The following is a 121,896-nucleotide window of genomic DNA, read 5'->3' on the forward strand; positions in this document are numbered from 1 at the left end:
TGCTACTGGAAAGAAAAAAAAAAATTTCTTTTCTGATATGTTCATCTTAGGATGTCAATCTTAACGCCAGGAAACAGATCTCACATGAAGGTGATAATGATCCCTGTCCTCCTGGCCTCCTTCTTATCATGTATATTGCTTGTTTGTGACTTCCGGGGTTGCTGGATGCACTCCTTTGTAGTTCTGTTTTGTTTACCCCAGAAGTATGCATGCTTAATTAGTTTTTGTAGGTTAACTTTGTCCCCACGTGGGGTTTGTTGAAATGCTCAGAGGAAATCTGATTGGTTCTTACGAACACGGTGACAAAAGTTCTTTTGTGAATAAAACGACCTGGGCCGGAGGGTGGACAGGAATTATATTATACGCAACCAGTCTTGCTGGTTCAAGCCTCTGTGTGTATTTTCATAATCAGAGTTCAAGCCTTCCTTTACTTTGGGAACGCCTCAAAACAGAGCCTGCTGGATTAGGACAGTGGCCCATCTAGTCCAGCATCTCGCAGTTGTCAACCAGGTGCCCCAATGGGAAACCCACAAACCCGGACCCAAGCACAGGAGCCCTCTCCCCTCCTGTGTTTTCCAGCAACTGGTGTTCAGAAGCATTGCTGCCTCCATCTCTAGAGCCAGAGCTGGTTAATAAGCATCCATAGCTATTGCCTCCATGAATTTCTCTATTTCTCGTTGGAAGCTATTCAACTTGGCAGCCATCACTGCCTCTTGTGAGAGTGACTTCCATGGATTGAATCTATTATGTGTGAAGAAGTCCTTTCTTCTATCTGTCCTGAATCTTCCAACATTCAGCTTCATTGGATTGTCTACAAGTTCTAGTGTCGTGAGAGACGGAGGAAAACTTTCTCTCTCTATTTTCTCCAGAATCTTAAGCATTTCTATCACGTCGCCTCTTACTTGCCTTTTCTCAAAACTAAAATATTTCAAATGTTGCAGCCGTTTTTAGAGAGGTGTCGCTTCATCCCTGTAATCTATGTAAGATAAACTTACCAGTACAAATCCATATCTCACTAAGAGATTTAAAATTATCAATGGTGCAGGATGGCTCATTCCTCGAGGCACATGGGTCCTGGCAAGAGCATAAGAAACTCCCCACACTAACAGCAAGAGATGAATGAAGATGGTCATATATAATATCAGCATCCACAGAGTTCCACCAAATGCCATTTCCCTTCAACTCAGAGGCACAGAGACAAGGACTTCGCCTTAGACAATGCTGGTGGCTTTTATACAAGAACAGTCTGTGTCACCTGCAAGAGAACATCCTCGGCCAACCCACTTAATCTCTCAGCTGAGAAGAAAACAAATAGTTTAGGAATGTGGTAATATGGTCAGGCTAACCATAGACTTGCTTAACAGCTTATCTTTAGAATGACTCATGGTTAGAATGCCCGAAAACAGGACGGCTGACAGTTGAAATGGATGCATACTTCAGCAAATATAGAGCTTGCTTAAGCCTAAGGGTTGTCAGTATGTGGCTTTATTGCTTGAGTCAATGTGTAAAAGCATAGGAACACAGACCAAAGAAGGAGGAAAGAAATTAGGAGGAATGGTCATCAAATTCAGAGTAATGGGAGATGTCAACAAAGGGGGGGGGTTAGTATTTTAATTGGGCGGACGTGATAGGCTGTAAACCCTGCACATACCCAGCTAATGGGGAGACAGGAGGGAACCTGCCTCGGGTATAAGGGATATAAGCTTCGGTCTTACTGTTTTTGGGTGTGTCTGCTTTTGGACACCTGATCTTGCAAGTACGTTATTTTGTAATCGATAAGCTCTCTGCTGCTTCATCAATTTTGTTCAGATTTTGAGTCTCACACCCACTTCTAACATTCCTCACACTGGGTGTGGGTGCATGTTCGTTGGTGTGAATTTCCCTAAACTCCCCTGTCAAGTGCCAATCAATGTCCCTGCAGTCGTTATTAGCACTAACTCAGGTTTCCAGACCATTTCCAAATGCAATTCCTTGCATAACACGTTGCCAGTAATCCAAATGGAAAGTAATCAGTGTTGATTTGTCCTCAAGATAATGCTGCAGGCCAGCACCTAATGCCATAACACCATAGGGCGGAGGTGATGGGGTCAAGGAAGGAAAGCCAACATTGCTGTGGTGTTGCATTCGCAAAGTAAAGGAAGGATTGAACTCTGATTAATAAGAATACACACAGAGGCTTGAACCAGCAAGACTCTGGGAAGGGTGCGTATAATCGTGTCTCTCTGTGCTTGTCGTGTTTTTTTCGCAGCCCCCCTGCCCAGGTAGTTGTATTCACAAAAAAGCTTTTTACACAGTGTTCCTAAGAACCAATCATATTTCTTCTGAGCATTTCCACAAACCCACATGGGGACAAAGTTAGATCAAAAGAAATTCTTTTAACTACAAAGACTACTACTCTGAGTATGCATACCTAATCTGAGAGTAAATAAAAGAGGACTAGAGAAACTCCAGAGATCACAAACAGGAGTAAACAAGAGAGGATGGAAGGATGGCAAGGAGATAGGCATCTTTATCACCTTCCTGTGAAACTATTTCCAGGCCCTAAGATTAACATCCCAAAATTAATATATAAGAAACTACTTCAAAGGAACTTGCCCACTGTCTTTATGGCCCAGGATGCCTGCCTGGCGAAGCAACTGCTGTGTACGTGACATGTGAGGAAGAGAGGAATGGAACAGGGATGCAGGGGTGTAGATTGATCAAGAATCATATCAAAATAGTTTAAACCCAGTCAACGCAATGCTTTCATTGCTGACACAGATGGCTTACTCTATATCTGTTATAATTCCTCATAGCAATCCCACCTGATCACTACATCTCTGGATATTTGCACTCCTACATCTCACCATTTTTTATTTTTATTTTTTATTTATTGTGTACAGAGAAGCTTAAGAGAGGAGAGGCATTGTGTCCTCATAATCTTCCTGCATGTGTTTCTGTATCAGACATTCCTGAAGGAGGGCGTGGAGAAAACGTAGTGCAGAGAGAGAACAAGGAAGGGATACATTGTAAAAAACAAGAAGTTCCAATTAAGGCAACAATGATTAGCAACTCATACATGAGCCGGGTTCAAAACCACGCAATCTGTGGCAACCAAGACCACAGAGTGTCCCATCAGGAGGGAAGAACATCCTGTGTGATGTTGTGTGCTAGTGCTCGCAATTGATCAATTTGAGTTTGCACATGGTAACTATCATCAGTCAAATTAAAACAGCAAAGATTAGACACAACTTGACATCATAGATGCTGGTGTAGCAAGAGATAGTCTTACAGAAGCTTTCAGTGTAATAACAGCTTCTCTTAAAATCTTTTGCTCTTGATTTAAAAGAGCTAAAGCACGTGAGGTATGATTTATAGATTTTGTCAAAGAACAGGCCAGGTGAGCACAGGCCATGCAAGCATTGTATATAGCAAGCATTGTATAAAGCAGGGACTCCCACTAAGGAAGAAGCCAAGGAAGTATACTCTGCTTTGGAAAAAACTGTGGATTGGAGTCACACATGTCAGTTAACCTTTAATTAATGTCAGTTAATTACACATGTCAGTTAATTAAAAGTAATCTGCTGAACACGTGAACAATTCCAACTGGGCCTTCCTGTGTCCAGACAGCGAGTTGCTTCCCCACTGCAATTCACAATCTGAGCACAAGAGGTGTCTGGCGGTGCTGCAACTCTAGGTGTGTATAATGCTATTGTATCCAGGGGTATCTTTTGTGTTAAAGGTAAAGGTAAAGGTACCCCTGCCCGTTCAGGCCAGTCTTGACAGACTCTAGGGTTGTGCGCTCATCTCACTCTATAGGCCGGGAGCCAGCGCTGTCCGCAGACACTTCCGAGTCACGTGGCCAGCGTGACAAGCTGCATCTGGCGAGCCAGCGCAGCACACGGAACGCCGTTTCCTGCTAGTAAGCGGTCCCTATTTATCTACTTGCACCTGGGGGTGCTTTCGAACTGCTAGGTTGGCAGGCGCTGGGACCGAGCGACGGGAGCGCACCCCGCCGCGGGGATTCGAACCGCCGACCTTTCGATCGGCAAGTCCTAGGCGCTGAGGCTTTTACCCACAGCACCACCCGCGTCCTATCTTTTGTGTTACCTTTCCCCAGTCATGGAGATTGGTATAACTAATGATACCTTTAGAAATCCATTTAGAAAACCACTTTCCCATGTGTGTGGCATGTGCCATATGAAAGGTTGTGTACAAACCAGGATTATATAATTTCCTAAGGCAGTGTGCATATCATATGTTTCACTCAGACAAAAATGAGAGACATTAGCAACTTCAGCTAAACGCATCCACATATTATAGCTATGACTAGAAGAAGTGCCAGGAGGAAGACAGATATAGTGAGTACTAGGTATCAAGAAAACAAATAATATACATGTTAAAATCAGCATAGGGTTCATACGTAGCTGAGTAATTAGAGCTACTAAAAAGGTCTCTGATTCCGTTGGAACATCATAATGCTGAAATTGTGTCTTGACATCAAAGGTCAAGGTCTTCAGCATTCCCCATGTCACCTCCGGGCATCCCTCAGCCTTTCAAGGATGAGGATGGGTGTTTATTTATTTATTTACGGCTATTAGCCCATAAAATATGTACAAACATAAAAACACAGAGACATAAAAACAGATATATCCGACAACAGAAGGTGAACACCACGATGCAAGGGTGGGTCATTGAGCAGAGCCAAGTGACAGCTTGGGGCCAGGAGAGCTCCAAGGGACGGATCACAGGAAAGGAAAACTGAAGACGAACTCCGACATGCACTCTCATCAGTTCAACAGTTTCCCCGTCACACACGCATAGCGGAGACACCAAACCCTTGGAAAATCTGTGGTTCAGCAGGTTCGATGGAAAGACATTGAACCTTGCACGAATAAATGCAAGTCGGTGTGGTACTGATGAAAGAGATGACATGTATGATGGAAGGCCAAGTGGTGGGGTTATTCCGTGATACCTGGGGGAGCAGACACCCCCACCCCTGGCGAGGTTGTGTTGATTTTCAATGTCTGCTAATCTTTGCTCAATAAGGCTTTTGGCTGAGCGTAAGTTCATCTTTAAGGAGTCCGCTGGGGAAATTCCGATGCTCAGAAGTTTGGCATGGATTTTTCCTACCCATGGATTGACAAAGACGTCCCGCCAGAGGCACTGAAAAAGGTAATGGTCGGGAAGCCTATGCCAGCTGGACAGCCAATAGCCAAAGATTCGCTTCCAGATAACAGTCTCCAATGATGCAATCCTTAACTCCAGACGTATGGCTGCATTGCTCACACACATGGGGAGTTTCAGAAGGCGACGGAGAAACTGATTCTGCAATGTCCCCAGTGATGTTAAATTGGACCCTGGGGCCCAGAGCGGGGCAGCATAACAGAGGGTGGAAACCACTTTTGCGTGGTATACCTTCAATGCAGAAGGGATGTGAGAGGCTCCGTCGGCCGCAAAAAATTGGAGTAGAGTATAAAGTATTGTTTTCCCTTTGTTTAGTAAATACTGTATCTGTGGCTTCCAGCTTAGATTGTAATGAAAAAAGACTCCCAGGTATTTAAATTTGAAAACCTGTTCTAATTGGACTCCATCTAACTTCCAGCTGTAAATTTTCTGAGACCTGTTAAAGACCAGGACTTTAGATTTCCCATGATTAATTGTCAGATGGTTAAGTTTGCAATAAGCCGCAAAAATCTTTAGAGCTCTGCATAAACCAACTCTAGAGTAGGAAAGGATCGCTGCATCGTCGGCATATAGGAGCAAAGGGCAGCGAAAATCAGCTAGGCGGGGGCATGAATGTTGGCTTGAGACTCGTTCAGAAAGAGCTTCATATCGCTAATAAACAGGTTGAAGAGGAGTGGGGCCAAAATGCAGCCTTGGCGCACACCTCTATTTATTGGGACCTCGTTGGATAGGTTTCCCGCCGGTGTGAGTCTCACTCTAGCCGACGACCCATGGTGTAATTGGGTTATAAGCCATAACAGCCTTCTATCTATGCCCCATCTCTCTAATTTCTTCCATAGGCAATTTCTTGGGATACTGTCGAAGGCAGCCTTTAGGTCTATAAAAGCGACACATAGGCGCCCCCGACTCGGGGCAGAATATTTTCTGGCAAGATGATACATGATTACCATATGGTCAGAGGTCGAGTAATTGTTCCTAAAGCCCGCTTGCTCATGGCCAATCAAATTTGAGACGTTTGTGCCTAGGCACAGGCACTTGTCAAAATAAATGAGGCTTTGGAAAGAACTCCAAACAGCTGACAGAATTGTCAACAAGATTAGATTTAAATACAGAGACAATAAATAAATTAGTTCAAGAAAATGATGTAACCCGAAAGATTGCTGAGGAGGCAAAAATTTCTGCAGAAACTACACAGGAAAAGTTAGTACCAGTCTGCAAAAAGCTGGAGGAACATGAAGCGGCCCTGTCTTTATTGGAACTACAGAGAAAAGATAGGAATCTGAGACTGAGATTGATTCCAGAAAGTGAAAAGGATAACTTGATAGACTTTCTTACAAAAGAGTTTTTGGAATTTTGGCAGGACAATTTGAAAGAGGAGGAATTCAAGATAGTAACCGCCTTTAGACTGGGCAGGAGACAAAATAGAAAGAGTCCAAGGGACTGTTTGATAACTTTAAGATCTAAGGAGGAGAGGGATAAAATACTAAATTTACATTTTCAAAGAACTCTGGAGATTGAAGATTCCCATGTGCAGATATACAAAGACATTCCTAAATATATTTTGGAAGTGAGAGCTCATTACAAGGACTTGGTCACTCTGCTGAGAAAGAATAACATACTATTCAGATGGGAGTTTTCACAAGGCTTGTCTTTTAATTACAAAGGGAAGAAAATTAAAATAAAAACAGTGCAAGATAAAGAACAATTTCTGGAAAGGAACGAGGAGGACCTTCTGAAGGAAGTGGTGGAACCTACAAATCTAGTGGAAGTACCAGATATCTCAAATTTATCTTTTGGGCTTAAAACACCAACAGGAGAAGAACTGCTTGGAGCAGTCGGGGGAACAATTAAGTAAATAACAAGATGTCTCTGCAATTTCTAAGTTGGAACTGTAATGGACTAAATCTTCCCAGAAAAAGGCGTGAGGTTTTTCATATTTTAAAAAAAGAACAATTGGACTTGATTTGTTTACAAGAAACCCACGTGACTAGAGTACATCGAAAATTACTTATTAATAAAAGATTAGGACAGGAATTTATTTCATCAGACAAAGTGAAGAAAAGAGGAGTGGTGATCTACGCAAAGGAAAAGTTGGCCCCTAAATTAATTTTTAAAGATGAACAAGGAAGATATTTGGCAATTGAAATTCAAGTTCAAGGAGAAAAATTATTGATAATAGGAATTTATGCTCCAAATGAAGGGAAGTCAGAATTCTTTAAGAAATTGCATGAGACATTAATGGACTATTTGGATTACAATGTAATTTTGATGGGAGATATGAATGGAGTGGTCTCTACAAATATGGATAAAGCACAAAGACAGGTAGTCTCCAAGGATGGGAGACTACCAAAGACTTTTTTTGAAATGACAGATAACATGAACCTGATTGACATTTGGAGAACAAGGAACCCACTTGAGAGGGAGGGAACTTTCTTCTCTGAAGCAAAAATGACCTGGACCAGAATTGACCAAATTTGGGTAACTAGTGGGATGGCACCGAAGATAAAGAAAGTGGAAATCTGCCCAAAGACTTGCTCCGACCATAATGCTGTAAAGATGGAGATGAACTTAACAACAGCTGGTTCCTTCAGATGGAGGATGAATGACTCCCTATTTAGAGATGAAGAGGTGTACAAAAAGGCCCAGAAAGCGGTGAAGGACTATTTTGAGATAAATCTGAGAACAGAGGTGGAGAAAAGAGTAATTTGGGACGCAAGTAAAGCCGTTATGCAAGGATTTTTAATACAACAGAATGCTATAAAAAGGAAGAGACAGAATGAGAAGAAGGATAAGATTTTGGAAAGGAGAAAAGAAGGAGAGAAAAAACTGAGATCAAAGCCAAAGTCACATGAAATTTTGAGAGAAATTAAGTTTTATCAGAGGCAATATATGGAACTGATGAATCAGGAGATAGAATGGAAAATAAAACAAATGAGACAAAAGACATTTGAATCGGCAGACAAATGTGGGAAACTTCTGGCATGGCAATTGAAGAAGAGACAAAAACTGAATATGGTTACAAGCCTAGAAGTTGAAGGAAAGAACATTTATAAACCAAATGAGATTAGAAACTGTTTTCAGAGTTATTTCAGGAGACTTTATGCACAAGAGCCGGTGAATGAAAAAGAGATAGAAGAATTTCTTTAAAAATATGGATTACAAAAAATTTCTGAACAAAGTAAAGTGATTTTGAATCAGAAGATAACTGAGCAAGAAATTGAGGGAGCCATTCAAAATATGCAATTGGGAAAATCTCCAGGACCAGATGGATTGACCTCCAGATACTACAAAGCTTTGAAAGAATGGCTTGTACAACCGCTGAAGGAGGTCTGTAATGAAATTTTAGAGGGGAAGAAGGCACCCGAATCGTGGAAAGAAGCGTATATTACACTTATACCAAAATCGGAGACTGAGAAGAATCAGATTAAGAACTACCGCCCTATATCATTACTTAATGTGGATTACAAAATTTTTGCAGACATTTTGGCAAAAAGATTGAAGAGAGTTTTGGTGGGAGAGATTCATAAAGACCAGGCAGGCTTTCTTCCAGGAAGACATTTATCTGACAATGTGAGAAACATAATAGATATTATGGAATTATTAGAAGCCAATATTAATACTAATAAGGCAGTATTAATATTTGTGGACGCGGAGAAAGCCTTTGACAATATCTCTTGGAGCTTTATGAAAAAGAATCTTGAAGGGATGGGGGTAGGCCAAGGTTTTGAGAATGGTATAGGTGCAATTTATTCTGAACAAAAAGCAAAACTAATTGTAAATAACGTGGTTACTGAAGAATTTGCTATTGAAAAAGGGACACGACAGGGGTGCCCAATATCCCCATTACTTTTTATATCTGTCTTGGAGGTTTTATTAAACATGATCAGAGGGGACCAGCTGGTTAAAGGGATTCAGGTCGGAGCTAAACAATACAAATTGAGAGCGTTTGCAGATGATCTAGTATTAACTTTACAAGAGCCAGACACTAGTACGAAAAGAGTTTTAGAGCTAATACAAGTATTTGGTCAAGTAGCAGGTTTTAAGCTGAATAAACAGAAAACGAAAGTACTGGATAAAAATCTAACAGTTGCTGAAAGAGAGAGGTTTCATAGTGAAACCAGCTTAATGGTAGCAAAGAAAGTGAAATACCTGGGGATTAATTTGACATCTAAGAATGTGAACTTATTTAAAGACAATTATGAGAAATGTTGGACAGAAGTTAAGAAAGATTTAGAAATATGGTCAAATTTGAGACTTTCCTTGTTAGGCCGAATTGCTGTTATTAAGATGAATGTTTTGCCGAGAATGTTGTTTTTGTTTCAAACATTGCAGATTGTGGATAAAATGGATTGTTTCAAGAGGTGGCAGAAAGACATATCTAGATTTGTCTGGCAGGGCAAAAAGCCCAGAATAAAATTTAAGATATTAACTGATGCAAAAGAAAGAGGGGGGTTTGCCCTGCCAGACTTAAAATTGTATTATGAATCAGCGGCTTTTTGCTGGCTGAAAAACTGGCTGCTTCTTGAAAACACAGACATTTTGGATCTGGAAGGGTTTAATAATAGGTTTGGCTGGCATGCATATATATGGTATGACAAGGTTAAAATTCACCAAGGTTTCAAAAACCATATTGTTAGGAAAGCACTATATAATGTTTGGATTCGGTATAAAGATTTGTTGGAAAACAAAACCCCTAGGTGGTTGTCACCAATGGAAGCTAAGGAAGTGAAAAAACTTAATATGGAATCTAAATGGCCAAAATATTGGGAAATTATAGAACAAGAGGAGGGAAAAGTGGAACTGCAGAGCTATGAGAAATTGAAGTTTAAAGTAAGAGACTGGCTTCATTATTACCAGATAAATGAAGTTTTCAAACAGGACAGGAAAATTGGCTTCCAGGTGGAGAGATCAAAATTAGAAACAGAATTGTTGGAACCCAATACTAAGAATTTGTCGGACTTCCGGGTTGGCGCCATCGCCGAATGGCGGACTCCCTCCGAGCTCCGGAGGGAGCCGGCTCGGCAGGGGCTGGGTTTTACCGCACCGGCGATGCGGGGACCCTTAGAAACCACGGCCACGGGGGCCGTGGACTTGGAGACTCGGCTAGCACCGCTAGCGCCCTCCCGACTCGTGAAGGAGCCTTTTTAAAGGCTACGGATCGGGTGCCGGGGAGAAGCGTGGTGCTTTGAGTCCTCTGCCATCCCTGCCGAGCGAAGCCGCATGCCATCCGGCGGAGAGCGCTGACTTCTTCCATTGAGAATTTGGACTTTTAACAACAACCCGTGAGTAAATTGGAAATCGGGTTTAAAAGAAGAAAAATTTTTTGGATTTGAGACGAGCGGGGGGGGATCTAAAAAGGAAGTCAGTCCCCCTCCCTATTGTAGACATTTTAAAACAAGGATTGGGAAGCCAAGGCCCAAAAAGAACGGTATCTTTGCTAAAATCAAGAATTCCATGATGGGAAAGTACAAGAATTGTGCTGGAGGAAGAATTGAAGGAGAAGGAAAATGCACCCCCCTCCCTGGGAACCGGGGCGATTGAGGAGTGAGCCTGGTGAAAAGAGCCGGTGATTTTGACAGCTGTCAAAGTAGCTGTCAAAGTCGGAATTTTAAAGAGGATTTTATTACAAGGACCTTGCTGGTCAAATTTGTTACAACTTGATATAATTTGTTAAGACTTGAATACAAAATGGCGAAAATACGGAGAACAATCGGATTTTTGGAAACAAAGTCACAACAACCCCCCTAGAGGAGCTTCGGGACATTACAAAGATGGGCGTAAGCCGGGAAAAATACAACACTTCGGAATTTCACAGAACTGGTTATTTCCTGGGAAAGCTGCAAAACTGAAACTGAATCTCGTCTACAGGGTGTTTAGACTAAAAGGAGACAACAGAATACTTTACTGAAGAAGGAAGGGACTGAACGCAAGTTTTTGTTCCTGAATAACAACAACCCATGTAGAGTTATTAAACTTCTGAATAAGAAAGTTTTAGCAGCGGAACAAGAGGAAGCTGGACTATAACCTTGAAAGAACAATGGGGGGAATTTTATAATTTGACATTTTTAAAGATTTAGGAATTAATTTTTAAAAAGTAATCCTAAAAATGGGAAATAATTCTGCAAGGAGTTGGGGGAAAAATGGGATTGATGGACTTAAGACTTCCAGGCTGGAAACATAGATTGGAGGATAAGGGAAATTAAACCGGGGAAGGGGAGGGAGAATTAGAATCCAAAGGCTTGCAACTATTTTCTGAATTGGTTTTCTTTTTTCTAATATATTTCTTATTTTTTTATACTTTTATTCTGTGTGCTTTTACTTTAATGGGAAAAAAGGGGGACATTGTGGAAAGAAAAGGGGGCGGGCTATGGGGAGAGATCTTTTGCTTTTTTTTTATCAAGGGTGTTGCATAAGGTTTGTATAAATTTAAATTTGAACAATGGGGTATATAAATTGTGCTTTAAATCAGAAACAGAACTTGTGGAAACAACAATATGAAAGGGGAATACGGTAGGGGTGGGGGAAGGGGGGAGTCCCAGAAAGTGGATGTTTGAAAATAAGGTTCTGAATGTATCTTCATAATTTCTTTTCTTCTCTTTCTGTATTTTGGAAATTTCAATAAATATTATTTAAAAAAAAAAAAAAATACTAAGAATTTGTCAAGAATGTATAACTTGCTGTTGAAATGGAATACACAGGATGAGATGGTTAAATCAGCTATGATTAAATGGGCACAAGACATTGGTCATGACATTATGTTTGCTGACTGGGAACAGTTATGGACTACCGGTATAAAATTTACGGCATGTAATGCCTTAAGAGAGAACATTATGAAAATGATTTATCGGTGGTACATGACCCCAGTCAAGCTTGCAAAAATCTATCATACGCCCAATAATAAATGCTGGAAATGTAAGGAAACTGAAGGTACTTTCTACCACCTTTGGTGGACGTGCCCAAGGATTAAGGCCTTCTGGGAAATGATCTATAATGAAATTAAGAAGGTCCTTAAGTGTACCTTCCATAAGAAACCAGAGGCCTTTCTCCTGGGCATGGTGGGCCAATTGGTGTCAAGGAAAGATAGGACGTTCTTTATGTATGCTACAACAGCAGCAAGAGTTCTTTTAGCAAAGTATTGGAAGACACAAGAACTACCCACGCTGGAAGAGTGGCAGACGAAGGTGATAGACTATATGGGACTGGCTGAGATGACTGGCAGAATCCGTGACCAAGGAAAAGAGACGGTGGAAGAAGATTGGAAGAAATTTAAAGTTTATCTTAAGAACTGTTGTAAAATTAATGAGTGCTAAAATGTCATGGGTAATGTAAAACAGAATTGCAGTGACAAATAATTGGGTAAGAGAAAAAGGATTAAAGAAAGTGAATTATAAGTAATTGAAATTAGGGGTTGCTGGAAAAGTTTAAAACAGGGATGCAGAAAAGGGAGGTATGGGGAAGTCGTTGAAATAAGGTTTAAGAAAAAGAGGTTATGAAATTATACGTGTTTATATGTTTGTTTGTTTATGTATTGTCTTGTATTGTGTTTTAATATATGTTGGAAAATTAATAAAAATTTATTAAAAAAAACAAATTTGAGACATTTGCCCAATGGGACAGCTTGGACAGCAAAAATTTTGCATAGATTTTCCCGATGATAGACAAAAGGCTGATGTTCCGATAGTTCTCCGGGTCAGCAGGGGGACCCTTTTTATGGACTGGCACGATCACGGCCTCCTTCCATGACCTAGGGATAAGCCCCGTAGAATTAATTGCATCAAAGACTTTGGCCAGAATTTCAGCCCACCACCTCGGTTGCGCAACAATAGCCTCAGCAGGGACTAGATACAGCCCGGGGGCTTTGCCCATTTTCAGATCTAATATCAAGTCCATTATCAGGTCTGGGTCAGTGGAGGGCCACAAAGGTAGATGGTCGGCTCGGAGTTCCGTGGATGAGTTGGGTTCCTCTGCCAAGGAGAAATATTTACTCAAGAATTGTTCCCATGCGGGCGCAGGGATAATCGTCAGTGGGTACTTCCTTCCTCTTTTGTTTATCAGAGCCCAAAATTCCTGTGGTCTGCGGGATCTCGAGGCCGCAATCAAGGCTCGCCAACGTTTTTGATACCACTCGCGTTTGGCCAGCTTTAAAGTCTGTTTGTATGCTCTTTTGGCTTGTAAATAGGAGGATGGTAGAGCCTGGGCATTAGAGTTTTTGTATTCATTATAGATGGAACAAAGAAGGGATCTTGCTTGTTTGCAAGAGGTGTTAAACCAAGGGGCCCCAGCACTGCAATGCGCCACTTTCGCCTTTTGAGGAGGTGATGTAAAAAAAGTGGTAAGGTTTGTTATAAGAAGGTTAAAAAGTTTCAAAACCGAATTGGAATCTTGTAAATCAGTAGTTATTTGAGGTAAGTAGGCGTTGATTTCCCTATGGAAGAAAACCTGGTATTTTTGGGCCACAGCCTCCAACCATTTGATCCCTCTTATTTTGATCGATGATGAGGTTTCCAGAAGGACTGAGTGTTTATTGTCATTCTGGCACCGGAACAATGACAGAGTGGTCACTATTGGGAGGTGATCGCTGAAATGTTGGTTTTCAACTTGGAAGGAAAGTACATTAACGGCCAGATTTGCGGAGATCAAGAGGTAATCAATAACACTGTTAGATGTTAGTCCCAGGTGAGTGAACTCCCCCGGTATATCGGGGGGGGGAGGTGCCGTTCAAAAATACTAAATTCAGGCGAATGGCCATTTGGTAAAGGGTCACTCCTGCTTTGTTTACTCTGTTGTCCTTTGAAGTTCTAATTCTGGCATGTTCCAAGTCAAAATTGTCCAAACATGGGGGAGTCCACCATTTGGACTTGGTTAGTAAGTCCCAATTTGTGGCAATACGAGCATTAAAGTCTCCCCCAATTAAGGAGTACGAGTTAGGGCATTTAGTATGACATGACAGTAGGTGATTTTCAAATGATTCCCATTTCCAATCAAGATCAGGCGCTGAGCCTTCGGGGGGGAGATAAACATTAGTAATTAGTAATGAGGACTTCCCTTCTGTGATCAGTCCAGATAGAGCAAAAGGCGGGGAAGCCCGTACCAGAGTGAATTTGGCGCGAAGTTGGAGTGAAATCCCAATCAAAAGGCCCCCTTTGGGGCGACCACCTTTCAAAGAAGGGGAGGCCGGAAGTGTTAGATGGGTGCAATGGACTTTCGCACGGGGCTGCTGAGCCTGTAGATGCGGAGTCAGGGTCATGGTCCTTGCAAAGTCTGGAAGGGGATTCTGCAGGCCTTGGTGCCAGCTCATGTCTTGGCCAATAGGGATGGATACAGCGACCTGGAATCCACACAGGACCTGAGAAAGTAAGAACAGTAGGGCATCCCTGCCCCTAGGTAAGCAAAGGAACAGGTTCCTCTCACTTCGGGTTGGGGAGCTGCTGGTACATCACTAGAGGGCATTCCAGAGGTCATTCCAGAGGTGCCTCTTCCCTACAATGGTGATCCATAGGAGAAAATTTATTAGGAAAGGAAACAGTTAATTTAAGGTAAAGTTAACAGAAGTTAAAGCGCAGGAAGGACATCCATCAACAATACCCTTAGCTTGTGTCAGAGTAATGAAAAAATAGTTTAAAATCAGCTGTTTAGCTCCCTGGTGTAAAAATGCATGGCTGTCAATTGGATTAGAAAATAACGGACAGAAGGATTTCAGAGCAGAATCAGCATGTTGATTTCCTTCTGAAATTATATCCTTGAATTCTGTATGGGAGCAAAATGTGAGCAGCATAGAAAAGCATAGTTCTATGCATTAAGAGATATTTCAGTGTAAAATCTAGCATAGGAGAAAGACAGGAATTAGCCAAATGTAATAAAAATATATCCCACTTCACACAAAAATCACAAAATGCAGTGGAAGTGTAGGCTGGTCTCTGTCAGTTTTCTGATTAGCTGCAAAAAAAAAAAAAATGCTAGTTATTTTCAGAATCCTTATACGTTAAAACACTCTAGAGGTGTTGAATAGGAACCTGTTTTTGGACAGGAACCAATTTTCAGGGTACCTGTTGAATTAAACTAGGCGTGAATCTTTAGGAGGGTTAAAATAAACTATCCCAAGTTAATCAAAACAAAAAATTTTTTTTCCTTCCAGTAGCACCTTAAAGACCAACTAAGTTAGTTCTTGGTATGAGCTTTCGTGTGCATGCACACTTCTTCAGATACACTGAAAACAGAAGTTGCCAGATCCTTCTATATAGTGAGAAGGTGGGGAGGGGTATTACTCAGAAGGGTGGTGGGAATGGGTGGTGGGCAGATAGCTGTGATAAGCCTGTTGACGGCTCTTAACGACTGCAATAGGTCTTACAGGAAAAAGCAAGGGGTGAGAAGGTGAAAAATGGCTTTGTCATGTATAATGAGATAAGAATCCAATGTCTTTGTTCAGACCAGGTCTCTCCATGGTTTTAAGTTTGGTAATGAGTTGCAATTCAGCAGCTTCTCTTTCCAGTCTATTTCTGAAATTCCTTTGTAGTAATACAGCTACTTTGAGATCTTGTATAGAATGTCCTGGGAGATTGAAGTGTTCTCCTACTGGTTTCTCTGTCTTGTGATTCTTGATGTCCGATTTATGTCCGTTTATTCTTTGGCGTAAGGTTTGGCCTGTTTGTCCAATATAGAGAGCTGAGGGACACTGTTGGCATTTGATGGCATATACAATGTTAGACGATGAGCAATTAAATAGTCCCGAGATGGTATGTGTGATGTTGTTGGGGCCAGTAATGGTGTTGTCCGGGTGTATGTGGCAGCAAAGTTGGCATCTGGGTTTATTGCAGGCTCTGGTGCCAGTGTCCGTGTTACGTCTGGTTGTAGTATTATTGTGGGTTAGGAGTTGTTTAAGATTGGGTGGCTGTCTGTAGGCAATGAAAGGTCTTCCTCCCAGAGCTTGAGAAAGGGAACTGTCATTGTCCAGGAGAGGTTGTAGATCTCTGATGATGCGTTGTACTGTTTTAACTTGGGAGCTGTATGTGATGACTAGAGGTGTTCTGTTATTTTCTTTTTTGGGTCTGTCTTGCAGCAAGTTCTCTCTGGGTATCTGTCTGGCTCTGTTGATCTGTTGTCTAACTTCATCTGCTGGGTATTTTAGTTCTAAAAAGGTTTGCTGTAGATCTCTTAGGTGAGAGTCTCTGTCTGTAGAATTGGAGCAGATACGGCTGTAACGTAGTGCCTGGCTATATACAATGGACTGTTTGGTATGTTTGGGATGGTAGCTAGAGGCATGTAGATATGTTTGTCGGTCAGTTGGTTTACGGTATAAGGTGGTGTCTATGCGTCCATCCTGTATTTTTATAGTAGTGTCCAAAAAATGTATTTCTTGCATAGATTGATTCATTGTAAGGTTGATTGTGGGGTGAAAATCATTGAATTTCTGGTGGAAGGTGTCCAGGGTCTGTTGACCATGTGTCCAGATGATAAAAATATCGTCAATGTATCGCAGGTACAAGAGAGGTTTGAGTGGGTAGGAGTTTAGGAAACGTTGTTCTAAATCTGTGGTGTCACGTACATAGCTGGGAGCACTGATGGCATATGGTTTCAGAACAGAGTCCATATAACCGGAGACACCCACTGTATTATGCCATCAGTGCCAACATCTTCATGGCAGATTTAGAACAACGTTTCCTAAACTCCTACCCACTCAAACCTCTCTTGTACCTGCGATACATTGACGATATTTTTATCATTTTATCATTTTCACCCCACAATCAACCTTACAATGAATCAATCTATGCAAGAAATACATTTTTTGGACACTACTATAAAAATACAGGATGGACGCATAGACACCACCTTATACCGTAAACCAACTGACCGACAAACATATCTACATGCCTCTAGCTACCATCCCAAACATACCAAACAGTCCATTGTATATAGCCAGGCACTACGTTACAGCCGTATCTGTTCCAATTCTACAGACAGAGACTCTCACCTAAGAGATCTACAGCAAACCTTTTTAGAACTAAAATACCCAGCAGATGAAGTTAGACAACAGATCAACAGAGCCAGACAGATACCCAGAGAGAACTTGCTGCAAGACAGACCCAAAAAAGAAAATAACAGAACACCTCTAGTCATCACATACAGCTCCCAAGTTAAAACAGTACAACGCATCATCAGAGATCTACAACCTCTCCTGGACAATGCCAGTTCCCTTTCTCAAGCTCTGGGAGGAAGACCTTTCATTGCCTACAGACAGCCACCCAATCTTAAACAACTCCTAACCCACAATAATACTACAACCAGACGTAACACGGACACTGGCACCAGAGCCTGCAATAAACCCAGATGCCAACTTTGCTGCCACATACACCCGGACAACACCATTACTGGCCCCAACAACATCACACATACCATCTCGGGACTATTTAATTGCTCATCGTCTAACATTGTATATGCCATCAAATGCCAACAGTGTCCCTCAGCTCTCTATATTGGACAAACAGGCCAAACCTTACGCCAAAGAATAAACGGACATAAATCGGACATCAAGAATCACAAGACAGAGAAACCAGTAGGAGAACACTTCAATCTCCCAGGACATTCTATACAAGATCTCAAAGTAGCTGTATTACTACAAAGGAATTTCAGAAATAGACTGGAAAGAGAAGCTGCTGAATTGCAACTCATTACCAAACTTAAAACCATGGAGAGACCTGGTCTGAACAAAGACATTGGATTCTTATCTCATTATACATGACAAAGCCATTTTTCACCTTCTCACCCCTTGCTTTTTCCTGTAAGACCTATTGCAGTCGTTAAGAGCCGTCAACAGGCTTATCACAGCTATCTGCCCACCACCCATTCCCACCACCCTTCTGAGTAATACCCCTCCCCACCTTCTCACTATATAGAAGGATCTGGCAACTTCTGTTTTCAGTGTATCTGAAGAAGTGTGCATGCACACGAAAGCTCATACCAAGAACTAACTTAGTTGGTCTTTAAGGTGCTACTGGAAGGAAAAAAATTTTTTTGTTTTGACTATGGCAGACCAACACGGCTACCTATCTGTAACCCAAGTTAATCAGTAAATGCAAACAGATACTGCAGATGACACCAAACTGGGAGGGGTGGCTAACACCCCAGAGGACAGGATCACACTTCAAAACGACCTTGACAGATTAGAGAACTGGGCCAAAACAAACAAGATGAATTTTAACAGGGAGAAATGTAAAGTATTGCACTTGGGCAAAAAAAATGAGAGGCACAAATACAAGATGGGTGACACCTGGCTTGAGACCAGTACATGTGAAAAGGATCTAGGAGTCTTGGTTGACCACAAACTTGACATGAGCCAACAGTGTGACGCGGCAGCTAAAAAAGCCAATGCAATTCTGGGCTGCATCAATAGGAGTATAGCATCTAGATCAAGGGAAGTAATAGTGCCACTGTATTCTGCTCTGGTCAGACCTCACCTGGAGTACTGTGTCCAGTTCTGGGCACCACAGTTCAAGAAGGACACTGACAAACTGGAACGTGTCCAGAGGAGGGCAACCAAAATGGTCAAAGGCCTGGAAACGATGCCTTATGAGGAACGGCTAAGGGAGCTGGGCATGTTTAGCCTGGAGAAGAGGAGGTTAAGGGGTGATATGATAGCCATGTTCAAATATATAAAAGGATGTCACATAGAGGAGGGAGAAAGGTTGTTTTCTGCTGCTCCAGAGAAGCGGACACGGAGCAATGGATCCAAATTACAAGAAAGAAGATTCCACCTAAACATTAGGAAGAACTTCCTGACAGTAAGAGCTGTTCGACAGTGGAATTTGCTGCCAAGGAGTGTGGTGGAGTCTCCTTCTTTGGAGGTCTTTAAGCAGAGGCTTGACAACCATATGTCAGGAGTGCTCTGATGGTGTTTCCTGCTTGGCAGGGGGTTGGACTCGATGGCCCTTGTGGTCTCTTCCAACTCTGTAATTCTATGATTCTATGATTCTATGAAAAGAACTCATTAGGGACTCGTGATCCTGTTTAGAAAAAAGCAAATAACAAGCAGCAATATCAAATCCAGTGTTAGGCAATTCAGAGTGTAGCCACTCTAAAATCACTATTCTGTCAGCAGTGTCTGGGGAAAAAGTAGTCCTGTAGGTGAAAGCATTGTACTGTCACCTCTCTTTCTAGAAAAAAAAGGACTGGATATGACTAATATTGCTGTGTCATAAATGTCTGTTTTTAATGTCCATGGAGGCACAGGTCAATTCTGCGTCCAGGGCAACTGTTTACCAGCTCCATCTGGAATGCAGGCTGAGACCCTACCTGCCCGCAGACTGTCTCACCAGAGTGGTGCATGCTCTAGTTATCTCCTGCTTGGACTACGGCAATGCGCTCTACGTGGGGCTACCTTTCAAGGTGACCCGGAAACTACAACTAATCCAGAATGCAGCAGCTAGACTGGTGACTGGGAGTGGCTGCCGGGACCACATAACACCGGTCTTGAAAGACCTACATTGGCTCCCAGTACATTTCCGAGCACAATTCAAAGTGTTGGTGGTGACCTTTAAAGCCCTAAACGGCCTCCGTCCAGTATACCTGAAGGAGCGTCTCCACCCCTGTAGTTCTGCCTGGACACTGAGGTCCAGCGCCAAGGGCCTTCTTGCAGTTCCCTCACTGCAAGAAGCGAAGTTACAGGGAACCAGGCAGAGGGCCTTCTCTGTAGTAGTGCCCACCCTTTGGAATGCCCTCCCACCAGATGTCAAAGGAAAAAAACACCTACCAGATTTTTAGAAGACATCTGAAGGCAGGCCTGTTTAGGGAAGCTTTTAATATCTGAAGGACTATTGTATTTTAATATTTTATTGGAAGCCGCCCAGAGTAGCTAAGGAAACCCAGCCAGATGGGCGGGGTATAAATTTATTATTATTATTATTATTATTATTATTATTATTATTATTATTTCATAAAATATATATGCTACTTGGTTGTAGAAAACAACAACAACAACCACGTATAGGCTGCACAAATCACCCCCACCCCACCCCCGTCCACGGCAAACATTTCAGGATCTTTACATTAAATTACAATGACAAATTGTCTTCTAACAATACAGTGTCCGTTCTGGAGGCCTGTCTGTGGCGTTTGCCCCCTAGGATGTGTTAAGGAAAGGGTTAAAATGGGTGTGAGGTGATTGGCCAGTGAGAATGCGAGGGGGGAGTAAAAGATAGAGTGGGAGGTTTTGAAAAGTCAGTTGAGGTCTGGGGGTTGACGGTTGAGGTTTGGGAGTTGGGAGTTGAGGTTTGTCAGTTGGGAGTTGAGGCTTGGGTGTGGGAGAAGGAAGAGGGTGGATTAGGAGTGGGTTGATTAGTTGTATTGTGAGAGAGTGAGAGGAATTGTTAGGGAGTTAGATAGATAGTTGGGAATAATTCAGTTTGAAGTTGTAGGAACTAAGATTAGGAAACTGACCAGAGGAAAATAAACTGCAACCATATGCTTGTTCCTGCTCTTAAAAATAAACTTGATTATTTGTTTATGTTAACAACTGTCTGGACTCTGTGTGTCCCCGTGAGAAGCGGGGTGGTGGCAGCGAAGAAAGCAACCACAGTGGTGGCACAGGGTCAATAGACCGTGAAACATCCGGGGGCCCTGTGTGATCGCCACAAAATTGGTGGTGCAGCGGTGGGATAACAACCGAACCTGCTGCCACAAAATTGGCGACAGCTGCGGGATTCGATAAGTCTAAGTGCCTGTGAGGGGAAACAATACACCTGGAGAGGGGAAGGGTAAAACCGTGAAGAGATTACCTGGCCTGAGGGTGTGATTGAGGATAAACCCCAGATTGCCGTTTGGCCGAGATAACAATAAGAGCAAGAGATCTCAAAAGACTTTTCTGGCGGAGGCTTAGGCTCAGGGTCAGAGGAAGTAAGCTTGAAAGGTTAGAGGAAAAAAACTAAAACTATACTTTGGGGACCGGGGTCTTGGAAAGCCAAGCCGGGAGGAAAAGTCTCTTATTTAGTTAGTGCAAAATACTGACTCAACCATAATGCCACCCAAGAAGACTAAGCACCCAGTGAGAGAAAACCAACATGAAAGCTCTGGAGAAGAGAATGGGAATCCCCAGGGGGAAGAAACCAGAATAGAAGAGATGACTAAAACCCCACCTGAAGTAGAAGTTCCACAGTTTTCAGAGGATTTTGAAAAGTGGAAATTAGTACAAGAATATAACTTGAAATTAGAGCTTGATAAAAATAGGCTTGAGAAAGAATTGGAAAAAGAAAAATTGAGGGCTGAGCAGGAAAGGGAACAGCAGCTGTTTCAATTAGAGATGAGACGGTTGGAACTAATGGTATTAGAAAATAGTAATAATAGTAATAACACCGATGGGCAGAATCAAATGAAGATAGATTTAAAACGCTTTCCTGAATTTAGAGATAGGGATAGCCCAGAAGCATTTCTAGTAGCCTTCGAGAGAGCCTGTCACGATTTTCAAGTAAAAGAGGAAGATAAAATGATGATCTTGAGAGCTAGAATAAGCGGTCCTCTAGCCGAATTATAGGCTCAAATGACTGAGGAACAATCCCAAAATTTTGAGGTGTACAAGCAGTTAGTATACACACGCTTTGGGATTACCTCAGAGCAGTTGAGGAAAAAATTTAGAAGTGTGACAAAGGTGAGGGAGGAAACCTATGCGCAGATGGGAGCAAAGATAAAAACTTACCTCACAATATGGTTAGAGCAAGAGAATGCAGACACAGTACCTAAGATTAGAGAAGTGATGGCGTTGGAGCAATTTTACGACACAATAAATGGCCAATTGAAGTACCTGATAAAAGAAAGAAACCCCAAGACAATAGAGGAAGCAGCGGGTTTAGCCAATAAAATGAAATGAGAGACCATGGATTTGATGGGCCAAAATTTGGTGGGAGATATTGGGAAACAAACAAGAATAACTTTCAGCAAACCAAAGGAAAGTTTACCTCAGAAACCGATAAGAGAGGCAGCCCCTCATCGGGAAGCCCACATGAGAAGGCACACACCCATACAGAGTTTACTGAGGGAAAAGTAAATAAAACAAGTTATGCAGGACCCAAAGACATTTCATGCTGGAGATGTGGGAAATTAGGTCATAAACGTTTTGATTGTAAAACAGGAAAAGAAACATCTAGTTAGAGTACCACACAGAAACAGACATATTGTATCCAGTCTGTGGAGCAGAGCCCAACTAGCCAGGTTGTCAAGGAAACAGACATGCCAACTAGGCCTGAGTCTGCTGAGGTAGTAGAGGCCAAAGTCCTGCACTGTTATGCGATTCAGCAAGATAATCTCTTGTTAAAGAACGCTGGAGATTATATCTGGATAGACGGAAAAAGATATCTCGGGACAAAGGACATGGGATCGCAAGTCACCATAGTCCACCCAGATATAATCAGGTATGATGCCATAATTCCAGGAAAAGTAATGAAATTAAAAGGAATTTCAAAACAAGCAGAAATCCTAAAGGTGGCGGAAATAGATGTCAGATTCAAAAACTGGGCAGGGAAGTGGCAGGTAGCCCTGTCGGAAGAAATTCCCGCCCCTGTGCTCATTGGTTGGGACATTTTAGAACATGTGCAGAGTACTTTCATAGTTACCAGAGCAAAAGGGAGTCCACAGTCACCTAATCCTGAGGGGGTGGATACAGTAGCAGAGGCAGACAGTGCTGAAAAACAGCAAGGGAATGATCCAGTGTGAGGAAAGAAAAGACACCTTTTTATTTCCTTTGACTAAAAGTCAAACCTCAAGTTTTGCCAAAAAGCAAAAAGAAGATACTGAGTTACAAAAGTACTTTGAGGCAGCCGAGTCGGAGAGGTCGTTAACTCCTGAGTGCCCAGAACGGTTTTGTTTGAGCAAGGGTCTTTTATATCGAGAAGTCCTTGACCCACCATGCAGGGGGGGTGAAGAAGTGAAAAGACAGTTAGTAATCCCTCATACCTATAGAGAAAAGATTTTGCAACAAGCCCATAATAGCATTGTTGGTGCACACATGGGAGTTGTACATCATATCGACACTGGAGATGCTAAGCCAACTGCTGTCAACCCATATAGAATAACTGGAGAGTATGTGGGGAAAGTTAGCAATGAGATAAGGGCAATGCTGAAGGCAGGGGTTATAACCACTTCGGAAAGTCTCTGGGCAGCACCCATAGTGTTATTAGACAAACCTGATGGAGCTATTAGATTTTGCCTAGATTATAGGAAGCTGAACCATGTCACTAAAGCGGATGCATATCCAATGCCGCGTTTAGATGACCTGAACGAAGCTATAGGCCAGTGTCATTACATCACCTGCCTAGAATTAGCAAAGGGGTACTATCAAGTAGAAATGGACCCTAAGGACCAAGAGAAAACTACGTTCAGAAGTCCTTTTGGGTTGTTTGAATTTAAAATAATGCCCTTTGGCTTAAAGAATGCGCCAGCAACTTTTCAGCGATTAGTGGACAAAATTCTGAATAGATTAAGAAACTGGACAGCAGCATGTCAGCAGGCGTTTGATGCCTTAAAAAGCGCCTTGACATCAAATCCAGTCCTTGTTGCTCCTGATTATGATCGTGAGTTCACCGTCTTCACCGATGCATCTAATGCCGGGATCGGGGCCGTGCTGTGCCAACAGGGAGAGAAGGACGACCTGCATCCCATCACTTTCATAAGCAAGAAACTACTACCAAGGGAAAGACATTATTCGACCATCGAGAAGGAATGCCTTGCCATTGTATGGGCATTACAGAAGCTGAAGCCGTACATCTGGGGCCGAACTTTTACTTTATGTACTGACCACTCACCCTTGTTGTGGTTGAGGACAATGAAGACCAACAGTAAGTTGTTGAGGTGGGCCCTATCAGTGCAAGACTTTAATTTTATGATTAAAAATGTGAAAGGGACCCTGAATACAGTCACAGATGCTTTGTCCAGAAGACCTGCAGTTGAAAGTTAACTGAATACCTAACATGTAACAGGTTTTTGTATATATGTATATTTTACCAGAACACAGTATTTGATGTGCAAATGTTAGATGTGATGTGAAGGGTGAAATGACAGGTTAGGAAATGTTTATTTGCCATAAAGATGTACTGCTGATTGATCAGGAGAATAACTAGGTTAAGTTATCCCTCCTGAGTCAATCTTCTTAAGGGGGGAGGAATGTGGCGTTTGCCCCCTAGGATGTGGGTTAATCCTTTCCCCCTAGGAAAGGGTTAAAATGGGTGTGAGGTGATTGGCCAGTGAGAATGCGAGGGGGGAGTAAAAGATAGAGTGGGAGGTTTTGAAAAGTCAGTTGAGGTCTGGGGGTTGTAGGTTGAGGTCTGGGGTTTGACGGTTGAGGTTTGGGAGTTGGGAGTTGAGGTTTGTCAGTTGGGAGTTGAGGCTTGGGTGTGGGAGAAGGAAGAGGGTGGATTAGGAGTGGGCTGGTTGAGTTGTATTGTGAGAGAGTGAGGGGAATTGTTAGGGAGTTAGATAGATAGTTGGGAATAATTCAGTTTGAAGTTGTAGGAACTAAGATTAGGAAACTGACCAGAGGAAAATAAACTGCAACCATATGCTTGTTCCTGCTCTTAAAAATAAACTTGATTATTTGTTTATGTTAACAACTGTCTGGACTCCGTGTGTCCCCGTGAGAAGCGGGGTGGTGGCAGCGAAGAAAGCAACCACAGTGGTGGCACAGGGTCAATAGACCGTGAAACGTCCGGGGGCCCTGTGTGATCGCCACACCGTCCTTATGGCGAAACGGGTCGCTGGGAGAGACACCATTGTGTGCAGGCACGGACGACAATTGCCCACTTCTGTGCAGGTGTGAACGGCAGCAAACCCGCCAGTTACTTCCGGGTTTGCCGTGGTCGCAACTTAGAATGTCTGCGAGTGGTGGCGGTTGTAAATAGAGGTTCTACCATTTCAAACACATTTCACATAACTTACGAATGCTTCCAACTACCGCAGCACCTCCATGAAGAAAAATGATTCCTTTCCTGTTCCCAGCAGGTGATGTCTTGGGCCAGTACACCCTCACAGGCACCCCATGAAAAACCAGGTCCTTTATGATCAGTTTGGAGTCCTTCATTATCGGAATGAATAGGCACATGGCCCTGATTATGGAATATCTATGGCAGATGCCCATTTTTTCCAGAATTCCTGCCTGTTTAAAACAAAACATTTAGCATGCATAATTAGCATTAGATATTTTTCCACTTGCAATTTTTTAATACTTAAAAAAGTATTTTGGGACCGTCTAATCCAGCCTTTAGAAATGATCATGACCAGTACTTTGACACAGGGTGAGATACCTGATACTTGGAAGACCATTCCCTGCTGAAAGGCCCATTTCCCCTTGGCCTAGGGGGCAGGGCCCAGACTCACCTTGAACAGCTAAAAGGGGATCCTGGGAGGCCAGAGGGCCATTGCTGGAACAACTCTTGGGATGTGGCAACTAGCTAAAAAGTTTTAAAATCTTTAATTTTAGTTCCCCTGTTTTGTTTTTGTTGGGTTGGGGTTGGTTAAATGTTTTGTTGGGATTGGCAGCTATTTTAATTTGGGTATTATTATTATTATTATTATTATTATTATTATTATTATTATTATTATTTTATATTGATTTATAGGTTTATTTTAGTCTGTATAAGATATTCTGTTTGTTAATGTTTGATGTTTTATTATGCTTATATATGCTGTAAGCCACCCAGAGTGGCTGGGTAAACCCAACCAGATGGGCGGGATACAAATAATAAAATTAGTATTATTATTAGTATGCCAATATCACATTGATAGCAAAACAAGATCATGACCCAGTCCAAGTCAACAATTATAGACCTATTACTTTGCTTAATTGTAATTATAAATGGTTTGCGGCAATATTAGCAAGAAGACTCAAACAAGTGTTAGGAAACTTAATACATGAAGACTAGACAGCATTTCTGCCGATGAGGCAGTTAAAAGATAATGTTGCAATTGTATTAAATGCTACTGAATATTTTGAAAAAAGAAATGATTAGCAATTACCCATGGTTTTTCTAGATGCAGAGAAAGCGTTTGATAAATCACTGGTCAACAACAAATTTGTTGTCTGCGTTTTTTTAGTTGATTTAGGATGAATCTGATGCGCTGAATCCAAAAATCACATTGGTTTTGCTCAATCAGGTCAAATTTTTGAGCTATGGCCACATGTCGTTTTTTTACGTTTTTGTTCACATGTACGCTTGTGTGGAGCATTTTAGAAGAAGTTGTGGGGGTAAATTGCCATGTCGAATAATTGTTTTGATTGGAAATGATTATTTTAATGACAAGAAGTATTCAGGTCCAATAGTTCTGGGTGATTATGTCAAAAAGGGATCAGTTTGAAGTCATAAAACCTCGAAATCTTCCATAAATTAGTGCACTGCTGATGTGACTGGGATCAACAGAAAGAACTGGAGCAGCCTCAAGTATCCTGATCTTCAATCAGCACGTCGTCCTGTAGCTCATTGTGATGAAATTCCAGTGCCTATCTTCAGAGAACTTCCTGACATTAGTGACGAAGATGCCTCCAGTGTTGAAGGACATGAAGAAGAAGAAGTGGTTCTTGAAGATGATGCTCCACATCCATTTTCCCAAAAGGAGTTGAATAATTTAGTTCGCGACCTCAGCTTGTAAAGGACTCTGCCGAACTGTTGGCATCCAGATTGAAAGAAAAAACCTCCTCTCTGACAGTGCTTACATCAGCTTCTTCCGCAACAGGCATCAAGAGTACCTCCGTTTTTTCTCGGAAGAGAAGGACTTGGTGTACTGTGCAGATATTGCGCAGCTTCTGCTCAAGCTTGGAGTGCCACAGTACGAACCCAAAGATTGGAGACTGTTCATTGACAGCAGCAAGCGATCACTGAAATGTGTTCTGCTACACAACAGCAACCAGTTTGCCTCTATACCCCTGACTCACTCGAGTATACTGAAGGAGAACTATGAAGCGGTGAAGTATGTGCTGGATAAAATTGGTTGTGATCAACATAAGTGGTTTATTTGTGTTGACCTGAAGATGGTGAACTTTTTGTTGGGACAACAGTCTGGCTTCACCAAGTACCCATGTTTTCTGTGCATGTGGGAAAGTAGGGAGCGTGCTCAGCATTACACGAAGAAGGACTGGCCTGTGCGGGAGGAATTGGTGCCTTGCAAAGAAAGGAACGTCATCAACAACCCTCTGGTGGACAGAGACAGAATACTCTTCCCACCGCTGCACATCAAGCTTGGCTTAATCAAGCAGTTCACCAAGGCTCTGGACAAGGATGGTGACTGCTTCACTTACTTGTGCCAGGCTTTTCCAGGATTGACCATGGAGAAGTTGAAAGCTGGCATCTTTGACGGTCCTCAGATCCAGCAACTCATCAGAGATCCAGAGTTCAGAAAGTCAATGAACGAAGTGGAACTGAAAGCGTGGAAGGCATTTGTTCTGGTAGTGAAGAACTTTCTTGGCAACAATAAGGCCAGAAACTACGCAGAACTTGTCAACAACATGCTGACTGCTTTCAGAAACCTGGGCTGCAACATGAGCGTCAAGATGCACTACCTATTTTCACATATGGACCAGTTTCCTGAGAAACTGGGTTCAATGAGTGACGAGCAGGGGGAGAGATTCCATCAGGACATGAAAGAGATGGAGACCAGGTATCAGGGTCGCTGGGACACAGTCATGATGGCTGACTACTGTTGGACTCTGAAGAGAGACCTCCCTGCCACTGAGCATTCCAGGAGTTCCAAGAAACAGAAGTTCAAGCCCTGAAGTTTGAAAAATGGTGAAGCAACATGCAATTTACGTGTACTTACCTTTATCAATGCCCACCATTCAGTTTAGAGTAAACCTGACCTGATGGAGAGAAATGGATGCCATTTCCTGATTCAGCAGTGCAAAAGTACCCTAAATCAGTTGTAGAAATCTAGCCAACATTCAAAAAGTAAAAAATTGTTACCCAGTGTAATGCTTCTTGGAGCTGGGGGCGGGAATTACTAGATAAAATGGGGTTCAGGGAGAAATTTGTGAGAGGAATCAATACATTATATGCAGAGCGATTTGCAAACAGTAAACAGAATTTTATAAGAAAAATGCATTATTGGCAAGGAAACAAGAGAAGGTTGTCTACTTTCACCATTATTGTTTATTTTGGTTTTAGAAGTGTTGTGTGGGGATATTAGAGAAAATGATATACGAAGCCTCCAAGTGAGTTTTCAAACTTACAAACTGAGGGCATTTGTGGATGATGTGGTATTGTTCATGGAAAACCTGATGAAAAATGTGGTTAAGGTAAGTAAAGGTAAAGGTACCCCTGCCCGTTCGGGCCAGTCTTGCCAGACTCTAGGGTTGTGCGCTCATCTCACTCTATAGGCCGCGTGGATTCGAACCGCCGACCATGCGATCGGCAAGTGCTAGGCGCTGAGGTTTTACCCACAGCGCCACCCGTGTCCTTGTGGTTAAGGTACTGGAAGCAATAAAGCAGCTTGGTGATTTTCTTTTATAAGAGAAAGAAAGTAGTGGGCAGCAGAGGGCGGGAGATAAAATTTTTTTGACCAGATATCAAAATTTACTTGAACGGAAATCACTTTTATGATTATCTCCTATTGAAGCCAGTGCACTAAGGAAATTAAACATTCAAGAGAATTGGGGTACTTATAGAGACATAATGTGTTTTTCTGGTAATGCATGTAAAATGAAAAAGTTAGAAGAAATTCAAGAATGGGTATCAGATTGGTTTAAATATTTTCAAATTAATGAGCATTTTTAAAAAGAATTATTCTAAATTATTTTATCGACTCTAAAGGGTTGCAGCCCCTTTTATAGAGGTGTCTTCATCCCCATGATATATGTAAAATAAACTTACTAGTGCCAATCCATATCCCACTGAGGAATCGTGAAGCAGTATTATTGGGCGATAGGACAGTCCTCGAGGCAGGTGGGTCCTGGTAAGACGATAAGAAACTCCCCACACTAACAGCAAGAAATGAATGAAAATAGTTGTATATAATATCAGCATCCACAGAGTTTCACCAAAAGCCATTTCCCTTCAACTCAGAGGCACAGAGACAAGGACTTCGCCTTGGCCAACGCTGGTAGCTTTTATAGGAGAACAATCTATGCCATGTGGAAAAGAACAACCTAGGCCAACCCATATAATTCTCAGTTGAGAAGAAAAGAAATCGTTTAATAATCCAGTAAGACATTGCAGCTATCCTGGATTCCTGAAAGACACTGTTGTTCCTCGCACAGGGTGTGGATACGCATTGGTGGGTGTGAATTTGCCTATCTTCTCCTCCCAAGGGAAGGCGTGCATAGGAGTGTGCGTACCCTCCCACACAAAATCAATGTGCCTCTTCCCTCCCTGAGGAGTTTATCAGGGATAATTAAAAGGGGCGGCACAACGATGCAGGAGGGGCTGGCTGGCACGACACTGCAATGGCATCCTCCCAACAGGAGGGTCACTGCAACTTGCCAGAACAGTGTGGTGAGGAAAGAGGTTTGGCGCTGTGCAGGCTGACCAATGGGAGCCAATCCCACCCAGTCTATTGCTCCACTTTTCATTTATAAAGTCCATTTATTTATTTATTTATAAAAGCTTCCTCTGCTTCCTCTACTGTTGGACCCATTGATGGCCTCTTGCTGAACTGATACAAAGAGGGGAGTTGAAATGCAATGGGATTTAGTTCACTCATTTATTTATAAAAGCTTCCTCTGCTGTTGGACCCATTGGTCATTTGCTGCAATGATACAAAATGGAAGCATCCTGACTTTCTTGGTTGAAGGAATGGATAACATTAGAGAATTCACATATTCTAGACTTAGAAGGCCATGATAATATTTTTGGTTGGCACGCTTCATTATGGTATGAAAAGGTGAAAGTACATAAAGGATTTATAAATCATATAATTAGGGGGGGAATTGTATAGAATATGGGATAAATAGAAGCATTTATTAGAGGGGAACCTCTTTGGCTCTCAATGTTGGAAATTATAGAGGTAAAGAAAAAGAATATTATTATTATTCATAATAATTGAATTTATATACCACCCTATACCCAGAGGTCTCAGGGCGGTTCACATAAAAGGATTACAATATGATAGAATGGTGGACAACTTACAAAAAATTATTAAAACAAGTGGGAGGAAAGTATAAATTTATAAAAAATAAGGAATTATCAGGAAAACTAACAACAAGGATACAATATCATCATTTGAATGGAGTATTTAAGAAAGATAGGCTACAAGGGTCTGGGGAACAAATATCACAACTGGAGAGAGACCTGTTGAAATGGAATGTAAAAGTGCTGTCTATAATGTATAAAATATTATTGGAATGGGAGACAAAGGATGAGGAAGCAAAATCCCCAATGATACATTGTGCAATAGAAATTGGTCATAATATAGACATGGAAGCATGGGGACGATTGTGGAATATGGATATAAAATTTATAGCATGTTATGGTTTAAGAGAAAATGATATATCAATGGTATCTAACCACTGGCAAAAATGGCAAAAATGTATAAATCTAAATGAAATAAGTCTTGGAAATGTAAAGAGAAAGAAGGTTCTTTTTATCATGTGGTGGTCTTGTAGTAAGGTTAAAGCTTACTGGGAAATGATATATCATGAATACAAAAGGATTTTTAAAATAATGTTTGTAAAAAGCCCAGAAGCTTTTCTTTGGGGAATTATAGGGACAGAACTACCTAAACTGTATAGAAACTTGTTCGTGTATGCTACTACAGCAGCAATAATGCTACTTGCCCCCAAAATGGAAAGAAGTAGAAGTCCCAGCAAAGGAGGAATGGATACAGAAAACTTAAGGAATATGCAGAAATGGCAAAACTTACCAGAAAAATAAAAAACCCAGATAACAAACTTTTTATAAAAGAATGAAAATGGTTTATTGAATATTTACAGATACATTGTAAACAGAAAAGAACATTGGCAGGATTATTGTTACAACCTGCAGTTCCAAAAGAGTATATATTTAAAGTAGAAGAATAAATTAAGTTAATCTGAATATGCAGAAGATATTACAAATAAATATCCCTTCCTCCCTCCCTCTCTCTCTGTTTCTCAATGTGAACTCCCAAAATTGTCATATCATAACTCCAGGCAGATGTTGCTACATAATATCTGCTTGAGTTTGAAGATTTAGCAATGAGAAACATCTGTGCAAAAAGCTAAGACACGTCCTTTGGAGTGCAATGGGTCCATTTCATTATACCCACATTAGACAGAATTATAGTCAAACCCAGATACCCGGACACACAAAAGGCAAGACATTATGCTGCTCTCTCCATATCAGGCCAACAAGCAAGAAGATGCTGTTGGATCTCACCATCCTCTGATCACTTGAATTCAAACTTTGAGCTGCCAAGGAGAACCTTGAAATGTCATCCAGGCCAATAAGTCATTGAACAAACAGTTGCAAGCAGTATATTCAGATCAGGTGGTAAGAAGTGGGTGGTCAGGGCAGCCTTCTGTTGCACCCTATCTGCAGGGGGCTCCCAGAGAAGGACCGACCATCCTAAGGTCCAGCTGGGAAGGGCAAGGGTATCTATAAAAAAGGTAAAGGGACCCCTGACCATTAGGTCCAGTCGTGACCGACTCTGGGGTTGTGGCACTCATCTCGTTTTATTAGCCAAGGGAGCCGGCGTACAGCTTCCGGGTCATGTGGCCAGCATGACTAAGCCGCCTCTGGCGAACCAGAGCAGCGCACGGAAACGCCATTTACCTTCCCGCCGGAGCGGTACCCATTTATCTACTTGCACTTTGATGTGCTTTCGAACTGCTAGGTTGGCAGGAGCTGGGACCAAGCAATGGGAACTCACCCCGTCGCGGTGATTCGAACCACTGACCTTCTGATCGGCTCTGTGGTTTAACCCACAGCACCACCCGTGTCCCAAGGGTATCTATACCCTTCACAAATTAGGGCCATGATACCTGAAGGAACTCCACACGTGGGCCTATTCAGATCAGACGTGCACACCTGAAAACAGACTGGGATCTACCCAGGCCCAGATGAGATATGGATCTGTTGCCAAGTGCCAATCTATGTGCCAAGAGTCACTATTGGTACTAACTGAAGTTTCAAAATTCAACTCCTTGCATAACACATTGCAGAAATTCAAATGGAAGGTTGCCAGTGTTAATTCAGAGATCAAGATAAAGCTGCAGGCCAGCATCTATTTGTCCTCCCCCCAACCCCACCCCGCTCCTCTTTCTCCATTTGCTCTCCTTTCCCCCTGCTTCCTCAGCACTTCCCTCCATCTGCAGCAGGCTGCTTCTTTCTGTCCCCCTCCGTCTTTCTATCCAGTGGCAGCAGGATGCCTGGAGCTGACAAGGAAGGTGAGGAGCCGTCCCGGGTGTCACCACTGAGGGGGTGACAAAATACCGGGCAGCACTCATCGTGGCACCTGCAGTGCGCCCAAGTCATGCGTCTCGCAGGCTTTGCGCTGCCCAAACGGCCCGCCCGCTGCCTCTCCCCCAGATGTAGGGCGGTTGAGTGGGAGGAAGCAGGCAGACTCTGGAAGCTCCTGAACACGCCACCCCAGGAGCCCGAGCGGCTTCCTCCGCCGCTGCAGACAGGTACGGCCAAAGGAAGCCTGGTACAAAGTAATTAGCTTTCTAGCAACATATATTTACCAGAATAAAATTGACCTTGCCATTGTATATAACTCCACAATTAAAACAAAAACACAGATTTATTGCTGGGATTATAGCAAATTTACCTTGTTATTTTTGTTTTGATTACGACTAGCAGTAGTGTAGCAAAAGGCTGGTAAAGCATAACTCAGGCATAGGCAAACTCGGGGCCCTCCAGATGTTTTGAGACTACAGTTCCCATCATCCCTGACCACAGGTCCTGTTAGCTAGGGATGATGGGAGTTGTACTCCCAAAACAGCTGGAAGGCCGAGTTTGCCTATGCCTGGCATAATTAATTGCATGTGAGCTGCGACCCTTTCACCTTACTTGTGAGTAAACTCTAAAGCAATGGGATACATTTCTGAGTAAGTGTACTGGGTAGGACAACTCGATATTTAGGATTCAATCCACCCAGGGCTTTGGAGATAGAGAGTGGGGGGAGAGGCCTCTCAAAGAGAGGATAATAAATCAAACAGCAGCATTTCAGAGCATTTTTACACCGACCTGGAAACTCGCCTGTCGCTTCGGGGCAAAAACTTCAGTCAGTGGTGGAGTTAGCTGCAAAGACGCCCGGAGCAGCGGCCATGCCGTGCACCTGGGGGGGGGGCGAGCTGGGGGGCGCACAATGATCTGCTGTGGGCAATGGCGGCTACTCAAGCCGCTGCACATGGGGCAGCAGGGCGAGCCCCCTGCAGTGTGCCTTTTTGTCACCCCACCTCAGGGATGACACCCAGGGCGGGCTGCCGCCACTGCACCCCCCTTCCTACGCCCCGGATGCCTCCTAATAATAAAAATTAAGCCTCGTATCTGTGTTTGGGTGCTTCCACTCCCACCCCCTTTCCTTGCCTGCCAGGCGCAGGTGGACTCTTCTTCAAACTGGCTTTGCCCAAGGAAAGTTCCCCGTTTCCCCTCCCCACCTCCTCTCAGCCTTCCCCAGGACCAATAACAAGCTGCTCTAAGGGACAGTAGCATCGCGTTTTCAGATTTGGGCCAGCCTCCCACCCTCTATAAGGGACGCAGCTTTATCTTGATCTCTGAATTAACACTGGCAACCTTTCATTTGGATTTCTGCAATGTGTTATGCAAGGAGTTGAATTTTGAAACTTCCTTCAGGTATCATGGCCCTAATTTGTGAAGGGTATAGATACCCTTGGGACACGGGTGGCGCTGTGGGTTAAACCACAGAGCCGATCAGAAGGTCAGTGGTTCGAATCACCGCGACGGGGTGAGTTCCCGTTGCTTGGTCCCTGCTCCTGCCAACCTAGCAGTTCGAAAGCACACCAAAGTGCAAGTAGATAAATAGGTACCACTCCAGCGGGAAGGTAAACAGCATTTTCGTGCGCTGCTCTGGTTCGCCAGAAGCGGCTTAGTCATGCTGGCCACATGACCCGGAAGCTGTACTCTGGCTCCCTCGGCCAATAAAGTGAGATGAGTGTCGCAACCCCAGAGTCGGTCACAACTGGACCTAATGGTCAGGGGTCCCTTTACCTTTTCCTTTTACCCGCCCCCTACCCTGCTTTTCCCAACCTGTAGAAGGACCAGACTCCAGTTTCTCACCTCTTGATCCCTCTGCAAAGCTTTTTCCCCACCCTCCCCTCTCCCCCACTGAAGTTTTCTAAATCCGGCCCACAGACGGTCTGGGAACCAGCATGTTTTTACATGAGTAGAAGGTGTCCTTTTATTTAAATTGCATCTCTGGGTTATTTGTGGGGTACAGGAATTCGTTCATTCCGCCCCCCCTTCAAAATATAGTCCAGCACACCACATGGTGTGAGGGACAGTGGACTGGCCCCCTGCGGAAAAAAGTTTGCTGACCCCTGCTAAGTACCTCTGTGGTGGACAGCAAAGCCAGACCAGAGTTTGGTGATGCAGTCCCTCAGAATTCCACCAGAGGGCTGGAGCCTCTCTGAATGAGTGCTAAGCAGAGTGGGAGGAGAAAAATAAAAGGAGCAGTTTCTGAGGGAGTTTTTAGACTGGGCTTGGTTTGAGTGTCTTGGGAGAGTTTTACGCCAGGAGCTAGCTGGAGGGCTGACTTTGAGCCAGGAGAAGTAGCAGCTGTGTGGATACAGCCTACATGGGTCTCATTCCAGTCAGGAGGGGAGAGATCTTCTAGAAAGAGAAGACTCCCAAACCAGTAGCAAGGGTGTGGCAATCCTCAGGGTCTGTTATACTATTTACTTCAACAAGAGTATGTAAACGCAGTAAGTAACATTGGAAGATAAGGACGGATCAAGGACGGCACGCAGGAAGTCACTTACACAGAATTGGATTCATTTGTTATAATTTTTATAATTGGGTTAAAATCTGGAAAATCAATAAAAAAAAGTGATGAAGAAGTTCCAACAAAAGAGGAGTGGACTTTAAAACTATTGGACTATACTTGGAGAAGGCGAAAATAAGAAACCCAAACGACAAAATGCTTGTGGAGGAGTGGAGATCCTTTTCAGAATATCTGAGAAAATATTATAGTCAAATGAAAACACAGGCAGGACTGGAAATATAAGCAAAGGAAGGAGAATGATAAAGGAATCTAATGTTGGATATTTGTTATAGAAATGAGTATTACATTTAGTAGACAAAGGATTTGAACAGAAACATCATGGAAGTAAGGATGAGGAGTCAAAATGTTGAGGGAATATTGTATTGAAACTGAATTGAATTTGTTAAATTGTATGAAAATTAATTTATAAAATATGTAACATAAAGAGAACAAGATGCTGCATGAAGTGAGCCAATGGCTTGATCCAGTAGGGCTTTGCTTATGTATTTATAGAGCCCATGGTGATTTTAATAAATTAAACAGAGTGGAATTTTTGATCAGAGTTTTTCTTTTTACTTCAGGATTGGCACAATGAGGAACGATATTTCCCTCCACAGAAGGGGAAGACTGCCATAGGAAGACAAAGAATGTCATTCATTTCTATAAACCTTTTAAGAACTGTATTACATTCTGCAAACATTTCTGTGTGCTCGGATATTCAATTGCCTTCAAACCAGCCATGGCCATTATTCCATGAAATCCATCTTGAACATGATACCATGTCACTGGCACACCGTGGTCCTCTAGCCGCTTCTTGTACAACAGCCCATCGTCCCGGAGAAAATCAAATTCACAGGTTAGAATGAAAGTCTCTGGGAGCTGGCGGATTATGTCATCCTCTGCGTGAAGGGGGGCAAACTTTGTCTCACCAGCTCTTTTAACTTGTTCATAAAGTTCTTTTGAAAATGGGGCAGGTGCTACAGGAACATAGCCCCTAGCTTTAAATTCTTCCGGAATGTTATCAGCACTTATCCATTTTCGGTATTTCTCTCTCAAATCAGGAGGGACATGGGCGCCTTTCAGAATTCCATCTACATTCATTGTCTTCCCAGTGAGATATGTCAAAGCGAGTTTAATACCTCGTTTCCTGAACAAGGGAGGAACTGATTGGTTTTGCTGATAGGAGGGCAAATTGAAGTCCACTGCTTGGAGGAATGGGTAGATCAGGACCTGAGCTCGCACTCTTGGGAGGTCCTCTCTGGTCACCAGTTCTTGGCAAATGGCTGCAGCAAAAGTGCCTCCACTACTCTCCCCAACAATGGCAATGCAGCTGGGGTCCACTCCGTATTCCTCTGCATTCTTCAGAAAGTGTATTACAGCAGTTAAACAGTCCTCTACAGGGACTGGATACGGATGCTTAGGAGCTAAACGAAATCTAAAGAAAAAACAAGATATCATCAACATTTGACATCATACTTGGGGCTGAGGTACCTTCAGCACCCCCAAGGAGGCTGGTCCCCCTAAGCTGATTGACATTTCCATTCAAATGGTTATGTGCTCTACGTCATGTGATTATTTATGCAATATGGGACTTACCGGGGGGGGGGGCAATATTTACTCAGGTTGGCACCCCTGCCTTCACACAAGCAAGACAAATTCCAGTCAGGCAGATGCCACTCAAGGAGGGTGCAAAAGAGGGGCAATGGTGCAGAGGTGGGGGTCTGCGGTGATTTCAGAGGGAAGAAGAAGAGGAGTTTGGATTTGATATCCCGCTTTATCACTACCCGAAGTAGTCTCAAAGCGGCTAACATTCTCCTTTCCCTTCCTCCTCCACAACAAACACTCTGTGAGGTGAGTGGGGCTGAGAGACTTCAAAGAAGTGTGACTAGCCCAAGGTCACCCAGCAGCTGCATGTGGAGGAGCGGGGATGCGAACCCGGTTCACCGGATTACGAGTCCACCGCTCTTAAACACTACACCACACTGGCTCTTCAGGGAGAACTGAAGAGGCCTGGAGTGGAGCATTGAGCCCCAGTGCCTGAGGTTTTCCATGATAATATAATGCTAGTTCACATCCCATTCTCAGTGGCCAGTGGTCAATCATTGGAGAAACTCACAATCAGAACATGAGTACTGTGGTACTCTTCCCTCCTGCAGCTTCCAGCAACTGGCATTCAGAAGGACACTGTCTCCAACTGCAAAGGCAGGCTATAGCCATCATGGCTAGTAGCCACTGGTAGTCTTATACCGTGTGCATTTGTTTAATCCTCTTTTAAAGCCACCCAAGTTGGAGGCCATCATTGCCTCCTGAGGGAACGAGTTCCACAGCTTAACTACACACTGCGTAAAGAAGTACTTTCTTTTAGGTGAATCTTCTAGCATTCAGCTTCATTGAATGGCCACATGTTCTAGAGTTAAGAGAGAGGGACAAAAACATTTATCCAGTTTTATGTAAAAGTAGTTTAATGTTCCTTATATGACGCCTTGGAAGGAGTTTTGTCCTGAAAGGCAGGATAGAGATAATTGCAACAGATAGAACTAGCATAGATTGAGAAGCCATTTCAGCCTCTCATGGTGGATAAGGTTATCCATGAATACTAGTCACAAGGCGGATGGGCCATCTCCACTATCGCAGGCAGTAATGCTTCTGAATACCAGATGATGTACATTGCAACCGGGAGCAGTGCTCCTGTGTCTGGGTCCAGCTTGTGGGCTTTTCATTGGGATATTTGGTTGGCCACCGTGAGAACAGGATGTTGGGCCCCCTTTGGCCTGATCCAGCTTCTTATGCTTAAAGCCAGAGGGATTGGGTCCAAAGGCATAAGAATCAAAATACAAAGGTGAACACCCATTCTAAAGGTTGGCAAATTCACGATGTCGGCAAAATCAGCCGTTTTCTGGGCTCATGTGGAAGGGTTAGAAACTGAAGCGTGAAGACACTTACTCAACACACATAACCACTGAGTCGGTTCCGTGGGCAAGCGAATGGCAGGTCCTTGCAAAAGTTCCTGGAAAAAAGCACACAACCTTTAACGAGTCTCCTTTGGCAACAACTAAGTTGAACTGAACCCTTTATAAATGGGGCATCACTAGTTGAAAACCATTAGGTACATTTTGTTCCCTCCTGATCAGCAGTTTCAATGGGTAAAACTCAGAATAGAACCAAAAAATAATAATAATAATAATAATATCTTTATTGTCATTGCCCCCTCTCAGGGACAACGAAATTACTTGACTGCTCCATAAAAACACTAATTAAAACAATACAGTATAGTACAGCAAGGAAGATTAGATGACTTTCAAAGTCCAGGCTTCCCATTCAGGGCTGAGATCGCTCTGGAGAAGAAGCTGTTCTTAAGACGGCTCGTTCTTGTCTTCATCGTCCTGTATCTCCGTCCCGACGGCAGGAGCTCGAAGAGACAGTGACCAGGATGCGATGGATCTTTTACTATGTCCAGTGCCTTCCTATGGCACCTTGTGGCATAAATCTGCTCTAAGGTGGAAAGTGGGCAGCCAACAATGCTCTCTGCTGCCTTAACAACTCTGCACAACCCCATCCTGTCCTGGGTAGTACAGCTTCCGTACCACACACATAAGCCATAAGTGAGCACGCTCTCAATGGCACAGTGATAGAAGGCAAGCAGCAGTTTCTGCGGAAGATGGTTTTTCCTTAGAATTCTCAAAAAGTACAGTCTCTGCTGCGCCTTCTTCACAAGCCCCCTTGTGTTGACACTCCAGGACAGATCCTCTTGTAATTCAATGCCCAAAAATCTGAACGTTGTTACCCTCTCCACACAGACCCCATCAATCAAAAGTGGCTGGATATTGCTCTTCTGTCTCCTGAAGTCCACCACAAGCTCCTTTGTCTTCCTTGTATTTATGAGCAAGTTGTTAGCTCTGCACCACTCTGTCAGCCGCTCCACCTCATCTCTATAGTCCGTTTCACCCTCCCTTTCAGGGATGAGCCCAATCACGGTTGTGTCATCTGCAAATTTGACAACCCTATTACTAGGGTGAGCAGCGACACAATCGTACGTGTAGAGAATATAAAGGAGCGGACTGAGTACGCATCCCTGTGGTGTTCCTATGTTAGTCTTAAGCATTTTAGAGGTATAAGGGCCCAACCGAACCCTCTGGGAGCGGTCTGACAAAAAGTCCAGTATCCACCCACAAAGTGATAACGGAAGCCCCAGATCTTCCAGTTTAGAGATCAGACGTTGTGGTAGAATGGTATTAAATGCCGAGCTGAAATCTAAAAAAAGCAGTCTGGCATAACCCCCCCGCTGCTCCAAATGTGCAAGGACGGCATGGAGGGCAATCGCCACCGCGTCCTCTGTCGATCTTTTTGTTTTATAAGCAAATTGGAATGTGTCCAGTCCCTCTGGTAGGCAGGCAATGACATGATTTCGTACCAGCTTTTCAAAGCACTTCATGATTATAGGTGTGAGTGCTACTGGACGAAAATCATTCAGATCTTCCGGGTTAGGTTTTTTTGCTATTGGAACGATAATAGAGGACTTTAGGCAGGATGGAACAATAGCCTGGGCTAGGGATCGATTTAAAATCCCAGTGAAAACTCCTGCTAGTTGATCTGCACAGTCTCTCAATACCCTTCCAGCTACCCCATCTGGCCCTGTGGCCTTCCTTGGGTTGATTCCCTTCAACACCTTCCTCATCTCTTCTTTTTCCACAGAGACTGCTACATTCCTTTGTACTGATGATGGTGATGGTAGTGATGATGGCAAAGCCTTCCCAGGGAGTGGTGGTGGTGGTGGTAAAGCCTCAGTAGGTGTTGCTGCAGATGTTACTTCAAAACGGGCAAAAAAGGCATTCAAATCCTCTGCGAGGGATGCCCCTCCCTCGTCTGCCAGGGAATCCTTGGATTTATACCCTGTTAATTCTTGTACACCTTGCCACACCTGCCTGGTGTTGTTACTTTGTAGATGATTCTCCAGCCGCTGTCTATACGCCTCCTTTGCTACACGGATACCTCTCTTTAGATCCGCTCTAGCTAAGCTGTACAGCGACTTATTTCCACTTCTGAAAGCAGTATTTCTTGCCTTTAGCAACCCCTGGACCTCCCTTGTCATCCAGGGCTTCCTGTTTGGGTAGATCTTTATCCGGCGCCTCTGTGTTACATTGTCAGTGCAGAACCTGATATAGTCCAACACTTGCTCAGTATGAGTCTCTATATCCTGTTGGGCGAATACCTCCCAATCGGTGTCATGAAAACAGTCTTGTAGTTGTTGGGAATTGTAGTCCCAAACATCTGGAGGGCCGGAGTTTGCCTATACCTGATTTGGAGTATTAAGGGAAGATTGGAGACCAGCGGAAAAAACACTTTCCGAGTCAGTGCCTCAATTGGATAGAGGCCTTAACATGACAAAGGGGTTGGTGGCACATATGTGAGGAATTCTTGGGCCTGAGCAGAAAGAGGTTGTCAGACTCATGGCAACGGGGCGGGGGGTTGAGTTTTCAGGAAAAGAGTGTCTTTAGAGCGGTGTTTCCCAAGCTTGGGTCTCCAACTGTTCTTAAACTACAATTCTCATCATCCCATACTACTGGTTTGGCAGAGAGTGGAGATGGTACCTGTAATGGCTTTAGGGGTTGCTTGTGCGTAAGTTACCGCCGCTCTGGGCTCGGTTGCCTGGTTAAACCGTTTCTCGCTGGACAGCCATCCACTCCGTGGCTGGCAGAATCCGTCAGTGGGCGTTTCTTAAACCTCTTCCAGCAAAGAAGTTCTTTGACGCCAAGTCGCCGCCTACTTTCCCTGCGCGGAAGTCTTCTGCGCAGGGTGGGTATGGACAGCGGAGGACCTGTGCTCTCCTCGCTGGTCTCCTGCGAAGAGTCCTGGAGCCCCCTCTCTGCTTCCCCCATCGGCCCCCCTCTATCCCTGGTGTTGTGCTGATTTTCTTCCCCAGCCAGAGACCTGCCTCTCTCCCTGCTTGGCCCCTCTCCAGCATCGCTGTGGAGCCTCGCCTCCTCCGCTAGTTCCGATGGCAGTTCCCTGACAGTACCCAACTTTTGCAGCAGTATTAATAAAGATAAAAATAAAAATCCAGAGGCAGCACAAACCACCCCCACCCCTCCATAGCAAACATTTCATGACCTTTACATTAAAGTATCACCCCAAATTCTCCACAAACAGCAAAGTGAACCATTTCAAAAACATTTCAAAGAACTTACGGATGTTTGCAAATAGTGCAACCCCTCCATGAAGAAAGATGATTCCTTTCCTGTTCCCAGCAGGTGATGTCTTGGGCCAGTACAGCCTCACAGGCACCCCATCAAAAACCAGATCCCTTGTGATCATTTTTGGGTCCTTCACTTCTGGAATTAATAGGTTTAGGATCCTGAGTATGGAATATCTATGGCAGATGCCCAGTTTTTCCAGAATTCCTCCCTGTTTAAAACAAAACATTTAGCATTTTAAATCAGCATTAGATATATGTATTGCATATATGTATTGCCTATGGAACAGAAACCGTGCATGGGAGATGACTGCACTGTTTATCCTTTCCTTCCTCTTGGGATGGAAAATTATTCTCTTTGAGCAGCCCAGAAGTGAAGCCCCTGCCCACTCCCCTTTCCTAGTACGCTTCCTGTTATTTCAAACCTTAAGATGCAACACAAATTGGGGGTATTCAGTGCTAGTACTACTCAGGATAAATCCACTGCAGTGCATAAGAACCTAAGCAGTGTAGGAGTGCAAATATCCAGAGTGTGGGGATCAGATGGGATTACTATGAGGAATTATAAAATATGCCTCAAGCCATTGTGTCAGCTGCGAAAGCATGGTGTTGATTGGGTTTAATTCAATGACAGTAATTTCTGATCAAATCCCACAACCCTCTGCATCTCTGGCCATTTCCTCTACTGTCCATTTCTCTCTGCTTGCGTACACAGCCCAGCTGCCAGTTGCTTTGCCAGGCATCACAGCTGTCAACCGTCCCTTATTTGACGGGAAACTCCCTTATCCCAGCGCAGTTTCCTGCTGCTTTCCTGGATTGATGATGTCCCGTAAATTTCCCGGGTTTCAAAGGAAGCAGCTCCTCTCCCTCCCTCCCTGCCGGCCAGAGAGGAGGGAGGCTCCAACTGTGTTGCTTGGCTGCGTTGCTCACCCAATAAGGAGTCTAAGAACGACTGGGGGGTGGAGTTTGCATGCCTTGTGCCGATTAAATCGGCCGCGTTGCCTGGGGACTCGCCTTTGCTCAGCGCTTCCCAGCGGAGAGGTGACGGTGTGTAATATTGAGGCTTGGAAGTGAGGAATAGCCCTGACGGAGCTGGTCTGGGGAAAGGAGAAAGGTCTGCTTATGGAAAGTAACTACAGCACTTACCAAGCAACGGTCAGCGGGACACAATGAGAAGCAAGGAAAGGTTATGTTGGGATCCACCTCTGAATTACCTGATGCAATTTGCCAGGAAGGCCACTGGGTGGCAGCACATTACAAGAGACCAAAGCAAAATGACTGAAACATGAAAAGAGGGTGCCGCGATTGTTTGCAAGGGCAAAAGCCCACCTACAAATTAGCTGAGCTCTTTACTTTGGGACCTGTCATCCCTTATTTTGGCTACTGATCCCTTTTTTTCAAATCTGAAAGTTGACAGGTATGCCAGGCATGCATCCTGGGCTGTGAAAGATAGTGGGCAGCTTTTTTTGTTGTAGCTTTTCTGATATGTTAATCTTAGGATGTTAATCTTAGGGCCAGGAAACAGATCTCACATGAAGGTGATAATGATCCCTGTCCTCCTGGCCTCCTTCTTATCATGTATATTGCTTGTTTGTGACTTCCGGGGTTGCTGGATGCACTCCTTTGTAGTTCTGTTTTGTTTACCCCAGAAGTATGCATGCTTAATTAGTTTTTGTAGGTTAACTTTGTCCCCACGTGGGGTTTGTTGAAATGCTCAGAGGAAATCTGATTGGTTCTTACGAACACGGTGACAAAAGTTCTTTTGTGAATAAAACGACCTGGGCCGGAGGGTGGACAGGAATTATATTATACGCAACCAGTCTTGCTGGTTCAAGCCTCTGTGTGTATTTTCATAATCAGAGTTCAAGCCTTCCTTTACTTTGGGAACGCCTCAAAGCAGAGCCTGCTGGATTAGGACAGTGGCCCATCTAGTCCAGCATCTCGCAGTTGTCAACCAGGTGCCCCAATGGGAAACCCACAAACCCGGACCCAAGCACAGGAGCCCTCTCCCCTCCTGTGTTTTCCAGCAACTGGTGTTCAGAAGCATTGCTGCCTCCATCTCTAGAGCCAGAGCTGGTTAATAAGCATCCATAGCTATTGCCTCCATGAATTTCTCTATTTCTCGTTGGAAGCTATTCAACTTGGCAGCCATCACTGCCTCTTGTGAGAGTGACTTCCATGGATTGAATCTATTATGTGTGAAGAAGTCCTTTCTTCTATCTGTTCTGAATCTTCCAACATTCAGCTTCATTGGATTGTCTACAAGTTCTAGTGTCGTGAGAGCAGTGGCGTAGCGTGGGTTGTCAGCACCCGGGGCAAGGCAAGTAATTTGCGCCCCCTAACCCGTGGATCTGCGCCCCCTAATCCGTGGATTTGCGCCCCCTAACCCGTGGATTTGCCCTAACCCCAGATGTTGCGCCCGGTGCGGCCGGCCCCCCCTGCACCCCCCACGCTACGCCACTGCGTGAGAGACGGAGGAAAACCTTTCTCTCTCTATTTTCTCCAGAATCTTAAGCATTTCTATCACGTCGCCTCTTACTTGCCTTTTCTCAAAACTATTTCAAATGTTGCAGCCCTTTTTAGAGAGGTGTCGCTTCATCCCTGTAATCTATGTAAAATAAACTTACCAGTACAAATCCATATCCCACTAAGAGATTTAAAATTATCAATGGTGCAGGACGGCTCATTCCTCGAGGCACGTGGGTCCTGGCAAGAGCATAAGAAACTCCCCACACTAACAGCAAGAGATGAATGAAGATGGTCATATATAATATCAGCATCCACAGAGTTCCACCAAATGCCATTTCCCTTCAACTCAGAGGCACAGAGACAAGGACTTCGCCTTAGACAATGCTGGTGGCTTTTATACAAGAACAGTCTGTGTCATCTGCAAGAGAACATCCTCGGCCAACCCACTTAATCTCTCAGCTGAGAAGAATGGTTTAGGAATGTGGTAATATGGTGCAGGCTAACCATAGACTTGCTTAACAGCTTATCTTTAGAATGACTCATGGCTAGAATGCCCGAAAACAGGATGGCTGACAGTTGAAATGGATGCATACGTCAGCAAATATAGAGCTTGCTTAAGCCTAAGGGTTGTCAGTATGTGGCTTTATTGCTTGAGTCAATGTGTAAAAGCATAGGAATGAAGGAAGGTGAGGACAGGTGACCTCACCTAGGCCCAAAGTCACCCCTCACCAAAGCAGGCTCAAAGCTTCTCAAAGCTTTTCAAAATCATTTTCTCAGCAGCTAAGCATCAGAAACATTCCGCTCTGCTGTAACAAAGGTAGAGAACAGTCCATTGTTTCTCAGGCCTTTCTCATGTCTTCTGGCCTTGCTAAAGAACCACATTGCAACTTGCTTTCTGTCCGGGAACCATGCCAGAACAAGAGATTGAAACATATCTGAACACTCTGAAACCCCTTTCCTGGGAAGGGTGCCAAGAGTCCACAATAGTCCCAAGACAGCTTTCTGTACATGCTCAGGAACCTCAACATGGGGCAGTACTCCTGAGGGAGGAGAAAGGAGGAGGGAACTGGAAAGGGGTATATATGCTTGTGCACATGATTGTGAACTCGTGCATGCTTTTTGTGACTTATCACACTTGCTCCTTCTACCAGTTCATGGATGGTAGAAATAAAAGCCTTTTCTCTGAAACTATTCCTTGAGTGTCTGTTGACTCCCACTTCCCTTTCCCAGGCGCAATATTTTTCCCACCCGAGGGCAAAGCCTCATAAGGCTACAGGAACACAGACCAAAGAAGGAGGAAAGAAATTAGGAGGAATGGTCATCAAATTCAGAGTAATGGGAGATGTCAACAAAGGGGGGGGGTTTAGTATTTTAATTGGGCGGACGTGATAGGCTGTATACCCTGCACATACCCAGTCAATGAGGAAACAGGAGGGAACCTGCCTCGGGTATAAGGGATATAAGCTTCAGTCTTACTATTTTTGGGTGTGTCTGCTTTTGGACACCTGATCTTGCAAGTACGTTATTTTGTAATCGATAAACTCTCTGCTGCTTCACCAATTTTGTTCAGATTTTGAGGATCTCACACCCACTTCTAACATTCCTCACACAGGGTGTGGGTGTATGTTCGTTGGTGTGAATTTGCCTAAAATCCCCTGTCAAGTGCCAATCAATGTCCCTGCAGTCGTTGATTTGTCCTCAAGATAATGCTGCAGGCCACCACCTAATGCCATGACACCATAGGGTGGAGGTGATGAGGTCAAGGAAGGAAAGCCAACATTGCTGTGGGGGAAAGGGCACAGAAGAAGAGCTCCCTTGTGACAGGCCTTGCTTGAATCAGAGAGGATTGTTTTACTAGCACTCTTCAATTTCAGTGTTTGCAGGGAGGAGAACTTTGGGCCCTTCAACTCAGTTGACACAGAAAGGAGCGTTACTCATCCACGTGTAGCATGTGGGTGAATGAGAAGTCCCTGCCTCAGAACACTGGGCCCTGTCAGAGAAGTCTGACCTGTCCCCTCCTGGGCGGCCATCTTGTTCTGGGATGGCGGAAGCAACAGGCAAAGCCATCACAGCCTTTGGCAGAGGTGTGTAATAATATATTGAGAGTGGAGAGGGCACCTGAAACCTGGAGAGACGCATTTGTAACTCTGATACCGAAATCTGAGCAAGAGAGATCAGATGTAAAGAATTATAGACCAATCTCACTACTTAATGTGGATTATAAAATATTTGCAAATATTCTGGCTAATAGATTGAAAAAAGTTCTATCAGAATATATACATAAAGACCAGGCAGGCTTTCTGCCTGGAAGACATATGAAAGATAATATTAGAAATATAGTGGATATTTTGGAAAGATTAGAGGCTAAAAGAAATACTAAATACATTTAGAAAGAATAAGAAATACATTATTAATGTTTATTGATGCGGAGAAAGCCTTTGATAATATTTCTTGGCTTTTTATGGGGAAAAAAATTGGAAAGTATTGAGGTTGGTCAACAATTTTTAAACAGTATCAAAGCGATCTATTCTGAACAAAAAGCTAAAATTATTATTAATAATGTGGTATCGGAAGAAATTAAAATTGAGAAAGGAACCAGGCAAGGGTGCCCGCTTTCCCCTCTATTATTTATTTTGGTCCTGGAGGTCTTGCTGAATAGTTTGAGAAAAGAAGGGAAAGTCAAGGGTATTGTAGTGGGCTCTAAGCAATATAAATTAAAAGCCTTTGCTGATGACTTGGTTCTAACTTTACAGGATCCAGAGACCAGTGCAGTGACTTCCGGTCAGCGCCAGCGACCGTAATGGTGGATTTCCTCTAAACTCCGGAGGAAATCGGCTTCGTGGAGCTGGGGTTCTACTGCTACGGCAAAGCGGGGACCCGAAAAAAATCACAGGTGGGGAAGCCTGTGAACTGAAGGCTCGGCGGGCTCCATTTGTGCTCCCCCCCCCCCGCTGCAAAGTAGCCTTTTTAAAGGCTCCGGAACGGACCGGGGGTGAGGGGTGCGGAGCTGAGAGCTGTCTACCCGTCTCCGCGAAGTGAAGCCGCACAGCCAGGGTCGGAGAGCGCTGATTTCTTTTCTGGCTAATTGGACTCGAAAACAACTACCCGTGAGTAGGAATTTGATATATATTGGGAAGAAAACTATTAAAGAATTCGGCCGAAACGGGAAAGGTAAAAACAGGAAGTCTGCCTTCCCGGACTGTTAACAGATCAAAGTAAAGAGACTGTAAAGCGGGGACTTAGAAAGACGAGTTCTCGGGAGGATTAAAATCCAGCATCTGAAGAGGAAACTACCCCACTGTTAGCAGGAACAGTGGGGAGATATTTGAAAGATTTTTGACCTGCAAGGAAAGGAAATTTCTAAAATACATCTGCTGACTTTAAAACCTGGGAACGGACTGCCTATGATAGGGAAGCCGATCAGAGGGAACTGTCAAACGGAGAGTGGAAATAAAAGTTTGATTTAGCTCTGCAAAGGATACAGTGTGGAAATATCTGGGAAAGGAAAGTAACATTTTGGGACTAAAAATTTGATACTAAGATACTGGGACTTTATTAGAACATCATTCGTTATAAAGTTGCAATAAGAAGTTGGATTTGTGACCCCTAGAGGCAACTATGTTGCAATGACATTCTAAACAACAAGTACTGCTGTGGGAAAATTTCTACTTTACCTAAACAAACTCTCCAATCGTGTGACTGACCTTGGGAGTGTATGTGAGTGTTATGGCAGATAAAGAGTTGACACAGGAAAAAACTACCAGGTCTGGAAGACAATACAAAGTTGACACTACAAGAAGGCCTTCAACAGGGGGTGTAGTGGGCACAGCAGGAGCTGTTGCCCCACAGGCAAAATTAAAGGTTATGTCAACTGATGAACTGTTGGCCCAAGCATTGGGTAAAATTGATGCATCTTTGGAGAAGTTGGCCAACAGGGTCGAAGAGACAAATAAACAAGTAGCAGAGGCTTGTGCAAAAATTGAAGCGAATACCTCAAGCATTAATTTGAATACTTCAAGTATCAATGAACTAGGGAAAAAGGTGAACTCTAATACACAGTCTATTGAAAAATTATTGGAAGAATCGGCTTCAACTAGAAAATTGGCTGAAGAGGCCAAGGAAATTGCAACTGCGGTTCAGGAACAGATTCCACCGGTACATAAGAAGTTTGAAGAGTATGATTTGACGCTGTCCATGATAGACCTTGAAAGAAAAGCGAGAAATCTAAGAATAAGAGGCGTGCCAGAAAGTGAGAAAGAGAATTTGGCAGAATTTCTCACAAAAGAATTGTCACAATTTTGGCAGAAGGACCTGGGGGAGGAAGAATTTACTATCGTGAGTGCTTTTAGACTTGGTAGAAGACAAGGAAAGAATAAAGCACGAGACTGTTTGATAACTTTGAAAACAAAGGAGGAAAGGGATAAAATATTGAATCTACATTACCAAAGAACCTTGGAAATTGAGGATACCTTTGTGGAAATCTTCAAAGACATACCTAAACATATTTTGGAGGTAAGGGCCTACTACAGAGACCTGGTTGCCTTGCTGAGGAAAAACAAAATAATTTTCAGGTGGGAATTCCCCCAAGGCCTATCTTTTAAATATAGAGGAAAGAAAATAAGAATAAGGACAGTAAATGACAAGGACAAGTTTTTGAAAGATCACGAAGAGGACCTACAGAAGGAAGTGGATTCTGCTGAGGATGTATTGATGCCAGGACAAGGACTTTTGGAGATTGCAAATTTGATATCTGGACGCTCCGGCCCAAGGAGAGACAAGCCACCGACAGAAGAAGAACAACAACTTGGTGCAGTAGGAGGGAAAACTAACTAACTAATCATGTCTCTGCAACTTTTAAGTTGGAATTGTAATGGACTTAATTCCCCTAGAAAGAGAAAAGAGATCTTTCATATATTAAATAAAGAACATTTGGACTTGATTTGTTTACAAGAGACTCATGTTATGAGGCTACACAGGAAAATACTTGTTAATAAAAGATTAGGGCAAGAATTTATTTCGTCTGATAAAGTTAAAAAAAGAGGAGTGGTGATTTACGCAAAGGAGAAACTTCTACCGAAATTTATCCTCAAAGATGAACAAGGAAGATATTTGGCTATTGAAATTCAGTTTCAAGGGGAGAAATTTTTGATAGTAGGTGTGTATGCACCAAATGAGGGGAAGTCGGAATTTTTCAAGAAGTTGCATGAGACTTTGATGGACTTTATGGACTATAATATAATTTTGATGGGGGACATGAATGGAGTTGTATCTACCAATATGGACAAGGCGCAAAAACAGGTAGTTACCAAAGATGGTAGACTACCAAAAACTTTCTTTGAAATGACTGATAATATGGACTTGATCGATATCTGGAGAACTAAGAACCCCTTGGAGAGAGAAGGAACATTCTTCTCTGAAGCCAAGATGACATGGACCAGAATTGACCAAATTTGGATTACTAGAGGAATGGCACCAAAGATAAAAAAAGTGGAAATCTGCCCCAAAACATGCTCCGACCATAACGCTGTAAAGATGGAGATCAAGTCAACAACAACCGGTACCTTCAGATGGAGGATGAATGACACCCTATTTAGAGATGAAGAAGTATACAACAAGGCCCAAAAGACTTTAAAAGACTATTTTGAATTAAATTTGCCAACAAATGTGGAAAAAAGAGTAATCTGGGATGCAAGTAAAGCCGTGATGAGAGGGTTTCTGATACAACAGAATGCATTAAAAAAGAGAAGGTAAAATGAGAAAAAAGATAAAATTTTGGAGAAAATTAAAGAAGGTGAGAAAAAAATGAGAGCCAAGCCGAAGTCACAAGAGATTCTGAGAGAAATAAAGATCTACCAAACACAATATATGGAATTGATGAATCAGGAAATAGAATGGAAAATTAAACAAATGAGACAGAAGACATTTGAATCGGCGGATAAATGTGGGAAATTACTGGCATGGCAATTGAAAAAAAGACAAAAATTAAATACAATTACAAATCTGGAAGTAGAAGGAAAAGACATAAACAATCCAAATGAGATAAGAAATTGTTTTCAGAAGTACTTTAAGCAATTATACGCACAAGGGCCACAGAATGAAAGGGACATTGATGGATTTTTGAAAACAAATGGATTACAAAAAATTTCACAGGAAAGTAAAGCATTGTTGAACTGTAAAATAACAGATCAGGAGATAGAAGGTGCCATTTTAAATATGCAATTGGGCAAATCTCCGGGACCGGATGGACTGACTTCCAGATACTATAGATCCTTGAAGGATTGGATAGTACAACCTCTGAAGGAAGTCTGCAATGAGATTTTGGAAGGGAAAAGGGCACCAGAATCGTGGAAAGAGCATTACATTACACTTATACCGAAAACAGAGACTGAAAAGACCCAACTTAAAAACTACCGTCCCATATCCTTACTAAATGTGGATTACAAAATCTTTGCTGACATTTTAGCCAAGAGATTGAAAAGAGTATTGATTGAAGAGATACATAAGGACCAAGCGGGCTTTCTGCCGGGAAGACACATATCTGACAATTTGAGGAATGTAATTGACATCTTGGAAAAGCTAGATGTGGACATAAATACTAAAGCTGTTTTGATATTTGTGGACGCGGAGAAAGCCTTTGACAACATTTCTTGGAGTTTTATGAAAAAGAATTTACAGGGTATGGGGGTAGGCCAAGGTTTTGAAAATGGTATAGGTGCAATATATTCCGAACAAAAGGCCAAATTAATTGTAAATAATGTGGTTACGGAACAATTTAAGATTGAAAAAGGGACACGACAAGGGTGCCCAATTTCCCCTTTACTTTTTATATCGGTCCTGGAGGTTTTGCTGAATATGATTAGAAGGGACCGGTTGGTTAAAGGTATACAGGTCGGAGCCAAACAGTATAAACTGAGAGCATTTGCAGATGACCTAGTTTTGACGTTACAGGAGCCAGAATCTAGTACCAAAAGAGTCTTAGAATTAATTCAAGAATTTGGTCAGGTGGCAGGATTTAAATTGAACAAGACCAAAACTAAGGTTTTAGAGAAAAATATGACATTGTTTGAAAAAGAGAAATTTCAGAATGAAACAGGTCTGTCTGTGGTGAGGAAGGTGAAATATCTGGGGATTAACATGACATCTAAAAATGGGAACTTATTTAAAAATAATTATGAGAAATGCTGGTCAGAAGTGAAAAAAGATCTCGAAATATGGTCAAATTTGAAGCTTTCCTTGATGGGTCGAATAGCAGCTATAAAGATGAATGTATTGCCTAAAATGTTGTTTTTGTTTCAAACATTACAAATTGTGGACAAGATGGACTGTTTTAAGAAGTGGCAGAAAGATATCTCTAAATTTGTCTGGCAGGGCAAGAAGCCCAGGATAAAATATAAGATTTTAACTGATGCAAAAGAAAGGGGTGGCTTTGCCCTGCCAGACTTCAGACTGTACTATGAATCAGCAGCATTCTGCTGGTTGAAAGACTGGCTGCTTCTTGAAAACACGGACATTTTGGATTTAGAAGGTTTTAACAACGTTTTTGGATGGCATGCATATTTGTGGTATGACAAGGTTAAAGCTCACAAAGCATTTAAAAATCATATTGTTAGGAGATCTTTGTTTAATGTTTGGATCAGATACAAGGATTTATTGGAAAATAAAACCCCAAGGTGGTTGTCACCAATGGAAGCGAAAGCTCAGAAAAAGCTCAATATGGAGGCCAGTTGGCCAAAATATTGGGAAATTTTGGAGCAAGAAGGAGATAGACTGAAACTGCAGAGCTTTGAGAAATTAAAAAACAAAGTCCGAGACTGGCTTCATTATTTTCAGATAAGGGAGGCATACAATTTGGACAGGAAAATTGGCTTCCAGGTGGAAAAATCTAAATTAGAAACAGAAGTGCTAGAACCTAAAACTAAAATTATGTCAAAAATGTATAACTTGCTGCTGAAATGGAATACACAGGATGAAACGGTTAAGTCAGCCATGATTAAATGGGCACAAGATCTCGGACACAACATTATGTTTGCTGACTGGGAACAGTTATGGACCACAGTTATGAAATTTACGGCATGTAATGCCTTAAGAGAGAATATTATGAAAATGATATACAGGTGGTACATGACCCCAGTCAAGCTTGCAAAAATATATCACTTGCCCGATAATAAATGCTGGAAATGTAAGGATGTTGAAGGTACATTCTTTCACCTTTGGTGGACGTGCCCAAAGATTAAGGCTTTCTGGGAAATGATTTATAATGAAATGAAAAAGGTATTTAAGTATACCTTCTTGAAAAAACCAGAGGCTTTTCTCTTGGGCATAGTCGGCAATTTGGTGCCAAAGAAGGACAGAACTTTTTTTATGTATGCTACAACGGCAGCAAGAATACTTATAGCAAAGCACTGGAAGACTCAAGATCTACCCACTCTGGAAGAATGGCAGATGAAGTTGATTGACTGTATGGGACTGGCAGAAATGACCGGCAGAATCCGCGACCAGGGAGAAAAGTCAGCAGAAGAAGATTGGAAGAAATTTAAGGATTATTTACAGAAATACTATAAAATTAATGAACTTTGAAAAGATGTTGGTTTGAACTTTGGTGGTCTCTAGCTGTTATGATAAAGATAATGGGGACTAAAATTGTTTAAGTTATTAAATTTAAAAAAGTTGAATGGAAAATAAGGTGTTATTTTAAAAGGAATGTTAAGAGATTAGGATTTGCTGAATTAACAAGTTGAACTAGAGAACAAGAAGGGGAGGTATGAGGAAGTCAAAGAAACATGTTATTGAAAAATTGTTATTGAAATTGACTTGGTTTTAATATTTTTTTTGTGTTTATATAAAATTGGAAAATCTAATAAATATTCATATATAAAAAAAAAAACAGAGACCAGTGCAGTGAAAGCACTGGAGATGATACAGGAGTATGGGCAGCTGGCTGGTTTTAAATTAAACAAGAGCAAAACCAAAGTATTGCACAAAAATTTAGATGAAGATGAAAGAAAAACCCTTATAAAAAAAAGGCCTAGCATTTACAAAGAAGGTTAAATATTTGGGTGTTACCTTAACAGCAAAGAATTTGAATCTCTATAAAGATATTTATGAGAAAGTATGGAATGAAATAAAAAGAGACTTAGAGATTTGGTCAAATTTAAAATTCTCACTTATGGGTCGAATATCAGTGGTTAAGATGAATGTATTGCCGAAAATGCTGTTTTTGTTTCAAACTTTACCTATTATTGATAATGTCAAATGTTTTAAAGAATGGCAGAAGGCCCTGTCCAAATTTATCTGGCAAGGGAAAAAACCGAGAATTAAATATAAATTACTTACGGATTCAAAAGAAAGAGGTTTTTCCCTGCCTGAGCTAAAGATATATTTTGAAGCTGCGGCCTTCTGCTGGATTAAAGACTGGATTCATCTAGAAAATGAAGATATTTTGGATTTAGAGGGATTGGACAATAGGTTTGGTTGGCATCCATATCTTTGGTATGACAAAATAAAGGCCCATAGTGGTTTTAAGAATCATATAATTAGGAAGGCACTATACAATGTGTGGATTAGATATCAGGACCTTTTGGTAAGAAAAGCACCCAAAAGGATCTCACCAATGGAAGCGCAGGCACAAAAAAAGCTTAATATGGAAAATAAGTGGTTGAGATATTCAGATTTATTGGTTGATGATGGGGAGGGATTTAAGTTAAAATCATTTGAACAAATCAAAGACAAGGTAAACTGGCTTCAATACTACCAAATTAATGAACTATTTAAGATTGACAAGAAAAAAAGTTTTGCAACTGAAAAAACCAAATTGGAAACGAAGTTGTTAGATACTAATGCTAAAAACATATCTAAGATGTATAGTTTGTTATTGGAGTGGCATACAAAAGATGAGCAAGTAAAATCGGTTATGATTGATTGGGCACAAGATGTGGGACATAATATAATGTTGGAGGATTGGGGTAGACTTTGGAAGAAAGGGGTTAAGTTTACTGCATGTACAATGTTAAAGGAGAATGTAATGAAAATGATGTATAGATGGTACTTAACCCCTGTTAAATTGGCGAAGAGCTACCACAATAGTGATAAACTATGTTGGAAATGTAAAGAAAAGGAAGGTACTTTTTATCATATGTGGTGGACTTGCTCCAAGGTAAAATTATGTTGGAAATGTAAAGAAAAGGAAGGTACTTTTATCATATGTGGTGGACTTGCTCCAAGGTAAAAGACTTCTGGGGAAAAAATTGTAATGAATTAAAAAAAAATGATGAAATATACTTTTATGAAGAAACCAGTGGCCTTTCTCCTTGGAATAACAGGTGCTGAACTGCCCAAAAAAGATGTAAAAGTATTTTTGTATGCCGCAACTGCTGCACGGATTTTGCTAGCCAAAAAATGGAAAACACAAGAATTACCAACGGTTGAAGAATGGCAGATGAAGATGATTGAGTTTATGGAGCTGGCTGATCTCACCGGGAGAATCCGCGACCAGAAAGAAGAGGAACACCAAGAAGACTGGAATAAATTTAAAGTCTATTTGAATAAATATTGTAATATTAAAGATATGCAATCACTTGAAAGACTTAATTAGGCCAAGGATTAAATTAGGATTAAATATATAAAGAAGAAAATGTACGATAATGAAAGTTAGGAAATATGATTATGACTGTGATATGTTATTATGAAAGATTGATATTGGAAACTGCTACATATAATTACTAAGAAACTCAGATGGAAAAGATTTGAGGAAGTCAAACAATATGTTTATGAAAATGGAATTTATTTAATTAACTATTTGTCAAATGTTGTGGTGACTTATTGTATTTTATGTTTTATACTCTTTTTCTTTTTCTATTTTAAGCTTTTTATTTATTATTGTCAATTTTTTCTTTTGTTATGTTTATGTACTGAAAATAATAAATATTATATATATATATTTATAAAAGAAAAATTGCCACACACAGGGAGAACAAGGACATAGTTTGAGTTTCAAATAATAGCATTAAAAAATGAAGAGGGGGAAAAATAATTAAAAAGGGAAAAGAAAGAGCAAAAAAATTACCTCCCATTTGAATCACTTATAAAAAGATAAAAAACAGAGAATAGTATTACTAAGAAGAAAAACAGTCAGTTAAAAATATTTTGCAGGTGTCCAAATAGAAAGAAATAAGCCTATCCATTTTCATTCATGTCAAAAAATGCTTCAATCTTTGTCTGAGAATAAGAGGGACTTAAAACAGAGATGTCAGTTTTGAGAGTAACAAGATTGCCTTTAAGAAGGACGTTTTATCATTAGGAGCTGCTAGGTTCTCCTGAATCAGCTTTAGAAGTTGAACCTGAGCCAATATCTCTTTGAGAAATTTTAAGAGTAGAGGCTTCGGCTGCAATTGTCCCCCCCCCCCCCAAGGAGGCATCTCATTAAGGCAAGGCAAAATAAGCTAAGAACTCCTTTACCCATATATTATGATCAAAAAATGAAGTCTTCCAGAAATTATCCCACACCATGCTACTGCCATGGTAAGCTTGATAAGTAAGCTTCCTGTTTTTTTCAATGGATTTCTTTTGGGGGGAAATTAACACAGGTAGCTCTCTTGTTGATTAAATTAAGCTATGCCTTGGAATTGCAGCGAATTCACAGCTGCATTTCATCTTGTTTCCAGAGCCACCATGGGCATTTCTGGGACCCAGTTGCCATTGAAAGAATACAGCACGCAATGGCTGTTCACAGTTGCGTGCCTGTGGAGGTGGAATGCAAAATGCAAAGACGTTCCAATCTCTGGCACTTCCAGTTAGACCTCCTCACTAGAGGCCTGCCCCCTTCCAACTCCTCATGCAGAAGCACTTCCAGTGATTTTGCAACTCCCACTCAACCCGAAACAAAACAAACCTTAGGATCTGTGAGGAGGCTACAGTCCAGTAGTTCAGCACCATCCTCCTCCTCCTCCATCTCCATCCACTTAGCCAGTTCTCCTTTTGGCTTGGCAACAAATGCTGTAAAATTAATTACCGTATTTTTTGCTCTATAAGACTCTCTTTTTCCCTCCTAAAAAGGAGAAATGTGTGTGCGTCTTATGGAGTGAATGCAGGCTGCGCAGCTATCCCAGAAGCCAGAACAGCAAGAGGGATTGCTGCTTTCACTGCGCAGCGATCCCTCTTGCTGTTCTGGCTTCTGAGATTCAGAATGTTTTTTTTTCTTGTTTTCCTCCTCCAAAAACTAGGTGCGTCTTGTGGTCTGGTGCGTCTTATAGAGCGAAAAATATGGTGTCTGGTCTCTTAAACTCCAAATCCCTTTTGCCTGCCCTGAATACCCTGCCTATCAATTAAATTGAGTAACCTGTTTTAGCATGATGAAAGAAGTATTTCTATCCCCATAAAACCTCTTGCCCTTTCGGTCCTCAGCTACCTTTTGTTCTAAACTAAAAAAGCCACCTGGTAGTTTCGTTGGTTAGTGTGTGGTGCTGATAATGCCACGGTTGCAGGTTCAATCCCCATATGGGACAGTGGCATATTCCTGCGCTGCAGGGGGTTGGACTAGATGGTCCTCAGGGTCCCTTCCAGCTCTATAATTCAACATGTTCTATTGTATCACCCCTATAGAAATGCTTATGGTAGATGCACCAAATGGGGCCTGTAGTGCAAATCACAAGAGAATCCTGTTCACACACCCCACCAAATGTGGTCTGCCATATATGATAGAATCATAGAAGTGTAGAATTGGAAGGGTCCTAAATTCTGGACTAAAGTATCAGTGTCAGATGGCCATCCAAGCTCTGCTTAAAAACCTGCAGTGAAGGAGACCACAATCTCCCGAGGGAGACTGTTCCACTGTCAAACAGTTTCTACTGTTCTTCCTAATGTTCAGTTGGAATCTCCTTTCTTGTAACTTGAATCCATTGGACTGAGCTCTACCCTCCAGCGCGGGAGGAAAACAAGCTTGCTCCATCTTCCATGTGATATCCCTTTCAGTATCTGAGGATGGCTATCATTATCTCCCCACAGTCTCCTCTTCGCTAAACATACCCAACTCCCTCAATCGTTCCTCTTCTTCACCCTTGGTCATCGTGATTGCCCTCCTCTGCACACATTCTTCTTGACCCCTGGTCATCGTGATTGCCCTCCTCTGCACACATTCCATCTTATCAATATCCTTCTTAAATAGCAGTGCCCAGAACTGGACAGAGTTTTTCAGGTGCAGTCTGACCACAGCAGAATAGAGTAGGACTATTACTTCCCTTGACCAGGACACTATAATTCTCTTGATGCAGCCTAGAACAGCATTAGCTATTAGCTAGTGGGAAAGGGATTAAAAATAAAAAAGGGAACCCATACGAAGTCACTGTGGCACAGTACTCTGATCTTTTAAACAATACGCTGGACTGGCACAAAGGCAGAAAAGCGATAGGTAGGTCTTGCCTCGAAGCAGAGTGAGATTATCCACGTCATCCACTGATCTCCCTGCCAAGCACAAGGGAGAACTGGCTCTGTTCAGCCAAGTGGGGAATGCCATGGCAGGCTGCATGCCTACAGAGAATAAATGAACTCCCCACACATACACACAGAGAAGGGGGGTGGGGAGAAGACAGATGCTTTGTGCATTTTATTCCTGGATAAAAACTTGTAATTTCTGTTGCAGATTACACTGCCCTCAAGAGCCTCTTTAGCAATCAGATTTTTAAACACTCTGAACTAAAACCGGGGGGGGGGGGGAAGAAAGGGAATAAAAAGGGGGGGAGAACTATCAATAGCATCCCACAGATGTGAAGGATTCCCCAACCTCCCTTCTTTGCCCTTGTTCTTTCGAAAAGCATGCAACACAGAGACCACTCCACCAAAGTCTGCTGCATCAAAGCACCTTTGACTAGAGGACCAATGGCAAGTACTGGGAGTTGTGGCCGGGGAGAGGAGGGTGGAGAAAAATAGCAGGTCATGTTTTTGGATGCATCAAGGAGGCAGCTTACATTCCAAAGGAGGGAGGCTGATAACAAAACATTATTCCAACCCAAGAGCCACCACACCTTATGAGCAGGACAGCTCAGCACCTCTTTCCAATGGCAAATGCTCTCAGGTAATCTCAGCCGCCCACCCCAACTCCACATCTTGACATCCCATAACCACTAAAGATAAAAGCAGGAAGGCAGCGTGATGCTCAAGTCCATCCAGGTTTGAGGCGCTGGAGTCACTGTGCAAAAGGGCCACTCCTTTTTTCCTGCCTACTGGCATTTCCAAATCGTGTGCCTTTCTCATCACTGTTGATGAGAAAAAGTCTTTTGAGTTGGTGGGAGCAGATAGTCCCTTCATATTTCACTTTTGGTCGGAAGGCAGGTGGGCGGGGGAGAAAAGAAATACAGCTTTTATATGATTTAAAAAGCGAGCTAATCCAACACAATTATTTGGGTTATCTAGAAGTTACACTTTGACCAGTTAGAGTAGGAGCCTCATTTTGGGGGGAACAGGGTGTGGGTGGAGAGGGAAGCAGGGGAGAAACATGTCTCAAAATGGCCGTTTTTCAAGAACTGGAATCATCCATGCACACGGCAGTTTTTGAAGCATTTCAGAGGAAAACATAGAACGGGATGCACTGAACTGAAGGGGGAGGGGAGTTGTTCCAGTTTTTAAATTCATGGACAGCTGTCGGAGGGCCTGACAATGACAATCCTCGAGAGGTCTGTGTTTTGATATCATGTCGCAGATTGGAGGGGCCAAGATGTTAGGAAGGCTGGGAGCCCAAGAGTCTCTCGATGGCGGCGTTGATGTCTCCCCCAGTGGCAATGAGCGCCTGAAGGTTTGCCTCACGGTTGATGAAGCCCATTGCATTGAGCTGCTCAAGCTGCTGCTGGAACCGGACCTCTGGACTCTGCGCCTGCCATGGGGGGGGGGAGAGGAGGTGAACTGTACAGCAAGCATGGCTCAAGGCAGGTAATCTGGCACAGACCAAGCGGCCTACTCAAACTCCTCATGCACCCATGGCTTCCAGCAGCCCTTTCACACCCAGAAGATCACTGTAGTCTGCGGGATACTCTCTTTTGCGACTAAGACAGTATGGTCATTCCTGGATTGCGATAGCTTGACCAGTTGTCCATGCATTGGTAACCTCATGGTTGGATTACTGCAACATGCTCTATGGAGGGGCTACCCTTGGGGTTTATCCAGAGGCTGCAGCTGGTGTAAACTCAGCAACTTGGTTGCATGTGGGGACCAACTAACACCAGCAAATAACACCTAACTTGTGGGCTTTGCCCTGGCTGCCCATTTGCTACCAGGCTAAGTTCAAGGTGCTGGTACTAACATGCAAGTCCCTATACAGCTTGGGATCACGGCCCTTGAGATGGCACTTTGTTTTTTATACACCCAGTAGCAGAGTTGAGAAAGGCTGTGCCAGACAGGAATAGAAAGTGCTGGGCTGTGCGATGAAACATCAGATTCATATGTCTGCCTGAGACTGCACTGCACCCAACCAAAAGGGGTCAATGGAAGAAAGGACAAAGACTCAGGAGAGAAATGCACCACTACCTACTTGAGAATTTGCACCGGCCAGTAGCTGGATCATGTGCTGCATGAGCTGCTGGTGGGGGTTGCTGTCCCCAGCTGGAGAGGCACTAGCAGGTGTTGAAGCGGAGGAGATGGGGGTCTCGGGGATTGTGCTTCCTCCGGCAGAGGGTGGAGGGACGCGAGGGGCTCCAAAAGTCCCAAGGCTGCAAGATGAGACAGGGGGAAACTACTTAGTGCAAGGCAGCAAATCCCTGAGGGAAGGCGTCCGACTTTAGGGACCTGAAGCAAGCCTTGTGCAGAGGTTGGCCACAATAAAAATCACAGAGTGTTGTAGCTACTGGAACAGGGGAGATATGGTTAAGTCGGCCAGATTCTTGGTTGTAGCCAGTGTTAAAGAGTTGACCCATTAATGTTAACTGGTGTGACTAATTTGGGCCTATTAATTTCTGGAGTCTACTCAAAAAAGAACTGAAACCTTGGAAATCTACAAAGGCAAGAATTGTTGTTTCCAGTTTGCAACACTGGTTGCATTTCAGTCTCTGCTTAAAAAAAGTATCGATTGATTCTTTCAGGCCTTTGCTGGACACTGATACCAATTGAGTTATTACAATGCCTGTTTTGACTTAACCCTGGTTACTTTTGCATTTCATAAGCTAAGCTTAAATGCAATTTCCCCTTTTCTACACAGACTTGTGATGTTAACATGAAAGGCAGTATAGGAAGTCTTAATAAGTAACGTAACAAAAAGCCAGAAACAGTATTCTCTTTACCCCGCCGTATTACATCACACACAGAATTTCTAGGAACAGGCTTGCCACATATATTGTTCACGCAAACAATATGCATCGTGTTGTTCCCAGGACGTCCACAGAAAGGACTTCTATGTTGATCTTAGTAGTTGAAAGCGGGAGGAGCAAGAACCTCCTGCTGCTTTGCTGCCCTTCTTCAGAAGCTGAAACCTGCAGTAGTGCCCCCAAGGCCTGAGTCAGCTAATACGTTACCTGGAAACCAGTCCTGGGGCCTCCGTTTGCAGCGTTTGGAGCCCCTGCTGGATCTGCAGCAGGGCCTGCATGGCACGAGGGTTGGTCAGGATCGAGAGAGAATCAGGGTTCTGCATCTGGGGGTGGGGGCGACAAAAATCACAAGTGAGCCACCAGTTTCAAGGAAACTGTGGATTGCTTCTCTTGGATGTCTTCTATTCTGGTCCTTTAGTCATAAAGAAAGCTTAAGATTTGGGATACAATTCAATCACATCTTTAACGCATTTAACTAGTGCAATTCCAACCTTGCACGGTTGAAGGCCAGCTGGTTGAAACTGCACAAATGAAATGCACACCAGTTTTTTCCGGTGTGAAAAAGCTCTCTGCCTTGTACACCAGGCAAGAAGGTCCTCTTGGCACACCAGCTCTGAAAGCCTGGAAATGATCGCATGAGATCTCTGATAGACCTGTGCTATCTTGCATCCCAGAGCCGGCGTGCTGAGCAGGCCTTGCTCAGTAAGCAAAGCAGAGAGCTCAAAAGTTCTATGCTTTTGCTTACAGCTCAAGGCCCACTCAGCTCACTGACTCCTGAAGGCAAGGGATGCTTGTGTGGGGGACGTTGCAAGGGTTTGAGAAGATGCATTTTACCCCTGTGTAAAATTTGACGGTACTGTATTGGCTACCGGAAGGGTTTGATACTACTGCCAGTACTGTGAAACTGCTAGATTGTCACTGAACGGCCATCACTGTGTTTCTCTAGCAGGGGTGCTTAACCCACAGCCCAAATCTGACCTCCTTTCACACGTCCCCACACAATTTGTCTTGTTATTATTACTTTAAAAGTTTTACTAATGGCTACCGCTGTGATTTGATTATGCCAAAAGGTTTTTATGCCCCCTCCATCATGGGTCAAATGCAGCCCTCAGCCTGAAAAAGGTCAGTTGTCAACCTCTGTTCAAGAAGGACACTGACAAACTGGAACGTGTCCAGAGGAGGGCAACCAAAATGGTCAAAGGCCTGGAAACGATGCCTTATGAGGAACAGCTAAGGGAGCTGGGCATGTTTAGCCTGGAGAAGAGGAGGTTAAGGGGTGATATGATAGCCATGTTCAAATATATAAAAGGATGTCACATAGAGGAGGGAGAAAGGTTGTTTTCTGCTGCTCCAGAGAAGCGGACACGGAGCAATGGTTCCAAACTACAAGAAGATTCCACCTAAACATTAGGAAGAACTTCCTGACAGTAAGAGCTGTTCGACAGTGGAATTTGCTGCCAATGAGTGTGGTGGAGTCTCCTTCTTTGGAGGTCATTAAGCAGAGGCTTGACAACCATATGTCAGGAGTGCTCTGATGGTGTTTCCTGCTTGGCAGGGGGTTGGACTCGATGGCCCTTGTGGTCTCTTCCAACTCTATGATTCTATGATTCTCTAATCCTATAGATTACCATTGTTCACTTATAATGTAGCTCTTGGTAAAATTCAAAACAAGCAGTTTTTCAATGTTAACTGAGCTTTCAGATGAGAGCTTAGTGATTCTGTCTCATAGCTATTCTAAACAATCCTACACCTAAAATATGACTATTTTATTAAAATACGATGGTTTCCATCCTGCATTTTATTCAAATACTCAATTGCATTTTTTGCCATCTGGTGATATTCAACCTTTGGGGGTTTTCACTGGCACTGGGCAACCTCCTTTTTCATTTTTGTCCAGTCACTGGATACACTGGATTTTAGTATCAGTTCAACTGCCACCAACTGCCACCAAGGCATGCCTCTCCCTGTGTCTGTCAACTGCAGTTATTGCAGACCCACACACAGCGGTAGAGCACACTATTTTAATACAAAAAGTCCCAGATTCAATCTCTGGTATCTCAAATTAACAACAGATTATTATCATTATCAATATGAGGCACCCAAGGTGGCTCACGATAGGATCAATTTTTCAAAAAAACAACAACCACAAATCAATAAATCTACAAATAAAATGGCAGCAGCAATAAACTCTAACAGAGAATGTAAACTAAATAATAGCAAGGGAACCAGACAAAAAGTCAGGAATGGAAAGGCTGCCTTCAAACAAGTTTTGCTTTGCTTTTCAACTAACCACAGTTTCTTTTTATACTTGAGCCCAACTGAACTGTGGTTAGCCTTAAGTATGGCATGTTGAAAACTGAAGCAAAAGCTTCCAATATCTAACACACGTGGCTGTGTCAAGAGTCGGAGTGGGGACCACACCAGCCCAATGCGGATGAACGTAATACTGAGTTTAGCATTCCATCCAAACCCCAACATCCAACTGGCCAAAGGGGTGCCTAGAAGAAAAAAAAAATATTATGATCCATCAGCAGGTAATGAGAAAGACCTTTCTCAGCCCAAAACAATGGTGAACCAGTCCCAGGCAGAGTAGACAATACTGATAGATCTCTGCGGCTTCATAGGGCTGCCGCACATAAATACGTTGAACAAGGACTCCCCAAATCCCCACAGCAGGGATACTGCAGACCTGAAAATTATTATTGTGACATGCTCACTAAAAGGGCCTGGCCAGTCCATTATGGATTTTTGTTCCTCAGCCTCTACACAAAGCTTCTTTGAAGTCCAGCCCTGAGTAAACTATTACTCCCAAAATCAAGGACAACACTGTTTATGCCGCACCTGCTGTAGAAAGGCAGGTAGCTGGAGTCGCAGGTGCTCCTGAAGCGGGGGGTTGCCGGCGAAGAGGGGAACATTCACCATCATCTGCAAAGAAGAGCAAAGGCAGCTCAGGAAGGCGGAAGTTGCTATTCCTAGCACATGTCCCATGCAGCTAGGCAATAGCAGCATATTCTGATGCCACCAAAAGCACAAAGATATAGGACCTTTTCAGTCTATTCTTGCTCCCTTTTTGGAAGATTTGGGACAGATGACAGAAAGTCTTTCTTCATGCAGGACGTAGTTAATGTATGGAACTCTTTCCCCCAAGAGGCAGCGATTGCCACCAATTTACATGGCTTGAAAGGAGGATCAGACAAATTCATAGGAGGCTACTGATCCACAGGTGGAGGCAGCAATGCTTCTGGATACCAGCTGCTGGAAACCGAAGGAGGGGAGAGGGCTCCTGTACTCAGGTCCCGCTTGCTGCTTTCCCACAGGCATCTAGTTGGCCACTTTGAGGGCCAGGATGCGGGCCACTGGACTGATCCAGCTGCAGGGCTCTTCTTCTGGTAGTTTTTAATTCCACATCTAGTAATCAATTCACATCAAGGGGCGCATTCTGCAAACAGCACACACTGCAACTTGACTTGTAAAAAGCAAACACGAGAGTGCAGGAGTCATGAGATTCTGCTGCAGCTTTGTCAGTTACAGATATGAAATCGCTTTTGCTAAGGTAAGAGCGCTGCACTGCTAAACATCACACCAAAAGGAGGCTTCCTGGCTAACAGACACCCCCCCTTCACGTACTGGGCCCTATGAATGCAGATTGGGCTGTACTCACTTGTGCTGCAATGTCAGGGTACTGGCCTAGCGTCTGCAACATTGTACGCATGTAAGGGGCAGAGATCACGTTCTGCATGAGCTGGGGATTCTCTGAGATCTGCTGCAGAAGACCTTGCATCTCAGGGCTGCTGAACATTCCTGTAACAAAGGGGAGAGAGTTGAAAATTTAACAGCCAACAAACATGTAGCTCTGCCAACCTAGATGGGGCAAGATGCCTGAAGCTGCTTCCTGATCACACTCCAGCAACAAAACCAGGGATCTAAAAACAAAGTCCCAAAATTGGGTTAAGTTCATTGAATTAAAAGGTCACTGGAAACCTAGCCAACCCCCTTTCTGATTTTAACCCTTTGGCAGAATTCTGTTGGCTTTTGGTTTTTTACTGCAGTCACATGGATGTCTTTTTAAAAACTTTAATTTCAAAAAGGTATCTTTTTTTTACTGTAGCAATGAACAATATACCGGTAATGAGATCCCTGCTCTTTCCCCAACAGATACAAACCACTAAAACCCCCACAAAGCCTTTCCTAATTCAAAAAGTGTCATGACAGAGATAAACAGTTGTTTTGTGGGAATGATGGGCCAAATCAATGTACATTTTTTCACTTAATGCACATGCACATGCATGAAATACACAGAACGTGATTAACAATACCTGATTTTCCGCTCCCTGTTGAGCCACCTATTGGATCCTTCCAGAAAAAAGGACCACCACAAGCTCAGAATGCATCCATAACAGGTTAAGTATGTTAAAGAGTTGACTTAACCTATGTGAGTTACTTAATACCAGTATGCCATTGCATTAGCTGGTAGAAAACAGTAACGAGACTTATTTACTTACTGTTTCTTTATCCCACCTTTGTCTCCAAGGCGCTCAATGTGGCGTACATGGTTCTCCTCCTCATTTCATCCCCACAACAGCCTTGTGAGATAGGTTAGGTTGAGCAGCACTGACTCCCCGTAGCCAAGTGGGGATTTGAACCCTGATCTCTCAGGTCCTAGTCCAACACTCCAACCACTATGCCAAACTGGCTCTCACTGGCTCAGCAACCAGATTTTGAGGTTGGGGGTGACAATGTTTTTTCCTTGTCACCCATGAGAGCCTCACACTAAAGTAAAAGGGTTTTTCCATTCAATTGAGCAATAATCCCAGTCCTTAAACTGTCACTGTGGCAGAGTGGAAATGTCAACCGATTCTCATCTCTCCAGAACAGTCAAAAATCTTCAGGTTAAACAACCACACAACTACCACACTTCGAAATGAAGAGCAGTTCTGTGATCTAGAAAGGCCAGCTCTGAGTGCAAACGCGCAGCTGCCAGGACCACCTACCGCCCCTCGGACTCCACGCTAGCTATGTACGTACCAGATCCTAGGTTGGTTGCGTTGATCCCCAAAGGGTTGGAGACAGTGGGTGTGCTTTGGCTTGTCACCGAGCCGGTACTCCCTTCGCCGCTTGGCGCCTGGCCTTGAGAAGCAGGCGTGGGGCTCCAAGGGTTGGGCAGCGGTTCTCGGTTTTCCGTCCGCAGGGGCTGCGAGTTCGAGGTGTCAGAACTCCCGGCCAAGGCAGAGAAGGGATTATTGCCAAACTAGACAGAGAAGATTTGGCTCAATGAGTGACTCTGCAAACTCTCAGATGAATTCTGCTTCACGGGATTAGCAAGAAAATGAAATGAAGGTGTGCTGGGATTACAAAACAGAGCTTTGATTTAAACTGCAGGTTTCACCAAATACGTGTTTACCACCTGCTACGTTATTTACTGTAAGCAGCCCTGAGTCTCTGACTCTATTCAGACAGCACACAAACCATACTTAAGGAGCATACCTATGATTTGGTGCGATGTCTGAACTGACAGACCATGGTTAAACCCGTCAAACAACATGGTTTAAACAAACTCTGGTTTTCAGACCAGCAACAGCTTGATATGAACTTTGGAACTGACAAACTATAGCTTTTGCCCTGTCACCACAGAAACAAAGAGAGAAAATGAAAACAACCATCACTAAAACTTGGATGCTTGCACACTTGTAACCGCAGGGCTGTATCTTATCCTAGTCCTACTCAAAGCAGACTCACTGAAGTTTATGGACGTGACTAACTTAATTTTGAGGACTTGATTTGCATACTAATCTTTGAAAAGTACAAACAGTTTTTGCCATTCACCTCCTACACTGATCTTTGTACAAAAATCCCAGAGTGAATTACATAATAAAACTCTTAATCAATTTGGCAGGATTCATATCAAAACCGCAGAACATCAAAGTACTGCTGTGCTCATGAAGGCTAGGGAGGTAACCAGTCACAGACATTTATCAACTTGTCTGAGGAATTTGCAATAAACTTGGTGAATCTTGTGAAATCTTAATTAAATGAGTGTTTTGTTCTGCTTAGAAGAGACAGTCAGACCTAGCCTACCTGTTCCCTGGCAGCACTGAACATGGGCTCCTGAATATCTGTGTACATCCGCCGCAGGGCATTGTACCCTCCAGGGATGCTCTCCAAATTGCTCAGGGCTCGGTCCTGGTTGCGCATCATCTCTTGCATCATGGCAGGGTTGCGTGCTAACTCCATGGTCTGAGAAGAGAAGGGCAAACAGAAAACCATGAGCAGAAATATGACGAAAGCAGACAATAATGGTTTGGGCTCTGAACTATGGTTAGTGCAAACCCTGGTTTGGTGTGTTGCCTAAAACAAAGTTCAAAGACTGCCTCAAGCCACAAGCAGGGAAACAACAGCCCACCTGGCGCATAAGCTCAGGGTTGTTCAGCATGTGGCTAATCTCTGGGTTGCGCTCCATCAGCTGCTGCATCTGGGGGTTGGCCATGATCATCTGCCGCATGAAGTCTGGGTTGGACATCATGTTCTGGACCAGGGGGTTCTCCATGATCTGGGAGAGCATCTCTGGATTGGACATCAGCTGCCGCTGCATCTGCTGCTGAAGCTCCATGAAGTTTGCAGAGCCCATCCCCAGGTGCCCGAGCCCAGCAATGCCGCCAAAGCCAGCTGAGAGAAGACACAGAGAAAGAAACCACAAATGAGAAAAGTCTGCCTAGGACTGAATGGCTAAAACCTAAGGCCCATCTCCCTCTTGCTCCTTCTACTATCAACACAGAGCCATCGGTGTAGCCAAGGGGGGCAGCTGCCCCCCAAATCAATCAAAATCTGAGGTTCTCACTCCCCCCCAATAAAACCCAACAAAAGTCCTGGCTACGCTCATGCACAGAGCTCACTGAAAAGGCAGGATAAGATATAACAAGCCCAGCTCTTGCTCTCTGGGATCTTGCTGTGCATCAGACCCAGCAGCTCAACAACCCTTAGGGGCAGGCTCAAAAAACCCACAAGAGCATGGGTAGGCAAACTAAGGCCCGGGGGCCAGATGCAGCCCAATCGCCTTCTCAATCCAGCCCAAAGATGATCCGGGAATCAGTGTGTTTTTACATGAGTAGAATGTGTCCTTTTATTTAAAATGCATCTCTGGGTTATTTGTGGGGCGTGGGAATTCGTTCATTTCCCCCAGGAAAATATAGTCCGGCCCCCCACAAAGACTGAGGGACAGTGGACCAGCCCCCTACTGAAAAAGTTTGCTGACCCCTGGATACAAGTGTGAATAGACAAAGCTGGGGCTCCTGCAAGTGGCCAATTTTCACATAAATCATGTGATTAGGAAGGTTTTCCCTTCATTATCTGTGGGATTGAGTGTAGGTATGTTGTATGTAGGTAGGTATGTTGTATGAAATGTATGTTTGTATGTTTCTATGTGTATTAATGTTTAATTATTTCAACAATAAAAAATTTTAAAAAATATTTAAAAAAGGAAGGTTTTCCCTTCAGTATTTCTCTTAAGCTTTTAAAACTCAAGAGTCCATTTATAAACCCACTAATCCATCTGGTGCACACAAGCCACCCCATTTTTTTATTCTTCAGTTTTCTTTCTGACATGTTCGCACTTTTGTTTGTTTTGTTAACAAATCAATAAAGCAGAACTGCCTGCCTTGAGATCCTCAGACCCTGGAACTCTGCTCTCACGCCTGCTGGAGTGGGAGCAAAGACCCAAAATGTCCCACTGGTGCCCAAGAAGACAGGAAAGCCAAAGGCTAACCCGAGCAGAAGAAACTCAGCAACGCTCACACAAGATGGAGGTGGCTCCGCCAGGGGTCCCATCTGCTGCCGGGCCTGGCGTGGCTCCCAATCCGCTGCTCCTCCGGCTGCTGCTCCCTACATCAGAGAGTGTGTTGCTGGATGTTGAAGGCTGAGGTGGGGCTGCAGGGGAAGCAGGGGCTGCCGAGGGAGTAGCAGCAGCAACAGAAGTAGCAGTAGCAGCAGCAGGAGGAGGGGAAGCAGCAGGCGCCACTGAAGGGTCTTGAGTCCTGCAAATAAAGGAAAGTGACAGGTGACGACACAACTGTTATGTGAACATATAGCTCTCCTTGAATTTAAAAGGAAGCTACTATCTCCCTACAAAGTACATTAGAGTAATTTAGTGTGTGTGCTCAGCAACTCTTAGAACCCTGAATTTTGCAATGGGGAAGCCCAAGCCACACACAGTTAGGTCTATGGCAGGTGGGGGTGGCTACTCTTCTTTCTCATCCTTAAAAAAAGCCATCAGTAAGGTAAAAACAGAAGAGCCCACAGATAAAACAACAAAGGCCAATAAAAGGGCTCTTAACTACTATGAACTACTACTACACACACACACTCCAGTAGCCACCCAGCTAAGCACCAAATGCAGGGGCACCCAGAGGAATGAAGATCTTATTCAGTGGGCAGCTTCACAGGGGAGACAGCAGGATACATAGGTCCTGAAATAGGAGAACATGTAATTTACTTTTGAAAGTACTTCTGGCTGACACCACCATAGCATTCCATGTTCTCCCCTGGATATTTATGTTTGTTATTTAAATCTGCTTGTCATCTACTAAAGCCACACTATGTTGTTCTCTTTTACTATGAATTCAATATGGTGTTTTTATCTGTGTTTTGCATATTTCAGTTTGTATATAAACAAAGAGGCAAAGAGGAGCTATTTATTCAGAAGGATTTGAACCAGTCTTTTGAGGGGTGTGGGGAAGCTGTCACTAAGTGGCATATCTGCAATATAAACTAAAGCTGACTGAATGGGCCTGCTTTTCAGAGGGAAGCTCTTACTTCTGTGGAGTTTTGATCACCAGATGCACCGTCAGTCCATCTTTGATCCCGTGCTGATTCAAGGTATCCCCGTCTTTCAGAATCTTCCCGGCAAAGATCAGAACCAGCTGATCCTGTTTGGCTTTAAACCGGCGGGAAATCTCTTCTTTAAACTGGAAAAAAAGACATTTTAGAAGGTTAGGCTTTCCACAGACATTCTTGCTGTGGTCAAGAAGGCAAAGCGGTGGCAACCCTTATCCCCTGCTAGTCTATTTAGTCTTCCCGCCTCCTGGCTTCACCTTACCAAACACTGTTTCTTCATCCACACAGCACTGTCTGCTTTCTCCACCCTTTCCCTTTTCATCCTAACCTGACCTCCACCTACATCCAGGCAGATTCCTGTGATGCAGGAGCTCCACAGGTCAAGTCTCACCCCCCCCCCAATGAACACATAAGCTCCTCTAGTTACTCGGTCTCTTAGCCCCCCTCCCACCCTGCAATATGGGGAAACTAATACTGCCCTTCCCATCAGGATTATGTGAAGAGCTTCAAACATTCAGCGAAGTTATTACATAAATCAGCATTGTCCAACCAGGTATCCTGCACATGTCTGCAGTACAAAACATTCGGAGGGCACCAGAATGTTTTTATTACTCTCTGCCACTGCCCCTCCAAGCCCCAGAGAAGGCTTCAACTCATTCGAAATTTCCCCCTCTTTCAATGCATCATACACCCCAGAGAGATCTGCAACAAACTCCTGGATCCACTCAGCTGTTGTCTATCTTCCCCACAAGGTGGCACTCTCATCTTCATTTCTTCTCTTTCTCCCCTCATTATCCCACCTCAACCACTCCAGATTGTTCACATTCTCTTCTCCAGGCTTTACCCATTCTTCCTTTCCCCATTCTCTCCCCTCTCAGACAAATCCTCAAGCCTGATCTGCTTCATCACTATTTCTCCCTCTATGTTGCAGGAAAGAAAAGTCCGCTTACTTCCTTGCCCAAACACTTTGCCTTGCCCAACCCACCCTCATTTCCTTTCACTCTGATCGACCCCATTCACCACCACCCAAAACCTGGGTGCTAATGTTTTATCTCTGCTCCTCTTCCACCTGCTTCTCTTCAGGAACCCATTCGACCGCCTTGTCCTGAGCCCGGCATGTCTTGGCGGAGGAAGCGGGGAGGAAACGGGAGTCTCTGGCTTCCTTTGCCCGGCGAGGCCAGGGGGCCTCCCGAACCCACTCCTCGCGCTAAGCTTCCCTGCGACCCTCCTGCCCTGTAGATGGTGCAGCTGAGGATGCTGTTCCGCGCGCGAAGCATCCTTGTATGCAGGCAGCCCCAAGCGGCTCCTTCCCCAAATCCCACCCATCGGCGCCTTTTCTGTTGCGGGGGGCGACCGCGGACCCTCCCCCAAAACAGCCCACCCCTCACTTCAGCTCCGGGAGGGGTGGGTGGGCGCTCCACCACGTGACTCCGTGCCGCGCGGGCTGAGAGGTGGGGGGTCCCCTCCCCCCAATCCTTCCAGCGCCTCAGAGCCCGCCTCGCCCCTTTGTTCCTCGCCGCCGCCGGACAGTAACGAAAAGGGGAAGGAGGGGGGGCAGACAACGACACTCCCCGCCGCCTCCCGCAGATCCCCTGATCTCCGCCCGCAGAAGCTGAGGGGTCCCGGCGAGAGCTTCCCCGCCCCCGGCTGACCTCCTTGACGGAGACGCGCTCGCCGGTGAGGATCTCCTCCTTGTCTTTCGGGGTCTTCACCGTCACGCGGATGAGGAGCCCCCCCGGGCCCGACTCGGGGCCGCCGCCCCCGCCTTCTCCGCTGTCGCCGCCGCCTCCGCCGCCACCGGCCGAGCCGGGCCCGCCGCCGCTCAGCTCCGCCATCTTGGCCGACCGCCCACCTGCCACCGAGGAGGTAGGGCCAGAGAGGCGCCGCTGCCTGCTGCTACCATAGAGACGCGGAAGCCATCATTTCCGGTTACTTGAAGAGCACTTCCGGCGAAGCAATTTTTTTCCCCAAACTCGACCCAGGATTCGGCTTGAAGAGCCGTACAAAATACGGATAGGAACTCGGCGCCTCCGTGGGAAAGGCCGCCGCCGCCATTCTGCGGTTCTCTCACAGATTTTGTGGACGATCGGACGCGGCGCCGCATTTGCCATCTTCGTGGTGGAAACTACCCTCCCTAGTGTCACCGGAAGTGCGCGATAGGGAAACCGCTCTTCACGTTCGTGGGCTAACAGAGATAGGAAAAGTTGAGAGTCACACACAGGCGGCCACTTTTGGGTTTTTAAAGGGATCTCTGGCCTTGGCTGTTATTCTCCGCTCAGAGCGAAGAGAGAATTCAGCAAGAGGAGACGAGAGAGGGCGGATAGAGCGGCCCTCCGCAACGTACCTCCTAGCGACAAGTCGCTGAAGCCTCTCCACCGGGGACGGGGGGGGACGGACTGACCGGAAGTGATGTTGAGATGGGGAAGACTACAATTCCCAACGTGCCCCGGAGTTATTTCCTTGTTGGGTCAGCTGATGCGAGGCTTCGCCCTGCTTTGCGAGGGGAGCGTCTGGCTGGAAGGTTGTGATGCTGCGCCCCAAGGCCCTCACGCAGGTGCTGAGCCAGGCGAACACGGGAGGAGTCCAGAGCACCCTGTGAGTACTTGGGCAAGCAGAGCTGGTGGGGCTTACTCGCGAGTCGCAATGCAGAGGGTTGCACTGCAACTTATGGAACTCACTACCTCAAGGTGTATTTGGCTAGCTTTAATAATAATAACCACTTAGAGGGAATCTAGGAGGGGAGCTTTATATTGCTGCACATAATGAAGCATTTGGAAAGGCTAGCAAAAGCAGAATAAAGGTAAAGGGACCCCTGACCATTAGGTCCAGTTGTGACCGACTCTGGGGTTGCATGCTCATCTCGCTCAATAGGCTGAGGGAGCAGGTGTTTGTCCGCAGACAGCTTCCGGGTCATGTGGCCAGCATGACTAAGCCGCTTCTGGCGAACCAGAGCAGCACACGGAAACGCCGTTTACCTTCCCGCTGGAGCGGTATCTATTTATCTACTTGCACTTTGACGTGCTTTTGAACTACTAGGTTGGCAGGAGCAGGGACCGAACAACGGGAGCTCTCCCCATTGCGGGGATTTGACCTGCCGACCTTCAGAACGGCAAGTCCTAGGCTCTGTGGTTTAACCCACAGCGCCACCCGCGTCCCTTACAAAAGCAGAATACAGTACTCTAAAACGCATGAAGCTTTTAACATGCCATTTGAGGGTGTCGTTTATCCCAAACGAAGATTGAGACTGATCCATGCAAACACCAATACAATTCCAGCTGCCGTATTCATTTCAGCCTTGTAGTCTTTTCTTCAGTAGCATAAATGTTGTAAATCATGGTTTAACTATTCTAGAACTTCAGGCTTGAATTGGTCAAGAGAGTGTGTTTTCTGTCTCTTTCTGTGTGTGCAGCTGTGCGTATATAATTTTATATAGCATTTCGGTTCCTTTTGTTAGCAAATCATACTTGCAGTGTGTTTATGTGTGTGTACTGGACTGCTACACTTCAGGCTGCAGAGGCTGAATTAAAGCAGTACGTTGCAAATAGTTAGGTGCAGGTCTGTAAACATGACTGTGCAAAATGTCAGTTGCGCATGCTGTTTTAATTTGCTGCATGGACATTACCCTCCTATGAGCGCCCATCAGGTTACAAATAAAAGTATCTGTTAATCTCTTTCAAAATCACTTTTAGACATAGACACAATTTTCTAGGACTATTTAATCCTCTTTGCTGTTCCTCTTTAGCCTTCTGAACAATGAGGGCTCTCTCCTTGCATATTCTGGTTACGGAGACACAGATGCCAGAGTCACAGCTGCCATCGCCAGCAATATCTGGGTGGCTTATGACAAGAACGGGCACCAAGCGTTCAATGAGGATAACTTGAAGTTCATCCTAATGGACTGTATGGTACGTATCATGAGGTGTTGATTATCCTGGCAACCTCTGCTGCTGCTGGTTCACTGGGATACCTCGGTCACTGGGAACATTCAATTCAGGGATAGAACGAAACCTCAAATCCCCAGGTATGGCTGGAGGCACACCTTTGTGGCAGCACGTTTTTCCATGCATGATGAAATGGCACATCTGGAAATCTTTGAGGAGCGATATTGGAAGGATGGAACAGGGTGGTTGTGGGATACCCTGTATACAGTCCGGCCTCTGTTAGCGTTGGGCTGGAGATCGCCAAGAGGCTAGAAGATACAGCTGGAGTCAGAACATGGATTCATAATCACATTTGCTTGCTTAAGAGTGGCTCCACTACAAGGGAGCACTTGCCTGGAGAGGTTTCCAGCAGCTTTTCCACCAACCTGCAGAGAAAAGCTTGGAGGGTGGAGGTGGGAAAGTTGGCCCATGCTGTGCACTGAAGCCCTGGCAATCTGCTGATTTAATGGCGCATGCAAAGCCCTCTGCACAGAGTTTTGCCCAGGGATTTGCAGGTGTTGCTGATCAGCCCCTGTGGGGTTTGCCCTTCTGGATGTCATGGCAACAAGGAGGCAAACTTGCCAGCCACTGTTTTGCATGGTGACTTAATTCATAGAATTGTAGAGTTGGAAGAGACCCAATGGTCCTGGAGTCCAACCTCCTGTAATACAGGGAATTGAGTCTGCATGTCTGTTGAGGGGGCCACTTGAGGTCCTCAGCTGCCCAAATTGCTACCTGGTGAGTGCGACGTGTAGTTGGGCTGTGCATCAGCCAACAGCCACAATAGGTTGGATGTATTCATCTCGTGGTGGTGAAGCAAGCCCTGTAGGCATCATGCAGCCTGGAGCTGCTCCAGCAGGCACCAGAGGAGGCCTGTGATGGGGACACACAAGCTTCTGCTTTAAGGAATTCATTTATTACACTGATATCCCAGCTTTCTTGCAAGGAGCTCAAGGCGGCATACATACTTCTCCCTCTCCCCTTTTTATCCTCACAACAGACCAAGGAGGTAGATTAGGCTGAGAGGCAGTGACTGGTCCAAGGTCACCCAGGAGCTTCATGGCGGAGTGGTGGCAAGAGCCCCAGTCCACTACAACCTCACTGGTAGAGGAAGGTAGGGGGTCCAGAATCTCCCTTCATTGTGGGACACTTTCTTCAGAGCTCTTAAGGGGGGGCTTGCCCATAGGGTATATCTAGCATTCCCAAATGGCTTTGTGGCCCCAGGTCCACCTTTTAAAAAATATTATTATTTCAGAGGATTACCAATGAACTACTATTACTATTTCAATAGCGTAGAAAAGCTGGTGGGCAAGCCTTCTGGAAAGCAACATTGAGAGGAGTGGTTTTCACCACTCCCATTTTTCTGCACATTGGCCACGACCAGTTTGCCACACAGCCCCTAGAGGATGAACATGGCCCTTGGCCCGGAAAAGGTGTGCTGTCCCCGTATTAAAAGTGGCAGAAAGCTTGTCTGAATTTGAATAGGGCAACACCTCTGTAGGGTGAGAAACCTAAATGCCCTGCAGTCTGTGAATATTGCGCACTCATATTCTCTATCCTCTCTACCCTGCCCTGCACAATGCATAAAACGACCCAAGGAGGGCCGTGTTGCCATCACCCGCGTTGCCAATCTGCTCCTGTGCATGTACGCAAAAGAGACGGTGGGATTTGGCATGCTGAAAGCCAAGGTAAGGGGTCAACCTGCTCCTGGTTTTATTACTTTTATTCTTGTGGGGCAGCCCATCTTGGAAGGTGACACAAGTAAAATAACTACTTCCAGAGAGTGTCTCCCTGTAAGAGATGTAGCAACACATCCAGCCAAGAACCTTTGGTGCTTCCTCAAGGCAGCTTATTGGGGACTCTTCTCTTCCTCCATCCCGCTCAGCATTTTATTGCAGGCATTAAGGTCTATGGGGTCTAATTCATACACATACACCATTTGACGGTTTTACATTTGATTTCTATACACTTAGGTATGGTCCATATGTGTCTGTACATCATTCAGTTACTATACTGTTCATAGAATTGTAGAGTGGGAAGGGACCACGAGAGCCATCTAGTCCAACCCCCTGCAATGCAGGAATCTTTTGTCCAACGTGGGGCTTGCACCCACAGCCCTGAGATTGAGTCTCATGCTCTACCAACTTGAGCTACGATTAGCAACTGAGTCACCTCAGCTCATCCTGTTGAAAAGCTCCGCATTTCACGTCATGAGAGACAACGGCTTCGTTTTTACGTACCCCAAACTGGTGTTACAAGTATGTGAAGCGGTGAGATTTGGGCTTGTGGATGCTTTCTGCCTCCTCCCCAGCCAGCACATGGCCACAAGGAGTTAGGAAGCTTCTGCTTTTCAACAACTACAGTGGTACCTCTAGTTACAAACTTAATTCGTTCCGGAGGTCCTTTCTTAACCTGAAACTGTTCTTAACTAGAGGCGTGCTTTTGCTAATGGGGCCTCTTGCTGCTGCTGCGCCACTGACACACGATTTCTGTTCTCATCCTGGGGCAAAGTTCTCAACTCGAGGTAACTCTTCCAGGTTAGCGGAGTTTGTAACCTGAAGCGTTTGTAACCTGAGGCATTTGTAACTCGAGGTACCACTGTACTCTTGTTGAGGGCGATGCCTGAGCCAGTGCCCAAGTTTGCTTTACCTGAATTCTGCAGAGGAGGTGGGCACACAGCCAACCAATTCTTTCAACCCTATGGGGAGCGCTGTAGCTCAGTGATCCCCGGCATCTGCAGATAGTGCTAGGAGAGAACCCTGCCGAGCCTCTGTCAATCAGTGTAGGTAATACTGAGCTTGGTGCACCATTGGGCTGACTCTGTATATAAGGCAGCTTCCCAAGTTCCTAACCTGCCTGTCCTTGTGTTTTCCCAGGCTCAAGCTCTGGTCCAGTACCTCGAAGACCCGCTCACCCAGGTGGCTGCCTCCTGAGCAGGTGATGGAGGCCAAAGGCGAGGCCGACCTGCTGCACCCATTTCCTGAGTTTCAGAACAAGCTCTTGCACCGAGGTGACCCTGTGGACTCTTACTTCTCTGCAGCCTTGATGAGCGCTGGGCGCAGGCACTTGAGTGTGTTTCAGGAAAAGGAAAATGGCAGTGGGAGGGGGAAATAAAAAAGCGTGTTCTTAGCCATTTGAGTCCAGTCTCTCTTTTGAGGAAAGTTGGAATTTTCAAGCGGGGGAAGTTGCTCCTCTGCATTGGCAGAAACATCTGCCTACCATCCTGTACATATTTGACCTGGAAATAAATCCCGTAGAACGCAGTGGGGCTCGCTTACAAATTAACCCACACAGCTTCTCAAGTGTTCCAGACTCTGAACCTGAAAAGTTTGGAGAAGAACTGATCTGGACCCAGGCTTTCTGGAAGCATTTTCCTGCTGTTAAGCAAGGGGATTCAGTACTGAAGGGGAACCACCTGGTGGCAGCAGAGGAGCAAAAGACATTTCCGTTCCTTTCATATTTTGCTTTTAATTGGCCAATTCCAGTAATCCCTTTCTGCAGCTGGTGCTGGGTTAGTTTCAAGGCCAGTGACACCTTCCTATGCCTGCCTTTGCTGTGCTAATGCTCTTGAGAGGAGACAGGTGGTGTTGAAAGACTTGGTAGCTGGGTGGGGTGCGTGCCTTCATTTAACTCTTCCTAGAAGTGTCAGTTCTCCTCTTAAAACAGAAAGGTGGACTCATTTCTTGCTTAGGGCTAAGTTGACAGATGGGGGAAATCATTCAGTAGGGGTTGTAACCAATGCAGCACTAATGACTTTGCAAAAAATAAATAAATTCCTCACTCTTTCCATCCCAGCCTGTACACCCCTAAGTCCTGTCCTGGGGTTTCCCCCAACCCTCCAGAGTGGATGCAGGGGCGCACCAGGGAAGAAGGTCCATTGCACAAGCGTAAATTCTTGCACTGATGGGACATATTAGTTGGATACAGCACTCTGTGTGTGTGTGTGTGTGCGTGCGCGCGCGTAAAAGTAACCACGCACACACACTCCCCAAAAGTACATTTTCTGTCTCCTCCTGTCCACCCTTTCACATCAACATTTTGGTCATAATTGCACACTAAAGTGATACTTGTCTGTGCAGATCTCCTGGGAACCTGCATCCTGCCTGCCTGTCTGGGCAGGGTCCCAAATGAGCCTGTCCTTTGTCAACTCTGTCTCTTACATGTACACCAGGAGAAGCCGATTTGTCTTTTGGATGCTTAGTGTGCCAAAGATGCTTTCAGCCTAACACAGCTGGCTGGCGTGCTTGCTTCTGCAGCCTCTTCCATTTTGTCATCTTGTACACCAGGATTGCAATGGTGCATACTTGGGAAGGAGCCCCCTTGAATCTGTGGGGCTGACCCAAGTGGCCAGGTTGGTGAAGACTGCTTTATGGAATTCCTTCTGCAGATGGAACTATCAGAGATGAACTGGTCTGGTCAGTCTTCCATCAAAAGGGGAAGAGGTGCCCTTGTTCCTGGCAGCTGTATGCTGCAAGTTTCTTGCCCCAAAGCTTAGTTAACATTTGAACAAGAGCAATTTTCAGCCTTGCTGGGTGTTTCCCCCGCAGATTGCAGCAACCTGCGTGTGTGGTTTTGTGCTAATCTCCTAGTTGTTTCATTTTGCATCTTCTCATCCTGTCCAGAATGAATCTTTTTAACCGCGTGGAAAGAGGGATTTGGGTGTCTACCTTCCCAAATGCCAGGAGAATTTATGGAACAATTGATTCCTGAGCTGGTGTCTCCTTCCTGTCCGTGTGGTTATCAACTTAAGCTTTACGACACTGTTTCATTTCACAATGCGGAATAATCTGCTTTCCCCCCATTCATGCTGCTGCTTGTTGCCTGAACCTAAAGCAATTCTGGAGGTGGCTATTACGTGGTAGATGAGAGTTCAGGGACCCAGCCAATGGAGATCTAAGCTTGATGTGATACAAATAACCAAAGCAATGCATTTTTGATGTGCAAAGCTGGAACCTTCAGTGATTTCAAATGCTGCTTTGTCACATTTTTTGGCCTTTCTGGTAACTTGTCACTCAAAATCCTGATTCTGGACTAGGGGATTAAAATATATATCTATTAAAACAAGAGAAACTTATGGGACTCCCTTATGAGGAAAGTTCACACTGGTTGGGAGTTTTTAGTTTAAATAAGAGGTGACAAAAATAATTTTATAAAACTTTCAGGACAGAAAAAAAGAAAGCTCTTCTTCATGCAGTGCATAGTTGGAACTATGGAACTCTCTGCCACAGGAGACAGTGATGGCCACCAACCTGGATGGCTTTAAAAGAGGATTGGGCATATTCATGGAGGAGAAGGCTATCAAAGGCTACTAGCCATGATGGCTATGCTCTTCCTCCACGGTCAGAGGCAAGTAATGCTTCTGAATTCCAGTTGCTGGAAAACACAGGGAAGAAGAAGAAGAAGAATAGTAATGATTTATTATTTATACCCCGCCCATCTGGCTGGGTTTCCCCAGCCACTCTGGGCGGCTTCCAACAAAACACTAAAATACAATAAGAAGAGTGTTCTTGTGAACAGGTCCTACTTGCCAGTTTCCCACAGGCATCTGGTTGGTCCCTATGAGAACAGGATGCTAGACTTATGTGCCATTGGCCAGATCTTGTGTTCTTAACTTAAATGTCACTGACATCCTTAGGCTCTTGAATCCACAATTCAGAGGGGCCACATCTGAAGCATGGTTTGAACCTGGTTTGGCCCTCATGCTTTCCCCAAAATTATTTGGCAAAGTGGGCTTTTGCAAAGGTGTTCCTTCCCCCCAACCTTTTTCATGCTGCTCCAAGGTCAGCTGAGGCTCTGAAAAAACCGGTTTCTGCAGGGGCATTAGAAAGCAGTGTGAGATGGAGGTAGGATGGAGAAACACCTGCCTAGAGAGCTCCTGCCCATAGCTTCAGTAACTACAAACCCTGAAGTTTGGGGTCTCCTCCAAACCTGTGTCAAAGTTTTGCAGTGTTCAGTGTTGTGTTTGATGTGTCAATTACTCAGATTGGGGGATGGGCGCTGCAAAACGCAGGGTTATCGCTGCAAAATGCTACAAGAAATTGACACAGGTTTGGCAAGAATCCTAAACTTTGGGGTTCAGAGTTAATGAAGTTCCTGTTCATCGCTGTAGACCAGGCTTGGGCTTCATGGTCTGACTCTTGTTTGCATGTGGTTCAGTCCGGAATGGTCAACTTGCTCTGAATTCTGGTTCTGGAAAAGTTGCTGCCAGGACCTTTTAACATTCACCATCACCAAGAAAGCCAACTGCTCCTCCTGTGACCATTCTGTTTTTCCGGTTTGGATGTGGTTTATTTTTCAGTTGCAAATAACGTTATCTGGAAACTTTTTGAAATCGTAGATTTTCTGAAGTGGAGGCTTCTCTCTCCCCCGCCCCCCCCCCCCCGCCCCAGAAGCCTGTAAACATGAAGTATTAAGCCTTCTGGACCTTCTCAGTTTTACCACTCCTCACCTCCCCTCAGGTTATAATTCCAACTCCTTATATCTCTTAGGCTTCTCCCTCTTCAACATTCCACCCTTCTGGTCTGGTCTAACAGGATTAGTTTTTCAGGTTTATGACGGGGAGGCTAGGAATGAAGCCCGACTACGGCTGCATGGCTGACAACAACAGATACACTGGTGTATCTGAAGAAGTGTGCATGCACACGAAAGCTTATACCGGAGCAAACCTAGTTGGTCTATAAGGTGCTACTGGACAATTTTTTAATTTTTATTTCGACTGCATCAGACCAACCCAGCTACCTACCTGAATCTGACAACAACATACAGGCTTCTCAGCCCCAGCAGTTGCTACTTCCCTTTTATTGGAATGAGGAACCAAGTTGCTAGCTCTCAAGATTGTGAGGAAATGCCTGAAGGCACATCAGCAGTTTTTGTTAATTTTAACCCTCAATGAAACTCTTAAGTGTTAGCGTGATGTACAGTGTTAATCATACTTGAAGTAAGCCATTGAAGTCTTGCGGCAAGTCCATTAGAGTCGCAGAGTTTTTGAATACGGCAATCTGTATTAAATAATGTAGGCCAGAGACATACATACACTGTTAAGCATTATAATTCTGTGGTTTTCAAGTTGTATGGGTGTGTGTTTTTCATTAATGTTACTGTCAATTGTTATAAAATGTTTAAATGGTCTGTTGACTGCAGATGAGAGCCCCTCCCTTTATTTGCAATATATGGCAGTCATAAACAGTGATTCATAAATGCTTCTTTAAAACGTATGCTTTTACTGTGTCCCACACTCACTAAGCTTTGGGAGAAAGTGCTGGACTATATAAACAAGACACTATGAGGAAAAAATTTAAGATTTTCAGAGGTGAATTTGCTCTTGAATATACCCACTGTATGGAAATTGACAACAGGACAGCAAAAATGGATTCTACGTGCTCTAATGGTGACCAAGAGACTGATACTGATGAACTGGAAGAATTCCTCTTAATCAATGGCTTGACAATATTGGCAACATAAGAACAGACAGCTTATAGACACAGACTATACAACAATATTTGGAATGAGTTTACACAGACTGCGTTAGGTTATTGACAAGTATATGTGTATTAGGATAATAAGAATACACACACCTGAATATTAATGTATGGTAATGTAACAGTATTTTTCCTTTTTTTCATTCTCACTCACTTATTCCCTTTTTTCTCAGTCGTATCTTTTTATAAATGAAATTCTTCTAATAAAATATTAATAATAAAAAACAGTGATTCATAAACAACTACTTTTTTTACAGTCACTGCCCCCCAGCACCAAATGCCTATTTAATGAGTCATTTCATTCCACAAGTTGTCATGTTTTCTCAGAGCCCTGTAACCACATTGCGCATGTAATAAAACTATGCCGGGCCGATAGAAAAGCAGTTAATTTCCTGGTCTGTTTGACTCTCTCGGGCATGGGTTGCCAAGTGATAGTAAGTCCCAACTGTTTGATAAACAAACATGCAGATTAAAAAAAAAATACATATCTGGGTCATTTGCCTAAGCAAAGCTCCCCCCCCCCTTTTCTTTTGGCAGGCATCAAACCCAGGTTTATCACTGCGCTTGATTTCAGAAACCAGTAAATAAGTCTCAGTTTGGAAGCTGCCTTGCCATCGTTTTCCTCAACTGGAAGAGAAAATAGGGTCTATGGATGGATGCCTCGGCTAAAGGCCCAAGCGCCTGTCTGGGGAAACAGGCAGTGGCCCCTCCTAACCCCTTCCTTTCTCCCTCCCCCTGACCTTACCGCGAGCCCAGGTGAAGCGGGCGAGGAGTCCCTCCGCTCAGGTGACACCCGCCCAGGTGAGGTGCCGCGGAGGGGCTGGGCGCAGCCCTTACCTGTTCAACCTGCGCGGCGGCAGAGAGTCCACGCCCCACTGAGTCAGGCGAAGCTGCACCTTTAACCTGCCCTGACTGGGTGGCACGGTTTCTCCCTCCTCCTCCTCCCGCCCTTCCACCCCCTTGTTCAAAGGGTCCCCCACCCATCCGCCCTCATTCCAAACAAGAGCCTCTCTTTGCACAGGTGGACCTCGCTCCTTTCCGCCCCTCCCTCCCTCCTTCCCCCTACGCTCTTTCTGCTTTAAACTTGGGGTTTCTCTGCAAAAGAAAAAACCCAGCAGCCTAGCCTTTCCCTCCTTCCTGGTTTGTTGGAGAAGGGCAGAGAAGGGACTCCTTTTCTCCAGCTGAAGTGGGCCCAGGAGGGCAGCAAGCCATGGGGACCTCAGAGGAAGATTATAACTTCGTCTTTAAAGGTGAGTGTCTTGTTTTTGCCTCATTCTCTCTCCCCACCTCCCAATTCCTTTTCTTCAAAACTGTTGGCTGGGTTTTCAGGACTGCCCTGAAAGCTGTGTGTTGACCCAAGATGCCCCTTTTTAAAGAAACCATGGGAGGATTTATAGAATTGTACAAGTGTAACGCTGGAAGGGACCCCCAACGGTCATCTAGTCCAACCCCCCTGCATTGCAGGGATCCCACTGAAGTGCGTCCCACCGTCCAACAGCTCTCACCGTCGGAGAGTTCTTTCTGATGTTGAGTCAGAATGTGCTTTCTTTTAAATAGAATCTATCGGTTAATACACAAGGATAGCTCAGCTGGCAGAGCACAAGGCTCTTAATCTCAGGGTTGTGGGTTCGAGCCCCACACTGAGCAAAAGATTCCTCCATTGCAGGGGGGTTGGACTAGATGACCCACGTGGTCCTTTCGAACTCTACAGTTCTATGATTCGGGTCCTACCCTCTGGAGCAGCAGCTTGCTCCATCTTCCATGTGACACCCCTTCAGGTATTTGAAGTCCACTCTAAATTCCTAAGGTGGGGCAATGACTTGAAGGGGCTGTAGCTCTGCGGTCAAGCCCTTTCTTTGCTCTCTTGTTCCAGCCTTGCCACCTGCAGCTAGGAAAGGATCAGGGGTGATGGTGAGAAACCACTGGTCCAGCACAGTACTGCCGACACTGGCTGGCAGCAGCTCTCCAGGGTTTCAGATGGGATATTTTCAGTCCTACCTGGGGATCCCAGCAGGGATTGAACTTGGGACTTTTTGCATGCAAACAGGTGCCTGCCTCTCCTGCTGAGCCACAGCTCCTCCCCCAGTCAGTGCAGACAGTAGTGGACAAATAGGCTCACACCTTTGGGCTGCATCTGAGTATCCTTTGTCAAGCATCCATATGGCACATGAAGAGTGCCTGTCTTAAAGAATCAAGGCTGATTAAGTCTGTCCGCGTTAGTTGGTTAAATTTGCGCACATTTAAAGCTTAATAAACTGAAAGACAAAAGGCGCAGTTGTGTACACACTGTACCTTTTATGCTTTTTAAAATTTAGATTCAGCATCTGTAAAGTGATACTCATAATGTTACAACAGGTTGAAGGCAGCATAAAGTTGAACATTATCATTAGAGTAAATGTTCCAAAACTTTACAAAAATTACGAATTTTTCCAGAAATCTGTTAGGCTGATTTGTATGTATTCTTTTATAATAAGTTAACTTAATTTTCTGTTACTATTATCTTTTTTAATATATTTGCGTGTACTTCCCCCCCCCCATTTTTTAGCTGTCACAATCGTAGCAGCAATTATAAGTTGGAACACAATCTCTTGATGATTTAGATAACCAAGTAGAAATATTTAAGGTTCCAACTTCTAAGGGTATATGAGATCCTAACATATCAGACAGATTATCCTGAACAGGTTTGTAAAATATTTGTATTTGAAAGCAGTTCCGAAGGATGGTGCACGTTACAGTATATAGCTCTAAAGCACACTGTACAGTGCCTCAAAGAATTCTGGGCACTGTAGTTTGTTAAACGTTGCTGGGAATTGTAACTCCATGAGGGATAAACTACAGTGCCCAGAATTCTTTGAGGGAAAGAATGTGCTTTGAAGGTATAGCATGTATGCAACTACCTCATTGCGTAAGAGTAGCAGGAATGCTTCTTCTAAAATGGCAGTCGCTGCACACCCTAACCCTAAATAATTTAAGCATGTAAAATTGCTAGGAGGTTGGGCCACCAACTTGAGGTTTGTATTCATTTTAATGCAACTCATCAGCTGACCAAACTTTGCGTTCCTAGTTATTATTGTTGGTAGTGATAGGATCAGTTTCCTCCCTGCAGCTTGATTATTTGCTTTTCTCTTTCCTTGTTTCCTGGTACTTCAAAGCATGTGACTCTTTGCTTTCCCCATCAACCACAGGAGGAGAGCTGAGTTAAGTTGCAAAGCCATGCACCTCTACCCCTTTCAATAGAAGCCTTGTCATATCTCGCCTGCTCAGTGAGGCAGGAGCATCTTGCAAGAGTTCAGCCGCTTTGCAAGCTGAGCTTTGCAAGAGTTCACCTGCAGGTTGTATGCAGTGCTATTTTTCTAGAAAATTAGGTGCTGGAAGTTAGCAAGAACGTGCATGAATGTGTGAATGTCCTGGAACTGAGTTCCTGCTGGGAAAAGAAGCCCTGAAACTAGCCTACTTTACAAAGATAGAATTTGCATTTCTTGCCACACCCACTTTTGCCTCTGGCCCTGTCCACCATTGGCATGTGGTCATCATAAGGTTGACAAGAAGAGAATGTCGCCTTCAAGGCTGAAAAGTATTCCTTGTCCCTGTTATAACAGTTCCCACTAACTACCTAGCTTTCTCGTGCCAGATGTTTTCCCCTAGTGCCTGGAGCGTTTTTGAGGGACAACATCACACCGATTTGGTGTTCTGGGTATCCAGAAGCCAGAAACCAGCCCTGATCTGATCACTGTTTGTGCTAATCTGGAATTTTAAATCACCAGAGCTGCATGCATTAGGAAAAGCAAGCAGAGTGAAGCCAACTGTCAAGTTTCTAGCTCTCTAACAACTCCCATCTAGGCAGTAAAAACATACAGACAACAGCATATGGGATGGCGGTTTTCTCAGAAACCAAAACAAATATTTGGCCTTCATAAACCTGCACCTCTCAGTAAAGGAGCAAACATGATCCCTGAGACGGTGGCGTTCAAATTCCAGCTTGGAGGACACAGATTCAGTGGTACTTGGCAGATAAATAACTCGCCCCCTTTTCTCCAGCCTCAGACCCCATCTCTGTCTGCAGAAGGCTCAATTCACACCATGTATTTTAAGCGTTATGATACCACTTTAAACAGTCATGGCTTCCCCTCCAAAGAATCCTGTTTAATAGACTGTCCCTCTTCCCAGGAAACTCTGAAAACCCAGGGCTTTTTTTCAGCAAGAACTCACCAGAACTCAATTCGGGCACCTCTCAGGTGGGCACCGTTGCCATTATAAAGAGAGGCATTCATGGTGACTTCTGGCACCTCTTTTTCTAGAAAAATAGCACTGGCAAGTTTCCTCACACTCACCCACCCTTCTCCGTCCTCCACCCAGGCAAATGAGTCATTATCACAGTTGAAGGACACATTCCAGCCAGAAGAAAACAGTCTAGGAGGGTGTGAAGCAAGACCAGTGAGGCATGTGGTCTGGAGGAGAGTTCAGAGGACCAGACGGAGAGAGTTAGGGGGCCACATTCAGGCCTGAGTTCCTGTCCCCTGCCCGTGATAGGCTCTGAGGTGCAGAGGAATCCACGTGAAAAACTACCGTATTTTTCCGTGTATAAGACTATATTTTTTCCTAAATTTTTGAAGTTTAAAATAAGGGGTCATCTTGTACACAGATAGTGCATAGTGCATTTTCTTAATTTTGAGCCCCCCAAAATAGGGGGCGTCTTATACACGGGGGCGTCTTATAGATGGAAAAGTATGGTAAATGCAAAAGTAGAAAAGGGACCTCTGTAGTATTGCCTTGGTTGGGGAGAGTTGATTTGGGATTCTTGCTCGTAGGAGTTGTGATTTGAGGTTTCCGAAGAGCTGACACAGACACAAAGTGTTAAATGGGAATCATAGAACTGTATAGTTGGAGGGAGCCCGAGGGTCATCTAGTCCAAGCCCCTGCAATGCAGGAATCCTGCCCACAGCTGCTCCTCGGAGGGCTCAAGTCACCAACCTTCTGGTTAACAGCTGGACGCTCTGATCCATCCCATGCAACTGGCGGAAGAGTCACTGAGGCCCAGCTGTTTAGCAACACGGAAAAATAATTCCATAGTAAAGATACTGGCTGGCTTTTCTAGCACATATTATGGCTGCCATAGTACATGTTAGCCTGTCTGATAAGCCTGATAAATTGAGAGGCAGTGTGGTGTAGCGGTTAGAGGGTTGGATTAGGACCTGGGAGACCAGGGTTCAAATCCCCATTCAGCCTTGGGTGACCTTGGGCTCTTAGCTGAACCAACCTCATAGGGTTGTTGAAAGGATAAAATAAAATGGGGAGAAGGAGGAACTAGGTACACCACCTTGAGCTCCTTGGAAGAAAGGCGGAATATAAATGTAATGAATAAATAAATAATTTGGGCCCTGATCGGGAGGATCTCAATCCCCGTCATCATCCTAACAAACAAATGAACAGCACAGGGACAAGTGCAGGTAGTCCGGCAACCTTTCCACGCCCCTCTGAATGGAGGTTTCAGGCCACCAGCAGCCCACAGATCACTTTCTGAGAAGCCAAACATAGTTATTCTACAGTTGTCGAAGCTATCTTTCCCCAGCCTTCAAAGCCAGCGACACCTACCAGGTTTGGGTTTCCTGGTGGAGCTGCAGGACCCTGTACCTTGCATGAATTATGGCCTGTTGTATTTGCCCTTCCTGTAGCGATCGAAAATGTGCCGTGTTAATTGTTGCAAAGTCTTCAGGGCGTGAAATCACAGCTATAAATAAAGGGATTCAAGAGCACTTGGCAGGGGGAGGAAGGAAGAGACACACTGGTGTTCCTGGCAGCAGCCTTCAAAATAATGCAAGTGAATTGGGTGAGTGGCCAGTGGCCAGGAGAGCATCACATCACTACTGAAGGGCAAGGCATGGGACCCTCTCAGGCAAAGAAGGTTACCTTTGCAGAGCCCCAGTTCTTGTCCCAAGGAGGGCTGCCAGAGCCACTCCATCCCATGATGCATTGCAAAAGGCTCAGCTCTATGGTCACATTCACACCATACATCTAAGCACTGTGGTACCATCTTAAACAGTCATGGCTTCCCCCAAAGAATCCTGGGAGCTGTAGTTCACTAAGGGTGCTAAGAGTTGTTTGAAGACTCTCCTCCATTCACCTCACAGAACTAAAATTCCCAGAGTTCCCTGTGAAGAGGCATTGTAGCTCTGTGAGGGGAACAGGAGGTCTCCAAACAACTCTCAGAACCCTTAACAAACTACAGCTCCCAGGATTCTTTGGGGGAAGAAGCTATGGCTGTTTAAAGTGGTATGGCATAGTGCTTTGAATGTATGGTGTGGATACTGGTTGCTGGAAACCACAGGAGCGAAGAGTCCTCTTGCGATTGAATCCTGCTTGCCGTTTTCCCTCAGGCACCTGGTTAGCCACTGTGAGAACAGGATGCTGGGCTAGATCATGGACCGGCCCACACATGAGGCAAGGTGAGGCGGTCGCCTCAGACAGCAGGATCCACAGGGGCAGCAGATTGCACTGTAAATCTTTACTCCCTGCTTGTTTGGGGTAGATCTTCACTCACTTTTCCTTCCCTGGTGGGGGGGAGCGGTGTGCCATTTTGTGTTTTACCTCTGGTGCCAATCTGCCTTGGACCAGCTGTTTACGTCAAGATTTTAATCCCGTTCTGTCTCCATACTGGCTTTGAATTTATTATATATGAAATAGCTTTTCTTCTAGAAAAAAAGGTGCCGGTACTGCGTACTCTTGAGAACCACCAGAAGAAAAGCACTGGCTTCATATATGTATTTTTGTTGGTGATATTTATTGCTACATCGATTTGATCGTGTTTTGTTGTTTTTAATAGGAAGCGATTCATAAAGTAAATAAATGCATTTGCACCTAGACTTTTTAATGAATGCAATGTATTCACTCCTTCCTTCCATCTCTCTTAGTGGTCCTGATTGGAGAATCAGGAGTCGGGAAGACCAACCTGCTCTCCCGGTTCACCCGCAATGAGTTCAACCATGACAGCCGCACCACAATTGGGGTGGAGTTCTCCACTCGTACCATCCTGGTGGGAGATGCCTTGGTGAAAGCACAGATCTGGGACACGGCTGGCCTGGAGCGTTACCGGGCCATTACTTCGGCGTAAGTACAGGTGGGGCTGGTGGGGCAGAAGTTATTGGGAGGGATTCGGCTGTGGACTGGGAAGCACCCCCTTCTCCCTTAACATCTCGCCACATCCACACTGACCTGATCCACAGCCTTGAACAAGCCTCAGCTCTCCCCTCTGTAGTATTGGGATAATAACATCGGGTCATCTTGCAGGACCATTGTAAAGGGAAGTGCTTTGCATGCTTATTCAGCCCCTGATCCTGTGCATGTTTAAGCTAAAGCAGGTGTTGATATTGTTAGTTGCTTTTTACACCAAAGCATCTCCAATATTTTACAGAGTAAATATATAAACTAATTCTATTAATTTTGTTAAGTGGATACACCGCGTAATTGTAAAATCAAAAACAAAACGTCAGAGCAGTTTAATCAATAATATTATCAATAAGAAAAATGAACAATACTTTAAAACCTTCAAAAAGTTAAAACGACAACAGGCTAAAAACAGGTTAAGAAGCAAGAAGCATTCAAACGGCAATGAAAGAAGAGCTAGTGCTCATCTAAAAATATATAAAAGTATCCCCAAATGATGTTCCTCTTGAGATACATATAATTTATAAAAAATACTTGTGAACATAACACAGGTACCACAGGAGCAACAGTTCCTAAACACACAAGCACAGCACCGTATTAAAACACCCAAGAGGAAACCTCTTGAGATTTGTCTGCTATAATAGCAGAGTTGAGGTCCTGCTGGATGCAAGTGTTTTTATCCTCAAAATGCTTCTCAGACATGTCTCACCGGGCTATTGTAGGCTCCACCACGTCCTCTGAGCCAACCCTCCAGGGGCCACATGGCTGTAGTGAGTTTTGCCACACCTCCCTCCCTCCCTCCCTCCCTCTCTCTCTCTCTCTCTCTCTCTCTCTCTCTCTCACACACACACACACACACACACACACACACCTAAAAAGAGGGGAAAGGACTGGGAGGGAGGAGGACAAAGCAAGCTTAAGTTACACGTGACATCAGTGGCATTTTCTGTGTTTTTTACCATCACTGAAAGCGCTCTTCTTTCCACCCACTCCCCAGTTCAGGGCTGGTGACCGTGTCCAGACCAGAAGGACAGGGCAGCTCCTGACACACCCAAAATATTATCTATATTGTTGCACCCCGCCCTGCAACCTGTTTTGATGAAGGGCAAGCACAGAAGCTTTTAAAATAAATGAATATGAATGCAGTCCAATGCCACTGTATTAAAATGCTAAAAACCACAGAAAGGACTTGTGCCACCCTGAAGATAATAAGATCAATGTGAGCCAAGCGGTCACGGACCCAGCCCTGCATCATCAGATGCAGCTGACGAAAGTGTGCTCTGGAAGAGCAACTCTTAAAAGTGATCAGCCTCTTAAGATGCCAGGGTAATACAGGATTAGTGTGTTGTAATGAAGACAATGAACATGGCTACACCCTTGGAAGTTATAATTGCTAAGCATTATTACTTATTTGAACTTTGCATGTTTTGTTTTGTTTCTTTTTAATTAGTAGACTGCAGAGATTCTCTAATCGGGTTAGAAAGCTAAGCTCATGACTTTGCAGCGTTGAGTGAGGCTACTTAAGTTTCTAGACCCTATGGCCTCCTCCTGTTCTGCTATGGATGTCCGCCTCTCTTTGTCAACAGCAATCTGTTGCTGCGGTAAACTGAGAATAATGCTTGGAGGACGTCCAAACTACTTCTAGGTAGCAAACAAAATCTGAGTGCAGCCAGCAGTGAACAGGAGCCTTCCTGCCTGCATGAGAGTCTGTTCTTACCTCTGTGGAGGAAGGGTAGGGCGTGCATGTCAATGCAACTCTGAAGTAAAGACATTTCAATAGGTCTTGTGAACAAGGCCTTTCTGATGATTCCTGCATTGCAGGGGGTTGGACTAGATGATCCTTGTAGTCCCTTCGAGCTCTGTGATTCTATGGGCCTCGGGGTCCCTTCAAACTCTGTGATTCTATGTGGCTCTCCAGACACCTCTGTTCAGCCCTTGGGACTCTCACCAGCCCTGCTTATCACCTTCCTCATGTTCTTGCCTGGATGTCCAGTCCAAGGCTGGCTTAAATAATAAGGAACTATAAAAAAAGGATGCAGGTGCTTTGAAGTTACTTTTCAGTGGTTAGCAGACTAGGCAAACCCACCACTCACCCTCCGTCCTCCCCACTATAGGGAGGTGTTCTGTATCTCTATTTAAAGTATAGCAATTATTTGTAAGCTTTCATCCATAGATATAAATCCCCACATACAGTTTTTATGCAAATTGTTGACTTCTTTCATCTTATTTCTTTTCCTTTTTTTGGCAATGCATAACTGGTCACTTTACGTTGGGTGCAAATTAATTAATACTGTGATTTGAAAAGTGAGATCTAAGGTGGAAGATTCGGAAAGAAGAACCAACACAGGCCACCTTCACACCATTTAAGGCACTGTGATACCCCTTTAAATAGTAATGGCTTCCCCCAAACAATTCTGGGAGCTGTAGTTTGTACAGGGCGCTGTGCGTTGGTAGGAGGCCCCATTCACAGACCTACAATTCTCAAAGTGGTTCAGTAGTCGATCCCTCTTCACAGGGAACTCTGGGAGTTGTAGTCACAACACTCAGTACCCTTAGCAAACTACAGCTCCCAGGATTCTTTGGGGCAGAAGAAGCCACGGCTGTTTAAAGTGACACTGTACCACTTTAAATGTATGTTGTGAATGCAGCCATAAATAAGGGCCTCATTTAAGAAATAATGTTGAGACTTCCAAAGAAAAGAGAAGGAATCGTGGGACACCCATGCTTCCTTGTTGTTGTTGCTGTTGCTAGTTCTTCATACGCCCTTCTCTTAACCCTGTCCTGATCTCTCAGTTATTACAGAGGCGCAGTGGGAGCCCTCTTGGTTTTTGACATCACCAAGCACCAGACGTATGATGTGGTGGAGCGCTGGCTGAAGGAGCTGTATGACCATGCAGAAGCCACCATCATTGTGATGCTGGTGGGCAACAAAACAGATCTGACCCAAGCCCGGGAGGTCCCAACGGAGGAAGCCAAGATGTATGCAGGTAGGGGGCAGCTCTGTGGCTTCGCGCATCGGGCTCCGAGAAGGATTTGTGTTCCACTGCAGGGAAGGACTGTGGCTCAGTGGTACAGCATCTGCCTTGCATGCAGAATGTCCCAGGTTCAACCCCCCCAGTGTCTCTAGCTGGGGCTGAAAGTGTCTCCTGTCTTAAACCCTGGAGAGCTTCTGCAAATCTCTACAGACGGTAACTGAGCTAGATGGGCCAATGGTCTGACTCAGTGTAAGGCAGCATCCCATGTACCTTCTCGGCACTTGTGTGAAGAGTTAGAAGCTTTAAGACGGAGTGCCTCTTTTAAAATAGTCCCTGCCATCTGTACTGGCACACTTTTATAATGTGTTTTATTACTAAACAAGCAATGCCACTATATAAAAATGAAACCTGCAGCTTGATCAATCACAGACACTTTTAACAATTGATTAATCCACTGGATTAAATCAGCTACAAACTGTGTTATTGTCTGTACAGTGGTACCTTGGTTCTCGAACTCAATCCGTTCCGGAAGTCTGTTCAGCTTCCAAGACGTTTGTAAACCAAGGTGTGGTTTCTGGTTGGCTGATTGGCCCCAGAAACAATGCCGACAGCCAAAACGGACTTTCAGCTTCCGAAAAACGTTCACAAACTGGCACACTTACTTCCAGGTTGGAGGCGTTAGGGAGCCAATCTGTTCATCAGCTAAGCCGTTCAGGAACCAAGGTACCACTGTGTTATATTATCTTTCTGTCCACTGTTTCGGTATTCTCTGCATTTTATAAATTATGAAATAAAAAAAGACAGAATGACTACCAATCCGAGTTTTAAATTGGTGATATGATCTTATCTATTAATGGAGGTCTGATAGGGTCTCACTGCTTCTCTCTTCTTGCAGAAAACAACGGTCTGCTCTTTATGGAAACCTCTGCGCTGGACTCCACAAATGTTGAATTGGCTTTTGAAACTATCTTGAGAGGTAAGTCATCAGTTGGTGGTACCAGTGGCGAAGCTGCATGCTGCGCTACTGGGGGCATGATGCGCATCTGGGGGCGTGGCACGCCGCCCGTGGGGGCATGGCACACATTCTGGGGGCGTGATGTGCCGCCTGTGGAGGCATGACACCCGGCACGTGGCGTGTGTCCAGGGGGGCCGACCTCGATGGCACCCTACCAGAATAATGGTGCCGGGAGCGGTCCGCTTCCTCCGCCAGCAGGTGGTACCCAAACTTGCAGTGGTCTAGCCAGGGCTGAGAAGGAGGGTGATCTTCCTTGCTGTCACTTGTTCTTTACTCCAATAAGGGGCTGCAGCCTATGGAGAAGGGTTTGTTTTAAGCCCCCACTCCCCATTTTCTCGTGTGTGTGTACCCAGAAACCTTTAGTCTTTTTAGGCATGGAGATAAAAGGTAAATCATGCAGTCTGGAAAAACATAAAATTCAGGGTTTTCCCAGATGGTAGCTTATTGGTGCTGATAATGCACACAAGTTAGCACTATGGTGCAATGGTGGGTGGGATTGGCAAAAGTTTTTTCCTGGACATGCTCCCCATTTTTGCCCCCTTTTTAATTTTTTTAAAAATGTAATTGCCAAATGTGTAAAGCCGGATTTGCACAAGCTAAATGTGCGCACATTGTGAGTTACCTGTACAAATAAAACCATCTGTCCTAAAGACACATTCATTCCAAGGAAAGTGAGCCCCTGGGGCACTCCTGGAATCTCTCGCTGCTCAGAGATTGGGGTGGTGCGTAACCATCTTTATTTATTCCTTCCCGTCTCCTAGACATTTTCAACAAAGTGCAGAAGCAGAAGCAGAAAAGCCCCCTGGACAACACCGTTTCGCTCTCTGCCGAACACACTGATGCAGCCTCCACCTCTCAAGCTGTGGAAGGGAAGCGAGCTTGTTGCTTGAACCTCTGAAGCGAGGGGCGCACATGAGGAACATCAGCCGTGTTGAGGAAGCCAACATTTGGTGGGTGGGAGAGGATTCCACACTCTGGATGATGATTTATGGCCGAGATGTCCGTCTCACTGTAGCCTCTGCGGTCTGGGGGGTAGTTATGGAAACTTTTTGGATCAGGCTCGCCTACCTAAATCTAGGGAGCACAATAGTGTGTTTGGGGGTGACAAAGCATCTTGAATCAAGAATTCCATGTTTGTGGGTCAGTACTTGTACAAAAGAACTACCCGCAACCCTGCAATGTCTCAGCCTTGTCTTCCAATACAGATACGAATCTATAGTGAATGCAACAGTAGTCACAATCCTGCCAAAGTTAATCACAACTAGCCGTCCTGTACCCTCTTAGCTGGGAGTGAAGTGCTTTGATCTCTGGTAGGGCTTCTTTATCCAAACAGGCCTAGGATCGCAGTGCAAGTTCCATTGCAGGTTATTGTGACTAAGGCCACTATCACACCGTACATTTGATAGCACTTTAAACAGTCACAGCTTCCCCAAAAGGATTCTGGGAGCTGTAGTTTATTAAGCTTGCTGACAGTTGCTAGGAGGCCCCAATTCCCTTCACAAGGAACTTTGGGAATTGTAGCTCTGGGAGGGAAAGAGGTGCATCCCAACAAATCTCAGCACCTTTAACAAACTACAGCTGCCAGAATTCTTTGGGGAGGGAAAGTCACGACCGTTTAAAGTGGTGCCATTGCACTTTAAATGTATGGTGTTAACGTGTGCTAACTTAAATCCTGTTGGCTATCTGTGAGGCTTACCATGTGTACACAGGAGTAATCCCTGCTGAATTCAGTGGCTTTTACTTCATGGTAACAGGGCCTCGCCGCATGTGATATCCTGCTGCTTCAAACTTTTAAAAAATTATACTTCTATCCCCACAACCTCCCTCTAAGGAGACGAGGTCAGTGCTCATTTCTGGATGAGCTTGAGTCTCCATCATCAAACACCAACTCTCTGTCCAGCCATTGCCAACATGGTGCCCTCCAGATGTTTTGGGCTATGGCCATAACTGGGAGTTGTAGTCTAAAACTCCCAGAGGGCGCCAGGTTGAGAGAGGCTGCTATAGAGCTCAGCCTTCCTCATACGCTGGCTGGGTGGTGACGGGAATTGTAGTCCAAAACAGCCAGAGGGTGCATGATTGACAAGGCTTGCTGCTGCTCTTGTAGGGCCAATAAATCTGTGCCAGAATTTCCACACAATGCCCTGGGCATGGTGCCAATGTGGCTGAATGACTAGGTAGGTAGGAAGAAGGGCATTTTGCAGGGCAGGAAATTCAGATATTATGAAGACTCCCCTGACACTTCCTAGTCTCCTAACACCAGAAATCCCCCAACAAAAGTGATTAACTGACAGAACTGGAAGCCAAAAGGAGGAGGTGATGGGTGATGGCTTGAAAAGGGGATTATACAACTTCATGGAGGAAAACTCCATCAGTGGCTATTATCAGTGGCTAAACTGAGCCTCCATAGGCAGAGGCAATCCACCTGTCAATACAGGTTGCTGGGGGGAAGAAGCAGGAGAAATAGGGGTGCGGACTTCCAGCTTGGCTAGCGTGTCAAGGAGGCTGCAAGGATCCCTGATGGGGGTCTTTTTAGATTCTTTTGTTATATTCCAAAGTCCCTGTCAGCTCAATGCCTTTATTAGGCAAACCAAAATATTATGGAATAGTATGCAAGCTTTTGAGTTCTCCTTATCTCTTCATCTGGCTCGATGAAGATTTCTGTGAAACTTAAAAACTTGCACATTATTTTGTGACATTTTGGTTGGCCAAATAAGGGCACTGCCCTAGTAGGGAATTTAGATTCCCTCCCCCCCCCTTGTTATTTCTTTTGTTACACATTCACAATGCACTTGGACTCCCTGCTTAGACTCCTTTCTGTGGCTGTGACTCCTTTTGTGTTTAGCCTCCATACCGAAACTTGAATGTCTGGATCACCAAGCTGAGATCCTTCGAAATTTACCCCATCCAAAAGACACAGCCAGACCTTTGTGGAAATGGAAATTCGTCAGTATATTGTGTGTGTACATTTATACATATATGTATTGTGTGTATATATAGCAAGAGACACAAAGAATATATTTTGTAAATAAATCGCTATGGACTGGGCATTTTTTAATTTATTACTGTGCTTAATGTAGCAAAACAAGTAGGGATGTGTACATTGGGAAACATTCCATAAATAAAAGAAGCAAAGTGCATATTTCAGAGACACCTAAGATTCCTGTTGTGCATCCTGAACAAACTACAGTTCCCAGAATTCTTTGGGGGAAGCCATGATGGTTTAAAGTGGTATCATAGGGGATTAATGTTGTGAATGCAGCCCTACTTAAACTTTGGTTGCATTTGGGGATTTGCCAAAAAGAGGAGGGATTCGACATTGAGCATAATTCTTTTTCATAGGGGAGGGACTGTAGCTCAAGGGAGGGGAGCACCACCTTTGCATGCAGAAGGTCACAGGTTCAATCCCTGCCAGCATCTCTACTTAGGGCTGGAATAAGACTCCATGTCTCGAACCCTGGGTAGCCACTGCCAGTCACCGTCAACAGTCCTGGATTAGATGGGTCAATAACAGCGTTAAGGAAGTTTCTATTTCAAATGCAGCTTCAGCATTTGACATAGGGGGCATCCTTGCCTCGTCCCTTTCTATATCTTACATTTTTCCTGTAATGGCATTATTTACAATCAGGTTTGCAGATTGATTTGTATAAATTGCCTTAATTCCTTTTATGAATATGACTCCTAATTCCATTTTTTACTAATAACTTAATCATAAATGACCAAAAACAAAAATAAATTCAATAGGGACTAATCTTAGGTTTTGCAGTTCAGCAGGAAGAACCAGCTGCACCAATATAACATGAGGGATACCTTGTTTGCTAGTAGTACATGGGAAAAGGATCTAGGGGTCTTAGTGGACCACAAGCTTAACATGAGTCAACCTGAGAGTGATGCAGCAGCAAAAAATGCTAATGCTATTTTAGGCTTCAACAACAGAAAAGTGTCCAGATCAATGGAAGACAATAACACAATGAAATTCAAAACAGTAACAATTTATTGCATGTTTATTCAAAATCCATTAAAAACTATTTAGTTTAAGTAATGCAAGAAAATCGACCAGCTTGAGCCAGTGACACCAGAGAGAGCCATTTTCAAATACAGTGGTACCTTGTGTTGCGTAACCTTCAGGTTATGGAATCTTCAGGTTACGGCTGCAGCAAACCCAGAAGTGTATACTTCCAGGTTTCGCCACACGCATGCACAGAAGCGCTCTATCACGCTGCGCATGTCCGCAGAAGTGGCGCCTCTAGTTATGGATTTTTCAGGGTGCGCACAGCACCCCGAAACAAATTAAATCCGTAACCAGAGGTACCACTGTAACTCAATGGCTGTCACATGGAAGATGCAAGCTTTTTTCTCCTGCTCTGGATGGTAGGACTCGAACCAATGGCTTCAGAAACAACAAAGGAGATTCCGACTAAACATTGTTCAACAGAGGAATGGACTCCCCTGGAAGGTGATGGACTCTCCTTCCTTGCAGGTTTTAAAGCAGATACTAGATGACCATCTGTCATGGATCCTTCTTTCCTTCCTTGTTCTGCCCGATCTCAGTCCATATTTCATGGCTGGTTAAATCATCTATCCCCCTCCTGATTCTCAGCACCTCTTCTTCTGCCAGTCTTTGGCCAATTGGGATGTCCAAATAGAGCCAGCAATTGCTTCAGGGAGGAAAATCATAACTCTGTCATCATCTGGATGGTAGATGTTATGTATTGGGTTTAACACAAGGTACGTTCTAACCAGTCATGTAAGTGCTGGTAGACGAACATTCTAATGGCAAGTAAGCGCATGGACTTTCAACTGTCACCGGTCAGTTCATGGTCAGCATTATTATTGTGTTGTCCAGTTTGGTTCTTGTTTTCCTATGAGTGAGCTGTTGTCACTAACAAATGTTGAATAAACGTAGGGCTTCTGACTTTTTCTGAACACTGGTGACAAGGATGGGGTTGATGAACTCCCGCCACCTGCCGCCTCTCAGTAAGCGTGACCTCACTGCCACGCCTGACTTAGCAAATAGTCCCGGAAACGAGACCATGCCTACCACATACTCGCAACCACCCACAATCGCACAAGCAACTGCTCCAGGTCCAAGGATGGCCACCAGTCATAGTCGGCCGCCACCGGACTTCGATATGAGCCATCCTGCAGAATGGCCACAGTGGCTCCGCCGAATAAGGAGCTATGTCCAACTACAAGGCTTCACTAGGGAGGCAGACAAGGTGGATGCGCTACCGACAGTGCTGGGAAGTTCCGCCATCACTCTACTAGAAGGTCTGATGGCACCCAGGGACATAGAGGTATGCACTTTCGATGAGATGACACAGGCTATGACAAGATAGGAAATGCCTGCCAGGCAGGGAGCAGGTCCTGCAGGACTCCCAGCAAGAAGACCTGGGAGGTGTGTCTTGGGCTTATCTTCTTTCAGATTTTGCCAGAAACAAGCCAGCTCTGGGCGAATTACTGTGTTCTGCAGAGGAAAGAAAAATCTGGGTCCCCACCCTGGATGGGTGCAAAAGAGCATAGAAGCAGCCCCATGCCAGGAAGGATGGGTCTCACTATGGCTTGGGCCCAATCCCTTGCCCCAGAGAACCTCCTTGGACCCTGCAGCCTCCTGGGCAGAGGTGGAAGGGCAGCACCAGGAAAGGGGGCAGAAATACCCTCTGGCCTCATCCTGGCACCCAGGGACACACACCACATCTTCTGCATTAAAAGTTGCTGGGCGGTGTGCTCTTGGGGGGATGGAAGCAACCAAAGAAATGAATACAGGAAGGCACGATACTTACTCTGAGGTGGGGGAATCTTCGTGAAATGGCCAGCAACAGAGAAATGCTGCTGGCTGTTAGATTCCTTTCTGCCTCACTTCCCCAAAGGGCATAAAATCGGAGGTCCTGCGGGAGGAAATAGCATCTCAGAGGCAGGGGCCAGTCTGGGCCAAAGCGGCCCTCCGTTGCCCCCATCACAGAGTCCCTGGCACTCCCGAACCATGAGGGTTGCCACTTTTGGTCTTGGGCCAAATTGGGGGCCAAACGGGACAGGGGACTCTGTGCCCCAGAAATGGGGCAGTCTGTTGGGTAAGGGATGGGGGGCAACCCTAAACCCACTCCTGATGCCATCAGGACACTTACAGTGAGCAGCTGGAGGAGGGTGCCAGCATTGGGGGTCTCTAGAAGGAGACGCCCCCCCCAGTAGGCTCTGGAAGTGCCTCTTCCGTTCCTGAGGGAAAAGAGAGAAGAGAGGTTGAGTGCTGGGTTAAATCTTGCAAGGGTGTGAGAAGAAGACAGAGATGTGCAAAGGGAAGTCAAAGCAGAGGACATACCTCTTTGTCCTCCTCCTTTTCTGCACCCCCAAGAACAGCCTCCATTTTCCTATGCAGGATAGCGCTGACCATATCACAGCTGAAATGGGGTCTCATGAAGCTGGAGACAGAAAGGAAAGGGGTTAGACGCTGCCTCCTCCCTTGCCCCCTTCTCCCTCCTGCCTGCTCTTGCCCACCTGGCGCTCCCCCTGGAGTTCTGCCCCCCACCCCACAACTCCACCCACCCCAGCTGGAGGTGATCCCTGAAGCACTCCAAGTGGCCAAAGATGTGCTGGAAGAGAGCAGAGGAGGAAAATCAGCTCCTTCCAGGGGGTCGCCAGAGGACGGCTCCGACCCCAAATGCCAGGCTTGTCTTTCCAAGGGATTGGCAGCCCCATGCCCTAAGCCAGAAAGGTCCTCCTCTCCGGCAAATGCACAATCACCTCCCCAAAGCCCCTCTCTGCCCCTCCCTCCCCATGGGGGTCCCTCACGCCACCCCTCACTCACCATAATGGCTTTGGCCATCTCCTGCTTGGAGCACTTCAGGGTTCGGAGCCCCCTGAGCCAAGCTGCCTGGCAGTTCTGGATGACCTCCAAGAGGTATAGCTGATCTTCCTCCAGCAGCTGAAATGCAAAAGTCAGGCTGTCAGTTCCTTGCAGGACTCCTCTGCATCTGCATCTGAGAATGCAGAGTGGGGGGCAAAGAGCCCAGGCAGTGGGGGCAGGGCCGGATTTAGATGAAGAGAGGCCCTAGGCTACTCCACTTGTGAGGCCCCGCCCAATCACCCACCCTCACAACTAGAAGAAAAAATTCAAAGTGAACTGTACAAACTTGCACAAGAACTCAATAAAGTTCTGATTTCTGAAGGGTTTTGCTGACCTTGCGAAAATGACCTAGCGCATGGATCCAAAAATGCAGCATAAACACAAATTCCAGTTCTTCCATTTTCTGCAAAAGATTGTTAGCTTGGAGCCTGGTTTTCCCTTCCCATTAACATCAGAGTACAAATGACTGAGGGTATCAGTGATAGCACTATAACTTTCCAAAATAGCTTCTGTGGCTTTTGCATGTGCTGTGCGTCCTACCTAGTGTCTGACAAATATTTATGCACTTTAGACTGAGCTGGCAAAAATGATTTTAGAACTGCCCATCTCTTTGTGGAAGATGAAAAGAAGGAATAAATTTTGTTGATAATGCCAAAACAGTTCACTGCATCAAGGCAGCAATCCACAGCTGAACGGCCCACCAGATTTATAGTGACCTGCCGGCTCTTGTTGCTTCAATGAGTGGTTGATGCATGAAAACAGTGATTGGTCTTAACTTCATTATCATAGCATTTTCAAGTCTCTGTCTCTTGTGCTTGCTAGCACCACTTTCAAATCTTTTACTCATGCTTAGATTAGAATCTAAAAACAAAAATAAAAATTAATCTTCAACTGGATAAACTTGGGCTTCTGTCACTCTTCAGTAGCTGCCACCACATGCTGACTTCCCTATGTCTTTCTTGAGGGGCAGAGAGACCCCTCTGGCTGACTCCTGGGGTTTGGCGATGAAAACCCCAAACTTTGGGTTTCTCCTGAAGGGTTGGCACATGCACATTTTTGGGCTTTTCCCCTCCCAGGACCCTTCTTAAGGCACTGGTAGTGGGCAGAGCGGGGGAGACTCTGTGGTCACAGCACTAGACTGGGCTTTTAAACAAATAACGAATATTTTCTTGACTATCTGCAAGTAACAGGATTTTAAACACAAAAGGCACTTTCAATTAAACATAGAAAAGGAAAACACCACCGGGCACTAATAAAATAAGACAAAACACAGTTCCTCCAACCCTGAACTGATCCCTATACTTATTTTCCCTCAGGATGAGGTTCAGTTACCAACCTGCAGCCTGGCCTCCTGCCTGGCCTCCTGCCTTCTACAGGTAGTTCTGGATCCCTCTGAGGATCCCTTCCCACTGCTGCCTTCCCTGATCCCCAAGGCCTCTCTCTGCCTGTGGACAATCTGCAGTGCATGCTGCAGGCACCAACAGGGCTCTGTGAAGTGTTAAAGATAGACTTCCCTGCCTGGAAGGGGTGAGAACAGGGCCAGTCACATGTGCTTGCCTTGCTCTGTTCAAGCCAAGGAGGAGGGAAGGAATGGAAGAGACTTGGGAGAGCTTGCTTGCCTGGTCTATCTGCCTCAGCCGGCCCCCCACTCGCACTCTCCCACTGATTAAAGTGCAGCACGTACCACTACTGACCTGACCCTTGAGCTGGGGAAGGTTATTGACTCTGGGCCTACGGGCTCTGGATTCTGAGATGGAAAATTCTGGGAGGCGAGGATACTCAACAGCCCAGCTCGTCGGGGTGCAGGTCCCTGTGGGTCTCTGCGGTTAGCAGAAGAAGGAAGTTCCAGCCAAATACAGGAGCAAAACAGTGGTCAGTAGACCACGATCTTTATTGTTGTGCAACAGGTCCCTACACAGAGTAAGAACCCCGAACATGGGTTACAAGCTCTTTGAAGACCTTCCCTCCCTACCAGAATATATGTCCAGAATCATCATTGATACATCACTGATACATCATCATGTCACAAGGAGGGAGGGGAGTCGTGAGGTTACCCAAGTTCATCTACTTGCCCCGTGTCATGAATGAGCCAGCCGCCAGGGAAGGTTTGCAGGCAGCTCCCAGTGAAGGAAGTAGCCAGGAAGAGAGAGGGTAAACTGCCAGACAAGATGAGCATAGCCTAGTGCCAACTCCCCCGCCCTTAGGACTGGCAGTTGATAAGAGAAGGAGGCAGGCCTGGTCAGGACGAAGAAGGCCTGGCCATGACGAAGAAGGCCTGGTCATGATGAAGAAGGCCTGGCCGGGACGAAAAAGGCCTGGTCCGGACAAAGAAGGCCTGGCCATGACGAAGGAGGCCTGGTCAGGACGAAGAAGGCCTGGTTTGAACACCAAAGGCCTGGCCGGGACGAAGAAGGCCTGGCCGGGACGAAAAAGGCCTGGTCCGGACGAAGGCCTGGCCATGACGAAGGAGGCTTGGCCATGACGAAGGAGGCCTGGTCAGGACGAAGAAGGCCTGGTTTGAACGCCAAAGGCCTGGCCGGGACAAAGAAGGCCTGGCCGGGACGAAAAAGGCCTGGTCCGGACGAAGAAGGCCTGGCCATGACGAAGGAGGCCTGGTCAGGACGAAGAAGGCCTGGTTTGAACGCCGAAGGCCTGGCCGGGACGAAGAAGGCCTGGCCAGGACGAAGAAGGCCTGGTCATGACAAAAAAGGCCTGGCCAAGATGCCGAAGGCCTGGCCATGACGATGAAGGCCTGGCCAGGATGAAGAAGGGCTGGTGAGGCCCCCTAGATTTAGAGGCCCTAGGCTTCAGACTACTTAGCCTATACATAAATCCGGCACTGAGCAGGGGGCAGGTCTGAGGGATCCACTCCCTGCTCTCATTTTATCCAATAATCACCGATAGGGAAGGGATGTGGAACCCCAGCACATCTGCAAAGAGAAGGACATGGGGACAGGTGAGTTTGTCCCTGAGCCCCTGGCAAGGCTATTCCAAGAGTTTTCTCCTGGATTCCAAGTCCTACTACAGGGGAGGGACACCCCAGGCCTTGGGGACCAATCCTAGCCTCCTGCCCGCAGAACATGGCTCCCCAGGGAAGGCGCCCCTCTCGCTGACAACTGCCCCCCCGCCTTGCCTCGCAGCCCAGCCCCCTGCTTCACCATTGGACCCCACAAAATGGAGTGGTCGCTGGCAGGGTTGGGTTTCCAAGCACTGGCTCAGATGGACCTTGGGTTGGATCCAGCCGTCTGGCTCTGTGCTCCTTTTGACTAGCTGCCCCCCAGCCCATTCCTGCCCTCCTCTGTCCCAAAAAGGAGGGCCACTTGCTCACCTGATGCCATGGGCTGCTCCAGGCCTTGCAGGAGGGCCACCCTGTTGCTGCAGCTGATCAGGTGTCTTAAGCACCTTAACTGAGAAGAGATGAGCAGAGAAAGCGACTCAGAAGCCGGCAGCCCCAAATCTTGGGGGGTGTTTGTGTGTGAGGAGGGGTGTCTGGCCCAATTCTTTCCATCTCTCTGCAGTTCAGTGACCTGAAAGGGCATCACCAGAGCTGGAAAGAGGCAGCCCAGAGCATGAAGGGCTGGCAGAGAGAGAAAGGAGGCCCCAAGTGCTATGGGTTCAAGAGCTCCAGCCCAAAGGAAAGAGAAGCATTGCCAGCTGTTAAAGCGCTGCTCTGCCTCGTCTTAGGACAGCCCTGCCCTTCCTGGAGAGGGAGGAGACCTCTAGGAGGGTCCTCCAAGCATCAAGGTGTCCCAGAAGAGGAGCAGAACATGAGGAAGGTCGTGGAATCTTCCATGGAGACAGAGAGGCCCCCAGGAAGGGGGAGAAGGCCTATGTCATAGGGCAGTTGGAGAGATGCAAAATGGAGCCAGGCAGGGGTGTAGCGGTTGGAGGGTTGGACTAGGAGGACCTAGAAGATCAGGGTTTGAATCCCCACTCAGCCATGAAGCTCCCTGGTGGACCTTGGGCCAGCCTAGCCTACTTTGCAGGGCTGCTGTGAAGATAACAATTGGTGGCAGGGAGAACCATGAAGGCCACCTTCAGCTCCTGGGAGAAAAGTGGTCTATGAATGTCCTAGTAAATGTAAATGATGAGAGGGGAGAGAAAAGGGGAAGGCAGGGAAAGAGTGTGGAGGAGCTGAAAACCAAGCCTGATGAGGAACAGTTGAGGCAGCTGGGTATGTTTAGCCTGGAGAAGAGGAGACTGAGAGGAGAGAGGAGAGCCATCTTTCAATATCTGTGGGCTGCAAGAGGGAGCAAGCTTGTTTTCTGCTGCTCCAGAGGGGAGGGCAGGAGAGGAGATTCGGACTAAACGTTAGGAAGAACTTTCTGATGGTAAGACTCTCTGGGCGGTGGTGGACTCTCCTTCCTTGGAGGCTTTTAAGCAGAGGTTGGATGCCAGTCTGTGAGGGATTCAGCTGCAATTTGGGGAGTGAATAGCACTGGCCTACTTTACAGGGTTGTTGTAACCACACAGGGCTGCTGAGCATCCAAAAGTTCCTGACAAATGTTGAGCCTTCCATTTCATTGTGGGGAACAGTTGCAGCGCATCAGGAGGCATCCCTCAACTTCCATTTCTTCTCTCTCCTGCAGCCAAAGGGGTTGGGCTGGATTACCAAATAGGCAGAGTAGGCACTGGCCTATGGGCCCCACACTTTTTAGGGGTCCCACAACAATGGATCAAAATAATATTGATCTGATCTTGAAAGAAAACAACAATCAAGCTTTCTTAGTTCAATATTATTCCAGCGTGCGCACAAAGCCTGCCACCGCCCAGATTTTGACTGCCAAGGGGCCTCCACAGGGTTTAATCCATCATTCCCCCCACCCCGCCAAGATGTTGCTGGACTCTCAAGTCCCACCAGCTGAAAATAGCAAAGTTGGGGATAATGGGAGATGTGGATCAATAACATAGAGGGCTGTAGATATAGAGTGCAGGTTTCTCAAGCTCCCTCAGTGGAATCTAGAGACTACCTGGAATCCAGGGCAAGAGGAATGTTTGTCTGATCATGGAGCAAACAGGTCCAGCTAGTCCTGGACATCTTAAATTAGTGGACAGAAGATATATGCTAGGTCAGTGTGTTGTTACATTGATCCCACCTGATAAGAGGCTTGGGACAGGCCAGAGAGATCTTGAAAGCAGATCTTCTCTGCAAGAGCTTCCAAAAGCGTATATGTTAAACTTTATTTAAAAGATGTATTCTCCCTTTCCCTGCAAGTGTTCTTATAAACAAGAGCTGTGAAATACAATACAATCAACTCCCCTCCCACAAAAAATTAGCAAACCATACACGTAGCCCTCCCCAACCTGGTGCCCTTCAGATGTGTTGGGATTACAACTCCCACCAGCCACGGCCAGCAAGACTGTACAGTGGTACCTTGGTTTAAGAACAGCTTAGTTTATAAACAACTTGGATTAAGAACGCTGCAAACCTGGAAGTAGGTGTTTTGGTTTGTGAACTTTGACTTGGAAGCAGAACATGTTCCACTTCCTGTTGAGTGTAAATTGAGTCCCTCGCTGCTATGGGAAAGCACACCTTGGTTTAAGAATGCTTTGGTTTAAGAATGGACTTCCAGAACGGATTAAGTTCGTAAACCAAGGTACCACTGTATTATTAAAGTGACTGATACATATCCCACATGTATGATGCCTGGGCTGACGGAACCTGCAGTCTCAAATGGCCGTGCTGGCTGGAGATGATGCCAGTTACAGTCCAAAACATCCGGAGGGCACCTGGTTGGAAAAGACTGCATACAAAGTTCTTCCCAAGACAGGCATTCTCCAGTCCCCTTTCCCCACTCTGTGTGTGTGCATTTTTGTGCATCACAGATTGCAATGCACAAGTGTGGAGTTTGCCTTGGGGAAGGAATCCAGCATGTTGGCTTGCCTTTGATAAAAGAGAGGTGATAATAGGGTCACTAAATTGTATGTCTTTGGTGGGGAATAGGCAAATCTTGTGAGGACTGGTCTCCCAATTGTGATGAGCCATGAGAGCTGCGTGTAGAGCCTAACTGTTCAGGAGCAGTCTATCCCTGATTAGCAGATGCTGGAGATGAACAACAAAGAATGGCTACTGCCTCCAAGCCTTGTCAAGTGGGCTTCCCAAAAACATCTGGCTGGTTGGGGAGAGAGTGCAAGGTTAGCAGGATCTTTGGCCTAATCCAGCAATACCAATTTTAAAGTTTCTATGGCTGCGGAGATAAGGCTATCAATGGCTGCTGACCTACAGCTGTAGGCAGTAATGCTTCTAGATATCACCTGCTGGGGTGCGCAGGTAGTGAGAGCATTGTCACACTCAGGTTCTGATTTAGGTAAAGTTGCCAGATTTTTTTCAATGAATCCGGGGAAACTTTTCAACTTTAATGGATTTTGTATGGGGACTGATCTGTAAATCCAGGGATTGTCCCCAGGAAACTGGGACGTCTGGTAACCTTAGTTTTAGGGCTTCCCAAGGGCATTTGGTTGTCCTCTGTAAGAAATGGGTAAGAAAGGATGTTTAGAATAGTCTTCTCCCAAAAGCCTGAAGCGTTTCTTTTGGAAATAAAAGGGACAGGGGTCCCTCCAAAGAGTTGGTTAAAACTGTTTATGTTCGCTACCACTGCAGACAGAATTATGTACGCACAGAAATGGAAGGAAAAAGAAGTTCCAACAGAAGAGGAGTGGACTTTGAAATTATTGGACTATGGCAAAGAATCCAAAAATATTGGACTACGGCAAAAATGACAGCAAAATAAAAGACCAAAATGAAGAAACGCTTGTAGAAGAACGGAGATCCTTTTCGGATTATCTGAGAAAATATTAAAGTCAAATGAAATAGCAGGCAGGACTTGAAAGGAATGAGAATGATAAAGCAATGTGTGTTTTAATGAAATATTACATTAATGGCAGTAGATGAATGATTTGAATAGAAGCATCGTGGAAGGATGGATGGAAAGTCAAAATTTTAAGGGAACATTGTATTAAAATTGAGTTGAATTGGTTAAATGGCTTGAAAACTAATAAAAATGTATGGGGGGGGGGGAGAATGTAAGAAAAGCCCTACAGGATCAAACCAATAGTGTATCTCAGAGGTTTTTGACCTCAGCCGCCTCCCCTCTCCTTGCAAATCCTCAGGCAGCCGCAACCCCTGGTCTCTGAACTGCCCCATCCACCCCATAGAGACGTGCATCCTTACATTGCCCCACAGGGCCTGGGAAGCATCCCCTGGCCAGCCCCAAAGGCACCATCCGCCTGCAGAGCTTATAGCCAGGGCTGCTGCAACAAACAGCTGTGAAAGCTTTTGGGAGGAAGACACAAGAGGGGATCAGAGGAGGGAGGGGAGGAAAGAGGGACAGAGGCCAGTGTTGCCCGCAGTACCCCTGGCTATCATTTAAGGCACCCGAGGGTCCCACAGCACACTAGTTGAAAACCACTGGCCTATCTAGTTCAGCACTCTGTCTTCAAAGTGGACCAACCCAATGCCTTTACTGGGAAGCCCATAAGCAGAACCTGAACACAACTCTCACTGCTTGCAAATTTCAGCACATGCAGGGAGAACATGGTGGCCAGTGGTGTGATCCAGCCAGCTCTTTCTGCTCTTATGGAAGGGCGTGGAGGGGAAAGCAGGGAGAGAAGCTGATTTATGGCTTTAGCGTTTCAAATAAGTCCTTCCCTTCACCTTTCACAACTCCCATTTAACAGAAGTAGGTTTGCAAATAAGTGCTCTTCATTTGCATGATTCAGCCAGTTGATAGAATCTGGGTTTTGAGGCAGCATAGTTTGGGTTAAAACAAAAAAAGTTTTCCTCCTGATGCCTGTGCAATATATTCAAATTAAGATGAATCATCCTGTTTGTTGAAAACCACCAACACACACTCCCTTGCTCACCTTGCCTGGGTGGGGTCAGCCAGGAAGCAGAGCATTCAGGTTACAAATTGGCAGAAATTAACGTTTTAAGCTCCACCCGTGGTTTTTGGCTTTTCTAAATTGGAAATGTGTTCTAGCCCTTTAAATTTTTTTCTGGTTAAAGATATATGCCCCACCCACCTACCTGGGCCAGGTGTACTCCTTGACAGCCAGTCCATAGTGAGTACATATCCAAACCCCAAACTGGGCCAATCAGAATGAAGGGAGAGAGCAGCAGAGCAACCAATGGCAGAGTGGGAATGGCTTCCTAAGGCTGTGCTACCTGACTGCTGTACCTGAAGCTGGTTAAACCCAGGAAATCGCAGAGTAGTGAGATCACCTGCTTCTTTTGGACCCAGAGGAAAGAGGCACAGGTGTGTCCTCACCTGCTTTCTTGTGGGGTACCTGAACTCCTGAGGAGCTTGAAGTCACTATGCGGGCCAAGGATGATGAATATGATTACCTCTTCAAAAGTGAGTTTTTTCCTCTTTTTTCAGTTTCCTGGCCTTCCTAAGAGTTGCATACTCTTATTCTTTTGCTTTTTAGGGTGTGGGGAGTGTTAACAGGAGAAAAGCTTCTGTCCAAACACCATCATTACTTAGCTGCTGATGTGTGCTGTTTTAAAACTCTTACATTGCTTCACTCTTCTTTTAAAAAGTGTATTTTGTTCTCAAAAGGCAGATTTTATGTATTTGCTTCTACCTTAAGAGAGAGCAGACCCCATAACTTGCCTATGAAATGTCTCACATACAGTAATGTAGAACCTATGTAAAACTCTGCCCCATTCATGAAAAGTTGTTGGGTAACTCCAGCCACCTCTGATTCCCCCCCCCCCATAAGCCCTGTGCTGTGGCCCCACAAACATCCAATGTTTCCTCATTTTTTTATTTACACCCATCTAAACTTGGGTGTCTGAGAGACATCAAGTTTAAATGGACCTCAGTAAAAATGGGGAAAGATTGGCTTTTGTGGGTCTACCCTGCAGGGCTGTGGGGAAGAATTAAAGGTGGCTGTTCCATATTCCAGCCCGGGTTTTTTCCTCCTCTCCCTGCAACCAGGATTCATACAACAGCTGACAATTCTTTGCCCCAACTGTGGGTCTCTCTGCTGCTCCCTGTTCTAAATGTTATTATTTAGCTTACTTTAGGAATAATGTCCCAAGGTGTTAATGGGACTCTGTTTTGGGGCCAGGTGTTCTCTGCTGATAATTTAGACCCTCCAGACATTTTGAGTAATCATTTGTGGTACATTTTGTTTGAAGAAATTAGGGAGAACTTTGCTTTTTGTTTTTCATCTTCCTATTCTGCCCTTCCTCCTAAAGGAGCCCAGGGTGGCAACTTAGCCAAATATTGGGGAAATGTGACACTGGGGGGAACTAAGGGCCTGAGTTGCATTCTGCTCCCCGCCCTTTAAAATTGATGCTAAAATTGTAGCTTAAGTGTTCTTTTTTTTTTAATGATGCAAAAGGGACCTGACACACGTCTGGGGAAATGGCAGGACGTGGTGAAATTCAGGTTTGGCAAGGCTTGTGCTGTGTCTATGAATCTCAACAAAACACCTGAGATCTCTCTTCTCTGGGTTTTAAAAACCCAGGAATTTGAACTGAGGGTTGCAGGGGTGTCTAATGAAACTGAAAAACCAAATTGGCCCATAGAACTGTACTTTATTGGTTTGTCTAAGTCTTATTTTTCGAAACAAGTTTGGAAAGTTTCTCTGGCCTTGCTGCTAGATAGCCCTGTCTGGCAAGCCGCCTTTGAAAGCTGGTTTGTTTAATTTTACATTGTCTTGACCTTCAACTCTCCCTCCTCCTCCCAGGGGCCAGCTCTACCATTAGGCAAAATCAGGCAAGGTGTCTCAGGCAAGAGATGCAGAGAGCAAGGAGGGGCCTGGAAGAAGCCCCTCATCCCCTGCTCCCATTCCTCCTGAGTCTCCTAAGTTAACAAGCTCTGTGGCCCCTGCTGCCCTGAGGTATAGCACAGGACCATTGCTGAAATAAGATTGAACCTCAGTCCAGTCAGATTCTGTACATCAAGTGTGTAAGTGTGTGTGTGGGGGGGAGGTGTGAGCATCCTATAGTTTTCTGTACTGGCCTACTTTATAAGGTTGTTGTAAAGATTAGGGAGGGACCAATGATGAAACACTTCCAGCCCCCTCTGCTGCACAAGCCCAAGCATCATCATGAGCTACCTTGGGAATATTAAACCCAGAAGCTCAGAAATGCCACTTTCCAGATGTCTGAATAACAATACATGTCTCTTTGCTTGGTATTATGAAAGCCATTCTTCCAGAGGCAGGTTCCTTAGTAACTCTTGAGTGTTGGAAATGAGGTTATCCGAAGAGGGAGGGACAGAGAGTGACGGATGTTCCTGGAGTTTGGGCTGACTCGAGTTGTTATCTGCCGCAGGGGACAATATGGTGTCTCTTCATTTGGTTCTTACTTCAACACTGAAGTCTTCTAGAACAGTGGTTCCCAATTTGGGGGTCCATGGCACCATTCACATAACCAAAACTAGCATAGAGATATCATTTTTTTTCAAAAGTCAGTGGTTTGGCTTTTGAAAAACAGGAGGTCTGCAGCACTTAGCTAATTGGCAATGACTGATCTAGCTCACCTGGAGTCAGCAAGCTATTTTAGCAGCTGTGGCACTATGGCTCTGATCTCCAACAAAGGGGAATAGCAAGAGGTTCAGGAAGAATGGCATGGGTTTTGTTTTTGTTTGTTTTTGCTACCACTGCCTCCCCTGGATCTACCGCCTGAGGCAATTGTCCCTCCCTGTCTAATGGTAGGGCCAGCCCTGAATGGAGCTACACAAGGAATAAGGGGGAAGGAGGTTGCCTGGACCCTTGACCAGCCCTACTTTGTTTTTTTAGTGTTTTTTAAATTAAATTTGGTTCAAATGGTTGCCGTCTAAAGCGACCTCCATTGGTTTTACTTAGTTTCCCACTTTTAATATCCTCCCTTTCTCCCAAGCAGGATATTGCTGTTCGCCTCTCTTTGTCGTCCTGACAACAACCCTTTGAGGTTGGTTAAGCTGAAAGACATGACTGGCCCAAGGTCAGCCAGAGATCTTTGCAGGCTAGCCACAGACAGGCTGGCACTCTGACTTGTGTGTGTAAATTGGTTTGTTCTTTGAAAACATCAGTATATCACTCTGAGCCATCAATACAGGAGAAATTCCTGCGTCGCTTGATTATGTTCACCTCAAATGCAGTGCTCTAAAACCAGCCTTTGCCAGCGAAATGTTTTGGACTACAAGACTCACATTAGACCTGGGGCTGGTGGATGATGTATTCAAAATTGTGCTAGTTGGGGGTTGATGAGTAAGGCTATCTTAGCCAATGTCGTTCTGTTAGGATGCTTTTAGATCCAAATACTGATAGCCCATCTAGATATCCATCCAGATATCCATTTTATTGTGCATTCATATGCAGTCCTTGCTTCTAATACTGTTTTGGAGCAGACTAAGGCCCCATCTGTACTATACATTTAAAGCACTATAATTCTAGAAGGTGTAGTTTGTTAAGGGTGCTGAGAGTTGTTAGGGGACCCCCGATTCTCCTCCCAATGATCGAAATTCCCCAGATGCCTAGCTCGTTTTGCAGCCTGCGCGGGTTCCACTGCGACCAAGTGAAGATGTAATGCCACCAGGTTTGGTGACTGACATCTCCAACATCTGGCTGTTCTGCAGCAATGTTTTCTGCAGTTGCACGCACCCCTGCGGGCCCCAGCATCAAAAGACGCTGCTATGCGCCAGCTGGCTGACCTTGTCACTATTTTATTCTGGATTGTTTTATTTGATGTTTTAATGTGTTGTAAACCACTTTGAGATTTTTTCTCTGAAATGTAAAGCAATATAGAAATGAAATGAAAAATAATAATAATAAATATGAAACATGGGGAGGGGGTGACCGTAACCTAGGTCTAAGGTGCCATTTGGTAATTGGCTAATACCGTGGTACCTCAGGTTAAGTACTTAATTCATTCCAGAGGTCCGTACTTAACCTGAAACTGTTCTTAACCTGAAGCACCACTTTAGCTAATGGGCCCTCCTGCTGCCGCCGCGCCACCGGAGCACGATTTCTGTTCTCATCCTGAAGCAAAGTTCTTAACCCGAAGCACTATTTCTGGGTTAGCGGAGTCTTTAACCTGAAGCGTATGTAACCTGAAGCGTATGTAACCTGAGGTACCACTGTATATCTAACACTGTCCCCTCCCAGAGCTACAATTCCCAGAATAGTTCACAATGATGTGTGGATGATCCAGGATAAATAAACCACCAGCACTCTATTATTGCATCAATGACATGTTGCAGAATGTAAGCACCCAGGGGTAGCGGGGGTACCCCAGTTCTGGAGGGTCTCTGAGGGTGAAGCCAGACCCAAGACCACTTGTAGGCTGAGCAGCTGAGGCAATCCCTGCTTACATCTTGCTGCTAGCCTTGAAGCTCTTTTCGGAAGAGGAATTTCATCCAAATGAGTCAACGATTGCTCATTGACTGAAGTCACTGGATTTCTCTTCTCATTACTCTGCTTCCTTTTCTTTGAAAAAGCCGGAATGACGGCTTGTGTTGCTACACACCTCTTTTTTTAAAAAAAAAAATTTAAAAAACCCTTTCACCTTCACTTGCTCATGTTCCACACCCAGAGATGGGTTCACAAACAGTCCTTTTGTACTCTGAGGAACAGGGATAGGTAGCTGGTGGTTGGCAGTGGGACAGGAAGGGCTTCCAAATCAGGCATGTGAAGGGGAGGCATTGACTGCCTGGTTTCTCCCTGGGTTGGCTCACTTTGCGTGGAGGGCGGGTGGGGTGGGGGGGACAGGAATCCAGTCATTCCTGTTTCGTAGCATTTTTACCTGGATGGGCTTGTGAAGCAGCATTTCAGCTCAGGGGAAAGCAGGTGTGCTTCATTCTCTGCCAAGGTAGGCCTTGGTTCTCTGGGCTTAAAGAACACATCCAGAATGATGTCCATTTTATCCTGGGGTTGTTATATAGGCCATCCCACTACTAACACGGTTTGCACTTGCAAACGTTTTGAGGCAGACACGAACTGTTTTATTTCCAGTCGCTACATGTCCTGCTGAAATCATAAAAAGAGCCTGCTGGATCAGGCCAATGGCCCATCTAGTCCAACGCCCTGTTCTCACAGTGGCCAACTAGATGCCTGTGGGAATCCAGGAAGCAAGACCCAAGCACAGAGCCCTCTCCCCTCCTGTCCTTTCCAGCAACTGGTATTCAGAAGCATCATTGCCTCCAGCTGTGGGACACTCAGCACAGCCATCATGGCTAGTGGCTGCCAAGAGCTCTCTCTTCCATGAATTTGCTCAATCGTCTTTTAAAGCCATCTCAGGTTGGTGGCCACCACTCCCTCCTGTGGGAGGGAGTTCCATGGTTTAACAACATGCTGCATAAAAACAGGCGCAGAGCTACCTGCCCCAGCACCAGAGCAACGAGCGTGGGGGGGGGGCGCCGCTAGCCGACCGCGGCAGCATCATCCCTAGCGGTCCGCCAACCATGCAGCGAGTGTCCGGGGGTGCCGCCTGCACAGCAAGGGGGGCGCAACAATGTCACCTGCCCTCAGGGCTGACACCCGGTGCACACCACACCCCCCACCCCTGCCTTCCTCCATCAGTGCATAAAGAGCTTTCTTTTATCCGCCCTGAATCTTCCAACATACGGCTTCATGTATATGAGAGAGGGAGAAAAACTTCATCCACTTCCTCCATGCAATGAGCAATTGTTTATAATTCTGTTAGGCCGCCTCTTAACTCACCTTTTCCCTAAACCAAGAAGTCCCAAATTCTGCAGCTTTTCTTCAGAAGGGAGTCATAACCTTTCTAAGCACAAATGCTATGTTGTTGTTGTTTAGTCGTGTCCCGACTCTTCGTGACCCCATGGACCAGAGCACGCCAGGCACTTCTGTCTTCCACTGCCTCCCGCAGTTTGGTCAAACTCATGCTGGTAGCTTCAAGAACACTATCCAACCATCTCGTCCTCTGTCGTCCCCTTCTCCTTGTGCCCTCCATCTTTCCCAACATCAGGGTCTTTTCCAGGGAGTCTTCTCTTCTCATGAGGTGGCCAAAGTATTGGAGCCTCAGCTTCACGATCTGTCCTTCCAGTGAGCACTCAGGGCTGATTTCCTTAAGAAATGCTATAGTGTTTGGGGGTTTTTTGGTCCTACTTCTGTTGTGCACTACAGTACAAGAGTGCCTCTCCAGACAACAATAATGCGGTATCATTCAGGAAGCATCACAGAACAACAAATAAACTGGGGGATGTGTGGACGTTAGGTGGGAAGAGGGAATTATTGTTACAATCATTCTGGAAACTGTAGCTCCGTGAGGGGGATAGGGGTTTCCTAACAACCCTCAGCAGCCTAACAAACTACAGCTTCCATAATTCTTTGGGGGAAAGCCATGAGTGTTTAAAGTGCTTCAAATGTATGGTGTGGATGTGGCCACCGCTGGGTTTGCAACCTCACTGAGAACTAGGACCCTTTTGAGTCTATCTTCTTCGTGGTGTTGTAGTGCTGCTAGGGTTGCCATATTTCAAAAGGTAATAATCCTGACACCCACAAATTTGTTGATAGTGATTTTAAACTTTTGGAGCTGTTTCCGCTGCTTTTTCCATTGCGTTGCCATACATTCAGGTTTTTCCTGACATTTTGCCGATTCGGCAAAATCCCCGACACAATTTTTACACCATTTTTTAAAAATAGGACATGTCAGGAATTTTCCTGACATATAGCAAGCCTAGGGGCTGCCAACTTTGAGGACAGGAAGCCTTAATCAGAAACTCTTTCCAGTGCATCACTGCCTAATTATGTTGGTGATTAGGAAGAAGTTTGTGGCTAGGAGATTTGGGGTTGTGTGCTACCATTTCCTGTTGACTGACAATCCTGGGGTTCCTGCGGGTTGGACTTAAAAGAGGCTTTGAGTTACACTTTGTGATTCTGTTTTGCATGTTTGTTTGTTGACAAAATAATAACCACAAATAAATAAGAATAAAAATGTGCACCCCACCCACTGTTCTAGCTATCCAACCTCCCAAAATTTCAACACCTCTTGCGATGGTTTGACCCCTTTCTGTTTTAACAGCACAGATTCTACAAACACCCTCCATATCTCCTCAAAATCATTACTCCTGCATATTCCCCGTCTTACTTTAATGGCACATGTTAGTTTATCATTAATAGCTAAATCTCACACCTCTTTATACAATGCGTCCATTTTATATTCTGCTTGCCCCTTCCACTTCCTAGCTATCATAATTTGTGCAGCTAAATTTATGAGCAAGTCCTTCATAGCCTGTGAACCTTCCACCCCATCGTAAATTGATAATAACTGTTTTGCATGTTTGAGAGAAAGAGTTCTGCAAAATATGCTGGTTGCTTCCCCCACCCCACAAATGTTCAAAGCAGTATATTAGATGTGGGAGCAGCCAAGCATGTAACGCACCCCCTCCCCAGTAACCCAAAATAGTACAGTCCAGGAAAGACTTCTACACATTCTGCAGAACTGAGTGTCAAACCTTTTGCCTCATCCTTCCGTTTCTAGCCTTGAACCTTTGGAACGACATCTTGCCATTTCCCTTCCCTGTGCCATTAGCATTCTAATGCTTAATTGTCTTCTCCCTATTTGTTACCTTGTTGCTTCTTTGCAGTTGTCCTCATCGGAGACTCGGGAGTAGGGAAAAGCAACCTCCTTTCTCGGTTCACCCGGAATGAGTTCAACCTGGAGAGCAAAAGCACCATTGGGGTGGAATTTGCCACGCGAAGCATCCAAGTGGATAACAAGACAGTGAAGGCCCAGATCTGGGATACCGCCGGGCAGGAGCGTTACCGTGCCATTACTTCTGCGTAAGTACTGCCTTGCCTTCTCATGTTGCAGTGGGAAACCCCAAAGTGCTGTCTCCTTGGCAAATCCCATAGCCACGCTTCTCAGGCTATTCAAGAAAAATGCAGTTTGGACCAATGCAGACATTACAACTTTGGGGTCCTAGTCAGACCACTGTTAAAGAGATTCCAAGGCTGCTGTTCTTTGCTTTGTAAATACAGTTGTGGACTAGGGGAATTCTGATAAAGGGCAGGGGAAAGTAGGCCAGGAAAAGCTAAACTGTACTTACTTTACTGATTTCTAAATTTCTGTCCTTCTTCAATGCTGACACCTCAAGGTGGCTAAATGGAAAAACCCAATTTCTCTTTTTTTAAAAAACCCCAATTAAAAATGGCTTGGAAGATTAAATAACTAATTCGGCAAGGGAAATCAGAAGTCATAAAAGCAATGAATTGTGCCATTAAAAGCTCATGAGAACTAGGTGGATTTCACCAGGAGCCTAAAATACAGTAGTGAGCATGCCTGGTGAGCAGGAAGGAGTTCACTGAGTGCAGCTCCCCCTCCAAAAAATACCCCCCCCCCAACAGTAGACCCCTGATAAACTGTGGGTGGCACCCAGAGCATCCCCTAATAAGCAGGCAGGCTCATGTGGGAGAAAGGGGTCCTTTTTTTACCTCTGCAGTCAGGCAAAGACCTTAAACTGGCCCTTGGATGTAGGTTAGTGTGGCTCTTAATATACTAGCAGTGAGACAGCTAAGGAGGTTGTTGTTGCTGCTGCTGCTGTTATTGTTTACCTGCCCTTAACCCTAAGGTCCCAGGGCAGGTTATGACAATTACAACGTTGGAAACAGTCTAAATTGAACAACTTAGAATCACAGAAATAGGAACAGTCTTTAAAATGCACATCTCAGGTGCCAAAGGCCAGGGTAAAGAGTTGCATCTTCACCGCATAGCTTCCGGCGAATGCTGAAGGTGTCAGGCCTTTTCCCCTCGTGGAGGGAGTTCCACAGCTTAAGAGCTGCCACAGAGAAGACTCTGTCCCGGGCCTCCACCATCCCAAGCTTCTGAGGTGGAACTACAGTGGAACTACAAGAAGACCTTGTCTACTGGTCTTAGCACCCTGGAGGGTCTGTAGAGATGGAGACTATCTCAGTTATTTGGGGCCTGAACATCTTGTATTGGGCCTGGAAATGAACTGGCAACCAGTGCAGCTGTTTTAAAGCAGCTGTGATCTTAATGGAACCCCAGCCGCTAATCTGGCTGCTGCCTTTTGGACCACAAGCTGTCTTCAAGGGCAGCCCCACATAGACCACTTTGTAACAATCTAACCTGAAAGTTACCAGAGCATGGAGTACAGTGGCTAAGTCATCTCTGTCCAGAAGACATTCCCGAAGGGCCACCCAGATTATCTCTATATCTCTATATCTTTATATCTGTATCTCCATCTCCATCTCCATCTCCATCATCTCTATCATCTCTATCTCTATCATCTCTATCATCTCCATCATCTCCATCTCCATCATCTCCATCTCCATCATCTCCATCTCCATCTATGGGATAAATTTACTTAGCTGCCCCATGTCTGAGGAGGCCAGTTCTAGTTGGCAATCTGGTCACCATCAGGTTTGGAACTACTTGCAATTTCTTGGTTGTTTTCAAGGGCAGCTGGCATCCAATCAGAAAGGAATTGTGGGGTGGGGGCTGTGTGCAGACAATACTGTTGTCCAATCGGAATGGGAGTGGGAAATGGGGTCTTGTGTTGTGGACATGGCATGTGATCAAGGGTGAACTCCCACAGACAGGTGTGGGATCCTTGTGCACACCGTGTGAGGTCTCTGAAGGTGCTGTGAACTTAGTTCTTAAGGTAGATAAAAAGTAGGTTAAAAAAGATTCCAACCCCATGCAGTAAAGGTTGGATGCAAGACTCCCCACCCTGCAATTGATCAACAATTTGGCAAATGCTCCTTAGTTTTGTCTGGACGAAGCTTCAATTTATTAGCCCTTTTTAAACTCCAGACACCTGTTCCAAGGAATCCAAAGCCACCATCAGGGTCTGATAGAAAGGAAAGTGAGAGCTAGATATTCTCAGTGTATTCTCAATCCTGTGACTCCTCCCAGTGGTTTCATGTGGGTATTAGACAGCATGGATGAACTTTATTCATTGCCAACTTTATTCATTGCCATGATATCCCAGGAGCAGAGCAGAGTGTTTCCCCACCATCACGAGATTGTCAGTTGCCAAGACAATTCTAAGTTTGGAATGGGTTTTTCAAGATCGCCTTCCTTGCTCTGAAAAGATTTCTCTTTGGCTTCTGTGACTGTGAGAAGGGCAGAGGTTTTGCAGGGACAAAAAGGCAATCCTCATTTACTTAAGGAAGGTGTTTTATTACACCTTCCGAGCTTAAAACAACTGTCAGCTGCACAGTTTCTGGTGCCAGCTGTTAGTGGACATTAAATCAAGCACTAAAAGTCTTGGGCTTGGTGAAAAGGTTCTAGAACAGCCTTTGCCAATGTGGTTCCCTCTGGATGTTTGAGACAACTCCCATCATGACTTGGCTGGCTGGAGCTGATGTGAGTTGTAGTCTAAAACATAAAGCTCATTCCACATTTGTAAGAAATCTCACTTTGAAACTCACTGCAACCACCTTTGCTGTTCTCTTTTCTGCACCTGCTAAAAATATTTTTGTTTAGGCCGGCCTATCCAGAAATGCAGAAGACATGCATTTTAATCTGTTTTCAGTATGTCACTGGTTTTAATTGTTCTTTGAATAGCTGCTTTTAACTGTTTGTATTACTGTCCTGTTCTTTTTGTAAACCGCTTGGAGGTTTTCTTTCCTACAGTCAAGCGGTATATAAATGTTACGAAATAAAGAAATAAAATGTATTTAATGGGCTATGCAGTTATTTGGAGAGTGAAATTGGTAATGGATGGTTATTTTTTATGACAGGGGGTGGGGGTGGCATTCAGTGTTGTGCAGCAAGCTTAGTTTTTACCTCCCCCTCCCCCTTCCATCTTCTGATCCCACTGCAGTTACTACCGGGGGGCAGTTGGGGCACTTCTTGTTTATGACATCGCCAAGTACCTGACCTATGAGAACGCAGAGCGCTGGCTCAAGGAGCTGCAGGACCACGCTGATGCCAACATCGTCATCATGCTGGTGGGCAACAAGAGCGACTTGCGGCATCTGCGGGCAGTGCCCACCGATGAGGCCAAGAGCTTTGCAGGTACCCCTCTGCCCCATTCTTCCCGCCACCTCCTTTTACTTGCCCTGGTGAGGGAGGGTCTCCAGGGCCACCTCCCTAGACTCTGCACAAGGCACTGTGTATATCTGTGTTTTTATTCGTTTCTGTTTTGTACATAATGGCTTTCAGCAACCTGGTGCCCTCCAGGGGTCATTGGACTCAAGCTACCACCAGCCCCAGAGTTGTTTCCAAAAAATATCTGGAGGGCTACATGTTCCCCATGTAGAACCCCACTAGAACCTTGCATTTAATTTTTCTTAAGAAAAACAAAATAAGGCTGGCTTTCTTGGGATGCCACTTCTGAACCAGATTCTAAATTTCAAACTTTTGCTGTGCCCGTGTGGCATTGTGGAACCCAAGTAGCCCTCGTTATAAAGAAAAGAAGGGTAGATATGGGTTGTTGCGGTTACGCGTTGTCAACAGAGCAACATTCTTGATTTCCTCAAGGGGCAGCTGCTATAGTTACAATCCCTCTGTCTTCGTACATCTGGATATTCTGGGGAGCTGAGCCCCAAACCTGCTTGCTAATGTGAAGCCTCAAAATGTCTATCGTTGGAATGTGCAGAATGCATTTCCATCCTAGTTGGCCAACCCCAACAATGCACCTTGGCTAGTGGGAAAGGAATTCTAACTCATAGCTTCAAACTGGTTTGGCTCTTGGTACCTCTGCTTCTGACAAGGCTGTCAGAGTCAGAGGTCTGTTCATCTTTGCACCTGGAAGATTCAGGACAGAAAAAAAGGAAGTCCTCCTTCACACAACTGTGGAACTCCCTCCCGCAGAAGGCAGTGATGGTCACCAACTTGGATGGCTTTAAAAGAGGATTGGACAAATTCATGGAGGACAGTATGACTATTGGTGGCTACTAGCCACAATGGCTGTGCTCTGCCTCCATGGTCGGAGGCAGCAATGCTTTTAAATGCCATTTGCTGGAAACGACAGAAGGGGAGAATGCTCTTGTGCTCGGATCCTGCTTGTGGGCTTCCCACAGGTATCTGGTTGGCCACTGTGATTACAGGATGCTGGACTAGATAGGCCATTGGCCTGATCCAGCAGGCCTTTCTCATGTTCTTGTGTTCCCACAGAAAAGAATGGCTTGTCATTCATAGAGACGTCAGCTCTGGATTCCACCAATGTGGAGACTGCCTTTCACAACATCCTAACAGGTAAGCCGTTATGTGGGGTAGGGTGAACTCGCAGATAAACTGGCTTTGTGCAACTGCTTGCCTGGTGGAGAATTCTGGAGCACTTGAAAACTTCACATACTTCTGTGACATTTGGGCTGGTCCCAGCAAAGGTATTACACCAACTGGGGATATTTGCAGGTTGTTGTTTTTTTAAATGGACCTACAACAGCGACCTATTGCTTCTTACCTAAGAAATAAGCTGTTCTTCTGCTCCAAAGCACACCGTCCCCCATCACTGCTCTAGCCTCATCTGTCTGCAAGACTTCATCTTCTCCGCTTTTTCCTCTCCAGAAATCTACCGGATCGTATCCCAGAGGCAGATTGCTGGTGGGCAGCCGGAGACGGAGTTCAGCGCCAGCAGCACCATCGAGCCGATCAAGGTCCTGCCTACCCACCAGGAGGGCCGGCAAACCCCTTGCTGCCAGAACATCTAACCTGCAAAGACTGCAACGAGGAAGTGAAAGGGGAACAAGGAAGGCCAAATAGTCTCCGGTACCTCCAAGGGGGAAAGTCATGCTCCAGGCAAACTCCTCTTTTTCTTCTCCTGGTACCCCACATCCACTGTGCTACTCCTCTTCATGTAGGCCAGAAACACATAACGGATCGTGTTCGTCTTGAGATGTGGGGAAACGTTGGTGTCAATGGGTGCTTTTCCACCTGAGAGACACCCCATCCCAATTCCACAGCCTTCTTCCCTGAGAGGTGGCTGCTGGCATGAGGAAGTTGGTGGGTCGCAGGGATGGCGCTTCCCACACCAATGGCCCTTTGAATTTCTTGCCGAAACTATTTTCCTGACTAGCATATATTATTACATGGTTTAAGTAGAGCCTTTTGCTAACATAGGGAGTCATGGCATTCAACACTATATGTCTGGAATGAAAAGGGTTTGAGCTGGTTGGACAGCCCACTTCTAAACCAAAGGTAGAGTGGACTCACTATCATGGCTTCATGGACTGTGGTGTTCAGGGGTTTTTAAAGTTGCTGAATGTTAAATAAAAACAACAACAACTCCTTTGCTCCCTCCTAATTACAACTCCTCTTTGAGGGAAGCCGTAGTGAATTAAGCCTGGTTCCGCCCCCCCCCAGTTGGTTCTGTCATACAGACATGCCCTTCCCACCCAAAAAATTTGACGGGCTCCGCTGAGGTACAAAAGCCGGGCTATTGAGTAAGCCTCAGCCTGTGTAAAGAAGCTCAGAAATTGAGGCAAGGCCCGAGGCCTGCCTCGCTTAGAAGTGAACTTTAGCCGTCCCGTGGCTTGGCAGCAAAATGGCTTTGTATCAACAAGCAAATAGGGGTTGCTTCTGATTGGTGACTGTTCTGGGCATGCCAGATGGCTTTAAAGCACAACTCGCCAGTCAGGTTGCATTTGTGAGGGCGTCTGTCACCTCCACCTTCACCATAGCAGCAGAAAAGCCTCCCGGCCTGGTATGATCACACCCTATGTTGGCTCAGTGCATTGGGTGACAGCTTCCTGCAGATTTTAATCCAGCAAATTGGTATATTTCCCTGCTGCCCCTTGTGCTGTTTTAAAGACCCAGGTTCCCATTAGCTTCATGTCTCAAGAGCAAGTTTGGGAAATGGGAAGCCCAAAGCAGCAATAAGTAGCCTTTTGGGGACCATGAATGGAGCTGGAGTTTGCATTCTTGCTCAGCCTTGGAGAAAATGGCTGACCCTCAGGATGGAGAAGGAAGAAGTTGGTCGGAGTTGTTTTTCCCCTCCCCTCCCTGTTTTGACTTTGCTACCTTTTCTGGAGTGATCAACCGGTAAAGATGAGAGTATGCTGATGGTTAGATTCTCGTGGCTTTCTCTTGGTTTTGCTCCCAACTGCAACTTTTGTGTAAATAGTAGGCTATTGGGAGGGGGGTATTTTAATGTGTGAAATTGCCTTCCTTTCATTTGCTTTGAAACTTGTGTTGTTGTTGTTTTGTGGGGTCTTGACTTCTGTGTGTGCTACGTGTTTAAATAAAAGCTATTTGTTTTATTGTATTGTGATTATTTGCTACACTTTTATCCTACCCTTTTCTCTCCAAGGAGATTGAGGTTCTCTCTCTCTCCACCCATCCTTTTACCCTCACAACAACCCTGTGAGGTGGGTTAGGCTCAGATATGCTGGGATTCGGGGCCGATTTGGGTATTGAACTCTGGTCTCCCAGGCCCTAGTACTGCACTCTGAAGTGTGACATCATACTGGCTCTACTAATGACATTTTGGCAGTATGAGTGGTATTTGAACCTGCAGCACTTGCGCTCAAAACAGTTACCTGGCGTTATTATAGCACACACACAGTGAGGCATGGAAAACTGGATGGACCTAAAGCACTTCTAAACCAGGGTGGTGTACAATAGGCACAAGCATCATTTAAACAAATGACACTTTTAAAAAATTGGGCCTGCACCCCTGCTCACATTGCTTGCCAACCTTGCTTATCACTACATCCTTAGACCTCGCCAAACATCCTGCCCTGCCTCCCCAGGTTACATCTTGCCAGCAACCACCCCTTCTCAGTAAGTGAGAGACCAATGGAAATCCACCCCTGCTACCTCATCGGCTGCTACTGTACAACTTGCTCCACAATCCACAGCGGCGGAGAGTGGTAGCAAAGCAAGAATGGAGAGCAGTTGCTGAGCTGCTGCTCTGCCCTGAGTGTTCCTCCATAGCTCATATGGAATGATGCTTCTTCACGCTTTGCCATTGCGGGTCTTTTTCTTGGTGGGGAGAGCTATTTGCCATGCTTTAGTTCACAGCGCCACCTGTCTGTGCCCAAGCAAACTGTAGTGTGATGACACCCTTAAGACAATATATAACAGGAGAAAACATTTGATTTGCACTACACCTTACCTTGGAAAATCAGATAACTCAAAACAGCCTGTTACACATCTGCTGTCACTGTTGGTGTAGAAGCTCATTAGCGTAGATCCTTTTTGGTGGGTGTTTTGTTACATGTGTGGTGGTGTTTCGGTGGCTGTTCTCTAGTGCCACATCCGCTGCTTCTGTCTGCTCCTTACCTGGGCATAGCTTAGCCTTTTTGTTCCCAGTTGCCCAGATGATACAAGTGTGCCTTTTCCCAGTAATTGTCACACATTGGAGGTGCATTTGGATTTCAGAAACACGATTTGGAGGAGCTGTTCTCTCAATATCGCCACATAGCATAGACCTGAATTGCAGGACATACTTTGGCTTGTCTATTTTAAACACAGAGAACTTGCACAAAATAATAATAATAATAATAATAATAATAATAATAATCAATAAATGTCAAATTGAAGGATACTCCCCAGCCCCCAAGTACAAGCAATGATTTTGTCTATTGTGAAACATGATAACTGGCTAGAAAACACTGGTTGTGTTCGCTATTGTGCACTTCCTGGGATCATTTACTTATTTACTTTAATAGGTGTGTGCACCCAGGTGCAGAAAAAGCTGTGCACATGCCAGAAATGGGAAAAGGGTTGGGGAAGGTGGAGAAGGAGTGACTAAGGCGGCAGCACACAAAACCCCAACCAACCACCAGGCTAAATGAAGGATGTTTGCACACCATACCCTTAAAGTCC

The 121,896-nt window shown here is 45.0% G+C and overlaps 7 protein-coding genes and 1 long non-coding RNA gene across 18 annotated transcripts in view; 3 read left to right on the forward strand and 5 right to left on the reverse strand.

Annotated features, from left to right (window-relative positions):
- The window catches only part of LOC310751202 (arylacetamide deacetylase-like 4), a 20,998-nt gene extending 19,750 nt beyond the window's left edge, over positions 1–1,248 (reverse strand). The window contains exon 1 of the mRNA XM_083590393.1: positions 996–1,248. Coding sequence (XP_083446519.1) covers positions 996–1,172 — 177 coding nt within the window. The 5' untranslated portion in view covers positions 1,173–1,248. The remainder of the gene's footprint in view (positions 1–995) is intronic.
- Positions 1,249–25,680: 24,432 nt separating this feature from the next.
- Positions 25,681–27,092, reverse strand: LOC310751503. The gene is made up of 2 exons (XR_014542570.1): positions 26,882–27,092; positions 25,681–26,504 (listed from the first exon to the last, which is right to left on the reverse strand). It is a non-coding gene; the product is annotated as an uncharacterized lncRNA (long non-coding RNA).
- An 8,504-nt stretch (positions 27,093–35,596) lies between these two features.
- On the reverse strand, positions 35,597–44,097 carry LOC310751201 (arylacetamide deacetylase-like 4). 2 transcript variants are annotated; one of them, XM_083590392.1, is made up of 4 exons: positions 43,864–44,097; positions 41,232–41,375; positions 37,990–38,053; positions 35,597–36,481 (listed from the first exon to the last, which is right to left on the reverse strand). In XM_083590392.1, the coding sequence occupies exons 2-4, from the start codon at positions 41,356–41,358 to the stop codon at positions 35,707–35,709; spliced, it is 966 nt and encodes a 321-aa protein (XP_083446518.1). In that variant the 5' UTR covers positions 41,359–41,375; positions 43,864–44,097; the 3' UTR covers positions 35,597–35,706. The 2 variants fall into 2 exon arrangements, with proteins under 2 accessions (XP_083446518.1, XP_083446517.1); XM_083590391.1 differs by having other exon boundaries at positions 41,232–41,448.
- A 13,178-nt stretch (positions 44,098–57,275) lies between these two features.
- Positions 57,276–71,006, reverse strand: UBQLN4 (ubiquilin 4). Of its 2 annotated transcripts, XM_083590187.1 has the most exons (11): positions 70,467–71,006; positions 68,794–68,945; positions 67,777–68,015; positions 66,389–66,651; positions 66,064–66,222; positions 65,014–65,236; positions 63,650–63,789; positions 62,830–62,913; positions 60,196–60,311; positions 59,220–59,397; positions 57,276–58,565 (listed from the first exon to the last, which is right to left on the reverse strand). In XM_083590187.1, exons 1-11 carry the CDS (start codon positions 70,647–70,649, stop codon positions 58,413–58,415), a joined length of 1,890 nt encoding a protein of 629 aa, XP_083446313.1. In that variant the 5' UTR covers positions 70,650–71,006; the 3' UTR covers positions 57,276–58,412. The 2 variants fall into 2 exon arrangements, 1 of the variants encoding a protein (XP_083446313.1); XR_014542399.1 differs by lacking the exons at positions 57,276–58,565; positions 59,220–59,397 and adding an exon at positions 62,279–62,486.
- A 148-nt stretch (positions 71,007–71,154) lies between these two features.
- LAMTOR2 (late endosomal/lysosomal adaptor, MAPK and MTOR activator 2) lies at positions 71,155–75,863 on the forward strand. Its single transcript, XM_083590742.1, has 4 exons — positions 71,155–71,409; positions 72,557–72,719; positions 74,333–74,422; positions 75,611–75,863. Exons 1-4 carry the CDS (start codon positions 71,342–71,344, stop codon positions 75,665–75,667), a joined length of 378 nt encoding a protein of 125 aa, XP_083446868.1. The 5' UTR covers positions 71,155–71,341; the 3' UTR covers positions 75,668–75,863.
- A 4,921-nt stretch (positions 75,864–80,784) lies between these two features.
- RAB25 (RAB25, member RAS oncogene family) lies at positions 80,785–94,408 on the forward strand. The gene is made up of 5 exons (XM_083590799.1): positions 80,785–81,462; positions 87,121–87,316; positions 90,167–90,360; positions 91,244–91,324; positions 92,125–94,408. The coding sequence occupies exons 1-5, from the start codon at positions 81,423–81,425 to the stop codon at positions 92,259–92,261; spliced, it is 648 nt and encodes a 215-aa protein (XP_083446925.1). The 5' UTR covers positions 80,785–81,422; the 3' UTR covers positions 92,262–94,408.
- Positions 94,409–95,331: 923 nt separating this feature from the next.
- Positions 95,332–101,329, reverse strand: LOC310751544 (uncharacterized protein). Of its 8 annotated transcripts, none has more exons than XM_083590809.1 (6): positions 101,100–101,329; positions 98,163–98,279; positions 97,677–97,767; positions 97,486–97,573; positions 97,144–97,248; positions 95,332–96,633 (listed from the first exon to the last, which is right to left on the reverse strand). In XM_083590809.1, the coding sequence occupies exons 1-6, from the start codon at positions 101,281–101,283 to the stop codon at positions 96,625–96,627; spliced, it is 594 nt and encodes a 197-aa protein (XP_083446935.1). In that variant the 5' UTR covers positions 101,284–101,329; the 3' UTR covers positions 95,332–96,624. The 8 variants fall into 8 exon arrangements, 2 of the variants coding, with proteins under 2 accessions (XP_083446935.1, XP_083446936.1); XR_014542599.1 differs by lacking the exon at positions 95,332–96,633 and adding exons at positions 96,763–96,827; positions 99,896–100,021 and having other exon boundaries at positions 97,486–97,767; positions 98,163–99,062; positions 101,100–101,186; XR_014542601.1 differs by lacking the exons at positions 95,332–96,633; positions 101,100–101,329 and adding exons at positions 96,763–96,827; positions 99,896–100,214 and having other exon boundaries at positions 97,486–97,564; positions 98,163–99,062.
- On the forward strand, positions 101,052–120,326 carry LOC310751543 (ras-related protein Rab-11A-like). 2 transcript variants are annotated; one of them, XM_083590807.1, is made up of 6 exons: positions 101,057–101,157; positions 106,207–106,555; positions 113,744–113,939; positions 116,948–117,141; positions 118,243–118,323; positions 118,636–120,326. In XM_083590807.1, the coding sequence occupies exons 2-6, from the start codon at positions 106,516–106,518 to the stop codon at positions 118,776–118,778; spliced, it is 654 nt and encodes a 217-aa protein (XP_083446933.1). In that variant the 5' UTR covers positions 101,057–101,157; positions 106,207–106,515; the 3' UTR covers positions 118,779–120,326. The 2 variants fall into 2 exon arrangements, with proteins under 2 accessions (XP_083446934.1, XP_083446933.1); XM_083590808.1 differs by lacking the exon at positions 106,207–106,555 and having other exon boundaries at positions 101,052–101,157.
- The last annotated feature ends 1,570 nt before the right edge of the window (positions 120,327–121,896 follow it).

This window comes from Podarcis filfolensis (genome assembly GCF_964270895.1).
Source record: "Podarcis filfolensis genome assembly, chromosome: 16".
Taxonomy (NCBI): domain Eukaryota; kingdom Metazoa; phylum Chordata; class Lepidosauria; order Squamata; family Lacertidae; genus Podarcis; species Podarcis filfolensis.

What these genes read in the sequence shown, in the direction of transcription:
- LOC310751201 (XM_083590391.1), bottom strand. Translation starts at nt 44,040, where the DNA reads ATGGCATTTGGTGGAACTCTGTGGATGCTGATATTATATATGACCATC. An exon ending in TGGGATATGGATTTGTACTG is followed by an intron (nt 41,449 to 43,863) that starts GTAAGTTTATTT and finishes TGTTTTAAACAG; the next exon opens with GGAGGAATTCTGGAAAAACT. An exon ending in TGCACTATTTGCAAACATCC is followed by an intron (nt 38,054 to 41,231) that starts GTAAGTTCTTTG and finishes GCTTTTTTCCAG; the next exon opens with GAACTTTTGCAAGGACCTGC.
- UBQLN4 (XM_083590187.1), bottom strand. Translation starts at nt 70,649, where the DNA reads ATGGCGGAGCTGAGCGGCGGCGGGCCCGGCTCGGCCGGTGGCGGCGGA. An exon ending in AGCGCGTCTCCGTCAAGGAG is followed by an intron (nt 68,946 to 70,466) that starts GTCAGCCGGGGG and finishes CTTTTTTTCCAG; the next exon opens with TTTAAAGAAGAGATTTCCCG. An exon ending in TACCTGCCTTTCTACAGCAG is followed by an intron (nt 60,312 to 62,829) that starts GTGCGGCATAAA and finishes CCCCACCCCCAG; the next exon opens with ATGCAGAACCCTGATTCTCT.
- LAMTOR2 (XM_083590742.1), top strand. Translation starts at nt 71,342, where the DNA reads ATGCTGCGCCCCAAGGCCCTCACGCAGGTGCTGAGCCAGGCGAACACG. An exon ending in GGAGGAGTCCAGAGCACCCT is followed by an intron (nt 71,410 to 72,556) that starts GTGAGTACTTGG and finishes GTTCCTCTTTAG; the next exon opens with CCTTCTGAACAATGAGGGCT. An exon ending in TTGGCATGCTGAAAGCCAAG is followed by an intron (nt 74,423 to 75,610) that starts GTAAGGGGTCAA and finishes GTGTTTTCCCAG; the next exon opens with GCTCAAGCTCTGGTCCAGTA.
- RAB25 (XM_083590799.1), top strand. Translation starts at nt 81,423, where the DNA reads ATGGGGACCTCAGAGGAAGATTATAACTTCGTCTTTAAAG. An exon ending in TTATAACTTCGTCTTTAAAG is followed by an intron (nt 81,463 to 87,120) that starts GTGAGTGTCTTG and finishes CATCTCTCTTAG; the next exon opens with TGGTCCTGATTGGAGAATCA. An exon ending in TACCGGGCCATTACTTCGGC is followed by an intron (nt 87,317 to 90,166) that starts GTAAGTACAGGT and finishes CTGATCTCTCAG; the next exon opens with TTATTACAGAGGCGCAGTGG.
- LOC310751544 (XM_083590809.1), bottom strand. Translation starts at nt 101,283, where the DNA reads ATGTTCTGCGGGCAGGAGGCTAGGATTGGTCCCCAAGGCCTGGGGTGT. An exon ending in TCCACATCCCTTCCCTATCG is followed by an intron (nt 98,280 to 101,099) that starts GTGATTATTGGA and finishes TTTGCATTTCAG; the next exon opens with CTGCTGGAGGAAGATCAGCT. An exon ending in AAAAGGAGGAGGACAAAGAG is followed by an intron (nt 97,574 to 97,676) that starts GTATGTCCTCTG and finishes CTTTTCCCTCAG; the next exon opens with GAACGGAAGAGGCACTTCCA.
- LOC310751543 (XM_083590807.1), top strand. Translation starts at nt 106,516, where the DNA reads ATGCGGGCCAAGGATGATGAATATGATTACCTCTTCAAAA. An exon ending in TACCGTGCCATTACTTCTGC is followed by an intron (nt 113,940 to 116,947) that starts GTAAGTACTGCC and finishes ATCCCACTGCAG; the next exon opens with TTACTACCGGGGGGCAGTTG. An exon ending in CTTTCACAACATCCTAACAG is followed by an intron (nt 118,324 to 118,635) that starts GTAAGCCGTTAT and finishes TTTCCTCTCCAG; the next exon opens with AAATCTACCGGATCGTATCC.